This window comes from Rhinoderma darwinii, assembly GCF_050947455.1.
Source record: "Rhinoderma darwinii isolate aRhiDar2 chromosome 2 unlocalized genomic scaffold, aRhiDar2.hap1 SUPER_2_unloc_46, whole genome shotgun sequence".
Classification (NCBI taxonomy): Eukaryota; Metazoa; Chordata; class Amphibia; order Anura; family Rhinodermatidae; genus Rhinoderma; species Rhinoderma darwinii.
The window spans coordinates 173,600-317,778 of NW_027461714.1; the positions used below are offsets into that span (position 1 = coordinate 173,600).

Genomic DNA, 144,179 nt, shown 5'->3' on the forward strand with positions numbered 1-144,179 from the left:
GGGCCCCCCTACCAAAAATTGTTTAGAGAAAGACAGAAAATAGCTAAAAATAAGCACTACATTCTTAGGGTATGTTCACACAGCGTTTTTTTGTAAGGCAGAAAAAATCTGCTTTTGAATTGACAGCGTTATTTGATGGGGTTCTTTTAGCGGTTTTTTTTAAGCCGTTGAAGCGAATGCAAAAGACGCAGCAAAAAAAGCTCCAAAAGAGCGCCAAAGCTATTTTCTTCCTACTATTAATTTCAATTGGAGGTCAGAGGTGGAAACCACTTGAAGACCATCAGCCCCCCCCCCCCCCCACTCACAGTAAAATGACCATCAGCCCCCCACTCACAGTAAGGCTGGGTTCACACACACTATTTACGGACGTAATTCGGGTGTTTAAGCGTCGGCAAAGATCTGCCCATTCATTTGAATGCGTCTTACGATATTCTGTGCCGACGGTCATTTTTTTTACGCGCCGCTGTCAAAAGACGGCGCGTAAAAGAGACGCCCGCGTCAAAGAAAAGCCTGTCACTTCTTGAGACGTAATTTTCCCTTGACTCCATAGAAAAACAGCTCCAATTACATCCGTAATGGACGCAGCGAATAGCGCCTGCACATGCCATTACGTCTGAAATTCCGGAGCCGTTTTCTCCTGAAAACAGCTCCGTAATTTCAGCCGTAATGGACGCTGCCGTGTGAACATACCCTAAAATGAGCATCAGCCCCCCACTCACAGTAAAACTACCATCAGCCCGTCCACTCACAGTAAAACTACCATCAGCCCCCACTCACAGTAAAACGACCATCAGCCCCCCACTCACAGTAAAATGACCATCAGCCCCCCACTCACAGTAAAATGACCATCAGCCCCCCACTCACAGTAAAACGACCATCAGCCCCCCACTCACAGTAAAACGACCATCAGCCCCCCACTCACAGTAAAACTACCATCAGCCCCCCACTCACAGTAAAATGACCATCAGCCCGTCCACTCACAGTAAAATGACCATCAGCCCCCCACTCACAGATGCCCCCTGTATAGTACCACACAGCCCCTTGTAGGTCGTGCCACACAGCCCCCTTGTAGGTAGTGCCACACAGCCCTCTTGTAGGTAGTGCCACACAGCCCTTTTGTAGTTCGTGCCACACAGCCCTCTTGTAGGTAGTGCCACACAGCCCTCTTGTAGGTAGTGCCACACAGCCCCCTTGTAGGTCGTGCCACACAGCCCCCTTGTAGGTAGTGCCACACAGCCCCCTTGTAGGTAGTGCCACACAGCCCTCTTGTAGGTAGTGCCACACAGCCCCCTTGTAGGTAGTGCCACACAGCCCCCTTGTAGGTAGTGCCACACAGCCCCCTTGTAGGTAGTGCCACACAGCCCTCTTGTAGGTAGTGCCACACAGCCCCTTTGTAGGTAGTGCCACACAGCCCCCTTGTAGGTAGTGCCACACAGCCCCCTTGTAGGTAGTGCCACACAGCCCCCTTGTAGGTAGTGCCACACAGCCCCCTTGTGGTTCGTGCCACACAGCCCCCTTGTAGTTTCGTGCCACACAGCCCCCTTGTAGTTTCGTGCCACACAGCCCCCTTGTAGGTCATGCCACACAGTCCCCTTGTAGGTCATGCCACACAGCCCCCTTGTAGGTCATGCCACATAGCCCCTTTGTAGGTAGTAGGGATGTCACGACACCTGAATTTGGACTTCAATACCGATACTTCGTGTAGTATTGCAATTTCGATACCAAAACGATATTTTGCCAACAGTAATAAAAAAAAGTTCTTCCATTTTCTGATGTGAGGCGCGAGGTGTGATGATGAATTTAACCTCCATTTGCCTCACATTAATAGTAATTAACCCCATCATGTTTCTCAGTCATAATGGGTTAATGTGTGAGGTACATGATGGGGTTAATTACTATTAATGTGAGGCACATGGAGGTTAAAATCATCACACCTCGTGCCCCATAATAATAAGTGAAAGAAGTTTTTTTTAAATTTATTTCTGAAGTCTTTCTGCCAAAAAAACTGCACCAAAATTTGGTGCTGTTTTTCAGGTGAAATTCCCTGCGGTTCTCAGGACGTATACACTGTGTCGTTTTACGTATCCACCCTGTGTGTTCCTACCCTTATAATCAAGTTGCTCTCCCCACAAATATTATCTCTAAGGGCTTATTCAGACGAACGGGATATACGTCCGTGCAACGCGCGTGATTTTCACACGCGTGGCACGGACCTATATTAGTCTATGGGGCCGTGCAGACATGTGCGTGATTTTTATGCTGCGTGAGTCCGCTGCATAAAAGTCATGACATGTCCGTTCTTTGAGCGTTTTTTGCGCATCACGCACCCATTGAAGTCAATGGGTGCGTGAAAACCACGCATGGCACACGGAAGCACTTCCATGCGAACAGCGTGATTCGCGCAACAACTGTCAAAAGGATGAATGAAAACAGAAAAGCACCACCTGCTTTTTTGTTTACAAACATCCAAATGGAGTGTCATAATGATGGCGGCTGCGCGAAAAGCACACAGCCGCGCATCATATGCTGCTGCCGCACGGAGCTGTCAAATGCATTTTGCGCAGGCAAAACGCCGTGTTTTTTGCGTGCGCAAAAGGCACGCGCTCGTGTGAATCCAGCCTAAGGGTAAGGCCACACGGAGCAGCCCTGACACGGTCGCAACGCAGCTAACAACCACGCCGCCACCATGTTCAGTGCGGCTGTCAAACAGCCTGTTAGTGGCCGCACGTATTCCGGTTACACGCGCACTGCCGCTCCATTCATTCTCTATGGGAGCGCCGGAGATAGCCGAGTGCAGTGTTCTGCTTTTTCTGCCGCTCCCATAGAAAATGAATAGGGGGTAAGTTGTTGTAATTTGCAAAATCGTGCGGCCATAAAGGGTGTATTAATTCATGGCCGCACGATTTTGCAGATAAAGGGACGGTTTACCAGCGTTAACGTGCGGCCATGAATTAATACACCCTTTATGGCCGCACGATTTTGCAAATTACAACAACTTACCCCCTATTCATTCTCTATGGGAGCGGCGGAAAAAGCAGAACACTGCACTCGGCTATCTCCGGCGCTCCCATAGAGAATGAATGGAGCGGCAGTGCGCGTGTAACCGGAATACCCCTTAACGAGGTATTGGACAGCCGCTCCTACATAGTGCCAAGCGCGGTTGTTGGCCGCGTTGCGACAGTGTGAGGGCCGCTCCGTGTGGCCGTACCCTAAAGAATCCTTTCTCCCCATACATAACGCTAAGTTCCCCTCCCCCATGATTCATAATAAGCTCCTACACCACAAAATAAACTATACAGAAGTCCCCCTCCCCACAAAATACATGTATAAAGAATCCCCCCACTCCTATAGCATTTAGGGCAATGTCCCCTCCCCCACAAAATCGATCTGTAAAAAATACACACTCAAAGTACCTCTAACCTAGCCTCCCCTCCCCCACAAAATCGATCTGTAAAAAAACACACACACACACACAAAGTACCTCTAACCTAGCCTCCCCTCCCCCACAAAATCGATCTTTTAAAAAAAACAAAACATCCTGTTACACATCAAATAAAGCCCCCTCTCTCCCACTGCACATAAATAGACATAGATTAATCTAAAGCTGCTGCACTTACCTGACTCTGGAGCTCCGTGGAGGAGTCTTCACTGGGGCAGCAGCACAGCAGGAAGGAGCTGCTTGAGGCTCTGAGTGTGTGTGACACTGCAGTACAGGCTGTGCCGATTGGTGGAGCAGACAGAGGCACCTGCTGCTCCTCCAATCAGCGCTCACTTCACGCAGCAGTGCAGAGGGAGGAACATTTCTCCTCTCTTCTGCTCGTACCCACTGGCGCCCCCCTTGCAGCATGGCGGCCGGCGCCCTGTGCGACCGCACGTGTCGCACATAGCTAAGGCCGGCCATGCTCAAATACGTCTGTTGGGGACATTTATTTGTTACAACGTCTGATCAGACAAGCCGATCTCTTAAATTAGGACTCCGTCTGTATGGTAACAGAGGAGGCGATTTAAATTCAGGTATTCCTAAGCAAACCCTTTCCAATATTGACCTGTTTTGTCTCAGGTTGTCCCCAATCCCATTACTAAGAGGGCGGTAGATGGACACAAATGGGATTCATTGCAAGTTGTCCGTTCTACACTTTCTACCCAAGAGTGACTCTTTGTCCACCATACGGCCTTCCCTTTCTGTTGTTGAACCACATTTAATGGATACCCTCTAGATATAAATCTTTGGCACATTTCTTCTAGCCGATTATTTACATTGTCCTCACTCCTCACAATCCTCCTAACTCAGGCCCAATGCACACGACCGTAAAAAACCTCCGTTTTTGCGGACCACAATTGCGGTCCGCAAAAACGGAGCCATTCACTTTCACTGAACACTGACACCTTTCCGTAGCACTACGGAAGGGTGTAAGTGCCGTGGAAATGTTCCGGGAATTATGGAACATGTCCGTTTTTTCGCATTTTGCGGGCCGTGCTCCCATACTTTGTATGGGAGCACGGCCCGAAAATGCGGCTGTCAGTCAGCGGCCGGCCGTGCCCGCAATCACGTGCCGTGATTGCGGGCACGGTCGTGTGCATGGGGCCTTAGTAACTGGCTTAACGGTAGTGAATTAACCATATTCTTGGGATTATGGCTCTGGTAATTCAACATGTTGTTCCTATCTGTTGTATTTTTTAGAAATATCTGATACTAAATAGTCACCATTCTTGGAGACCATAGTGTCTCTTGAATTTCCCTATCTGAGTGGGTAAGTGTGAATTTTAACTCTATATATATATTATTAGGTTCCTCCTGGAACAATAATAGTTCCTCCACTGAGCTTGTCCCTCTGCGCTGTCGGTAAAAATCATCTCCAAACATAAAACAATTATGTGTATTCAGTACAGCAGCTCAAGGACAAATCGTGTACACCAAGGAGACATATCCGAGCCGGTGAGCACACACTGCACTGCTTCCAAACCTCTATCTTGTACAATTGATGTGTACAACCATACATCAAAGGAAGCCAAAATGGCCGAACCTGATGTCAGAAGCTGTATCTCAACAACTATATTATTTTTTAATAAAAACCAATTACAAAGTTGCATTAAACACTGTTGTTTTAGTTAAAAAAAAATGTCTTCTAAAGCTTACATAGCCTTTAAAGGGAATGTGTCGCAAATTAAACTTTTTTTTTTAAAGTAAGTTACTTATTTCTATTATATTTTTAACGTTTTTTTGCTGTATTTTTTTTCCTTCCACATTGTGGAAAGTATTAAAAATGAAATAATAATTTTACATGTTTTCCTATGTTGGCCACCAGAGGGAGCACTTCCCAGAATTACAGCAAGGCAAAGCAACCTGACTCACAGCTGCCATAAATGTGGGAGGGAATCTCAGCACCCCTCCTACAAGCCAGGAAAAGGTGTCTTGAAATTGCTAAGCAGTGTCCGGCTGCCATTTTCGGAGTGATTGTATAAATGGCAGCTGGCAGAAGCTATAGGACACACCAAAAGGCTAAGGGTATGTTCACACACTTACTAAACAAAGGGAAAACAGCTCCTGATTTTCAGCAATTTTTTTTATCAAACTCGCATTTTTGGCAGCGTTTTTTACAGCCGTTTTTGTAGCTGTTTTTCTATAGAGTCAATGAAAAACTGCTCCAAAAACCTCCCAAGAAGTGACATGCACTTCTTTTTGGCGGCCATCTTTTTACGTGCCAATTTTGGAAAACGGTCACGTAAAAAAATGCACCGTCGGAACTGAACGCCGTATTTCCCATTGGAAACAATGACCAGATGTTTGTAGGTGTTCTGCTTCCAATTTTTCAGCCTTTTTTCAGGACGTTTATGGCCCGAAAAATGGCTGAAAACACTGCGTGTGAACATACCCTTAGAATGATGAAAGTGAAGTGAATGATTTTTCAGTTGACAGGTTCACATGGCATGTATTTCAGGAGGAGACATAGTGATACTCAGTGACCGGCGATCAGGTGATCAGCCTATGCTGTTAGGAGAATGTTTTTAAGTGCCTTCTTCTAGGCGTTTGTAGGGTTAGAGGGGATAATTTCATAGCAATTGCGGTTGTCAAGGATCCCGAGGCACATAGAAATGCCTGGCGATCCATGACGACCACATTGCCCCCCTTGTGGGATGACTTGATAATAATAGACTCATCGTTTTCAAGGAGTCGTAAACTCTCAAGTTCATCAGGGGTAATATTGCTACACCCCCCTTTACGACAAATACGGGATAACTGGTCAGTCACCACCTTCAAGAACATATCAATTGGTGTATTTTCACTCATAGACTATGCACATTGATAAGAATCTTACGTTCCGTTAATTTCTAGATTTACTGCCTGATTAGAACGATTAGGCTGGGTTCACACGACCTATTTTCAGACATAAACGAGACGTATTATGCCTTGTTTTACGTCTGAAAATAGGGCTACAATACGTCGGCAAACATCTGCCCATTCATTTGAATGGGTTTGCCGACGTACTGTGCAGACGTCCTGTCATTTACGCGTCGTCGTTTGACAGCTGTCAAGCGACGACGCGTAAATTGACTGCCTCGGCAAAGAAGTGCAGGACACTTCTTTGCAACGTAATTTGAGCCGTTCTTCATTGAAGTCAATGAAGAGCAGCTCAAGATTACAGGCGTCAAAGACGCCTCGCATAATACGAGGAGCAGCATTTACGTCTGAAACGACGCAGCTGTTTTCTCCTGAAAACAGTCTGTCTTTTCAGACGTAAAAGCCTCTCATCGTGTGCACATACCCTAAAAATACATTTTATTGATAGATACTAAAATAAGCTCTTGAAGCCCAATTACATATAACAACAGGCTCAGACAGGTGGTCAGCAGCAGAGAAGGTCTATTAGTAGTGGTAATATTGATAAGAAAACTAATGGTGGAATAATATTACCACTACTAATAGACCTTCTCTGCTGCTGACCACCTGTCTGAGCCTGTTGTTATATGTAATTGGGCTTCAAGAGCTTATTTTAGTATCTATCAATAAAATGTATTTTAATCGTTCTAATCAGGCAGTAAATCTATTTTCACTCATAGGTGGATTCTTATTTGAGGGCAAGGCCAAGTCCGTAAATGGACCTTCTCCTGTTGGCTACCACCTTACTTGAGTAAATCCCCCATAGTCCTAAGAAGGGGCATATATGCCTCCTCTAAACCCAACTCCTGACACCTACGTCTGTCATTAATTTATTTATTTTTTTTTAATTTTAGCTTCCGCCTAAACAGTTGTAGGTCTTTGACCCATGAAAACAAGTCAAAAGTCGGGGTAGGGACAAATGAGAGTCCTCTCTTTAACACACAAATTTCCCCTTTAGATCGTACTCTTTGAGAAAATTTGTGTTGGGGTATTGGGGTCTGCCTCTTCCCCTAACACTAGGACGCGAAATGTATCACTGTCGTAATCAAATGAAGATATTTCTGTATACATATCTGGTATACACTACCGTTCAAAAGTTTGGGGTCACCCAGACAATTTTGTGTTTTCCATGAAAACTCACACTTATATTTATCAAATGAGTTGCAAAATGACTAGAAAATATAGTCAAGACATTGACAAAGTTAGAAATAATGATTTTTATTTGAAATAATAATTTTCTCCTTCAAACTTTGCTTTCGTCAAAGAATGCTCCATTTGCAGCAATTACAGCATTGCAGACCTTTGCCATTCTAGCTGTTCATTTGCTGAGGTAATCGGGAGAAATCTCACCCCATGCTTCCAGAAGCCCCTCCCACAAGTTGGATTGCCTTGATGGGCACTTCTTGCGTACCATACGGTCAAGATGCTCCCACAACAGCTCTATGGGGTTGAGATCTGGTGACTGCGCTGGCCACTGCATTACAGATAGAATACCAGCTGCCTGCTTCTTCCCTAAATAGTTCTTGCATCATTTGGAGGTGTGCTTTGTGTCATTGTCCTGTTGTAGGATGAAATTAGCTACAATGAAGCGCTGTCCACAGGGTATGGCATGGCGTTGCAAAATGGAGTGATAGCCTTCCTTATTCAAAATCCCTTTTACTTTGTACAAATCTCCCACTTTACCAGCACCAAAGCAACCCCAGACCATCACATTACCTCCACCATGCTTGAAAGATGGCGTCAGGCACTCTTCCAGCATCTTTTCAGTTGTTCTGCGTCTCACAAATGTTCTTCTGTGTGATCCAAACACCTCAAACTTCGATTCGTCTGTCCATAACACTTTTTTTCAATCTTCCTCTGTCCAATGTCTGTGTGCTTTTGCCAATATTAATCTTTTCCTTTTATTAGCCAGTCTCAGATATGGCTTTTTCTTTGCCACTCTGCCCTGAAGGCCAGCATCCCGGAGTCGCCTCTTCACTGTAGACGTTGACACTGGCGTTTTGCGGGTACTATTTAATGAAGCTGCCAGTTTAGGACCTGTGAGGCGTCTATTTCTCAAACTAGAGACTCTAATGTACTTGTCTTGTTGCTCAGTTGTGCAGCGGGGTCTCCCACTTCTCTTTCTACTCTGGTTAGAGCCTGTGTGTGCTGTCCTCTGAAGGGAGTAGTACACACCGTTGTAGGAAATCTTCAGTTTCTTGGCAATTTCTCGCATGGAATAGCCTTAATTTCTAAGAACAAGAATAGACTGTCGAGTTTCACATGAAAGCTCTCTTTTTCTAGCCATTTTGAGAGTTTAATCAAACCCACAAATGTAATGCTCCAGATTCTCAACTAGCTCAAAGGAAGGTCAGTTTTATAGCTCCTCTAAACAGCAAAACGGTTTACAGCGGTGCTAACATAACTGCACAAGGGTTTTCAAGTGTTTTCTAATCATCCATTAGCCTTCTAACACAGTTAGCAAACAGAATGTACTATTAGAACACTGGAGTGATGGTTGCTGGAAATGGGCCTCTATACACCTATGTAGATATTGCATTAAAAAACAGACGTTTGCAGCTAGAATAGTCATTTAGCACATTAACAATGTATAGAGTGTATTTCTGATTAATTTCATGTTATCTTCATTGAAAAAAACTGTGCTTTTCTTTCAAAAATAAGGAAATTTCTAAGTGACCCTAATCTTGTGAACGGTAGTGTATATATATTTATAAATAAAAAAAAAAAAATATATATATATATATATATATATACTGTATATATATATGTATATAAATGTTTTCAAAGGTGTACATAGTCTTTAAACAGAATCCCCTCACCCCACACATAACATTCACAGTCAAGCTCCCCCTCCCCCACATAGCATTCATAGCCATATCCCCCCTCCCCCACAAAAAGTTTTACACATAATCCCCTACCCCACACCAAACATATTGGCACAATTCACACAGAGTTTTTTTTACGCTGATTTTGATGCGGAAACTGCATCAGAATCAGCAGCAAAAATGTCCAAAACCACCTCCCATTGACTTTAATGGGAGACGGAGGTGTTATTTTTCTGTGACAGTTTTTAGCCGCTCGTGGCAAAAAAAAGCGTTATGATCTTCCTTGCCGCGGTTCCACCTCTGACCTCCCACTGAAATCAATGGGGGCAGAGAAAGCGTCTTGCACTGCGTTTTTTGTCAGCAGCACTCAATGGCTGCGGTCGAAAAACACTGTGAAAATCGTGGCAAGAATTTTCAGGCAGGTCAAAATCTGCCTGCAAAAAAAACTCAGTGTGAACAGAGCCTTACAGTTAAGTCCCCCGTCCCCCTCAAGAGCGATTTGTAAAGAATCCCCTCCCCCACACATAACATTTACAGTTTCATCTTCATCAGCTGTTACATGTTGCAGGCAGGAGGGTAGGAGAGCTGTGTGTTACTGCTTCTCTTCAGCCCTTTCTTCTTCTTTCTTCTTCCTCCATCCTCCCTGCTTCTTTGTGATGGGGCCGTGCAGTGCAGCAAACGGCAGGGCCCCATATGTTATTACAACCTGGTCGGAGAGAAGAGCTGTGATTCTCCTGCACAGAGTGTGTGGCCACGGGTAGCTGCATTATACATCAGATGTGACGTCATATAATGCAGCCACCGGACGTCAGATGTTCTGTGCAGGAGAATCACAGGCATTCTCTCCAATGCTCCCCTGCGCTACCCTTAACTCCCCGTGGCCCTAATCATCTACTAGACAACCGGCCCCGGGGGCACACACCTCCCTTCCCCCTGGCTCAGCCCGCTTCTGACTGCCGTGTGACAGTGTCCTTATAGCTAGACAGCTTAAACTTAGACCAGACAAGCACAAAATGTGCCATATTTATCACAGTTATACAACCTGAATGATAATTTTGGCACATCTTGCATAACCTCTTAGGCACTTGTTTGTTCCTCACACCACTTTAGATTTGGCTAATTTTGCACCAGCATTTTAAGCCACGTGCTTTTCTGACAAGTCACAACTCTTTAGCTGCTAAGTATGCCCCTTTTCAGTACTAAAAAATGTCTAGTGAGATGCAAACATCAATATTGCGCCAAACTGCGACTATTTTGCATCCAAATTTTGCTCATTTTTTATCACTTCTAGATCCAAACACAATAGTAAATCTGCCTCAAATAGTTTATCCTTAGATAATAAAAATAAAAAAAAATAAAGATATACACTTATAGCTGTGAAACAGTGTAGCATCTATAGACAAACCAATCAATGATTTATTATACACTGCCTATCAGGTCCGATCCTAGCTTTTCTGCTGCCTGAGGCGAAAATTGAAAAAAAGCACATAACTTTGCAAATAATATACGTTTTAAACACAATTTATACTGTAGTTATCGGCATCATAGCACATATTAGATTAGTTAGGAGATAGGGCATTAATAAACTAGTGATTCAGTCAGATGCTCTGACACCCTCCCTTGTAGAATAATAACTATTGAGGGCTTTAGAGTGGGGATTATACTGCGGGGGGGGGGGCTGAGCAACTTATTGACTGCTGAGTGCTCTATGGGGAAGGATAATTCTGCGCTCAATTATCCCCCCACAGAGCTCTCTGCAGTCAGTCAGATGCTCAGACCCCCCCCCCCCCCCCCCGCCCCTTCAGTATAGCAACTACTGACGGCTCTATGGGGGATTTTTTCCCCCCTCAGTGCCCTTTGCTGTCAGCAAGATGCTCAGTAACCCCCCTTGCCCCTAGCGTCGGCCTGGTCACTTTTAAAGAGTGGAAGCAAGAGGCTGAGTCTGAACACAGCAAGCAGCGGTCTGCCGCTCTAGTCTTAACATTGCTCACCTTACAGATCACCACTCTGCTCCACCTCTCTGGCAGTGCATGCTTCGTGCAGTGTCAAAGAGGAGGAGTGTTCTCCAGCAGACGTGCGCACATCTGCTAATTAAGTTACGCTGCACCCCCCTGCGCACCAGCCCCCTGTGCTCCACCCCTAGCCCAGCCCATCTCAGTCCGTCCCTTCCATGGCTCCTGGCTGACTGAGATTAAAACACAAAATTCGCCCCCCCCCCTTCTAACTAAGTGGCGCTCCCTGAGGCAGCAGGCTCACCTCGCCTATCTATCTATCATCTATCTATCTATCTATCTATCTATCTATCTATCTATCTATCTATCTATCTATCTATCTATCTATCTATCTATCTATCTATCTATCTGTCTGTCTGTCTATCTATCTCCCTCTTTATCTATCGATCCCATATCTATCTGGACATGATCATCATTTTTATGTTAATGTATTAGGCTTCGTTCACATCTGCGTCGGGTTCTGTTCATGGGTTCCGTCAGACCTTTCCGTCAGGCGAACCCATGAATGGAAATCAAACGGAAACCATAGCTTTCCGTTTGCATTACCATTGATTTCAATGGTAATGCTTCCATTGCTAATTGTTTCCGTTTGTGTCCGTTCTGTAAGGTTTCTGTTTTTTTGAGCGGAATCAATAGCGCAGTAGAGTACGGAAGAGATAAACGGAATTAGCAACAGAAGCATTACCATTGAAATCAATGGTAATGCAAACGGAAACCTCTGGTTTCCGTTTGGTTTCCATTCATGGTTTCCCCTGACCAAAAGGACTGCAGCACGGTGGCTCAGTGGTTAGCACTATTGCCTTGCCACGCTGGTTTCCGCCCACACCCCAAAAACATACCAATAGGGAATTTAGATTGTGAGCCCCAATGGGGACAGTAAAAAAGAGGACCTCTGTACAGCACTGCGTAATATGTTGGTGCTATATAAGTAACTGAAATAAATAAATAATAAATAAACCCCTTCGCAGATGTGAACGAAGCCTTAACTATTTTCTTATTTCCTTCCTCAGCATATTCAATGTCACTTTCACTTTCTTCTGAACAGTCCTGTATATCAGAGTAAGGGAACCTTTACTTTCATTTTGTGAACTCCGTACATGAATAACACAGCCTTGTATGAACAGGATTTTAATATCTGATCACTGCAGTGAAGATTCATTGTAGACTTAAAACGGACGTCCAAGAAGTTACAGTGATTTTTTTCTTACTACCAAATTTAACATTGGAAGAAAACTTAAGAAACATTTTTTGATAAGTTTCATTTCCTGTATTGTGGATATGTCAATGTTGGGCACCGACCAAACCACATCTGACTATCAGGTATGTTGGTTAGAAGAAATAAATTGAATGCTCCACTGGGGCAGGGATCAAGGCATTGTATTCAATTGGATTGTACGATTTGGTAGCATATAAGATACATAATAATAGGAAATATGACGAATAATAAAAACAATTACATTTATAACAATTTCACTGCAAGTTATGCTCGTTTACCTTAATACAGAATGTCATAACTTATGTACTATGTGAGACTTTCAAGCTATAATCTGCATGTATATCAGAATGATTCATCTAATGTTTTTTTCTGTTGGTTGGTTTATATTAAGTTTATATGATAAATTAAGGCAGTCTTCAATGTGTTTTCTTAGTAAAGATATGTTGCAAATCTCTTTGTATTATAGCTGGCCAAAAACGTAAAGATTAATAATAATAAGAGGGGTTGTACAGTTCCTAAAAATTGATGGCCTATCCTCAGAAAAGGCCATCAATATCTGATGGTTCGGGGTCCGACTACTGGCACCCCCGCCGATCAGCTGTTTTGAAGGGGCCGCAGTGCTCGTACAAGCCCTGCTTCCCCTTCATTCCTTATCTGCTCGTACTGTGAATAGCCGACACGCTTTTAGCAGCGATTCACAGTATTACTTACATTCACTTCAATGGCAGAAGGCTCTAGTACTGTGAACCGCCGCTACATGTGTGTCCACGATTCACAGTACGAGCAGATAAGAAAAAAGGGGAAGCAGCGCTCATACGTGCACTGCGGCCCCTTCAAAACAACTGATCGGCGGGGGTCTCGGGAGTCGGACCATGACCGATCAGCTGCTGAGGATAGACCATCAATTTTTAGGGACCGGACAACCCCTTTAAAGCTATGTCTATGGTACTAGAAACAACTTCTCGGTTGGAACATATATTGTCCATTCTAAAGAATTTTTCTCGGTTGTTAGCAGTAAACTCTCTATTTTCAGCAGGTTGGCAATGTAAACATACAATATTTCTCACAATACGAATGATCTTTCATGGGATTTATGGCAATTCACTCAAGTGACAAACAATGTAAATATCTACTCAACCTGTACTGCAAAATGAGATTCTCTTCATGCCCCACTTGACTTATCAGCCAGACTCCTGTTCATTACAATATATATCCTTTCTAACGTTATTAAGCTACCAAACCACATACCAAGAGCCAACTGCAAGACATTTAACGCCAGCTGCACCCCCACACCCCCAACACACACACACACACACACACACACACACACACACACCAGCAACACTAATGCCTTTTTTTAAACTCTGTCCTGCAATCCAACATTGGAAATGTCCAATCCTATTTCTGTTAGGTGCACACCATCCAACACAAATATTTTTGGCAGACTACCTTCCAAGATCCAAGGCCTGACTACGACCCCACTCAATTTCTTGTTAGAAATAACCTAAAGTCGCTGGATTCCTAGCATAAAGCTCACACAACCACAGCATCACTTCGAGACTTGTCTTAAATCATAATCACCACATACAAAATTCAAGATATTCTCAAAGGTTTTCAGAATTTTGCAGTATTTCTGGTTTCTTTCCTCTTCCACCTTATTTTTAATCCCTCCTTTAATTATGCCTGTTATCTAATTATTCCTGGTTATCAGAGAAAACAGCTCCACAAATTCACCATTTGGATGCTCTCCCCTGCTCAGGCTTCAAATGGGCCTGCAAAAGCCAAGCCTTTACCCTGATGTGCTGTCTAATGAGTCCATAAGAAAGGTTGCCGCTCCCCTCTCTTAACTAATTACAACCAATTCTATTAACATGGAGCCCAAAGTGGGACTAACAAGGTTCCACTCCATGGTAGGTTTAACAGCAGCTGATGACGCCATACATTTCATGTAAGGCCAACAGACAGGAGGTGGACACACTGGGTTTCTAACATGTTTGGCATAGACTAGACCAGTGAGAGGACTCTATAAGATCATCTATTCTTCACGTCATTTGAGGTCTCCCCTTGATGCAAAACACACCATCTATGTCACAACACCAGCAGATAAAATATTTGCTAAACTGTTGGTTGTCAACATAGGCCATATAACTGTGTGCACATGAGCGGCGAGGGGACAGAATCGGCTTGTGTAAAAGCAACTTAACAGATGAAGATCCAATCAGCCGATAAACGATCGTTTGCTCGTTCATCGGCTGTTTGTTGGCCTGTTTACACAGGGAAATGATCAGGATCGAGTATAAACGTTCATTTGCCCAATCATTAGCCAGTGTAAAAGGGCTTTTACTCAACCTCTTTTACTTGGTTCATGGTCAACTTCTGCAAAGATAAAGAATCCAAATGTACATATTAAATTAAGGCAATCCCACGTAAAGCATATTTAAGCCATTCTCTATTTCTTTTCTTCTTCCAGTATATTACTTTGCCTACTTTTGCTGGCCATTAGCATCACTCTGCTTCCTTCTCAACTTCTATTTTTTGCTACTTCTCTCTTTGGCTTCTTCTTTTACTACTTTCTTTTTTTCTCTGCTAAAGTCTTCTCTCTCACTCAGGTATTTTTTTCTGGTTATATACTTCGGACCAGATAACCTTTCCTATATTCTTCACAGAGTTCCTGTTTTTTTATTTTTTTTATTCCTTTCTAAGCCCTGTTGGTAGTTGCTGGATCACAATATTTGTAATAATATTCTAATAATAGCAATACCAGATTAATCTCAGGAGCCTATATGCACAAAATGTCCTCTGGTAAAGTTTTATTGAGCCAGTGTAATTATAACAGACCATGGACAGCACTCCATCGATATGAGAACTTTTGCCACAGAGCGTTGAGTGGAGTACAAATAAATATTCATCTATTGGCGTTTACACCACTGGGAAACATCACATGTATATAAGTAGTGAGTGAAGAAAATATAATGTAGCTCTTACCCTGTTAACAGATGCTCTATCTTATGGCCACCCTTAGACATAGTGTTGGTGACTGATTGACAGGTGTGTTCTGCACATCAATCAAGGGCGTACGTATTAGTGAGGCAGACCATGCAATTATTATAGGGCGCTGGGGGAGGCTGGTCCCATCTCCTTTGCTACTGGATAGCGAGAACCTGTGCAAGACTCCCCCTCCAGAAGAATCTTATTGTTAGCAAGTAATGGGATGTGGAGGGTAAAACAAACACTAGTCCCTTCTGTCCTTGGTGGTGAATCCTAACACCATAATGGGGGGCTCTTTTTTTATATTTGCTGTGCGAGCCCCTCTCTTCTATGTATGCCACTGACATTGTGAGAGCAGGAGACATTCATTTTGTAATAGACAGTTTTTATTTACTAAAATGCTTTCCACATTCATTTTCTTACTAAAATCAAGAACTTCACCACTTAAATAAAACACTAATTTATGAGTGGACAGGAATGTTCTGCTTTTTTACAGAGTGTTTGAAACATTACTTCGCTTTGAGCAATTACTTTTTGTTAGCAGTGTCCACCAATGATAAGCGGATCATAGAGTGTCCTGCCGTGGCCTCCGAGGACCACCAGCAATTAGCTGTAATCTGTGGGGGGAGTCAAGCAGCATGTGTTCAGCGCCACCACAGGGGAAATTAAGCATTACATGGTGCCCATTGTAGTTAATAGCCTGGCCACTTGCTCCTCGGCTAATCTGCTTGTTTACGTGGCCAATAAAATGGTCAGTAGTCGGCAGCACATCTCCCTGTGTAATCGAAATGTATGGGGACAAATGATTGTAGTAATGATCGCTCATCCCCATATATAAGCAATCATTGCTCCTTGTGAAAAGAGCAAACAATCGCCGATCAACGAGCTGTCTTGTCGATCAGAGCTCGTTTTTACAGCCCAAATTGTGCCGTGTAATAGGACACTTTAAGTGGAAGACATTTATTGCAGTCACTCTCCACTCCACTGGTTAATAAACAAGAGTCCTGAAGGGAGGACCCCTCTCAATTAACCCAGAATTGTCTACTAGGGTATTTGATAATAGGTTTTCTAAAGAAGACATCTCCTTTATGGAACACATTTTTAATAACTTAGAAAATGTCAATCTATATCTCTATTCATGTTTCATGTTTGTTGTACAATAAGTTTTATTTGTGGAAATTGGTGAATGCAAACATTTTCCACATTCCATAGCACAACAGGGTTACATTCTTATAAAACAAGGACATTGTACACAAATTGTGAGTTTATATAACATATTCCTTCAATGTTAATACTAAAACTGTACTTTAATTGAAGCATATAATTCTGTCACAACTTTAGTTTTGATGGTGATGGATTATAGAGGACGCAGACAATTATTCTGAACGTTTAAAAATTATGTGTGTTTTTCTTAAATCGCTTCAAGTTTTCATGAGAATATCCGCTATATTTAGAGAAATAAACCGAGACTTGTAATGCTAAAAGTGAAATTGAAAGGACATCTCATTTAAGCGTTAAGGGGAAATATTTCATGATATGGAATGTGTGATCAGAAAGGGTACATAGCGTATGGGTGAATATCTTACATGCCTAATGCATGGATAAGGACCCATTATAGAACTGGACTCTTAGCATGGTGGTAGTTCAGTCAGTGACCTTTAAATCCTTTCTAAAATGGAGACAAGTATACTGAATCTCCTTATGTTATATTCCATTTGCAATTAGACTCTTTGGTGAAATAAGTTTTCAGAGGTTTCAGGGGGTTACTACCTTCTAAAGAAAGCAGAGGCATTGACTCAAAGCAGTGGCTTATGGTGTTTACGTAGTATTTGTAACCATGTATATTTTTATAGTATGATCTTTAAAGATAATTGTACAATCAAAATTTCTAGAATGACTGGGTCTCATATATAAAAACTTAAAGGGACATTCCTATCTCAGACATTTATGGCATATCCACAGGCCCCCTGACCTCCATCCTGCCTTCTCCCTCTATTGCTGGACTTCAGCCACTGAGTTAGATGTATGGCACCAGCAAAGCTTTCTGAGCTACTTGGTTTGCGTAACTCCAGTAGAAGTTAATGGGAGTTACAGAAACAGCATAGCAAGGCGAGCTACGCTGATTCCATAGCTCCAGAGTTCTAGGACAAAGCGTAGCTCCCTGCAACCAAATAACTCGATGGCTAGAGGTGGGACACGCATCTGTCGGACTTTGATGGCATATTCTGTGGATTTGCCAAAATGTTTTAGATGGAAATATCCCTTTAGAGTTGTTCTCCAGGACCATGATATTGATGGCCTATCCTTAGTGTGTGCATTGGTTAGCCCGCTTAAACTCGCTCTATAAATTTGTAATGGTGCGGGTTTAAAGACCAGGACTGCCTACCGTAAATTTACGGAAGTGGTCCTAAAAAGGGGTATTCTCATCTAAAACTGTTTACATAACTCCTATATAAATGAATGGAGGATGCCACACATGCATGAAGACCTCTCCATCTATTCTCCGCCTGGATATGGCAACTGGTGGGTTGGGGGTCGAGTGATCCACATTCTAGAGAGGAGTGCAGGTGCCAGAACTGGGACTCATATCTATCAGACATTTATGGTATTTCCAGAATGAATTAATAATTAAACACTAAACCTAGAAATTAAATGGTAACTAAACGTTCAACAAACTTCATAGTGATAAATAGTGTCAAAAGTTTTGATTGGTCTGGGTCCGAGCACTGTGACCCCCACCAATCGCTAAAATGAAGCAGCTGAAGCACTCGTGTGAGCTCTGAGCCGCTTTGTTTCTGTTTGGGTTTTTACGGAAAGCCGATGTAGCGGTGTACGGGCTCATAGACTTTCTATTGAGCCAGTACTTGGATACATTGATTTCTGGAAAAAGCCGACCAGAAACTAAGCAGCTCCGCGCTCACACGAGCGCTTCTGCCGCTTCATTTTAGCAAATGGACCCCCACCAATCAAAACTTTTGACATGTTATAGTGAGTGACATGTCAAAAGTTTGTTGAACGTTTAGTTACCCTTTAATGGTGAAAGTAAACCGGAGATTAACTTTGTCACATACTGTGCCAGTCTGCATTATTTTCTGCATATTTTCAAAACAGTCTTGTAGAAATCCTGCAGAGAACACAGGGGTTAATTTCCTACTGATCTGCTCCATTTTGTATGTTTAGTGTTCCTTTACCAAGTTAAAAATGTAAGGAGTTTTTTAATATGACCATAGCAACCAACAGATCACGCCTTTCACTTTCAGTCCTGGTCTGGAAAAATTAGAATTAGAATATGAGTACTCTAGGCTAGTGATTATGAACCTCACCTATAAGGGAGCTGGGCGGCTGCCTATTTAGCGGATATCAAGACTAAGGGCGGATTTACACGAACGTGTAATACGTCCATGCAACGCGCGTGTTTTTCACGTGCGTCGCACGGACCTATGCTAGTCTATGGGGCAGTGCAGACTGTCAGTGATTTTTGCGCAGCGTGAGTCCACTGCGTAAAACTCACGACAGGTCCTATATTTCTTTGTTTTTCGCGCATCACGCGCACCACACGGAAGCACTTCCGTGGGACGCGCGTGATTCGCGCAACAGCAGTCAAAAGTATGTTTGCAAACAGAAAAGCACCACGTGCTTTTCTGTGTACAAACATCCAAACAGAGTGTCATAATGATGGCGGCTGCGCGAAAATCACGCAGCCGCACATCCTATGTGATGACTCACGGAGCTGTTAAGTGCCTTTTGCGCAAAAACGCACACGCTCGTGTAAATCCGCCCTTAAACTGACAGTGAGTGCCCCTAAATCCTAACTGAGTCCGCAGCACATGTCCTGTCAGCCCCCCTAGCTACCTACCAACAATTGAATTCTCATTTTGGGAACATTCTAAAGTCCCGCCATCCGCACAGAAATGTCCACAAATCCTCCCAGAAACACTCCTTATGGGACATACAGTTTCTGCATAAACCTTACCCTATTCCACAATTTTGCAATCCTGTGAAAAACAAGATAGTTGGGAGGTATGGTGTAAGTACCTCCTAGAGAAAAGTCATCTACCCCTTTGAAGTATATGTTATACAAGTTGAAACCCTAGACTCTAGGCAACACTGACACTTTTGTTTTGAACAATCACTGATATTTCACTATAATATGGAAACTGGTAAAGCTGGTACTATCATAGCACTATTTATATATTTGGGTACATTTGTACTGACACTAATGTGGCTGTAGTATTATATGGATTGGGATGCTTTTTGCTATATTTGTCTTGGGTACCAAAAGAGTTTGACCTCCTGGTCCTTGCATCATGTATAAAAACCGATGAAGAAAATAGGGCAGCGTGACCATAGAAAACCAATTGAATTCCAGCTTTCTTTTTTTAGGAGAAAAAGAAAAAATTCTATAGGCATTATTAACACTTTTGTCTTCATCTGTTCTTATAATACTTACCTACTCTCCTGGCAAGTCTCCTACATTGGGTATGTTCCCCACAATGACTATGTTAGGGGAAGCACTATGCTAGCACTGTTTATAAGGGGTACTCTGCTGACAATATTGCTTATTATGCTAATTCTGTTAGCATAAAATCAATGCGGCAAAACAAAACCTAGAAAAATATACATTATCGGTATCACTGTATTCATACCGACCTTTAGAATAAAATAAATAGTTGTTTTTTGTTTTTTTTTGCTGCATGGTATAAAACTGGGGGAACAAACTTGAAACACAATTGCAGAAATTAAATTTTTGTTTTTTTTTGCATTTTCCCCAAAATCAATAAATAATACGTACAGTGGAGGAAATAAGTATTTGATCCCTTGCTGATTTTGTAAGTTTGCCCACTGTCAAAGACATGAACAGTCTAGAATTTTTAGGATAGGTTAATTTTACCAGTGAGAGATAGATTATATAAAAAAAAAATCCAAAAAAAATCACATTGTCAAAATTATATATATTTATTTGCATTGTGCACAGAGAAATAAGTATTTGATCCCTTTGGCAAACAAGACTTAATACTTGGTGGCAAAACCCTTGTTGGCACGCACAGCAGTCAGACATTTTTAGTAGTTGATGATGAGGTTTGCACACATGTTAGATGGAATTTTGGCCCACTCCTCTTTGCAGATCATCTGTAAATCATTACGATTTCGAGGCTGTCGCTTGGCAACTCGGATCTTCAGCTCCCTCCATAAGTTTTCGATGGGATTAAGGTCTGGAGACTGGCTAGGCCACTCCATGACCTTAATGTGCTTCTTTTTGAGCCACTCCTTTGTTGCCTTGGCTGTATGTTTTGGGTAATTGTCGTGCTGGAAGACCCAGCCACGAGCCATTTTTAATGTCCTGGTGGAGGGAAGGAGGTTGTCACTCAGGATTTGACAGTACATGGCTCCATCCATTCTCCCATTGATGCGGTGAAGTAGCCCTGTGCCCTTAGCAGAGAAACACCCCCAAAACATAATGTTTCCACCTCCATGCTTGACAGTGGGTACGGTGTTCTTTGGGTCATAGGCAGAATTTCTCTTCCTCCAAAAATGGCGAGTTGAGTTAATGCCAAAGAGCTCAATTTTAGTCTCATCTGACCACAGCACCTTCTCCCAATCACTCTCAGAATCATCCAGATGTTCATTTGCAAACTTCAGACGGGCCTGTACATGTGCCTTCTTGAGCAGGGGGACCTTGCGGGCACTGCAGGATTTTAATCCATTACGGCGTAATGTGTTACCAATGGTTTTCTTGGTGACTGTGGTCCCAGCTGCCTTGAGATCATTAACAAGTTCCCCCCGTATAGTTTTCTGCTGAGCTCTCACCTTCCTCAGGATCAAGGATACCCCATGAGGTGAGATTTTGCATGGAGACCCATATCGATGTCGATTGACAGTCATTTTGTATGTCTTCCATTTTCTTACTATTGCACCAACAGTTGTCTCCTTCTCACCCAGCGTCTTACTTATGGTTTTGTAGCCCATTCCAGCCTTGTGCAGGTCTATGATCTTGTCCCTGACATCCTTAGAAAGCTCTTTGGTCTTGCCCATGTTGTAGATGTTAGAGTCAGACTGATTAATGGAGTCTGTGGACAGGAGTCTTTTATACAGGTGACCATTTAAGACAGCTGTCTTTAATGCAGGCACCAAGTTGATTTGGAGCGTGTAACTGGTCTGGAGGAGGCTGAACTCTTAATGGTTGGTAGGGGATCAAATACTTATTTCTCTGTGCACAATGCAAATAAATATATATCATTTTGACTATGTGATTTTCTTATTTTTTTTTAATATAATCTATCTCTCACTGGTAAAATTAACCTAGCCTAAAAATTCTAGACTGTTCATGACTTTGACAGTGGGCAAACTTACAAAATCAGCAAGGGATCAAATACTTATTTCCTCCACTGTATGTATTATATGTGAAAAATAAAACTTGTTCTGCAAAAAGTAAGTCCTCATACAGCTCGATCAGCGGAAAAATTAAAAAAGTTATTCCTTTTGAAATGTGACAATGGAAAAACAATATGAAAAAATTATAGCAATTTTGTGATCTACTTTATTACCTTATTTTCGCTATCAGATAATAGAGCAGGTCAAACTTCCACCAAGGGGAGGAGAGAAGACTGATGTAAAAAAAAGATTCATAGGTTGAAAATTGGTGCGCAAAGAGTTGTGTGTGATCAAACAGGATCTTAGATAAGACACAAAATTGGTACGGTCAGAGAATAGAACTGTATAGAATTGGTAGATGCAAGGCAAATTTAATAAACAAGCTACGCAAGTGCCAAATTCACTAGACTACCCGTGAATGAGTTAGTACGACCTTTAGAACTGAAAAAACAGATTTGACTTTCGCCTCTTTGTTTAACCTTGTATATACTCTCTAAGAGAAACGTTCTTTGTAACGGCTCTCACACTCCGCCTAAAAAATGAGGATCTTGAACAGGGGACCGCCTGTATTAACTCAGAATTTTCTAATAGGGTGTATGAAAATGGGTTTTCTAAACTGGACAGCCCTTTAAACTACAGGCCAAATATGAAAATTCAGCTCTTGGTTACAAATATGCTCTGTTCATACCATGTTAGAGCACTATGTTCAGTGTACCTGTTTAAACATTGCTGCTAAATGTAGTGCCGCATATTTCGCCCATTTAATGTAATGGGTGAAATCCGCTGCAAATCCACAGCACAATCCATGGCAAAATCTGCACATAATACGTGCAGATTTTGCTGCAGAATCGTTGTAGATTCACTGCGGATTGCTGTGAATTTTTCCCCTGCATGTGGACTCAGCCTAAGGGGGCCGACTGTGACTTTATCGCCCAAGGGCTCACGTAAACCTAGAGCTAGCCCTAATACTAGTACTTAGTATGTTGTCTGTTATTTTTATGGTCACTGTCATTTTCACAGATTTTGCATAAATCGATAGTACAAGCGAAGATAAGAAACTTGGTAAAATATCTTATTACAGAAAAAGTCCTTCTTGCAATGTATGTTATGTATGCAATGTATGTATGTATGTATGTTAATATTTATGTCTTATTATTGCAGGAGAAGATAAAAACAATCATTCCACAAACCATTACATTGTCTCCTCAGCTCAACCAGGATCCACATGACTATTGTTCCTTTCCTGAAGAGGTGATATGCCAAGTTCCTGGAAGTCTAAGTAAGTTTAAGGCTGGGTTCACACAACCTATTTTCAGACGTAAACGAGGCGTATTATGCCTCGTTTTACGCCTGAAAATAGGGCTGCAATACGTTTGCAAACATCTGCCCATTCATTTGAATGGGTTTGCCGACGTATTGTGCAGACAACCTGTAATTTACGCGTCGTCGTTTGACAGCTGTCAAACGACGACGCGTAAATTGACTGCCTTGGCAAAGAAGTGCAGGGCACTTCTTTGCAACGTAATTTGAGCCGTTCTTCATTGAAGTCAATGAAGAGCAGCTCAAGATTTACGAGCGTCACAGATGCCTCGCATAATACGAGGAGGAGCTTTTACGGCTGAAACGAGGCAGCTGTTTTCTCCTGTCATTTCAGCCGTAAAAGCCTCTCATCGTGTGCACATACCCTAACAGTATGTAACTTAAAAAGTGGAATGAGATACAAAGAGCCGTGGATCATACGATAGATTATAATAACGGTGTATATAGTGGTGGCATGGGTTTTCGTTGTAGCGACTTCTTAGCTACAGTACGTAACCAAGATTTTTGGTTAACTTTGCCTAATAGGATTCAGTGAATATTGTTTCTCCACACAAAAATCCACAATAGGATTTAATTGTGGATTTATTTTTCCCCATTGAATTCAATTGGGAAAATCCACAACAAATCCGTGCTCATTCCGCTTCTGATATTAACATGCTGCAGATTTTAAAATCCGCACCAATTCAATTTCCGACAGAATAATAGCCCAGCATGTAGATGATACTTGTTAAAATTTCATCCACATGGCTGGTACTGTAATCTGTTATCTATTGCAGATTTTCCATGCACCAAACCGCACAGAAAATCTGCAGCATTTCCACTACATGTGAATTCAGAGTCATTGTCTTTTATCAGTAAGTTATGTATTCTCAAAGTAAAGGCCCTTTTACACTGGGCAAATATCGGGCAGACAAGCGTTTATAGCTCAAACACTCGTTCATCTACTGATCGTATAGTTTTAAAAACTGAAATATTATCATTTTAAACAGGGAGACGCGCTGCCGACATGATAATAATGTATGAGGATGAGCGATCGTAGTAACGAGCGCTCATCCCCATATGTAGCATCTTACGACAGGAGCAAACAAGCGCCGATCAACGAGCTGTCTCGTTGATCGGCGCTCGTTGCACCTGCCAATATTGGCCGGTGTAATAGGGCCTTAAGACCAAAATGTGACTGTTGTCTGAACATTGGTGTTAACTTTACTTGTCAATACTGATAAACACACCAATGCCTTTCTATATAGTTTTATTGATCGTGCCCTGCGAAAGTATTCACCCTTTTGGTGTTTTTTTGGTTTTGTTTCATTACAACCTTGAATTAAAAGGGATTTCTGGGGGGTTTTTAACATTTGGCTTACACAACATGCCTACCACTGTGCAAAATATTTTTTACTGTGACACAATAATTAAGACAAAAAATAGAGAACTTTTAAGTGCATAAGTATTCATCCAATGAAAGTCAACACTTAGTGGAGCCACATTTTGCTGCAAATACAGATGCAAGTCACTTGGATTATGTCTCTATTAGCTTAGCACGTCTAGACACCGGGACTTTTGCCCATTCTTCTAGGCAAAATTTCACCAACTACTTCAGCCACACATTCACAATAGGATTGAGGTCTGGGCTTTCACTAGGCCATTCTAAGGCTCTATTCACGCGACAGGGTCCGAGTGTCGGGTGATAAAAACGGCCGTTTTGGTCCGTTTTTCTCAGCCGTTTTTCATCCGTTTTGTTTTTGTTCCAGGCCGTGTTTCTGTTTTTAACAGCAGATTTTGACCCGTTTTGCATCCACTTTTTTCCCTGTCTGTTTTAAAAACGAATGAATTTCATGTGTAAATTTTTTGCCACACAATTCCCTCTGTAGATAATACCACACACTGCCCTCTGTCGGTAATGCCCCCTGCCCCTGTAGGTAATGCCACACAGCCCCTTGTAGGTAATGCCACACAGCCCCCTGTAGGTAATGCCACACAGCCCCTCTAGGTAGTGCCACACAGCCCCCTGTAGGTAATGCCACACAGCCCCCTGTAGGTAATGCCGCACAGTCCCCTGTAGGTAATGCCCCACAGTCCTCTGCAGGTAATGCCACACAGCCCCCTGGTAGGTAATGCCACACAGCCCCCTGTAGGTAATGCCACACAGCCCTCTGCAGGTAATGCCACACAGCCCCCTGGTAGGTAATGCCACACAGCCCCCTGGCTGGTAATGGCACCCCCTACCTTTCTGTAGATAGAGCCACCGTTCCAGGAGAAGTCCATGACTTCAATGTCCATATATGGACAGTAAAGTCAGGGACTTCTCCTGTAGCGGAAACGCCGGCCACAGCGCCGGGAATCTCGCTTCATAAGTCCCTGACGTCACTGTGTCCATATATGGACAGTAAAGTCAGGGACATCTCCTGGAGCGGAAACACCGGCCAAAGCGCCGGGGATTCCGCTTCAGAAGTCCCTGACGTCACTGTGTCCATATATGGACAGTGAAGTCAGGGACTTCTCCTGAAGTGGAAACACTGGCCACAGCGCCGGGGATCCCGCTTCAGAGGTCCCTGACGTCACTGTGTCCATATATGAACAGAAGTCAGGGACTTCTCCTGTAGTGGAAACACCTGCCACAGCGCCGGGGATTCCGCTTCAGAAGTCCCTAACGTCACTGTGTCCATATATGGACGGTGAAGTCAGGGAGTTCTCCTGGAGCGGAAACAACGGCCACAGCGGCGGGGATTCCGTTTCAGATGTCCCTGATGTCACTGTGTCCATATATGGACAGTGAAGTCAGGGACTTCTCCTGGAGCGGAAACACTGGCCACAGCTCCGGGGATTCCACTTCAGAAGTCCCTGACATCACTATGTCCATATATGGACAGTGAAGTCAGGGACTTCTCCTGGAGCGTTGCCGAAGCTGTGGCCGTGGGATTGGGGATTCCGCTCCTACAGGGAGCAAAAAAATACCCTCCTCCTCCTCACATGTGCTTCGCACTGTGAGGAGGAGGAGGAGGAGGAGAGAGCGAGCGACGTAAGACACGGCCGTCACTCGGAACACATTCCAGTGATGGCCGTGTATTATCCGGCCCCATAGACTTTCCCAGCCCGTCAAAAAATCGGTCGTGTGAATAGCCCCATTTGGGGTCTAATGTTCCTACTGTAGGAGTGTGACAGACGTTTTTTCAACGGCCGACACACGGCCGGGAAACACTGTCGTTTGAATGGGGCCTAAGACATTTAAATGTTTACCCTTAAACCACTCCAGTGTACTTTATCAGTATGTTTATGGTCCTTGTCCTACTGGAAGGTGAACCTCGTCCCAATCTCAAATCTCTGGCAGACAAACAGGTTTTCCCTAAGAATTTACCTGTATTTACTGCCATCCATCTTTACTTCAATCCTGACCAGTTTTCCAGTCCCAGCCAATGAACAGCATCCCCACAGCTTGATGCGGCCATCACCATGTTCTTGTGGTAATGGGAAGTGTTGGTTTGTGCCACACATATCACAATAATGGACAATGATTGACAAAAAGTTACTATGATCGCTCTCCCCCTTGAATTTCCATCATATTGGCAGTGCATCTCCATGTTTACAAGTTGTGCTGCTGACAACGATAATATTTTGTGCTGCAGAAACGATTCAATTAGCCGATGTATTTGTCATGGTTTTTGCTTCATTATTTTTTTTGCATGTGTTTTTTGGGCAAAAATACTAAACATATTTTCCTGTAATTTTAATCAAAGAACACCAAAACTACCTTAAACAGTAACTAAACTTTTAGACTTGTCAGAAGTTTTGATCGGTGGGGGTCTGAGCACTATGACTCACAGATTGCTAAAACGAAGTGGCAGAAACACTCGGGTAAGTGCTGTGCCAATTCGTCTCTGATTGTCTTTTCTCGGCTTTCCTCGGAGTGGTGTACAGGCTCAATAGAAAGTCTATGAGTTTGTGCAATACTCGCTCAGCTTTCCGAGGAAAGCCGATTAAAAACAAAGCGGCAGAGCACCCACCTGAGTGCTTCTGTCACTTAATTTTAGCGATCGTGGGGGTCTTAGTGTTTGGACACCCACCGATCAAAATTTCTATGGTATTTTTGGCGTTCTTTGATTAAAATTACAAGAAAATTTGTTTATAATTTTTCCCCCAAAAAAACACATGTTAATGCAAAATAAAGCAAAAACCTAGGCAAAAACATCACTGACATTATTGTTATCTAGTATACTCGGTTGATGAAGGAAGTTGAGGCATAAGGGTATGTTCATACGCTGCAGATTTGATGTGTATCCGCCCAGCGGCGTAGCTAAAGGCTCAGGGTGTGGGACCCATAATGCAATGTCTATAGTTCAGAAAGGGTACCTGAGGCAATGTAGACAGTAGCGGTGGAGTCAGGCTAAGATGAAGTTCCGACAGTAGACACACACCCTGCGGGGTGCGACACAATAGAGACTCCAACTCTTGAAGGCACCATAGCACAGGACACAGGGTACAGGCAGCAGGAACGGGTAACACTGGGAACTGGAAAACACTAGGAGACCATTTTCAAGGACAAACTTAACCCCTTCCCTCCGCAGCCATTTTTCGGATTTTCACTTTTGTTTTTTCCTCCCGACCTTCCAAAAGCCATAACTGTTTTATTTTTTCATCAATATTGCCGTATAAGGGCTTCTTTTTTGCAGGACGAGTTGTAGATTTTCACAGCATCATTTTTTTTACCATATAATGTAGTGGGAAATGAGAAAAAAAATATTTGTGGGGTGGAATAGGAAAAATATAGCGGTTCCTCAACCTTTTGGGTGGTTTTATTTTTACGGCGTTTTCCGTACGGAAAAAATGGCATGTTAACTTTATTCTGCGGGTCAATACAATTACAGTGATACCAAATATATATAGTTTTCTTTATGTTTTACTACTTTTACAAGGAAAAAACTGATTGTTAAAAATAAAATTTTAGTTTTCTCGCCACATTCTGAGAGCCATAAAGTTTTTTATTTTTCTGTCGATTTACCCGTGTGAGGGCTTATTTTTTGCGGGGCGAGCTGCAGTTTAGGTACGTGAGAATTTTTAATCACTTTTTATGTAATTTTTTGTGGGAGAAGAAGTGACCAAAAAACAGCATATATGAGGTTTTACATTTTTATTTTTTTTACGCGGTTCACCATGCGGACTAAATAATGATATATTGTAATAGTTCAGACTTTTACAGACGCGTCGATACCAGTTATGTTAACTTTTTATTTTTTTTACATTTTGCTTCAAGGGAAAATTGGAAAAGGGTTTTTTTTTTGAGCTTTTAATTTATTTCTTTTTTTGTATTTGTTAAAAAAAACTTTATTTGACTGTTTCTTACTTTTTTTACTTGTCCCCCTAGGGGGACTTTAACCAGCGATCGTTAGATTACTTGCACGATATACTGCAATACTAATGTATTGCAGTATTTAGCGATTCTGACAGTCTCCTATGAAGCCCTTATAAGAGTACAAAGATCGCGGACCCGGGGCGACTTCGTCAGACTCCCAGGCAGCCGTGCCGTGCCAACCAACGGGGGGGGGGCGTAGGGACGTTACAGGGGGTCACCCCACTGTTTTTTAGTAATTTAAATTCCACATTCGCTATTGAACATGGCATTTAACTGGTTAAACAAGTGCGATCACGCTTGAACGGGATCCCGCTCGTTACCCGCAAGTGTAACACACAGCCGACACACTCGCTCTATGGAGTGGTCTAAGCCCGTGAGCCCGCTCCATATAGCCCCACCAGGCGTGCACAGTATATATACGGCGGATGTCAGGAAGGGGTTAAGGTAACACAACAATGCTCAGGCAAGGGTCGAGAGGGCAGAGCCCCTTTTATAGTCCCAAAGCATTCTGGGCTAATTGCAGTATTCTGCAACTGTGCGCGTACTGGCCCTTTAAGGCCGTGAACGCGCGGGCGTGCGCGCCCTTCGGGAGACAGTGTCCGGACTACTCGCTCGTCCATGACCGCGGACATCAGAGGGTGAGTCAGGATGATGGTCCGCAGCCATAGATGTTACAGTATCCCCCCTCTTACACCTCCTCTTACGCCCCCTCTTCTTGGGGCCAGAGCGGGAGAGAAACTTCTTCAGGGAGGAGGAGCATTGATGTTCTCCTCTGGCTCCCAGGACCTCTCCTCTGGATCAAATCCTCTCCAATCCACCAAATAAAACGTTCTTCCTCCTCCTACTCTCTTGGTGTCCAAGATCTCCCTCACCGCGAATGTCCCTGACGAGTCGCCAAGAGCCACTGCGGAACTAGGAGTCCTGTAGTAGCGGTTCAGGACCACAGGCTTCAGCAAGGAGATGTGGAAGGAGTTTGGGATCTTGAGGGTGGGAGGCAGACGAAGCTTGTAAGAGACAGGATTTATTTGCAGCAGAATCTCGAGGGGTCCGAGGAACCTGGGAGCAAACTTGCAAGATGGCACCCTTTTAGTCGGATATTCTTGGAAGACAGCCAGACCTTGGTACCTGGAAGAAACTGGGGAGGTTCTCATCTTCTAGTGTCTGCCTTTCTCTTCATGCGGTCGACCGCCAGCAGAATAGAAGATCGGGTCTGATGCCATATCTGCAGAGGGTCCCTGAAAGTAGAGTCAGCTGCAGGCACCTGGGACATAGTGGAAACAGGAAGAGGTATTCGTGGGTGTTGGCCATAGACAATGAAGAATGGGCTGGAGGTGGTGGACACACTAGTATGGTTTTTATTAAGAGAACTCAGCCCAAGGAAGTAGCTGCACCCAGTCATCATGCTGCCTGGAGATAAAGTGCCGTAGATAGTTCTCCATAATCTGATTAACCCTCTCGACTTGACCATTGGACTGGGGATGGTAGGCCGAGGAGAAGTCCAACTGTACACCGAGGAGACCGCAGAGTGCTCTCCAGAACTTTGAGTTGAACTGAACCTCTCGATCCGAGACAATATGCAGAGGCATGCCGTGCAGACGGAAGATGTGTTGGAAGAAGAGGCCGGCCAGTCGGGAAGCAGAAGGCAGACCAGTCAGTGGAACAAATTGAGCCATTTTGGAGAATCGATCCACCACCACCCAGACCACACTACATCCAGCAGAGAGAGGCAGATCTGTGACAAAGTCCATTGCAATTTGTTGCCAGGGGGCATCGGGCACAGGAAGTGGCTGGAGCAGACCAGCTGGTCTGGAGTGGGCAACTTTATTTGCTGCACATGCCGTGCAGGAAGAGACAAAATCTGGGACGTCTTTGGGCAGCGTGGGCCACCAGAACTGACGTGGCAATTAGGTCTCATCAGGACGATGAAGGATTGATGCTGACGTGAAGGCCTTCTTTAAGCTCTTGAATGCGGTCTCTGCTTTTGGAGTCCACACCTTGGCATTCATGCCCTTTTTGGTGAGGGTAGGGATTGGAGCTGTCAGTGAGGAGAAGTTGGGAATGAATAGCCGGCGTCTCCCAGGAGGGAGTTGCTGCCGGGAACTCGCTCGTCCATTGCCGCGGCCGTCAGAGGTTGTCAGGATGACGGTCCGCGGCCATAGATCTTACAGTATCCCCCCTCTTACGCCCCCTCTTCTTGGGGCCAGAGACGGAGAGAAACTTCTTCACGAGGGCAGGAGCATTGATGTTCTCAGGAAAATGGTCTGCAGCCATAGACGTTACAGTCAGCTTGGGCCCCCTTACCCTACCCAACACCCCAAGACCTCTGCATGCACTTATGCCCAGCTGCCTTGCCCAACAGCCCCCATCGATACCCACACAATATAATGCCCCCAATAGCCGGCCCACACAGTATAATGCTCCCCATAGCTGCCCCCATACAGTATAATGCTCCCTGTAGCTGCCCCCATACAGTATAATACCCCCATAGCTACCCCCATACAGTATAATACCCCCATAGCTGCCCTCATACAGTATAATGCCCCCCATAGCTGCCCCACACACAGTATAAAGCCCCGATAGCTGCCCCCACACAGTATAAGGCTTCCCATAGTTGCCCCCATACAATATAATGCCCCCGATAGTTGCCTCCATACAGTATAATGCCCCCATAACTGCCTACGTAGTATAATGCCCCCATTGCAGACCCCATAAAGTATAATTTCCCTCATAACTGCCCAACACAGTATAATGCCCTCATAGCTGCTCCACACAGTATAATACCCCGATTGCAGACCCCACACATTATTTATGCTCCCCATAGTTTCCCCCATACAGTATAATGCCGCCATACAGTATAATGCCCCTCATAACTGCCCAATACAGTATAATGCCCCCCATAGCTGCCCCCCACACATTATAATGCCCCCATAGCTGCCCCATGAGTGACTCGGCCCAGACAGGCACGATGACATCACTAAATCGTGCCTGTCTGCGCTGAGCCGCAAGTGGCTCACGGCACAGTTAATGCTGGAGCAAGGAGCCGTCAACTCCTTGCTTTCTCATTAAATTTAACTGTATCTGAGGACGCATATACAGTTGGAACTGGGACCTCGGTGAGTAGGTCACAACCCCCCGGTTGCAATGTTTTGTATCATGCAGTTTGCGGTGGGGAGAGGAGAGGGGGGCCCTGTAATTTAAAGCCCCACCCTCTCCTCTCTCCACCGCAAACACAGACAGCACAATAAAACACACATACATTACGGCCCCCTCTGCAGCTCACCTGCAGTCTTCCGTGCTCTTCCACACCGGCTCTTCCACACTGGTTGGAACGCCCCTCACGTGACGTCATGGTCACATGGTACACGTCTAAAGGAGCCCTGCCAGTAACCAGGAAGTTCCGGCGTCACGGCACATATAGAATTAGCATTAGCGCACTATGGGCCCCCCTGGTTTAGGGGACCGGTCGCAAGTGCGACTGCTGTGACCCCTATAGCTACGCCTCTGCATCCGCTTCAATTTACTGTACAATTTGTGTAGATGGGATTTTATTTTTTTCTACAATGTTTTGGGGGAAAAGGGAAAAAGTTTTTTTTCTTTGAACTGTTAATATTTTTAATATAATTAATATATGGAAAAATGTATTTAACTTTTATTATTAGTCCCTCTAGGGGACTTCAACCAGCGATCGTTGTATCGCTTGAATGATAAACTTCCATACTATTGTATATCTCAGTATATCGCCTGAGGCAGGGTTTAATAGGATCACAAAGGTGGCAGACCTGGGGACCTTCATTAGGCCAACAGGCTGCCATGACAACCATTGACACCCTGCAATCGCATCACGGGGGGGAAGCAGGATCCTTCTTGTTGCAGTGAAGTGTCGGCTGTTTCATACAGCTGACACACGCAAGTTATTTGCGGGCTCGTGAGCCCGCTCTATACTTTCCCTCTCGGCCTCCACAGTATATATATATGGCAGATGTCGGGAAGGGGTTCAAAACCTCATTTACATGTACTGGAAAAAAAATCAACACTGAAAAACAAGTATGCTGTTGATTTTCAAATCCACAACATTCCTACGTTATGGATTATGACCGCAGATATCGTCCATTTAATGTATCAGGTGAATTCCACTGTACAATCCATTTAAGAAGTGAAAGTTTTGCTGCAAAATCACTGTGATTTCAGCTGCGGATTTGTGGCAGGATATGAGGGTGAATTTTTCCACTGCATGTGAACTCAGCCTAAGGGCTTGTCCGAACGTAGCGGAATTGCTGCTTTTTTCTCGTCCAGAATTGAGGAATGAAAAAACGCAGCAGAATACAGTAGCAGCAAAGTGGATGAGATTTAACAAATAATGAGCGGAAAAAACGCTCAGAAATGGACCTGTGGTGCAGAATTTTATTCCAGAGCATGTCAATTGTTTTTGCATAATCGCTCCGTATTTTCTCCTGGGATGACGCTTTATCCTATATGACCGCTGCTGCAGCCAATCACAGGCTGTAGCAGCGGACACATGGATGAAACGTCATCACAGGAGGCCGGCCTGGATGACGTCAGAGGGTCGGCCTCCTGGGATGACGCTTCAACCCATGTGACCACCACTGCAGCTAATTACAGGCTGCAGCAGTCTCGTGGGATGAAACTTATTTAGTATGTTTTCCATTACTTAGAGTCCATCATGTTTCACCAAATTTTCCATAAATCAAGTACAAGTGATGATACATTTTGTAAGGCCTCGTTCACATCTGCGTCGGAGGCTTTGTTAGGGGTCTCCGTCGTAGATCCGGCTGAGATCACCGGAGATCAGCATGCTGCGCTATTGTCTCTGGTAAAACCACAGACACACTGACGGAAAGCCGGCGGAACCCATTAAAGTCAATGGGTTCTGTCGGCCGCTGGCGGTTTCCGTTTTGCAACGGAAACATTGCTTCTGGCATTACAGAATGTCACAATGCAGATGTGAACATAGCCTTAGATATCTTTTATAGCAAAATGCCTCTTTCTCCACCTACACCAACTTTTCTCTTCGTCCAGCCTCTTAAAACCAATCTCTCACTTTTAATCCACTGCTAATATCCGTCGATTTTCGGCTTCACTGGGGGATCAGGCTACAACTTCTGCCCATAGAAGTCTAAGAAGAGGAGAGGGGGTGGAGGAGGGCCATAGGTTCTTAATCTCAGCCTGTGCCTAACAGGAGAGCCTGAGTAAGGCCTCATGCACACGACCATATTTTTGTCCACCCGTAAATACTGGCGTAAATACGGGTCCTTGGTCACACGTATTCGACCCGCATTGCACCAGTATTTACGGACCCGTGCCCGTAAATACGGGTCCGGTGTCACCCGTACTCCACCCGTATTTACGGGCACGTTTTTGGCTGCAAAATTGCACTGCACTAATCGGCAGCCCTTCTCTCTATCAGTGCAGGATAAAGAGAAGGGACAGCCCTTTCCGTAATAAAAGTAAAAGAAATTCATACTTACCCGGCCGTTGTCTTGGTGACGTGTCCCTCTCCTGACATCCAGTCCGACCTCCCTGGATGACGCAGCAGTCTATGTGACTGCTGCAGCCAGTGATTGGCCTGTGATTGGCTGCAGCGGTCACATGGACTGTAACGTCATCCCACGAGGCCGGACTGGAGGAAGAAGCAGGGAGTTCTGGGTAAGTATGAACGTCTCTTTTATTTTTATTTTTACAGCTTTATCTATATTCTGATCGGTAGCCACTGTCCAGGGTGCTGAAACAGTTACTGCCGATCGTTTAACTCTTTCAGCACCCTGGACAGTGACCATTTACTGAGGTCGCCTAGCAACACTCCCATAATTACGGGTGCACACACGTAGTCACCCGTAATTACGGGAGCCCCATAGACTTCTATGGGCTGCCCGTGCCGTAATTACGGCCTGAAATAGGACATGTTCTATCTTTTTCAAAGACACGGGCACCTTCCCTTAAGCATACGGGGAGGTACCCGTGGCCAATAAAAGTCTATGGGCCCGTAATTACGGCAGTTTTTATGGTCGTGTGCATGAGGCCTAAGAGAAAGGTAAAGACACACAGTTACAGTATTGGGAGTGGTTTTAGTGCCAGACTTGGCTTCTCTGTTTCTAGAGCTGCAGCTCTGTGAGAACCATGTAGCATAAGTGTGATCTCAGATGCATTTCTGCATTCTCTAGTGGTCTCTCAATCTTACTAAGCAAAGCTTAAAATATTAAATAAATTACATCAAAGTATTCCCAAGGCTATGATCATACACTGTGCTGCAGCTATTAAAACCCCAGTAAGAGGACATGGCGTGTACCCTCTGGGGTACATGTACCAGGAGTTGAGAAGCTAGGCTCTAGATGACAGCATGTAGGACATTTAGCATGGCCGGAGAGTGTTTGTATAGTGAATAAGGGTCTACACTAGGAAAGTGGACATATTTTTATTGTACCCACCCTCCTTTGTATGCCCTTCTGTTTTTGTAACTCTAGACAACTCACCATTCTAATTTTATTTCAGGAATACATCCATCTCTGTGGAGCAGGGATGATATTATTCAGTGGTTACGATGGGCAGAGGAAGAGTATTCACTAAAGAAAACAGATGACAGCAAGTTTGTAATGAATGGAAGAGCGCTGTGTATTCTTACAAAGTTTGATTTTAAAGCCCGTTCTCCTAGTTCAGGTACAGAACTTTTCACTGTTTACATTCGTAATATTCGTAATATTAATAGAGATATGCTTTTGACAATATATAATTAATTTCCTTTATGTATTAATGTGAGATTCACATTTTTATCTAGAAATCAAATAAGCTGTTATGGAATAATTTTAATTTATTCCACTTAAGCAAGAGAAAGTAGTTAAGAAATACAAAAAAAATCTCCAAATTAGTCACCCTATGCTCGTGCAGGCACTATGTATGTGCACTTTATACACAATCTAAAGTAATTATGTTACCAAGACTAAAAGTACACTTCATAGTGTGAAACATGTCCGCCTACCAGAACCCTTCATAGCTCAAGCTGGTCAAAGTTTTAATGATAATCTTCAACGATACAAAAAATTATTATGAATGTTAATGATAATCGTTATGTATATTCTACTAAAAACAATCGGCTCTGACCAATGTAAATTCCCCCCACCAGTAATTGTTCGTGCTTTAAAATTATTTGATCATATAATTTATGTTACCATCATCTGCATCTGTCAAAAATTTATATGGCCTTGTGGGAAAGTGCGCGTTCAAGCTGGATAGCGGCACAGTTACGACACTCTGAGCCGCAGTAGTTTAGTATACTTTCTACAGGGCACATATCAGGCAACTCACCTCTCCCTACACTCCTGGCGAGCAGTGGCAAAGCGGCGTCCGTTACGGCAGAAATTACGGTACTGTTTTCAGGAGAAAACAGCACCGTAATTTCAGCCATAATGGCATGTGCAGGCGTCTTTCGCTGCGCCCATTACGGACGAAATTGAAGCTGTTTTTCCATGGAGTCAATGGAAGACGGGTCCAATTACGTCTCAAGAAGTGACAGGCACTTCTTTGACGCGGGCGTCTTTTTTACGGGCCGCCTTTTGACAGCGTAAAAAAAATGACCGTCGGCACAGAACATCGTAAAACCCATTCAAATGAATGGGCAGATGTTTGTCGACGCTTTTGAGACGCATTTTCGGACGTAATTCGAGGCTAAAATGCCCGAATTACGTCCGTAAATAGGGTGTGTGAACCCAGCCGGAGTCTTTCTGGCAATACTGTCTGGCCGCTGTCATACCTTTAGAACAAAGTCTACAGGCCCCATTCAAGATGGTGCCAGCTCAACTGCCTGGAAGAGACCATACGGTCCACCCTTCAAGACTCTTCGGAGCCCAGCCACTCATTCCTAGAGGGCTCTTCTGTTAGACACAGGCAGAAATTAAGAGCCTCTGACTTTACAAATCTGCTACAGCAATCCCATGCCCTACTTGAGATGGAGCTGAACAAGACCTCAGCTAAAATTACTCATGACCTCATTAAAGAAATTAGGGAGCTGGGCACCCGAACAGATCTCCTAAAACAGTGCATGGATGAAATGGTGTGTCCCACTCCTCACTCCAGTATGACCTGCTGGAAGACCGGGATGACAACTTGCAACTCCAGAACAAGCTAGAGGATTTTGAGAATATAGCCTGCCGGGACAATGTTTGTATAAGTGAACTATCCGAGCACATCGTTGACCTGCAAGCCACAATTACGGCGCTATTGCAGGAACTTTCCCTTAAAATCTCAGCAGAGCGCCTTGAAATGGATAGGGTTCTTCAAGTCTTGATGGCTAAGTAAGTTCAGGGACCCTCCGTGACATCATCACAAAGTTACATTTCTACTGCACCAGGTAGGAATTGATGTTGGCAGCCCATACTGCCACTTCCCTGACTTTTCAAGGTCACACGTACCAACTAATTTCTGACCTGGCACCTTTTATCATAGCCAAGAAACGTGCTTTAAAGCCCTACTTAGAAATTCTGCAGAGGAAGAACATCATGTACCAATGGATTTTCCCCTTTAAATTTACATTTATCTCCAATGACAAGGTTCGCACTGTCCTTTACCTTAAAGGGGTGAAAAAATGCTTATCACAGCTTTGTTTGGAAGGCACCACATCCAGCCTATCACCTCCTCCAGATGACCTATCCCAGAGCAGACCCAGTACCTCACAGCTTACATTCCAGTACCTATCCCAGAGCAGACCAGCCCAGCACGCAGCTATAAATGCTCAACCTCATCCCAGCATGTGCCTTGACTTCTTGCTGGACTTTCCACATTGTGCAGCTAAATGTAATCAGCTACTCTAGATTAGTATCACATACAGTTTTTTGCTTCTCATTTGCAACATACGCCTCTTATGCTGTTGCTGATTGACATTACGAGTAATTTTTATTGATTTTCAGTTTTTTCCTCCCCAACCCCCTCTTTTTTTTTTTTTTTTTAGTAATTTATTCTTATTGTTATCTTTTTGCTTATACTTGCATATTGATATGTAGGCTAATACCTGTATAATGTTTTCAATGTGTTCACAGTCATTCTACATCATGATGTTTCTTTAGGCTTCTGTCCCCCTGTTCCTTTACCCCCTCCGTTGGTCACACCAGATAAACTTTATATTGCGCCCTTCAATTCTACAATTGCAGAGAGTTCTCTATTCCTCACCACTGCAGTGCAATGTCGTCCCTCTTTCACCACACTTATCTTTCACGGAAACCCTACACATGGGTCGCTGATGATCCTTTACTGATCGATAGTTTAATGCTGCTCTCCTCACGCCCTTAACTTTAGTATTGCACAGCGTGCAAGGCTAAAACTCACCGCACAAGAAATCCAAAAGATTCCATTATTACCATATTATCCATGTTGATGTGGTTTGCTTACAAGAGACTCATTTCTCCACATCCTCTCGCGCCTAACCATATAGTCCATGCAGTACCTGGCTATTCCCCTACCTGTTTTAGAGGCTGTACTTCCACTTGTGATGTTCTGTATACCTGGAGGACTTGGAGGACTAGGAGGACTTGCACCACAGTAGCAAATTTTAGTACCAAGATATACTACCTCATTTGTACTGTGACAGGCTAATATTTGAGAAAAATTCCCTTTGGGAAGTCCTTCTCAATAAAAATATTAAAGGGGATTCCTATGCTAAGCAGAAGCTTGCCGGCATCCTATTTGTAGCCACAAAGCAGATGATAGCAAGCTCCTGAAAGCAACCTGTCCTCTTCTTATGAGAGATTTGTTCTCGAATGCAATATTACATGATTAACTCCTTATTGACCGGCCTATTTTAGACCTTAATGACCAAACTATTTTTTAAGTTTTTACATCGTCTCATTCAAAGAGCTATAACTTTTTTTATTTTTGCATAGCTGTCTAAGGTCTAAGGCCTTGTTTTTTGCGGGACAAATAGTAATTTTTAATAGCACCTTTTTGGGGTACATAGAATTTAAGGCAGGATTCAAAGAAAACAGCAATTTTTGCATTGTTTTTTTATTTAATTTTTTGGGAGGTTCACTGTGCGGGTTAAATGATGTAATAACTTTATAGTTGGGGTTGTTACGGACGGGGCGATACCAAATATGTGTAACTTTTTTTACTTTATTTTGTTTTTTAATAATAAAGCATTTTGTAAGGGGAATAAGTGGATTTTTAATTTTTTTCTTCACTTTTTTGTTTTTACTTTTTATTAAACTTTTTTTTACTTTTTTACTAGTCCCACTAGGGGACTTCACTATGCGATCCTTCGATCACATTTATAATACACTGCAATACTTCTGTATTGCAGTGTATTATGCCTGTCCGTGTAAAACGGACAGGCATCTGCTAGGCCGTGCCTCTGGCATGACCTAACAGGCATATACTACATGCAGACCTGGGGGCCCTTATTAGGCCCCTCGGCTGCCATAGAAGACACCAGCACTCTGCGATCACACTCAGGGTGCCGGTGGGATGAGAGCTCCCTCCCTCCCTCTCTTCAAAACCACTCAGTCACCCTACTACAGTCCTTCCTGAAGATATAGGACCCATAAATAGCCTACATGTCCCCTCCTTGAGAGGCCTAAATTATCTCTCACCCCTAGGAGTCCCATTAATCACCCTACCGGATCATGACTCTCCTTTAGACCGAGCATATTTTGATAACTTGCCCACCGATACCCTCCCCTAGCCCTGTCTGTCCTTGTTCCGCTTTCTTGTTATCTGTGGGCCACCAGTTCCAGTTTTACTATGTCTCCACTTGTGTAGCAATTGTCTTTTGTCTTCTACGTATATGCAATGCAGTTACGATCTTCTGTAACAAAAGAGATGCCACTTTGTATTTGCTTGTATTAATGTTGTTTATTTAGAAATGTAATAAAAACAATGTTTTAAAAAAGGCATAATGTCTCCCATGATACAAAAAGATATTCCTGGTAAATATATATTTGTGTATGTTCCTTTTCCAATTAACATACTCACAAAAGCATTTGGAATACTTATCGTATCGGAAAATAATTCAATTTATAGCTCGTTTTACTTCTTCCTACATTCTCATTGTCTTCTGTCAGAGGTATGTTGAGTTGTGAAGATACACTCACAAAACAGCAGTATATCTACCAATAAACTAAATGGGTGACATTAGTCAGGTATGCCATTACATTATGACTGGCTTCTGACTACTTATGTCCAAACATTTAAAATCCATTGAGATAGCAGGAAAAGGTAGATGACAAAATTCTAAGACTGTTTAAAGCCTTAACAGAACAGGGCAGATCCTTATATTTAGCTTGTATATTCTCTGTGCATTGCATAACTACCAGTGATTTAATAGCTTTAATTTGGTGAACCTCAAAAACTTTGTAAGCGGTTCTCATAGGCAGGAAGGTATAATAAGAGCATGGCCTCAAATTTCTCTACCGCCATCATGGAAATATTCGGAGCTATGACTATAACGCTAGATTCACACGAGAGTAGGATATCTCGAACGTGAAAAACTGCCATTTTTCACGACCGGGGTGCATCTGTGCTGCACCCCTGTGGGACGCGTTATCACGCATCCCCCATAGACTAGAGCCTATGGAGGGATTCGTGAAGCACAAAAAAATTGGACATGTCCTATTTTTCATGGACCCTTCACAAGCTCTGTTGAAACAACGGTCGTGTGAACGGCCCCATTGAATTACATAGGTTTGTTTAGACGGCCGCCACACTGACTTATTCAACGTTCATGTGAATAAGGCCTAAAGTGTCTAAATGGCTTAGAAATTACAAAGCATGTCAAGATTTATTAAGTAATGTCTGGTATGGTGGCACAACACATATATAGGTGGTCCACCTTAAGATTTAAAACATTTAAAGTTGTGACACAAAGAGGATTGGAGGTCAGAGGGCTACATCTGGCTGAGCAGGTCTGATGTCGAACTATAAGAGACGTTGACATAACAGGAGTAATGTAGCTGTGGGTGCAGAGGTTGCAGTTGCAGCCAAGCAATGGTGCTATATCTACGTAAGATACTTCTACAGAATTATATCAATTACGTGATATTTGGAAGTGCCAGATTTTGCATCTGGGCTCAACAGGGTTTTCCAACAATCGAAAGACTCCCTAAAGCAGACTAAAATTGTTTGATGACATTTTAACCATGGTGACGTCATTATGGACGACATGTCAATGTGCTAGGACATAAACATTGGAGTAGTTGGGAATAACAAGGATAAATGTTGGAAAACCTCTTTCATGCTACGTTTCTGTATCACATATTTAATCATGTACTTTGGACTGTAAAAAAGACAGTAACACAAGCTAATACCTTTCTTCTTTTTTACAGGTGATGTTTTGTTTGAATTACTACAATGCATTAAGAATCACAGACAGGGGTTAGTAAGGTATTCTTTTTTCAGCCAGTGTATAAGAAAAAGTCACCATCCGCATCTACAGAGCTGCATAAATACAAGTGAGATATTCATTGTACACTGTATCTGTGTACTGGCTGTATGCTCATATGTACTTATTATATTGTACTTATTATATTTATATTCATAAATTAATTTGTGTCAATTCTTAGAGTGTCGCTGTTTCTGGAAAATAGGCAGACCCTTTTTTCTAATTTTGGACAACTCGTTTAAGCTGGCCATTTTCAGCAGATCACATGCATTTTAACTAAATAAATTACATCAGTTAAATGGATTTCATTGTTTATTTATCTTCTGGCATCCCAGTTAGGGCAGATTCAGACGAACGTTGCGTTTATGCGCGCGCAAAAAACGCGGCGTTTTGCGCGCGCAAAAACCACTTGACAGCTGCGTGTGTCATCCGTGTATGATGCGCGGCTGCGTGATTTTCGCGCAGCCGCCATCATAGAGATGAGGCTAGTCGACGCCCGTCACTGTCCAAGGTGCTGAAAGAGCTAACTGATCGGCAGTAACTCTTTCAGCACCCTCGACAGTGAATGCCGAACACAATATCGAGAAACCTGTTAAAAAAAAAGAAAAAGTTCGTACTTACCGAGAACTTCCCTTCTGGCCGTTGCCTCTCTTGACATCGGGCCCCACCTCCCTGGATGGCGCGGCAGTCCATGTGACCGCTGCAGCCTGTGCTTGGCCTGTGATTGGCTGGAGCTGTCACTTGGACTGAATTGTCATCCCGGGAGGTCAGACTGGAGGAAGAAGCCGGGAGTTATCGGTAAGTCAGAAGTTCGTTTTTTTTTTACAGGTTCATGTATATTGGGATCGGAAATCACTGTCCATGGTGCTGAAACAGTTTAACTCTTTCAGCACCCTGGACAGTGACTGTCTCCTGACGTCGCGTACTGGAATTTTTTTTGCCGGGTTCGGCCAAAACGAGTTCGGCCGAACCCAGTGAAGTTCGGTTCGGTTTTACGGGTTCGCTCATCTCAAAGACACTCCGTTTGGATGTTTGGAAACAGAAAAGCACGTGGTGCTTTTCTGTTTACATTCATCCTTTTGACAGCTGGTGCGCTGTTTCAGTCGGTTCGCACGGAAGTGCTTCCGTGCGACCTGCGTGGTTTTCACGCACCCATTGACTTCATGGGGTGCGTGATGCGCGAAATACGCGGAGATATTGAGCATGTCGCGCTTTTTGCGCAGCTGACAAACGCTGCGCAAAAAGCACGGACTCTCTGTACTGCCCCATAGACTTCTATTGGTCTGTGCGTGGCGCGTGAAAACCACGCGTCCCGCACGGACCCAATACACGCTCGTGTGAATCCCCCCTTAGAGAAATTACCCACTTCTGTACCCATTTGTCTCTGATTAGCATCTTGCTTGAGTATTTGCATAGTTCAGAATATCTGAGCACATATAGGGTCAGTTCACACGTTGCGTAAATACTGCAGTTTTTCCGCAAAGGAATTCGGAGGTAAAACCCGCAACAAATAGCAGTTGCGTTTTTTTGCGTCGGAATCACAGAGATTCCGCTGCAAAGAACTCAACTCACGATTTTAAAAAAAAATCTTATACTTACCCAGAAGTCTGTGTTTCTTCCTCCAGGCCAGCCTCGTGTGATGCTGTTTCAACCCATATGACCGGTGCAGCAAATCACAGGCTGTAGCGGCGGTCACATGGGAAAAAAACAGCATGCTCTTTCTTGCCGCGGTTACGCCTCTCACCTCACATTGAAATCAATAGGAGGCAGAGAAAGCGTTTTTCACTGCATTTTTTGCCATCAGCGCTCAATGGCCGTGGCGAAAAACGCAGCGTAACACGCCACGAAGATTGCGGCAAGAAATTACAGACAGGTCAAAATCAGGAATTTTGAGGCAGATTTTTCTGCCTGTAAAAACAATACGTGTGAACAGGGCCTTAGACATTTTCATTCCAGGATTTCATCAGTGTAACGTTTTGTATGTTATAAATGTCAAGCCAGGAGTACAGATGATGCAATCTTTAGAAATTATTTTGTTTTTCCAGAGTGTCCAAGTTGTTTAGAAAATAAAAAAAAAAGGGGTTGGTGACCCTGGTTACAATATATACTTCTGGATATGTGTTACCTGTTAGTATTACCTTTTAATATTCTGCTGCTACTATTAATTGTAATTCAATATTTAGACCAATTGATAGATATCTGAAGTTAGTATCAAATACAATAAAAACATTGGTAAGTCTTATGTGTCTAGTTGAAGTTAGACAACCAAATGTAAAATATGATGTTTTCACTGAAAGTACATTCTTATCAACATTTAAATCGCAAATTACAGGGCACTTAAAGCTCTACCCATCCTGCCTGGGAACACTACCAAAATCGTTAACCGCCCCAAAAAATCTTCAGGAAAACCCCTTTAAATGCAGATTAGAATAAACCTTGTCCCCTTTATGGTCCGGTTTGCAGGACAGTCCCACAAAAATAAGGACATTTAGCAAGTATGCAAATAAAATCTCTATAGTTATTTTAGGCAATGAAGGTGTCTGTGATATGAGTCTCAACTTCCATATAAGTATTATTAAAGAGGAAAATAAAAAAGAGTAATTAAAAGCTATGGGTGATACATGATTATTGCTTGAACTCCAATATACAAATATGAATAAATATTGCATAAAAACAACCTAATCATATATTGACTTGTGTGTTTAGAAACAGAGAATTCTCAATTATCTCCAAAACCAGCTACAGAGGATAATGTCCAAGATGTACCTCTCAATCTTTTCTGAAGGACACAAGGAACACAAAATAATGAAAGCTCTGCAGAACACATTGACTATATGGATAGAAAAATAAAGGGTAAATCTGAAAATAGAGAATGTCAAAAACGTTTTAAAATAGCTCAAAGCAGTCAATGGAAGATGTGGAGAGGCTTCAAGTAGGTCATTACTGAAATTAATGTCAGGAAGTCTCAAAACAAGTCTTCCTATGATACTTTATCTTACATATGTCCAGTTCTGATAATCTCCAGAAACATTTAATCACTTTATTTTTTACTAGTCATAACTGTATACTGACACAAATTCCTTTTTTCTAATCTGTTTTTATTTTCTGATTGTTTATATTTTTATTTTCTGTACATGATTATGGGGGTGAGTTCCTGCTCTGAGCTGTGAACAGCATTTTAGAGATTTGCTTTACAGCAGCCACATAGAAAACCCAGTCAGAAAACCACTCATTGACTTCTATGGAAGAGTGTTGTGGGCATGCTCTGTGTGCAGAGTTCATGTGCAGGGAGGGAAAAAGGTTAGGAGGATTGTAATCCTGCCTGTGAAAAGTGATCTCTGCAGAACAAGAAGTGTTAGCCTATTGTGAGGCTCAGTGGTCAGCGTGAGAACTGCAAGATCAATATTTTTTTTCGATACTGATAGTAATAGATTGTTGTATGGAAAATGATAAAACAAAAATGTAAGGGATTAGCTTTTTTACCCTTATTATTGAGACTGTTCCTGTTATTTCCACCCTTGTTATTGTGTGCGTGTAGCCTAGTGTTTAGAGGTTAAACTCTAACATTAACTATCGCCACTACATGTCATAGCAGACACCAGGAGGAAGTGAGATAAGGGAACTGGTTGCAGGAAGTAGAGTCGGTGTGTGTGTGTGTGTGTGTGTGTGTGTGTGTGTGACTGAGAGCTCGTGGAGGGTTAGAGGAACTGCTGAGCTTATTTTACGACAGCAGGCCACACCCAGCTAGCGTGAGATTTGCCGGTAGGCTGGAGAAATTCAGTGAGAGCCATTGCTATTTGACCAGCCGTGGCTGTGCCCAAAAGCATGCTGAACCTAGAGTGAGAGACTGGCCAACTGTTGATTGTAACTGTTCAGAGTGATTCCTTAAAGCCTCAGACTTGGACTAAAGACTGTGTGTGCCACTTCATGACGTGGGAACTGTACTCATGTATTGTCCGGAGAAATGTGGGCAGTTGGAATCACCTTATAGGTAGTGTCGTAACGGCTATGAGAACCTACTGAGTTGCATGGCGTTCTCAATACTACATAACTGGTACAACCGCATGCTGGTGCATAGGCGAGATAGGCTGTGGCAAAGAGTGACCTCACAGAGAACGACAGTGGCACGGCAGAACAGGCTAAGAGACAACAGTTACTTTGGCGCAACTCAATTTGGTGGGACATCAGGCATACTTGTTAGGTTCACCGGCCTCGGTAAGGACGGCACTGAAGAAAATCAAATTGCTTGAAGTGCCCGTATTCTCAAGTCATACTGCGAGAATTTTATAAATCTATTGATCTGCAACAATTTGTGATTCATTCGAAAACACTGTTTACACACCACCATGTTTGACACAAAAACTTGATTTAAACAATAGGTCATTTTGTCATGATACATTTTCTTTATATGTATATTTTTGAATTATAATATTATTATTTTCTAAGCCTTACTTTATAATCTCTGGACCATAGACAATTATGGCATATCCCCAGGATATGCCATGATGATCTAATAGGTATAAGTTTCACCCCAGCAAACCCCACTTATCTTAAGAACATGTAAAGAATGAATGGAGTGGCACTGCAAATGCGTGGCTCTCTCCACTTAGCAAACTTGGTAGCCGTCTCACCAGGCAGTATGTGTGTCGAGGAACCCCTATTATCAATATAGGTGGGGGTCCCAGAGGTGGGACTTGCACCTATCAGATATTTATGGCATGTATCTGTTAAACATCAATTCAAATTTAATTCCTAATTTGTGGTTTTCAATTACAAAAATACATTATTAACCACATATAGACCATTGTCAGTAAAATATATTATGGTGTCTGTAGTAAACTGATTAAAGTAATAGTCTGTAATTGTGAATCCAGGTTGCAGGATCTTGTGGGATTATTTGCACAAGCTCCTTGAGGACAAGCGCTATGAATCATCCATACGGTGGGAAGATAAAGAACTGAAAATCTTTAGGATAGTGGATCCAAACAAGCTCGCCGCATTCTGGGGAAATCATAAGGTAGTTTCCATATAATGTATTACCAACATAAAAATAAATGTAAACACAACCAGGCAATAATTACTTAATAATGTTTACTGGTAGGTTAAGTTGTTTAACAAGATGGAAACAAAGGGAGTTTTCAGCATTTGAACTGTTATGGTGCGTGAATTATGTGGAGAATTCTAAAGTACAATAAATTCCTGGCAACTGTGATATTTGGGACAGTGAGGGTACGAAATTTAGGAATCCTCCTGACAATGTCTGAAGTGCAGACAATCATTTGCATTGGCTGGCTTCTAAATCTGATTTTATGTATTGCCTCAAGGGGACTCCAATAACACTTACTGCAATTGTGCGTGTACACAAAGTCAGGGCAACCACTGGCGTCAGCTGCTTACTACAAAAATTATTGTCTGGTATATAGACAAAATGTAGATGGAAACCCGACGGCACTCATTAAGTCAATGGGTCCAGTCTGGCGCTGTTGGTTTCCATCAGGCAACAGATTAGGCGCTTCCTGTATTCTTATTGTTCTGCTCCTTTAATCGAGCTGAACAACGGAACACGGAACGCATATGTGAACAGAGCCTTACTGACTAACCGTTACAGGCAGTCTGTACACTATAGAGGTTAGAAATGACACCCGAAACACAATACAGGGTCTTAAATAGTGTTCTGGGCACATGCCATCACATGCTGTGAATTTTTTTTTGCTGATATCGCTACTTTCATTTGCAATTTGCTGCCAGTAATACAGAGATTGTTTGGTGAACCTCTTAAACTGCTTAATTTTGCTTAGAATCTCGCATTTAGGCTGGATTCACACGACCATGTTACGTCCATAATGGACGGAACGTATTTTGGCCGGAAGTCCCGGACCGAACACAGTGCAGGGAGCCGGGCTCCTAGCATCATAGTTATGTACGATGCTAGGAGCCCCTGCCTCGCTGCCGGACAACTGTCCCGTACTGTAATCATGTTTTCAGTACAGGACAGTTGTCCTTCAGTGAGACAGGGACTCCTTACATCGTACATAACTATGATGCTAGGAGCCCGGCTCCCTGCACTGTGTTCAGTCCGGGACTTGCGGACGAAATACGTTCCGTCCATTACGGACGTAATGTGCTCGTGTGAATCTAGCCTAAGTGTATCCATTCGCTTATCTCTACCTAACAATAGTTGCATAGTACATAGCAACAACACTGCAGCAGTACAAAGACTGCATTCATCAAAGCCATAAAATGCATGAAATAGGACCGGCAGTTTAAAAAAATTGCAATCTGCCTAAAAAATGTGCAGTTTATAAAAACATTCCCCTCTATGTAAAATCTGTATGCCGAAAAGCATTCAGAGACTTAGATACAAGAATGTACTCTTCATGTGATATTAATTGTGGTATAGAAGTCAGAACATCACCTAACGTCAGGAACTGAACTTCCTGGATTTGAACTCTGGACTCTCCATTCTTGCTTTACAGCATCCACCGGTCTGCTACAGAGATCCTTGCTTGTTCTATCCTTGTTCCAGCCATGTGTTTGCTGATCTTGGTGATTTGTTATGGATTGCACCTGCTATGTGGCCAATCACAGTATTTGCTGCCCTATATTTACCCACAACTTTGTACTTCCTGTGCCTGATTATTTTGGCTTGCCAGTAATCCAGCTACTGTGCGTTTAACGTCCATTGTTTTCCTGTGTACTGAACTCTGCATACGTTTAGCTACAGCTGATCTCTCGCCCCTGTGTACCGAACTCTGCGTACAAATGACCGTGGCTTATCCCTCTGTCGATTGTACTACTTCCAGGGGCGTAGCTAAAGGCTCATGGGCCCGGGTGCAAAAATTCAGCTTGGGCCCCCCTACCCCTCCCCAACACCACCATCATCAGACCCCTGCGCGTGCCTGTGCCCAAACGCCTTGCCCAACAGCCCCCATAGTATAATGCTCCCATAGCTACCCCCACACAATATAATGCTCTCATAGCTACCCCCACACAATATAATGTCCCATAACGTATAATGCCCCCCCATAACAGCCCCATACTGTATAATGCTCCCCATATCAGCCCTCACAGTATAATGCCCCACATAGCTGCCCCGATACATTATAGTGCCGCCCATATCAGCCCCCATGCAGTATAATGACCCCCATGTCAGCTCCCCATAAAGTATAATGCCCCACATATCAGCTCCCCATACAGTAAAATGCCCCCATACCAGCTCTCCATACAGTACAATGCCCCCCATATGAGCTTCCCATACAGTATAATGCCCCCCCATATGAACTCCCCATACAGTATAATGCCCCCCATATGAGCTCCCCATACAGTATAATGCTCCTCTATATCTGCTCCCATACAGTATAATGCCTCTCATATCAGCTCCCCATACAGTATAATGCCCCCCATATCAGCCCCCATACAGTAAAATGCCCCCATATGAGCTCCCCATACAGTATAATTCCCCCATATGAGCTTCCCATACAGTATAATGCCCCCCATATGAGCTCCCCATACAGTATAATGCCCCCATATCTGCTCCCCATACAGTAAAATGTCCCCCACATGAGCTCCCCATACAGTATAATGCCCCCATATGAGCTTCCCATACATTATAATGCCCCCCATATAAGCTCCCCATACAGTATAATGCCGCCATATGAGCTACCCATACAGTATAATGCCCCCCATATCAGCCCCCCATACAGTATAATTCCCCCATATCAGCCCCCATGCAGTATAATACCCCCCATATCAGCCCCCACACAGTATAATTCCCCCTTATCAGCTCCCATGCAGTATAATGCCCCCCCATCTTATCAGCACCCATGCCATATCAGCCCCCATGCAGTATAATGCTCCCCCCTGCAATATCAGCCCCCCCGCATCCTTCGCCTCCTCCGGTGTGTGCTATGAGTGACTCAGTGCAGACAGGCGCGATAATGTCGCTACATCTCGCCAGCCTGCGTCGAGCAGCTCAGGGGACAGTAAGTGCTGGATCAAGGAGACGTCAGCTCCTTGCTCCAGCATTGAATGGAACCAGGACCTCGGTGAGTGACTCGCGACCCCCCGGAGGTCTTCACACGAATCCCAAAGGGGACGCGACTCACAGTGTGTAATGTATTATGTTGTATTGTGCAGTTTGCGGTGGAGAGAGGAGGGGGGCTGTCATTTAATGGGCCCCCCTCTCCACGCAAACAGCACAATACAACACAATACATTACAAGGCAACACAATACATTACAATACATTACATTACAATACATTACAAGCTAACACAATACAACACAACACAATACGTTACAATACAGACTCTGCAGCTCACCTGGAGGCCTCCGCACCGGCTCTTCCACTGCACTGGCTGGAAGACGTGTCACGTGACAACACGGTCACATGGTACATTAAGTGTACCATGTGACCGTAACCAGGAAGTACCGGCTTCACGGCACAGAAAATTAATTTAACAAGCATGCTGTATGGCAACGGAGGCCCGTGGGCCCCCCAGGCTTAGGGGCCCGATCGCAACTGTGACCGCTGCGACCCCTATAGCTACGCCACTGACTACTTCATCTGTAGCCTAGCCATCATTTGGAGACTATCCTGGGGACTGGGCCCTGGGAATCCTAACCCAATTATGGCTATTCCATATTCCAGCTTGCTGCATGTCACAAAACAACGCTCAGTCCGTACTTACCTGGGAAGATGGTTTCAGAGACGGGGCAGGAGCTCCCTCTAGTGGCTGGAATGCGAGGATACATGCCGGAGCTCCCTCTAGTGGCTGGAATGCAAAATACAATCTAGAACTCCCTCTAGTGGCTAGTACATGGCATTGTAGCTTTGACTAAGGACCCTAGCGGTCTGAAACGCGTAAGCGTGGTCCCGGGATCTTTGTTTTAAACCTTCTGTTTTAAGATGACCGAATAAACCATTTAACTTTTATACCGAGTGCTGGATACATCTTTCATTGTTCACCTCCATTACATGGCATTACCTCAACTCTGGTAAACTCCCCCCGGACATCACATGACGCCTAACTATAGGACAGCCCATATAAGCCTCTCTCTGAGCACCAACAGGTGCCAGAGTACCAGGTAATTTCTACCTAGCTCCAGCATTGTACTATACCTGAACTGACTTCCTGTGTTACGACTCTGCATGTATCTCTGACCTCTGCATCTGTGCCTGTGATCCTAACCACACTATTGTATCCTGATCCTAGGCTGCATCCGTGGTAACATCTGCACTGTTCAAGGCCACTTATTTTAAAGGGAGCGATCTGCAGATTCCCGGCACCAAAGTCCAAACAACCTTGCGGCGATCCCTGGTGAAAATCGGGGTTTTTTTTTGTATCGACGCCTCAGTGATTTTAAGCGCTTCTAGAAACTGGCAAAAAGGAATCCCATCCTTCCTCCTAAAAAGTTCCTGAACCAGTGTTCTATCCATTTTGGGTTACTTCCGGGAAATTTTTCCTCTGACAAAGCCGAAGTGGCCTTCATTATCTCCCTGCTTTCCGGACAGGCCTTGGCATGAGCCTCTCCTTTGTGGGAACAAAATGACCCTGTATTATACAACTGTCAGGCCTATCTTGACACCTTCCAGAAGATTTTTGCTGAACCGGGAAGAGTGTCATCTGCCGCAGCCTCCTTGCTACGTCTCCGTCAGGAATCCATGACCATTGTCCAGTATGTGGTCCGGTTTCGGACTTTAGCCTCTGAACTGAAGTGGAACAACGAGGCTCTGATGGCAGTTTTCTGGCAGGGGTTGTCCAATCCGATTAAGGATGAATTGTTCTCTCGTGAACTACCTCCTTCATTGGACGAGTTGATTTCACTATGTAACAAAGTAGATATCCGTTTCCGAGAGTGAGCTATTGAGCAGCGGAGATCCAGATGTTTCAATTTCAAGTTGGCTCCAAAGTTCCAAGCACCTGAGGTTCCCCCAGAAGAACCAATGCAGTTTGGGCGTGCAAAATTGTCCCCGGAGGAACGTGAGAACAGAATGAATGTGCCTGTATTGCACTGCACCCAGGCACCTATTAGCTTCCTGTCCCAATAGGTCAGGAAACTCCAGAATCTAGACAAGGAAGGAGAGCTTGTTCTAAGTCCTCTGTGCTTCTCTCCTGTACAGAAAAAAGAGACATCGTGCTTCACTATCCCAGTGCTCCTGCACACACCCGTAGGGATTAAACACATCTCTGCCTTCCTAGGCTCTGGAGCTTTATCACCTCAGCTCTTGTATCTGTGAGGAAAATTCAGATTAAATTACTTTCTGGTCCCTTTTCTCTGGCGGGCATCGATGGAAATCGGCTGCCAGATGAGGCTATCCAGGCCCGTACCAAATCACTCTTCATGAATGTGGGAGTCCTGCATCAGGAATTTATTGACTTTCTTGTGGTCCCTAAAACCATCAGTCCAGTTATCTTGGGATACTATGGTTGCAAATTCACGCCCCACATATCGATTGGCAGACACGGGAAATTGTATCTTGGAGTTCTAAGTGTCACTCGTCCTGTTTGAAGAAGGTGACCCCTCTTAGACAACTGATTCCTCTGTGCACCTGAAAGCTTGAGGGTATCATCCCCCGCAGTACTCTTCCTTCACAGATGACTTCAGAAAGTCTCAAGCAGAGAAACTTCCTCCCCATCGTCCCTGGGACTGCACTATTGACTTGCTCCCCAATAGAACTCCTCCTCGTGGGCAGACCTACCCTCTCTCGCTAACCGAAACTCAAGCTATGTCTGAATATATCCAGGAGTATCTTGAATGGGGGTTTATCTGACATTCCTCTTCTCCAGCTGGCGCAGTGTCTTTCTTCGTGGAAAAAAAAAGACGGTGGTCTTCGCCCATGTATTGACTATCGAGAATTGAGCGAGATCACTGTCAAGAATAAGTATCCACTCCCTTTGCTCTCCAAGTTATTTGACCGGATACATGGTGCAACAGTGTTCACTAAGCTCGATCTGTGAGGCGCTTACAATCTCATCCGCATCGTCTGGCGTTGAATGGAAGACAGCCTTTAACACCAGGGATGGCCATTACGAGTACTTAGTCATGCCCTTCGGCCTGAGTAATTCGCCCGCAGTGTTCCAGAGTTTCATAAATGAGATTTTCCGGGACATGCTGTACCACTTCGTTGTCATTTATCTGGACAACATGATCTTTTCCCGTTCCCTTTCGGATCACCGCAACCACGTGCGCCATGTCCTAACCCGACTGAGAGACTATCAACTTTATTGTAAACTGGAGAAGTGTCACTTCGAACAATCCTCCGTTCCGTTTCTGGGATACATTCTGTCGGGCACCAGACTCAAGATGGATCCAGTCAAGGTCCAGGCTATTCAAGACTGGCCTCAACCCACTGGGCTAAAGGCCGTTCAGAGCTTCGTGGGGTTTGCCAACTATTAAGAACCATGGACCCACATCTCAATGGATTTTGTTACCTATCTCCCACCATCTAAAGGGTACAATACCATCTAGGTCGTGGTAGACCGAATCTTCCAAAATGGCGCATTTCACCCCTTTGAAAGGCTTACCCTCAGCGGCTGTCCTGGCTTCTATTTTTATCAGAGACATTTTCTGTCTTCATAGCTGCCCTCAAGAGATTGTGTCTGACCCAGGGTTTCAATTTACATCACGGTTCTGGCAAGCTATCTGTAAAATAATGGGAGCTAAGCTCAATTTCTCCTCAGCCAACCTCCCACAGTCCAACAGACAGACAGAGAGGGTAAACCAAGACCTTGAGAAATTTATAAGACTCTACCTCTCTCCAGCTTAAGACAACTGGGTAGACCTCCTACCGTGGGCAGATTTCGCACATAACAATCTGTTCCACGAATCGTCATCTGAGTCCCCATTCTTCATCAACTATCAGAAGCATCCACGCCTTCCCACTTTTCCAGCTCTTCCCATCTCTGATGTCCCAGCTGCGGATTCCTGCATCCGAGAATTCTCGGACATCTGGTCTCAGGTAAAGACTAATCTTCAGAAAGCATCTGCCAGGTACAAATCCCAGGCGGATGAAAGACACAAAGTTCCAAGATGAGGACCAGGGAACAGAGTCTAGTTGTCCACTCGTTTTATCATACTCAGAGTGCAAACTATGAAATTTGCCCCACGTTACATCGGGCCGTATATTATATCCCAAGTAATAAACCCAGTAGCCTACCGCTTGTCCTTGCCTCTGTTCCTACGCATCCCAAATGTCTTCCATGCCTCTCTCCTTAAGCCTGTAGTCCTCAATAGATTCTTGTCCTCTCGGGCACCTCCCAGTTCCATCCCTGTTGATCAGCATAAGGAATATGAAGTGGATGAAATCTTGGACTCCAAGTTATCCAAGGGGATCTTGCACTTCCTCATTAATTGGAAAGGCTACGGTCCTGAGGAGCGCTGTTGGATCAAGAATTCGAACGTGCATGTCCCTCAACTTTTAAAGAAGTTTTATAAGAAATTTCCCGACAAACCGGTTTTGGCGTGTTCAGAGCCCACCCCTAAGGAGGGGGGTATTGTCACAAAATGATGCTCAGTCCGTACTTACCTGGGCAGACGGTTTCAGAGACGGGGCAGGAGCTCCCTCTACTGACTGGAATGCGAGGATACATGCCGGAGCTCCCTCTAGTGGCTGGAATGCAAAATACAATCTGGAACTCCCTCTAGTGGCTAGTACATGGCATTACCTAAATTCTGATAAACTCCCCCCTGACGTTACATGATGCCTAACTATAGGACAGCCCATATAAGCTTCACTCTGAGCACCAACAGGTGCCAGAGTATCAGGTCATTTCTGCCTAGATCCAGCATTGTACTATACCTGATCTGACTTCCGGTGTTACGACTTGTATCGCTGACCTCTGCGTCTGTTCCTGTGATCTTGACCAGTGATTGTATCTATTGTACCTAGATAATGGCACAGCAACCTATTACAGGAAAGTCAATATATTAAAGTGAAACGATCATGCTATACATATTATATATGCTGTTTGATCTGAGTGCATCATGTTATAGAGCAGGAGGAGTTGAGTAGATTGATATATATTCTTGTGGGATAAGATTAATTATAACTTGCAGTTTATCATTCTCGGCTTAGGAGTTCAACGGGTGCAGTGACTCAATGATTGACAACCTTTATGACATGCATAGAGAGATAGCTAGCAGGCACTAAGGACCATCCACTGGATTCCTAAGCCTAAAATTTGTAGGGATTTTAATAATTAAATTAGTAGTTATAATAAAGAACAAGCAATGAAAAGTTGTCCCAATTTTAGTCTTTTATACATGTTTTAACAGCAACTAGACAGCTCTTTGTGTTTTACTGTCTCTTAGTAAATCACAAGATGTTTGACATTATCAGTGCCACATTGGTTATGATACATTTTATTTATATGATTTAAAAAAAGGCCACTTCTTGCAGCAGAATATTATCACAAGTTGAAAAAAATAGCCCATAAACATAGTGAGAATAAATAATTTTACTTATTTCCTGCAGAATCGACCAAACATGACCTATGAGAAGATGTCAAGAGCCCTGCGACAATACTACAAAATAAACCTTTTAAAAAAAGAATTTGGACAGAGGCTAACCTTCAGGTAAATTCTTGTTGAAACCATAAGGATTCTTCCCTTGGTGTTAAAGGGGTTTTCCTGTACAGTAATATTGATGGCCTATTCCTAGGATAGGTCATCAATATATGATTGCTGGGAGTCCGACTCTTGGCACCCCTTCTAAATGATGGGGCCGCTGCTCTCTATTAAGTTCCACGTCCCCTTTATTGTTTACCCAGGCACACCGCCATACATGGTTATGGCTATGCCTTGTTCTACAGCTCAGTCCCATTCACTTGAATAGAACTGAACTGTGGCCCATCATTCAGCTGATCATGTGGGTGCCAGGGTTCGGACCCCTAGTAATTAGATATTACTGGCCTATCAGTAATTACTAGTAGATATTACTGGCCTATCAATGTTACAATCTTGGAAAACCCCCTTAAGTCAAATGAGTAATAATACTGGCCATTCAATATTGAAGGGTTAAAAATATAGTTTTTGGACCCTGTAACCCAATAACATATAATAATTCCCAGAATGTCTACATATAATAATTTGCATACATCTTTTAGATATTTAGAACACTGATATTGGAGCTGAAAATGATTATTACAAAAATAATGTAGCACCTGAATAATAATGCATGCGAATACATTCGCATAAATGTCCTTCAAGTTCAATCAGGGGAAAAAAAGAAAAACGCTCATAACGGAAGAGACAATACACACTAAAGGAGAAATAATTAGTTCCTGACCCTGAGTAGTAAACAGGATCAGCTGCCATTTAATGTGTGAATCTCAGAGTTTGTAGCCTGTATAGAGCATTTATATTTTGGAAAACTTACCAGAAGAAATCTTAAAGGGGTTGTCTGGGCACGGGTCAGTTTATCATCCTGATGATCTATCCACGGGATAGGTCATCAGTATATGATCATGGACACATGGACCCCGCACAGATTTGTTGCTCCGCTGCCTCCGGTCACCGGATGTTATGCAGTGGCCAGTGGCGGAAGCAGATGGCTCCGTACACTGTAAAGTGGCTGTACTGAAGTCCTCCAACACTGCTCCTATTCATTTGAATAGGTGCAGAGCTGCAGAACCGCAGCTCGCCACTATATTGTGACCGGAGCCATCTGCTTCCGGCATGGACATCCACCGATCATATACTGATGACCTATCCTATGGATAGGTCATCAGTACGAAAAACCGCCCCGTGTCCGAATAGTCCCTTTAAGTTCTATTTATCCGCTGCTTCAAGATAGAAAGACTCATCCTTTTACGCTGTGGTTTCTATTAAATATATCCTCATGTATGATAATAGAGCACTTGATAATTTTTATTATTATATGATAACTTGGGACCATGTTGCACATTAAACACCCTAGTTCAAGTTATTTATTCTCTTTAGAATATATTCAAGTCAAAATATAGAAGCTACTAATTGAAACTTATATACAATTTTATAGAACGCGAGCCAGTTCAAAGTAACATCATATTTTTCATGGGACATGGGTTCCCTCTAGTAATAAGTGGAGCATTATGTGTAGATACATAAAATAGTATTAGTGTCCCTAGGCATGACATGTTTTGCTATAACTGCAGCGTCTTCATGAGTCCAAGACATAACAATACTTAATTATGAAACACTCTAAGAAGGACATCAAAAGAACAAAAGTGTTGTAATGATGGGGGTAGGGAAATGGACAAGTGAGCCCTAATCTACCCGCCACTCTGTCCCTGCCTACTTGCAACGACCCGCCCTAGGCGACGGGGTACAACTGGGCGGCGGTCCCTACGCTCAGTAAGTGAACGAGACAAACAGACAAGGGTAACAAAGCTAATGGAAAAGGGGCAGTTGCCCACGGCAACACCGTGAGCAACAAGAGTGGTGAACGAGCCGAGTCAAACCAGGAGTGTACGAGGTACCAAACGCAGAGCAGGAGAGTAGTCAGTAAGCCAGGGTCAGTATGGAGCAGGATCAAATAGTCAGAAGCTGTAGCTGGGCCGGGAAACCACAAGAGAAGAATCACAAGCAAGGAGGAACAGGAAAGGCAGGTATAAATAGACAGAGGGCGGAAGCTAGCTCCGTCTGGCCAGGCTGCGATAGGCTCTCCCACTCCTAAGCCTGCCAGCCTGAGTGGTGGAAGCTGGAGTCAGTCTCAGAGACATAGACTCAGGTGCAGACTGATTGCCTATGGGCGTATCCACAGAAGTTGTGCCTGGCAGATCCTTTACAGTACCCCCCCTTTTATGAGGGCCACCGGACCCTTTCTAAGTGGACCTGGTTTATTGGGGAAACGGAGGTGGAACTTCCTGACCAATACCCCAGCGTGAACATCCCGGGCGGGTACCCAAGTCCTCTCCTCAGGCCCGTATCCTCTCCAATGGACCAGGTACTTGAGGGAGCCTTGGACCATCCTGCTGTCCACAATCTTGGCCACCTCGAATTCCACCCCCTCAGGGGTGAGAACGGGAACAGGAGGTTTCCTCGAGGGAGCCAAGGAGAAGGCCCACTCTTGGGGCCCTTCCTGGAGCCGGGACATAATTATACCCACCCGCTGGCTCTCAGAACCTGAGGAGTGAGGTTTTAAGCGAAAGTAGAGCCTTCAACTCTCCCGAAAGGAGAGAAAAGTCTTCCGGTCCCCTGAGAACCGGTCAGGCAACTTGAGGTGGGGTTCAAGAGGTGAGGTGAGGGGCACTACCATGGTAGCGTCAGGCTGGTTGACCCTCTGAGCCAGGGCCTGGAACTGTAGGGAGAGACCCTGCATTTGCTGGGCCAGGGTCTCAAGGGGGTCCATAGTAGAGTCAGGGACCAGGGTAGACTAGGTAGTGAGGCTTGTGATTATGTAATGATGGGGGTAGGGAAACGGACAAGTGAGCCCTAATCTACCCGCCACTCTGTCCCTGCCTACTTGCAACGACCCGCCCTAGGCGACGGGGTACAACTGGGCGGCGGTCCCTACGCTCAGTAAGTGAACGAGACAAACAGACAAGGGTAACAAAGCTAAGGGAAAAGGGGCAGTTGCCCACGGCAACACCGTGAGCAACAAGAGTGGTGAACGAGCCGAGTCAAACCAGGAGTGTACGAGGTACCAAACGCAGAGCAGGAGAGTAGTCAGTAAGCCAGGGTCAGTATGTAGCAGGATCAAATAGTCAGAAGCTGTAGCAGGGCCAGGAAACCACAAGAGAAGAATCACAAGCAAGGAGGAACAGGAAAGGCAGGTATAAATAGACAGAGGGCGAAAGCTAGCTCCGTCTCGCCAGGCTGCGATAGGCTCTCCCACTCCTAAGCCTGCCAGCCTGAGTGGTGGAAGCTGGAGTCAGTCTCAGAGACATAAACTCAGGTGCAGACTGATTGCCTATGGGCGTATCCACAGAAGTTGTGCCTGGCAGATCCTTTACAAGTGTTCAGGAATTCACAAGGAAGAGACTGGCCAAAAATGTGATTCTTGGAAGAGTAGAAAGGAAACACTTCTACTTACTTAGAGTAGCATTAATGCTCGTCTCATATTTGCCAAAAACAACTGGATGAATGCCAAGCCATATAGAATAAGGTTCTATCAGACAAAACACACAGGGTTCATTATAACTGGCAGAAGATAAAGAAGGCAGTTTATAAGTAACAACATCATACCAATGGCTAAACTGCATAAAGGTAAGGTTATTGAGGATACTTTGCTGCCCCTGGACCTGGACAACGTGTCATTATTTTAATAAACCACTAATTCTGCACTGTACTATAACATCAGTTCAGTCATGAGTGTAGTACACTCTTGTCTCTGCACAGTAGAATGGTATAGCCCATGTATTATTCCTAAGCAATTTTTCCTCTAAGCTAGGGCTACAGGGCGACTTTTGGCAGTGACACCGGTTGCATGGCCAAATATTGCTGTGTGCCTCTGTATTGCAAATAATTTAAATGAATTTGGATGAATTGCAAACCGCAGGTTGCCGCGACCCTGACCCTAACCAGTAGGTCCCAACACAGCCAAATTCACTTTAATTACGTGCGATTCACACAGGGGCACACAGCGACCTGTGTCGCAGCTAAAGTTGCCATGTAGCCCTATCCTTAAAGGGGTTTCCAGAGTTAAAATGTGTTTGTGTTAATGCTTTTAACTTATGAATGCAAATCCAATTGTAATGTATTTACTGTTTCCAAATTGGCCCCTTTTCCAGATACTGGCGTGGGGCACATGCCTGGGGACGTCACTCTCTGGCCGCTGTGTTGATCATCAATTTCCTTCCGGGTATACAACTAGTCACTAGCGATGTGCCATGTATGGGCTGTTCTATTATACAGCCAGTAACGCGCATGCGGGGTACAGGCTGTATTTCAAAATAGCCCATACACGGCACGTCACTAGTGACGTGTCGTATACCCGGAAGTTATTTGATGATAAGAGTGACGTCACCAGGCATGTGCCCCACGGCAGCATCTGGAAACGGGGCGAATTTGGAAACTGGGCGAATTTGGAAACTGGAAGTACATTACAAATGTATTTACATTTATAAGTTAAAAGCATTAACACATACACGTTTTAACTTGGAAAAACCCCATAAAGCTGCATGGCAGTGTGGCTGCGCAGCTTAGAAGCTTCCCCCATAAAGGGGTTGTATAGACTTAGATGCTTCCCAGAAATAGCTCCACTCCTGTCCATCTGGTATGTTACGTCTGGTATTGCAGCTTCTCATGTATACAAATTGCCGTTGTTATCATATAATTTAATAGAAATGGGGCTTGTTTTTTGCGGAGCGAGCTTTCGTTTTTATTCATACCATTTTGAGGTACATAAGACTTTTTGATCACTTTTTAATTCATTTTTTGTGGGAGATGAGGTGATCAAAAAACAGCGATTCTGGTGCTTTACATTTTTTTTTGTTGTACTGTGTTCATTGTGCTGGTTAAATAATGTTATATGTTAGAAGTTCGTACATTTATGTAAGCGCCGATACCAGCTATGTTAATTTTTTTTTTACTTTGCATTTGGGGGAAAATGAGAATGGTGTTTTTTTAATATTTTTATTTTTTATACAAAAAATCTTTATTTAACTCTATTTTATTTTAGTTCCCCTAGGGGACTTGAACCAGCGATTATTGGATCACTTGCATGATATACTGCAGTAATAATGTACTGCAGTTCATCATGATTTTTATAGGCTCCAATTAAGTCTTACCTCTGAGACAAATCAAGCAATCAAGGCAAGAAATCCAGAGAGGCAGGAATCAAGAGAACCTGGACAACAGATTCAGCAGTGGAGCTGTCCAAACTTTCAGATGGCTGAAAGAGAAGAGCTACTGCCTGAGACGCAGAAGTTTCTGGGTTCAAATTCTATCAATGCTCCCTTTTTTCCAAGATGTCCTCTGGACGCCCTAGGGGCTTTTGTTTTTGTTTTTTTTAGGTTATCTCTGATTAAATTCTTTTGTAAGTTTAGAAGCATGAACATTTTGCATCAAAAAAGCAGGATGCACATTCATAGATTTAGGAAGATTTAAATGAACAGGACTTCATCAATTTGAGCGAAAATTAGCTTTCCGGTGTTTATCAGCAGCCTATTTAAATACATGTTTAGCATCGTGCAAACTCTCAACAATCTTTTCTTTAACCTTTTGTAAGATCCAGCTATTATCAATTACATCTAATTTCATGAACTTAGATGTGATTGATAATAGCTGGACCTGAGTGTTAGAGACACACAAGACCAGCGTTCACCGAGACCTGACAGATTCATCTTTGACCGCAAGATACAGCTTCAATGTATACAGGGTACATAAAAGCTTTTTCCGTAAAGCCGATGTAGCATATTACGGGTTCATGGACTTGCTATTGAGCCCTTACTCCGATTTGTGTTTTATTTTTTTTTATTTTTTCACTTTTTCTTCACTATGGGGGCTGCCATTTTTTTTTACCATTTCTGTATGTGTCGATTAATGACACATACAGACATGGAATACGGCAGCTACAGTCCCATAGTGAATGCGAACGGGGCCCGTTCCATCCACTATGCTGTACGCCGTCTGTGTGGGAACGGCGCATGCGCCGCTCCCACACAGTCCAAGTTGAACTGTGCGACGTCCGGCGCCATTTTCCTGTGGACCGGAAGTCGCGGCCGGACAGTAAGATTACTACTTCCGGTCGCGGCTTCCGGACTTGTGCAGTTGGAGCGGCGGTAGCAGACGGAGCGGACGGACCGGAGGGAGCGGCGGCGGCAGGAGCAGGTAAGTTATTTCTATGTATGTTCGTGTTTCAGTGTGTGTTTACTACTGTATGTTAACCTACTACACTGTGTGTTAGCTCAAAAAATGGCGACACACAGTGTAGGAGGTTTGACCGTTCAATCCCCTCGTTTCTCCCGGCACTAGCCAGGATAAAGGAGGGGGGTTCTGAGAGCTCACTAGAGCGAGTGAGTTTTCTCAAATTTTGCAGCATAAAGCAATGTAGTTGCTTTACCACATGCAATGCTGCAATTTTGGGAATTGCTCCATCTAGTGACCAGTGCTGGGAAATATTATAAATTAGAATCTAATTTATAATATTTCCTGACTCGTGAAAAAAATAAAAAAATTAGAACAATGTCTAATCACCTACACACTAACTGTTTAGCTAAAAAAAAAAAATGTTTTTCTAGCGACACATTACCTTTAATGTTGCGATTTCAATGTTGAAGGGTGTATTAGGCCATGCCTCTGGCGCGGCCGAATGGGCATGTAGCCAGGGCACGTCTGAGGGCCTTTGTTAGGCCCCCGACTGCCATGGCAACCCATCAGCGGCCAGCGATTGTGTTCGCAGGCCGCCGATGGGTTGACAGAAGGAGCCCCCTCCCTCTGTGAATACACTAAGTGACACCAAACAATTCTAACACCATTACTAAAAATGAAGTGATCAATCTCTCTACACATCCCCTCACTCAAATTCAAATACAGGTCCTGGAGAGGGACCTGTCCTTTGTCCTGACGGAGAAATTTGACTCCTTCGTCTGGACCAAGGACATAGCCCTATTCTCCAGAAAACTGCACTGGCATAAATTTTTTTGTGAGAAAAATAAAAGGACCTGTCAGGACTTTCATTTGGATCCTGTTGATCTAGACACAGCAAATGACGTTGTAGATCTCTTGGAAGATAATATCAGAGACAGAAGCAAGGGACCTTTCACTAATCTAAGATCGACAAGTACCAAAATGCCACCAATATGTAATAACCCAAATATAGAGATTTTCAGGAGACTAGTAGAGGAGGATCTAAGGGCTCTTGAAGGCCAGGAACCTATACATAGAAATATGACAAGGGAGGAATCTAGAACTCTGAATAATCTATCGGCAAATAAAAAAATAACAATAAAACCTTCTGACAAAGGGGGTAACGTAGTGGTGATGGACACGGGCCCCTATCTAGATATGTGCAACACAATTCTCTTTGACTCAGCAACATATCATCGATTGCAAGGCAGCCCTTTGGAAATATTTATGGGAGAACTGAGGATAATTCTGGAGAGGGCATTACAGAATGACATCATTAACCCCTTCAGGACGTAGCCCTTTTTCAAATTTTCACTTTTGTTTCTTTCTCCCCACATTTCAAAAGCTATCATTTTTTTATTTTTCCATCTATATAGCTATACGAGGGCTTGATTTTTGCAGGACAAGTTGTAGTTTTTCATGGCACCATTTATTGTACCGCATAATGTACTGGGAAGCTGAAAAAAAAATATTTGAGGGGTGAAATGGGCAAAAAGCAGTAATTACGTCATATTTTGGGGGGTTTTGTTTTTACGGCGTCCATCAGGCGTTAAAAACTACATATTCACCTTATTCTACAGGTTGATAAGATTACGGCGATACCAAATTTATATGTTTTGTTTTATGATTTACCACTTTTTAAAAAATAAAACCATTTGCTAAATTTACTAAAACTTTTGTGTCGCCGTATTCTGAGAGCCATAACTTTTTTATTTTTCCATCAATTTAGCAATGTGAGGGCTTAAGTTTTGCGGGGCGAGCTGTAGTTTTCACCCATACCATTTTGGGGAATATGTGACCTTTTGATCATTTTCTATTTCATTTTTTTGGAGCGCTAATGTGACCAAAAAACATCAATTTGCGTGTTTTATATATATATATTTTTACAGCATTCACCGAGCGGGTTAAACAACGCTATACTGTCATAGTTCAGACTTTTACGGACGCGGTAATACCAGTTATGTTAACTTTTATTTTTTTTAACATTGATTTAGTGGAAAAATGTGAAAAGGTTTTTTTTTTTAACATTTGATACTTTATTGTTTTTAGAACATAACAAAAATCTTTATTTAACTGTTTTTTTACTTTTTTTATTAGTCCCCCTAGGAGACTTGAAGCAGCGATTGTTGGATCGCTTGCATGATATACTGCAATACTAATGTATTGCAGTATATCGTGATTCTGACAGTCTCCTTTGAAGCCCTGCAGGCGGAGCTTCAAAAGAGTACAAAGATGGCGGACCTTGGGGCTTTTGTTCGGCCCCCAGACTGCCATAGCAACCGTTGTAACCGGCAAACCGTGCCGCTCGGGGGGGTGCGATCGCGAGTTTGAGGGGGCGCCCCCCTGATTCTAACACTTTAAATGCCACGGTCGTGATTGATTGTGGCATTTAAGGTGTTAAACGGGCGGAATCAAAGTGAACTTTGATTCCACTCATTGCAGGGAGGTGTCGGCTGCGTGTAACAGCCATCACCCGCTGTGTATGGAGCGAGCTCAGCCCGTGAGCTCGCTCCATACTTCCCCTTAACCCTCATCACGTACAGTTACGTGATTTTGCGTGAAGGGGTTAGTAAAATGGAACACCAATTTCTATCCCAAGAAAATCCCAAAGTGGCAACTTTTTATACAATTCCGAAGATACACAAAGGGACTAACCCTCTCAAGATGAGACCTATAATCTCTGGGTTTGACAGCCTAAACCAGAACATAGGAATATACATTGATAGAATCTTGCGCCCATTTGTGCTGAGTCACCCTTCATACATTAGAGACACTACAGATTTACTTCTAAAACTAGAGGGCATAGTCATGGAGAATAACATGATTTTTGTCTCCATTTATGTTGTAGCATTATACAGTTCAATTCAGCACCAGTTCGGATTGGAATCTGTTTCCCACTTTTTGAAAATGAGAGGAAACCATCTTATTGCACATAATGCATTTGTTATGGAATTATTGGAGTTCAACTTGACCAAAAATGTATTTCTGTTCAAGGACCATTACTTCCACCAGCTCAGGGGCACTGCTATGGGAAGCCCATGCGCCCCCTCATATGTGAACCTGTTCCTGGGCTGGTGGGAGGCAAATATAGTCTTTGCACATACCAATAGCAAATGGCATGAATCAATAGGCCTATGGCTGAGATTCATTGATGATATTTTCATCCTATGGATAGGTAACCAAGAAGAATTCCGGGACTTTATTCGTGACTTAAATACTAACCAAATAGGACTTAGATTCACCTCAGAGAGTGATACAGATAACCTGGCCTTCTTGGATGTGGGAATCTCAAGGGGGGATAAAGGTAGGATTATAGCTGATGTATTCAGAAAGTCTACCACAACAAACAGTCTCCTGAGGTGGGAGAGCTCCCAACCATATGCCCTAAAAAAATGGTATACCTAAGAGACAATACCTCCGCTTCAGGAGGAACTGTTCTAACATGAAGACTTACTACAAGCAGAGGATTTGAGAAACAGGTTTCTACAGAGGGGATACCCCAAGAGAATCCTGAAAGAAGCATTTAACAATGCAGTGGGAATGAAAAGATGTGACCTTCTGATACCCAATAAAGCAAAAGAACAGAAAGACAACATGATGCGCATCATAGGGACATATGATGGTTCTCACATAGAAATAAGGGAAATAATTAACAAGCACTGTGGAATATTAATGGAAGATGAAGACCTTAGACAAGCTATAGGTGGGAGACCCCAAATCACATTCAGAAGAAGCAAAAGCCTGAAGGATAAACTAGTGTGAAGCCACTTTGTAGATGAACCCCCTGAAACATGCTGGCTCCTGGGGACCTTTAGATGCGTTAGATGTCTCGCCTGTGAAGCAGTTTGTAATGTCCGTGGCTGCGGGCTGTCAGCTCCGTTCTCCCCCTGACAGCCGCAGCCACGAGTCGGCAAGCGCTGGCCCCAGCCTCCTCCTCAGGAGAAGCCAGTGCTCGCGTCTACTCACCACAGCCGGATCCCGTAAAGGGGCATCGCGTGCACAGGACCTCGTTCATGAACCTTGACCGGTGAGTACTCTGGACTATAATAGGGGTCCAGCCCCCTAGTTCTATGCCTGAGCTTTGTTGTGTATTCCTAGTCTGTCTTGCATATGGCCCCCTAGTGTTTCCTGCTCCCAGTGTTCCTGTATCCTATTACTTGTATCCTGATCCAGTCCCCTGCTGCGTTGGATACCACGCATGTTCTGCTTCTCCACACCTGACATCCACCTGCTGCCAAGTTCCTGCCAAGCCTGCATTGCTACTGTCCGAGCTGCCACAGGTACCCTATACAAACTATAGACTTTGACCTGCGTCCTGTAGGCCAGCTGCCTTACCGCCAAGACGGTACGGCCCAGTGGGTCCACAGACCCTTCGTGACAGTAAGCTCAGGCTATGGACCCCGCTGGTCGACCAAGACCATGACGACGTCACAGGAGATGCGGGCGGATTTGCTGGACCTCCAGTCTCTACAAGAACAACTCCTCCAGGCTTTGAACATTCTCGTAAGTCAGCAGGAGGCACGAGCTGCCGTTCCTCCTACTACACCTCCTGGTAGTGTTGATCCTCAGACTACACCTCCTGGCAGTGTCGATCCGCGTTTTTCTTTGCCTCTTTTCTTTGCCGCTATGATGGAGACGCAGGTTCCTGCCGTGGATTTTTGAATCAGTGCCAGATCCACTTCAGCCTGTATTCTAGGGCATTTTCATCTGACGGCGCAAGGGTCGCTTTCATCATCTCTCTCCTCACTGGCAAGGCCGTTGCATGGGCAAACCCTATCTGGGAGAGACAAGGACCAGAGACCCGTGACTTCCAAGCCTTTCTCCGGACTTTTCGAATGGTGTTTGAGGAGCCTGGACGTGTCTCATCTGCAGCGGCTACCTTGATTAAACTACGCCAAGGAGACACCTCCGTGTGCGAGTACGCCATCCACTTCCGCACCCGGGCCGGAGAACTGTTATGGAACAATGAGGCCCTGGTAGCTGCATTCTGGCATGGACTGTCTCCTAAAATTAAGGACGAACTTGCCGCTCGAGACCTGCCATCTACCCTGGATGACCTCATCCTTCTGTCCGCCCGGATTGATATGCGGATCCGAGAACGCCTCCAAGAGGTTAGTCGGGAGGGAGACCCTCCTAGTCTGGTACCTACTTTGCAGCAACCCCTGCTGTCCTCAGATGTCGATCCTCCTAAGGAGTCTGTGATGATGGACCAAGGTAAGCTATCCACCCAGGAGAGACAACGTAGACGCACTTCGGTACTTTGTCTATATTGCGGCTTCGGTGGCCATCTTGTGCGCCTGTGCCCTCAAAAGCCCCAAAGCCTAGGGTTGCTAGGAGTTGCAACCCTGGGTAAAAAAGGACTTCCGTCCAAATTGTCCTTACCCGTGACCATAGTGTCTGGCGGGAGAACGCATCATGTCTCTGCGTATCTGGACTCTGGATCCGCTGCAAATTTTATCCGTAGAGACCTGGTGGACCTTCTTCAATTGCCTACTACCCCTATGGAGAGCCCGTTGACAATTGCTTCAGTGGATGGCCTACCCCTGCCAGACCCAGTTATTGCTGTGACCAAACCACTGAGGCTCCAAGTAGGGGCTCTCCACTCCGAACTGCTGTCATTCTATGTCCTACCCAGAGCCGTTGACCCTGTGTTGCTGGGCCTGCCTTGGCTCCGATTGCATGCCCCAGTCCTCAACTGGAACTCTGGAGAGGTTCTCCAGCGGGGCACCGAGTGTCACAATCATTGCCTGGGACAGATTAGTTCGGCTCAGCCTCCTGTGCCTCAGTCACTGGCAGGATTGCCTAGTCATTTTACTTCATTTGCGGACGTCTTCAGCAAGAAAGAGGCGGAGACACTGCCCCCACATCGGGAATATGACTGTCCTATCGAGCTGGTTCCTGGTGCTTCCCTTCCCCGTGGTAGGGTATATCCTCTCTCTCTGCCAGAGACTCTGTCTATGTCTGCCTATGTTAGAGAGAACTTGGAGCGGGGCTTCATATGCAAGTCTTCCTCCCTGGCAGGAGCCGGGTTATTCTTCCTCAAAAAGAAGGATGGTTCTCTTCGTCCCTGTATAGACTACCGAGGTCTCAACTAGATCACGGCGAAAAATAAGTATCCATTGCCATTGATCTCAGAAATATTTGATTGTATACGTGGTGCCAAGATTTTTTCCAAGTAGACCTGCGGGGGGCTTACAACCTAATCCGCATTCGCCAGGGTGATGAATGGAAGACTGCATTTAACACCCGTGATGGACACTATGAGTATCTAGAAATGCCCTTCGGCTTGTGTAATGCCCCTCCGGTCTTCCAGGAGTTTATTAATGACATTTTCCGTGACCTCCTCTATGTTTGTGTAGTAGTCTATCTTGATGACATCTTGATTTTTTTCTCCAGATCCTATGACTCATCAGAAGCATGTCCGTCAAGTCTTGCTGCGGTTAAGGGAGAATAATCTGTACGCCAAATTGGGGAAGTGCGAATTTGAGAGAGATACTCTACCCTTCCTGGGCTACATCATCTCGAATAGAGATCTCAAGATGGATCCTGAAAAGGTAAAGTCTGTCCTGGAATGGCCACGTCCTCAAGGCTTGAGGGCCATACAGGGCTTTCTGGGATTCGCCAGTTTTTACAGACAGTTCATCCCAAACTTCTCTTCACTGACATCTCCTATCTTTAACCTCACCAAGGGGCATGTACGCCAAGGTGTGGACTCCTGAGGCAGAGTCCGCATTCAATACTCTGAAGAGTGCCTTCATGTCAGCCTCTATCTTCCATCATCCAGACGTCTCTCTACAGTTCTTGTTGGAGGTGGATGCATCCTCTGTCAGTGCTGGTGCACTCCTGTTCAAGAGAGGCTCCAAGGGCAAGTCTAGGGTATGTGGATATTTCTCCAGGGAGGACTTTTGTGCGCATGGCTGACCGAAGGAGGGTCCTCCGCTGGTGACATGCCTCTAGACTGGCAGGTCACGCGGGGATCCGTAAGACCCGGGATTTGATTGCCCATCATTTCTGGTGGCCCACTCTGCCCAAAGTTGTTATGGACTTTGTTTCCTCCTGCTCTGTGTGTGCAGCTAAGAAGGTCGCTCACTCCAGACCCGCTGGTCTGCTCCAGGCATTGCCTGTGCCGGATGTTCCCTGGCAGCATATAGCTATGGACTTTGTTATTGACCTGCCTCTCTCTGCCGGATGCAGTACTGTCTGGGTGGTGGTGGATCGATTTTCGAAAATGGCCCACTTCGTTCCTCTGACCGGTCTTCCATCTGCTCCTTAACTGGCCAAGCTGTTTATCCAACACATCTTCTGCCTGCACGGCTTGCCGCAGCATATTGTGTCTGATCGGGGGGTTCAGTTCACCTCGAGGTTCTGGAGAGCCCTTTGCGGACTTCTACGTGAGAAGTTGGACTTTTCCTCGGCCTACCATCCTCAGTCCAATGGACTCGAGGATCAATCAAATCTTGGAGAACTACCTGCGTCACTTCGTCTCTAGGCAGCATGATGACTGGGTGCAGTTGCTTCCGTGGGCTGAATTCTCCCACAACAATCATACCAGCAAGTCCACTAGGAACACTCCGTTCTTCATAGTCCTTGGCCAACACCCACGAATACCTCTCCCGGTTCCTGATTCATCCAAGGTACCAGCTGCTGACACGGCCTTTAGGGACTTTCTACAGATTTAGCGGCAGACTCGATCCTTCATCCTGCTGGCAGTTGACCGTATGAAACGGAGGGCGGACACAAGGAGAAGACACAAAGGTCTGGCTGTCCTCCAGGAACATTCGACTAAGGATGCCGTCATGCAAGTTTGCTCCCAGGTTCCTCGGACCATTCGAGATCCTACAACAGATCAACCCTGTAGCCTATAAGCTTTGGCTGCCTACTACCCTCAAGGTCCCCAACTCCTTCCATGTATCCCTCCTGAAGCCAGTGGTCCTGAACCGCTACACCAAGACTCCTAGCCCTGTGGTTGTCGCCAGCGGCCCTTCAGACACCTTTGAGGTTCAAGAGATCCTAGACACCAAAAGATTGAGAGGAAAGACCTTTTATTTGGTGGATTGGAGGGGATTTAGTCCTGAAGAGAGGTCTTGGGAGCCAGAGGGGAACCTCAATGCTCCTGCTCTTCTGAAAAAGTTTCTCTTTCGCTCTGGTCCCAAGAAGAGGGGGCGTAAGAGGGGGGATACTGTAATGTCCGTGGCTGCGGGCTGTCAGCTCCGTTCTCCGCCTGACAGCCGCAGCCACGAGTCGGCAAGCGCTGGCCCCAGCCTCCTCCTCAGGAGAAGCCAGCGCTCGCGTCTACTCACCACAGCCGGACCTCATTCATGAACCTTGACCCGTGAGTACTCTGGACTATAAGAGGGATCCAGCCCCCTAGTTCTATGCCTGAGCTTTGTTCTGTATTCCTAGTCTGTCTTGCATATGGCCCCCTAGTGTTTCCTGCTCCCAGTGTTCCTGTTCCTGTAATCTATTACTTGTATCCTGATCTAGTGCCGTGCTGCGTTGGATACCACGCCTGTTCTGATTCTCCACACCTGACGTCCACCTGCTGCCAAGTTCCTGCCAAACCTGCCCTGCTACATCTCCGAGCTGCCACAGGTACCCTATACGGACTATAGACTTTTACCTGCATACTGTTGGCCAGCTGCCTTACCGCCAAGATGGTACAGCCCAGTGGGTCCACAGACCCTTCATGACACAGTTGAGGTATCTAGGGCATTTACTAGTGCGACGACAGGCATTGGATACCTGAATAAACAGTTTATTAATTGTAAATATAGAGGGGTGATATATTTAGCTAAATGTACGTGCCCTAATGATTATGTGGGGAAGACTAAAAGAGAGTTCAGGAGACGCATCAGGGATCATTATAATGATATCATAAACAAAAGAGACACTACAATATCAAGACACATTTGTTCGGCACATAGGGTAAACACAAAATCCATCAGATTCCAGGGTATACAACATATTGAACCTAGCCCTAGAGGTGGCAACTGGGATAAATTATTATTACAGACAGAGTCGAGATGGATATACAAGATGAGATCGGTATCTCCAGACGGTGTGAATGAAAATGTGAATTTTGCATGTTTCCTATAGGGATTGGGTTAGACTACGCATATAGAGGGGAGGGGAAGGATGCAATATACGATCCTCGTATAAGATTCTGACTATACTCTGAACAAAAATCTTAACACAGGAACCAATACCCTATACTTAATTGACACTTATATGTTATGTATGTCAGTATATGTCCTTATAAGTAAATGTGTGATGTTCCACGTTTTAACAGCTTATTAAAAGCTAAGTTTTATATTTACTCCTTCTGCAGCTTTATAATATAATCACTATTGACCGCGGCATTTAAGGTGAAAAAATGGCAAGATTGGAGGTTTCTCCAATCCTAGCTGTTGCAGCGGATGCCCAGCAGTCAGTAACAGCCAGGCTCCCGCAGTGATCGTGCGAGCACAGCTTCTGTGCCCGCGCGATCAGAAGCATGTATGTGATTGTATGCTAAGCTGTTAATTTAATGAGAGCATTCAAGTTTCGAACTAACTTTCTGTAGACATTAGCAAAACCAATAAATTACTGAATTTTCCATTTTTTGGGGTTGGCCAATCAACACCAGCCAGTCCATACTGAGATGTGCTGGAGATATACTGTACCCAAAGAAATTGAATTGTAGTCTATTCAAAATTACATTTCTCAAGTTTAATATATACAGTGAAGGAAATAAGTATTTGATCCCTTGCTGATTTTGTAAGTTTGCCCACTGTCAAAGACATGAACAGTCTAGAATTTTTAGGCTAGGTTAATTTTACCAGTGAGAGATAGATTATATTTAAAAAAAAACTGAAAAACACATTGTTAAAATTATATATATTTATTTGCATTGTGCACAGAGAAATAAGTATTTGATCCCTTTGGCAAACAAGACTTAATACTTGGTGGCAAAACCCTTGTTGGCAAGCACAGCAGTCAGACGTTTTTTGTAGTTGCACACATGTTAGATGGAATTTTGGCCCACTCCTCTTTGCAGATCATCTGTAAATCATTAAGATTTCGAGGCTGTTGCTTGGCAACTCGGATCTTCAGCTCCCTCCATAAGTTTTCGATGGGATTAAGGTCTGGAGACTGGCTAGGCCACTCCATGACCTTAATGTGCTTCTTTTTGAGCCACTCCTTTGTTGCCTTGGCTGTATGTTTCGGGTCATTGTCGTGCTGGAAGACCCAGCCACGAGCCATTTTTAATGTCCTGGTGGAGGGAAGGAGGTTGTCACTCAGGATTTGCCGGTACATGGCTCCATCCATTCTCCCATTGATGCGGTGAAGTAGTCCTGTGCCCTTAGCAGAGAAACACCCCCAAAACATAATGTTTCCAACTCCATGCTTGACAGTGGGGACGGTGTTCTTTGGGTTATAGGCAGCATTTCTCTTCCTCCAAACACGGCGAGTTGAGTTAATGCCAAAGAGCTCAATTTTAGTCTCATCTGACCACAGCACCTTCTCCCAATCACTCTCAGAATCATCCAGATGTCCATTTGCAAACTTCAGACGGGCCTGTACATGTGCCTTCTTGAGCAGGGGGACCTTGCAGGCACTGCAGGATTTTAATCCATTACGGCGTAATGTGTTACCAATGGTTTTCAAGGCAGCTGTGGTCCCAGCTGCCTTGAGATCATTAACAAGTTCCCCCCGTGTAGTTTTCGGCTGAGCTCTCACCTTCCTCAGGATCAAGGATACCCCACGAGGTGAGATTTTGCATGGAGCCCCAGATCGATGTCGATTGACAGTAATTTTGTATGTCTTCCATTTTCTTACTATTGCACCAACAGTTGTCTCCTTCTCACCCAGCGTCTTACTTATGGTTTTGTAGCCCATTCCAGCCTTGTGCAGGTCTATGATTTTGTCCCTGACATCCTTAGAAAGCTCTTTGGTCTTGCCCATGTTGTAGAGGTTAGAGTCAGACTGATTAATTGAGTCTGTGGACAGGAGTCTTTTATACAGGTGACCATTTAAGACAGCTGTCTTTAATGCAGGCACCAAGTTGATTTGGAGCGTGTAACTGGTCTGGAGGAGGCTGAACTCTTAATGGTTGGTAGGGGATCAAATACTTATTTCTCTGTGCACAATGCAAATAAATATATATAATTTTGACTATGTGATTTTCTGGTTTGTTTTTTTATATAATCTATCTCTCACTGGTAAAATTAACCTAGCCTAAAAATTCTAGACTGTTCATGTCTTTGACAGTGGGCAAACTTACAAAATCAGCAAGGGATCAAATACTTATTTCCTTCACTGTAAGCAATATTCCCAAAGTCTTTGTAGTACAGTGCAGACATGTTTCCGATGCTCCTAAAGAATGTCTGAAAAAAAAATGAGGATATCATCCAGGTAGGCTATTACAAGTTGCCAAAATAAGTTCCTAAAAAGATCATTGATAAAGTGTTAGAAAGCGACTGGAGCATTACAAAGTTCAAAAGACATTAAAAGATACTCAAAGTGTCCAAACTGTCCAAAGTGTCCATTCATCCCAAGGACAGATTAAAACAGGGTTATTTGCTCCTCTTAGATCAAGCTTATTAAATATTTTAGCTGTGCAAAGCCTTTTAAGTAATTCTGGAATTAAAAGGTGAGGATATTGCTTTTTTTTTTTTTATAATTTCTTTGTTTAACTTTTTTAAGGGAGGAGATAGAGAGTACATAATGGAAGGAAAGAGGGCAGGGGGTTACAAAATATACAAATACAGAAAGAAAAACAAACAATTGTCTCTGCTGTTGTTAGTATGAATTAGAAACAGACCTATATAATTCTGTACAAGATTAAAGGATTATATGATATATGTAACTGGCATCAAGTATTCTAAGTTTGAGAAGAAACTGACACCCCACCAATCATAAAAACTTAGTCCAAATTTTGTGCTTTTATCCATCTGCCCTAAATCGTGTAATACTTATCTAGATTGTTCTATTGACCATTTTGTTTCGCTTCGTGTCTGTTCGGCTTTTTCCGGAAATTAATGTATCGGAGTACGGACAGAATAGAATGTCCATGAGCCCATACTCCGATACATCGGCTTTCCGGAAAAAGCCGAACAGACACTAAGCGGCTGAGCGCTCACAAGCGCTTCAGCTGCTTCATTCTAGCGATTGGTAGGGGTCTCAGTGCTCGGACCCCCACCAATCCAAACTTCTGACATGTCACTATGACATGTCAGAAGTCTGCCAAAAGTTGAGCTACACTTTAAACCAAATATGTGACAAATTCCCTGTTTCTTTCTTACAGCTCCAGCATATTGGGTTTTGGTTGGGATCAATTCTGTTCAAGAGCTCTGGTGTCTTATACCAACGTGCAACTAGTTTATAGTTTAGTTCTTGAATTTTTGTAGAACTAGAGGGAGATTGATAATTTTTCTAGATTTGATCAGTCTGTTCCCTGGTGAACGTTTTACCAAGATTTTTTTCCCATTTTGTTATAAATTAGGGTGTTTCTGAATTAGTAATAAGACGTAGGTAAAGTTTTGAAATGTCTTTTTGGGTATAATTCTAGAAGAGTAAAAATTAGTGAATAAATTTACAGTATTTAAGTCTAAGATGTCAGGTGAGAAAAGACTCAGCAATTATGTTCTATTTCCCAACATTAAACGTGAGGTTGGGGATTATACTTTTCATTTGTTTAACCCCTTAATGACCAGCCTATTTTAGACCTTAATGACCAGGCTATTTTTTACGTTTTTCCATCGTCGCATTCCAAAAGCTAGAACTTTTTTATTTTTGCGTCGACATAGCTGTATAAGGTTTTGTTTTTTGCGGTACAAGTTGTATTTTTTAATAGCACCATTTTCAGGTACATATTATTTATTGATTAACTTTTATTAACTTTTTTTGGGGGGGAGATAGAAAAAAATCAGAAATTTTGCCACACGTTTTCGCGTCTTAAATCTACGCCGTTTACCGTGTGATATAAATAACACAATAACTTTATTCAGCGGGTTGTTACGATTGCAACGATACCAAATTTGTATAGTTTTTGTATGTTTTACTACTTTTACACATTAAAAACGCTTTTTTTTTTTTCAAAATTATATGTTTCTGTGTCCCCATATTTGATGAGCCGTAATGGTTTTATTTTTTCGCCGATGCAGTTGTATGAGGGCTTTTTTTTTGCGAGAAGACTTAGTTTTTATTGGTACCATTTTGGAGTAGATGCGACTTTTTGATCACTTTTTAATCACATTTTTTTAAAGTCAGGATTCACAGAAAACAGCAATTTTTCCGTCGTGTTTGAGTTAATTTTTTACGGCTTTCACCGTGTGGGTTAAGTAATGTAATAGATTTATAGTCGGGGTCATTACGGATGCGGTGATACCAAATATATGTAACTTTTTAACTTTATTTTGTTTTTTTACTACTAAAGCAATTTGTAAGGGGAAAAAGTGTGTTTTTCATTTTTTTTTATTAACTTTCTTACAATTTTTTTTACTTTTTTACTAGTCCCACTAGGGGACTTCACTATGCGATCCTCCGATCGCCATTATAATACACTGCAATACTTTTGTATTGCAGTGTATTACTGCCTGTCTGTTTAAAATGGACAGGCATCTGCTAGGACATGCCTCTGACATAGCCTAGAAGGTATTCACTACAGGCAGACCTGGGGGCATTTATTAGGCCCCCGGCTGCCATTGGAGACACAGACACTCGGCGATCTTATCGCCAGGTGTCAGTGGGATGAGAGGGAGCTCCCACCCTCTCTCCAAAACCACTCGGATGCAGTGCTCGCTATTGAGCACCTCATCTGAGGGGTTAAACGGGTGAAATCGATACGAATATCGATCTCACCCAGCAGAGCAGGGACGCTCACAGCCCTCAGCTACCTCTGGCAGCTGAGAGCAGGGAGATTTGACAGCTCCCTGCTCTGTTTACTTATTCTGATGCCGCGACGTAAAAAGTCTATGGCATCGGAATAAGACCCGTTAGTGACCGACGTAAAAAGACTATGGGCCGGTCACTAAGGGGTTAAATGTAATCACAGCTTTGTTATGAATAAAATTGCTTACTGGAAGTAATGCTTCCCTTAAGTTCCTAGATAATTCCTTCCCGTAATGCTTCCCTTTAGTTTTTTGAATTTGTTAGGTATCAAGAAAAAGATAGGGGTATGAATGCATGTACTAGGTAAAAATTGGTGTCTTTTGTTTAGTTTGTGCCAGATTCTGACAGTTTGTTTAGGTAAAGGATTGAGGAATATTTAAATTTATCATAAGATGTCGGCCATAAAAGTTCTTCAATATTCGTTTTTAAGAGATATAATTAAAGTTCTACCCAGAGTTTCCGTTTAACCCTTTCAAGACTGAGCCTGTTTTGGCCTTAATGACGAAGCCGATTTTTCAAATCTGACATGTGCCACTTTTGGTGGTAATAACTTTGGAATGCTTTTACCTATCCAAGCGATTCTGAGAAATTTTTTTTTCTCATGAGATGTTGTACTTTATGTTAGTGAAAAAAATTGGTAGATAAATTCAATATTTATTTGTAAAAACCACCAAGATTTGGAGAAAATTTTAAAAAATTATCATTTTTCTAAATTTAAATGTATTATCTTGTAAAACAGATAGTAATACCACACAAAATAGTTACTAGTTTACATTTCCCATATGTCTACTTTATGTTTGCATCATTTTTTGAATATTCTTTTATTTTTCTAGGACGTTACAAGGCTTAGAACTTTAGCAGCAATTTCTCATATTTTCAAGAAAATTTCAAAAGGCTATTTTTTCAGGGACCAGTTCAGTTCTGAAGTGTCTTTGAGGGCCTTATATATTAGAAAGTCCCCATAAATCACCCTATTTTGAAAACTGCATCCCTCAAAGTATTCAAAACAGCAGTCAGAAAGTGTTTTAATCCTTTAGCCGTTTCACAGGAATTAAAGCAAAGTAGAGGTGAAATTTACAAATTTCTTTTTTTTTTGCCATAATTCATTTGTAATACATTTTTTTTTCTGTACCACAGAAGGTTTTACCCGAGAAATGCAACTCAATATTTATTGCCCATATTCTCTAGTTTTTAGAAATATCCCACTTGTGGCCCTAGTATGCTACTGGATTGAAACACAGGCCTCAGAAGCAAAAGAGCACCTAGTGGATTTTAGGGCCTCCTTTTTTTAGAATATATTTTAGGTACCATGTTAGGTTTGAAGAGGTCTTGTGGTGCCAAAACAGTGGAAACCTCCCAATAGTGACCCTGTTTTGCAAACTACACCCATCAAGGAATTTATCTAGGGTTGTAGTTAGCATTTTGACCGAACAGTTTTATTGCTACATTTATTTGAATTAGTATGTGAAGATGAAAATCTACTTTTTTGTCTGAAAAACTTTAATTTTTTAAATTTTTACAAGGAATAAAGGTGAAAAAACACACGAAAATATGTAAAGCAATTTCTCCCGATTATAGTAATACCCCATATGTGGTAATAAACTGCTGTTTGGACCCACAGCAGGGCTCAGAAGAGAAGGAGCACCATTTGGATTTTGGATTTCTGATTTTGCTGGAATCGTTTTCAGTGCTGTGTCACGTTTGCAATGTACTGGAGTGACCAAAACAATGGAAACTCCCCAAAAGTGACCCCATTTGGGAAACTACACCCCTCAAGGAATTTTTCTAAGGGGAAAGTTAGCATTTTGACACCACAGTTGTTTTGCTGAATTCATTGGAATTAGTCTGTAAAGGTAAAAATCTACTTTATTTCTGAAAAAACTTAGACATTTTTAATTTTTACAAGGAATAAAGGAGAAAAAGCACCCCAACATTTGTAAAACAATTTCTCCCGATTATGGAAATATGCTATATGTGGTAATAAACTGCTGTTTGGACCCACAGCGGGGCTTAGAAGGGAAGGAGCTCTATTTGGCTTTTGGAGCTCAAATTTAGCTGAAATGGTTTTCGGGGTGCCATGTAGCATTTGCAAAGCCACACTATTTGGGAAACTACACCACTTAAGAAATCGATCTAGGGGTATAGTGAGCATTTAGACCCCACAGGTCTTTTGCAGAATTTATTAGAATTAGGCCGTGAAAATGAATATCAACATTATTTCCACTAAATATGTTGAATTTTTTCAATTTCACAAAGGATAAAGGAGGAAAAAGCACCCCAACATTTGTAAAGCAATTTCTCCCGAGTACGGCAATACCCCACATGTGGTCATAAATGTTTTTTCATTACAAAAAAATTAACCCTTTCCAGACTGATCCATTTTTGCTTTTTCTTTTTGTTTTTCCCTCCCTGCTTTCCAAGAGCCATAACTTTTTTATATTTCCGTCAATAGAGTGGTGTGAGGGATTATTTTTTGCGGAACAAGCTGTAGTTTTTATTGGTACCATTTTTTGGCACATACAACATTTTGAGCACTTTTTATTACATTTTTTGGTAGGGACAAAGTGATCAAAAAGCAGCGATTTTGCCGTTTTAAAGTCTTTATTTTTCACGGCGTTCACCGTGCGAGTTAAAAAAGCTGTATTGTAATAGTTTGGACTTTTATAGACACAGCTATACCTATTTTGTGGATTTATTATTTTTTGACATTACTTTAGAGAAAAAATGTGAAAAGGTTTGTTTTTTTTGGACTTTAAATATTTATTTCATTTTTTTCACTAATAATAATAATTTACTTTTGTTATTACACATTTTATTAGTCCCCCTAGGGGACTCGAACCAGCAATCATTAGATCACTTGTACAATACACTGCAATACTAATGTATTGCAGTATATTGTCATTTTTACAGGCTCCTGTAACAGCTTGATTGCTTTTCCTGTCCGTTAGTCCCGGGTGTCAGCTGTAATACACAGCCGACACCCGCAGCGTATGGCGCGGGCTCAGCACGGGAGCCTGCTCCATACATCACTCCCACACCACGACATGCTATTAAGTCGTGGTGTGCAAAGGGGTTAATGCGCAATTAATGGGGTGGAGTGAAAATTAAAATTTTCCGCCGATATGCCATTTAGTACACTATATGTTATGCCCACTTTGTGCCACTGAAGAAAAATACCTCATAAAATATTAACCGGGTTCTCCCGGTTATGGCGATGCCATATCTGTGGATGTAAACAGCTGTTTGGGCACGCTGTAGGGCTCAGAAAGGAGGGACAGCCATTTGGCTTTTGGAGTGCATATTTAGCTTGGTAGTATTTCTGTTTGGCGTTTTGCTGCTATTTCAGTTTATAATGTGGGGGCATTAAGCTGTCCGGAGTACATCAGGGTATAATAAGAGGGTATAATACTGGGGTAAATAAATAATAATCCTCAGATATGTGGCCAGTGTCGCACTGATAAATGGTGCCCAATCTTCTCCGCTTTTGGAACACTGCACATTTTGCATCGCTATATTCTGAGAGCCAGAACTTTTTTCTTTTTTCTTCGCCAGAGCTGTGTGAGGGCTTATTTGTTGTAGGACAATCTGTAGTTTTCATTGGTACATGCAATTTTTTTGATCACTTTTTATTCCATTTTTTGGCAAGCAAAGTGACCAAAAACGATCAATTCTGACAATGTTTTTTTTTAATAATTTTTTTTACGATGTTCACCCTGGGCTATAAATTACCATTTTACTTTATTCGGCGGGTCGGTACGATTACGGCGATACCATATGTATATAGTTTTTTTTATGTTTTGCAGCGTTTGCGCAATAAAATCACTTATTTATAAAATAATTAATTTTTTGTGTCACCGTATTCTAATAGTCATAACTTTTTTATTTTTCAGTCAAAAAAGCTGTGTAAGGGCTTGTTTTTTTGCGAGACGGGTTGTAGTTTTTATTGGTACAATATTGGCGTACATGCGACTTTTTGATCACTTTTTATTGTATATTTTGGGAAGGGTGGTGACCAAAAAATAGTGATTCTAGCGTTGTTTTTTTTTTGCGGTGTTAATTGTGCGGGAAAAATAATATTAGAGTTTTATAGTTGGGGTCATTATGAACGCGGTGATACCAAATATGTGTACTTTTTTAACGTGTTAATTTTTTCCTATAATAAAAGACTTATAGGGAAAAAAGCATTTTTTGTTTATGTAACTTATAACTTTTATTTTTACACTTTTTTAAACCATTTTTATTATCTTTTTTTTACTTGTCCCACTAGGGGACATTTAGACTTGCAGCTCAGATCGCTGCTAGTCCTACGGAGTGTAATGTGTTCTGTCATTGTAACGGGACAGTCAGTCAAGCGCCATCTTGAAGATCCGAATCAGGTTAGGGGGGCGGATGGGGGGGGGTTGATCGGGGGTGTAACAGGGGGGTGCTGGCCCTTATTTAGACCATTTCTCTCTTCTCTCACAGAATATATTCTGTGAGAGAAGAGAGAGAACGGACTGTCGCTGTTCTTACAGCGATCGCCGTTATTCGTTGAAATGACGGCGATCATGTGACCCTCGGTCTGTGCTCCGAGGCCTCAGCTACCTCCGTAGCTGAGTGCACAGAGTTTAAGCACCTCCCGGGGACGCTATCTTATGCCAAAGTGCCGCCGTGAAAAGGCGGCGCTCTGGCATAAGTACCCTTAATGGTCGCCGTGAAAACACGTATAAGCGGTCATTAAGGGTTTAATATAATTTTTTCATTCAATAAATCCAGAAAGTGTATAGCATCCCTGTAGTTTTCCAGGTCTGGTAGGCCTATTCCGCCTGCTTTTTTGTTTTTAATGAGCGTTGAGAATTTAAATATTTATCCTTTAGATTGCCATACAAATTTTGTTATTGTAGCGTCCATGGCCGCGGGCTGTCAGGTTTACTCACCTCCCGACGCCCGCAGCCATGGATCTGTGAGCGCTGGTCCCCATCTCCTTCCTAGGAGACGCCAGCGCTCACTTCCGCTCCGTTCGGCTGTGTCCCGTAGGGTGCGCGCGCACGCTCGTGCCCGGCCTTAAAGGGCCAGCGCGCGCAAATTAGAGGAAGTCATCATCATCAACTGCCACGATTTCCTGGTCTATAAGAAGGCCCCTGGCCTTCTAATCCTTGCCTGGGCATTGTTAGTTTTCCCAGTCTGTCTTGCAAATGGTCCCTTAGTGTTTCCCGTTCCTGTTGTTACCCGTGCCTTGTTCCCGTTCCTGTTTCCCGTGCTTTGCCTTAGTATCAAGTCGTGCCACGTCCTGTGTCATCTGCCACGTCCAGAGGAATCTGCCACATCCTGTGTCATCTGCCACGTCCGGAGGAATCTGCTACGTCCTGTGTCATCTGCCACGTCCGGAGGAATCCGCCACGTCCTGTGTCATCTGCCTCATCCGGAGGAATCTGCCATGTCTGGCGCAACTTGCGGCTCCTGAGCCATCCGCCACGTTTGGCGCTGTCTGCTGCAACCATCTCCATCTGTGCCAGAGCTTCGGTCACTGTCCGGACTATCCAGGTACCCTTGTGCGGGACATTGTATTTCTGGGGTTTCCTGTGGTTTGGCCAGCTGCCTTCCCGCTACGGCGGTACGGCCTAGTGGGTCCACTACCCGCGCCGTGACAGTTCGCTCAGGCCATGGACCCTGCTGGTCAACCTGGGACTTTGACGACACAAGCCATGCTGGCCGAGATGGAGGATCTCCAGTCACGACAAGACCATCTCCTCCTGTCGGTGAATGCCATAGCCCATCGATTGCTCGCTCCAACCACAGTCGTCCCCGCACCTCTCCCTGCGGTTCCTCCTGCTACACTTCCTGTCTGTACCGGTACCAACCCCCTGTGTTTCTTGCCGCTACCTCCACGCTATGACGAAGATCCGAGGTCCTGCAGGGGATTTTTGAATCAGTGCCTGATCCATTTCAGACTTCATGCCAGGTCCTTCTGTTCGGATAACGTCAGGATCGCCTTCATCATCTCTCTCCTTACTGGCAAAGCCCTGGCATGGGCTAATCCTCTGTGGGAACATCAGGGACCAGAGACCCGGGACTTGCAGTGCTTCTTACAGACCTTCCGCTCGATCTTTGAGGAACCTGGGAGAGTTTCTTCGGCTGCTGCATAACCCTACACCAGGGAAACCTCTCCGTGGGCGAGTATGCCATCCAGTTCCGTATCCTGGCTGCTGAATTGACCTGGAACAACGAGGCTTTGGTGGCTACATTCTGGCAGGGACTGTCTTCAGGGATCAAGGACGAGCTGGCTGCTCGCAATCTGCCATCTACCCTGGACGATCTTATCCTACTCGCCTCCCGTGTCGACATGAGGATCCGGGAACGTTCCCAAGAGGTTCTCTGGGAGAGAGTACTTCCTGGGCTGGATTCTGCTGTCCCGCAATCCCCCTCAGTCGTCCCACCAGAGGATCCGATGCAGGGTAATTATGTCAAATTGTCTACCCAGGAGAAACAACGCAGACGCACTTCTGGACTTTGTTTGTATTGCGTCCGTGGAGGCCATGTTGTGCGTCTGTGTCCCCAGAGGCCGGAGAGACCCCATTGCCTAGGATTGGTTGGAGAGACAACCCTAGGTGGAACGGAATCTAACAGAGCATTCGGTTCCAAATTGACTATTCCTGTGACCCTGGTATCCGGCGAGAGGACGCATCAAGTTTCTGCCTATCTTGACTCTGGCTCTGCTGCAAACTTCATCCAGAAAGAGCTTGTGGATCATCTTCAGTTGCCCACAGTTCCCCTTGAGACATCTTTGGCTGTTGCCTCAGTTAATGGACTGCCTCTGCCTGATCCCATCATCTCTAAAACCAAGCCATTGAAGCTCCAGGTTGGAGTACTTCATTCTGAATTTATTTATTTCCTTGTTTTGCCCAAGGCCATCAATCCTGTTCTGCTGGGCCTGCCTTGGCTTCGACTACATGCCCCAGTCCTGGACTGGAATTCTGGAGAGGTTCTCCAATGGGGCTCCAAGTGCCATGGTCGTTGTCTGTTGCAGATCCATCCTGTCAAGCCTACTCTGCCTCAGTCGTTGGCTCAATATGCAGATGTTTTCATCAAAAGGGAGGCTGAGACGCTGCCTCTACATCAGACCTATGACTGCCCCATATAACTGGTTCCTAATGCCTCTCTCCCCCGTGGACGGGTATATCCTCTCTCCTTGCCTGAGTCTTTATTTATGTCGGCCTATATCAAGGAGAATCTGGAGAGGGGTTTTATACGAAAATCTTCCTCCCCGGCCGGGGCTGGATTCTTCTTCGTTAAAAAGAAGGATGGATCCCTTCGTCCCTGCATTGACTACCGGGGCATCAACCTGATCACAGTCAAGAACAAATACCCGTTGCCACTCATCTCTGAGCTGTTTGATTGCATACGAGGGGCCAAACATTTTTCTAAGCTAGACCTGCGTGGGGCTTACAATCTAGTCCGGATTCGCCGGGGTGATGAATGGAAGACGGCATTTAACACCCGGGACGGGCACTACGAATACCTAGTGATGCCCTTCGGACTGTGTAACGCTCCCGTAGTGTTTCAGGAGTTCGTTAACGATATCTTCCGGGATCTACTCTATGTCTGTGTTGTTGCTTATCTCGATGATATTTTGATTTTCTCCCCAGATCCGACGACTCATCGGAGGCATGTCCGTCAGGTTCTACTACGATTGAGGGAGAATCATTTATACGCCAAGTTGGAGAAGTGCGTCTTTGAGAAGAGTTCTCTGCCCTTCCTGGGCTACATCATCTCGGATCAGGGCCTCAAGATGGATCCTAAGAAAGTGAAGGCTGTCCTGGAGTCGCCACGTCCCCAAGGCTTAAGGGCCATACAGCGGTTCCTGGGATTCTCCAATTTCTACCGCCAGTTTAATCCTAATTTCTCTTCTCTGACGTCTCCCATCTCGTCCCTTACCAAGAAGGGTGTGAACGCCAAAGTGTGAACTCCAGAGGCAGAGTCCGCATTTATTAGCCTCAAGAGAGCCTTCACCTCAGCCTCGATCCTCCATCATCATGACATATCTTGGCAGTTCTTCCTCTGTTGGTGCAGGTGCACTTCTGTTCCAGAGGAGCTCCAAAGGAAAGGCAGTAGTATGTGGCTACTACGCTAGACTGTTTTCTTCTGCTGAGCACAATTACTCCATTGGAGATCGGGAGCTGCTGGCCATCAAATTGGCTCTGGAGGAGTGGAGACATCTTCTGGAGGGCACTGCTCACGCCATCCTGATCTTCACCGACCACAAGAACCTTACTTACCTTCAGTCCGCTCAAAGACTTAATCCTCGTCAAGCCAGGTGGTCGCTGTTCTTCACCCGTTTTCTGTTTGTGCTCCACTACCATCCCGCGGACAAGAATGTGAGGGCCGATGCCCTGTCCAGATCGTTTGAGACGGAAGACACGGTGGAGTCCCTTCAGACCATCATAGACCCGTCCTGCATTGTCACTGCTAATCCTCTGCAGGTTAGAGACATCCCTCCTGGGAGGACTTTTGTTCGGTTGGCAGACAGGAGAAGAATTCTCCACTGGGGACATAGTTCTAAACTTGCTGGGCACGCTGGTGTCCGTAAAACCCGAGATCTGATTGCTCGTCACTTTTGGTGGCCCACGCTACCTAAAGATGTTCTGGACTTTGTCTCTTCTTGCACGGTGTGTGCCTCTAACAAAGTGACTCACTCCAAGCCTGCCGGCCTGCTTCAACCTCTGCCTGTACCCAATGCCCCCTGGCAGCACATTGCGATGGACTTCATCACAGACCTTCCCCCCTCAGCAGGATGCAACACCATCTGGGTGGTGGTGGACCGGTTCTCTAAGATGGCTAATTTTATCCCGCTGACCGGCCTACCTTCTGCTCCTCGTCTGGCGAGTCTCTTTATTCTACACATCTTCCGCTTGCATCGCCATCGTGTCAGATCGTGGTGTTCAGTTTACCTCTAAGTTCTGGAGAGCCCTCTGTAAACTCCTGGATGTGAGTTTGGACTTTTCCTCTGCCTATCACCCCCAGTCCAATGGGCAAGTAGAGAGGATCAACCAGAACATGGACAATTATCTCCGCCACTTCATCTCTTCACAGCACGATAACTGGGTACAGCTTCTTCCATGGGCCGAGTTTTCTTACAACAACCACACAAGTGAGTCCACCACTTCCACTCCGTTTCACATCGTGTACAGTCAACATCCCAGAGTCCCTCTTCCTGTATCAACTTCATCTCAGGTACCCGCTGCTGACTCTGCATATGGGGACTTCCTGCAAATCTAGCAACAGACCCGGTCCTCTATTTTGCTGGCGGTAGATCGCATGAAGCGAAAGGCAGATACTAAGAGAAGAGAGCCACCTCAGTATCTTCCTGGGACTAAAGTCTGGCTGTCCTCTCGGAACATTCGCTTGAGGGTGCCTTTATACAAGTTTGCTCCCAGGTTCCTTGGTCCTTTCGAGATCCTGCAACAAATCAACCCTGTCTCCTATAAGCTGCGGCTGCCTCCTACCCTCAGAATCCCTAACTCCTTCCATGTGTCCCTCCTGAAACCAGTGGTCCTGAACCACTACAGCAAGACTTCTAGTTCCACAGTTGCTACCAGCGGCCCTTCTGATGTATTCGAGGTAAAGGAGATCCTAGACTGCAAAAGGGTAGGAGGAAGGACTTTCTATTTGGTGGACTGGAGATGGTTTGGTCCTGAGGAGAGGTCCTGGGAGCCAGAGGAGAACCTCAGCGCTCCTGCTCTTATTAAAAAGTTCCTCTCTCACTCTGGCCCCAAGAAGAGGGGGCGTAAGAGGGGGGATACTGTAGCGTCCATGGCCGCGGGCCGTCGGGTTTACTCACCTCCCGACGCCCGCAGCCATGGATCTGTGAGCGCTGGTCCCCATCTCCTTCCTAGGAGACGCCAGCGCTCACTACCGCTCTGTTCGGCTGTGTCCCGTAGGGTGCGCGCGCGCGCTCGTGCCCGGTCTTAAAGGGCCAGCGCGCGCAATTTAGAGGAAGTCATCATCATCAACTGCCACGATTTCCTGGTCTATAAGAAGGCCCTGGCCTTCTAATCCTTGCCTGAGCGTTGTTAGTTTTCCCAGTCTGTCTTGCAAATGGTCCCTTAGTGTTTCTCGTTCCTGTTGTTACCTGTGCCTTGTTCCCGTTCCTGTTTCCCGTGCTTTGCCTTAGTATCAAGTCATGCCACGTCCTGTGTCATCTGCCACGTCCAGAGGAATCTGCCCCATCCTGTGTCATCTGCCACGTCCGGAGGAATCTGCCACGTCCTGTGTCATCTGCCACGTCCGGAGGAATCCACCACGTCCTGTGTCATCTGCCTCGTCCGGAGGAATCCGCCACGTCTGGCGCAACTTGCGGCTCCTGTGCCATCCGCCACGTTTGGCGCTGTCTGCTGCAACCATCTCCATCTGTGCCAGAGCTTCGGTCACCGTCCGGACTATCCAGGTACCCTTGTGCGGGACATTGTATTTCTGGGGTTTCCTGTGGTTTGGCCAGCTGCCTTCCCGGTATGGCGGTACGGCCCAGTGGGTCCACTACCCGCGCCGTGACAGTTATAATCTTTTTGAGTTTATTAACAAATGTCAGAGGCACCACAATTGGTAAAACTTGCAGTAGGTAAAGTATTTTTGGTAATATTACAATTTTTATGATATTATTTCTCCCAAACCATGAGATCGGCAAAGTATTAAATTTCTCTAAGTCTGCTTCTATTTTAGTCAGTATTGCCTTATAATTCAACTCGATAATATCTTTAAAAGAATTGTTAATCTTTATTCCTAAAAAGGTGAAATGTACGCAATTATTTTTAAAGGAAAATTTTTAAGTCAATTCCTCCCACGTTTTGGGGTCTATGTTTACATTTAATAATTCTAATTTTGTTGTATTTAGTTTAAAGTTTGAGATTTGTCCAAATATTTTAAATATCCATGTAGTAAGGCTTTAATTGTCTTTCTTTGGTTTGAAAGAATTATTAGCATGTCGTCTGAGAATGCAGCAATCTTTTGTTCTAATTTATTAAATGAAAGACCAGTGATTTCCTTGTTTTCTCTTATCATTTGGACTAGAACTTCCATGGTCATTATAAATAGTAATGGAGATAAAGGATAACTGTCATAATGCGGGGTGTGGACCCACTGGGCCGTACCGCGTAGCGGGGTGGCAGCTGGCCAAACAGGTAAGTACAGAGTTCAAATAGTTCAGCGAGGGTACCTGAGGCAATCGTAGGCAGTAACGAGGCAGGCACGTGAAGGACCAGGCGGCGGGAAGACGTCAGGAGAGGCATAGCAAGTCAAGCGAGACTGTAGCACAGCACGGCAACAGCACTAGAACTGGGTAGCAAGGAAACAGGATACGGGATACAGGAACAAGGTACATTGGGAAACTGGAAGACACTGGGAGACCATAAGCACGACAAACTAAGGGTAACAAATAATGTTCTGGCAAGGGGCAAGAGGGCAGAGCCCTTTTTATAGCCCAGGGCATCCTGGGCTAGATTTGCAGACTTCCTGCAAAATGCGCGCACTGGCCCTTTAAGACCGTGTACGCGCGGGCGTGCGCGCCCGCCGGAGACACTCAAAGTCCGGAAGTGAGTGCTGGCGCCTCACAGGAGGACGACGCTGCAGGGAGGTAAGATGTCCATGGCCACGGCCATCGAGGTTAACGGCAGAATGACAGACCGTGGCCATAGACGTTATAGTATAGACGCCATAGACGTTATAGTATAGACGCCCCCTCTTCTTGGGACCAGAGCGGGAGAGAAACTTCCTCACGAGGACAGGAGCATCGATGTTCTCCTCTGGCTCCCAAGACCTCTCTTCTGGGCCGAACCCCCTCCAATCCTCTAAATAAAATGTCCTTCCTCCCACCTTCTTGGTAGCTAGAATCTCTGTTACTTCGAAAGTCCCCGATAAGCCGCCAGGGACCACTGTGTAACTAGGAGTCCTTGAGTAGCGGTTCAGGACCATAGGTTTCAGCAGGGAGACGTGGAAGGAGTTAGGAATCCTGAGGGTAGGGGGGAGCCGCAGCTTGTAGGTTGATCTGTAGCAGGATTTAGAAGGGTCCGAGGAACCTAGGGGCAAATTTGCACGACAGCACTTTCAGCCGGATATTCCTAGAAGACAACCAGACTTTAGTCCCTGGAAGGAACTGCGGAGGTGCCCGACTTCTTGTATCTGCCTTTCTCTTCATGCGGCCCACCGCCAACAGGATTGAAGGTCGGGTCTGTTGCCAAATCTGTAGAAAGTCCCTGAAGGTCGAGTCGGCTGCAGGAACCTGGGACATAGTAGACACAGGAAGAGGTATACGAGGATGCTGACTGTAGACGATGAAGAATGGACTGGAAGTGGTCGACTCACTGGTGTAGTTGTTATAAGAGAACTCTGCCCATGGGAGCAACTGCACCCAATCATCATGGCGCCTGGAAACAAAGTGACGTAGATAGTTCTCCATAATCTGGTTAACTCTCTCGACTTACCCATTGGACTGGGGATGATAGGCCGAAGAGAAGTCCAATTGTACACCGAGGAGGCCGCAGGGTGCTCTCCAAAACTTTGAGGTGAACTGGACCCCTCAGTCCAAGAAAATATGCAGGGCAAGCCGTGCAGATGAAAGATGTGTTGTATGAAGAGGTCAGCCAATCGCGTAGCAGACGGCAGGGTGGTCAAGGGAATGATGTGAGCCATCTTGGAAAATCGATCCACCACCACCCAGATCACACTGCAACTCGCAGAAGAAGGAAAATCCGTGACAAAGTCCATAGCGACATGTTGCCAGGGGGCAATGGGCACAGGCAGTGGTTGGAGCAGACCAGCAGGTCTGGAGTGAGCAACTTTATTTGCTGCGCATACCGTGCATGAGGAGACAAAGTCCATAACGTCTTTTTTACACCGAGGAGGCCGCAGGGTGCTCTCCAAAACTTTGAGGTGAACTGGACACCTCAGTCCAAGAAAATATGCAGGGCAAGCCGTGCAGACGAAAGATGTGTTGTATGAAGAGGTCAGCCAATCGCGTAGCAGACGGCAGGGCGGTCAAGGGAATGATGTGAGCCATCTTGGAAAATCGATCCACCACCACCCAGATCACACTGCAACTCGCAGAAGAAGGAAGATCCGTGACAAAGTCCATAGCGACATGTTGCACAGGCAGTGGTTGGAGCAGGCCAGCAGGTCTGGAGTGAGCAATTTTATTTGCTGCGCATACCGTGCATGAGGAGACAAAGTCCATAACGTCTTTGGGTAGCGTAGGCCACCAGAACTGACGGGTGATTAGATCTTGGGTCTTACGAGCACCCGCGTGACCTGCCAGCTTAGAACTGTGACCCCAGCTAAGAATTCTTCCTCGGTCAGCCAGACGTACAAAAGTCCTACCCGGAGGAATGTCTCTAACTTGCAGGGGATTCACAGAAAAGATGCAGGATGGGTCAATGATATTCTGTGGGGATTCCATGGCGTCCTCAGTTTCAAAATATCTGGACAAGGCGTCGGCACTCACATTCTTGTCGGCCGGTCGGTAGGGGAGTTCAAACCGGAACCGAGCAAAGAACAACGACCACCTGGCTTGACGAGGATTCAACCGCTGGGCCGTCTGTAGGTAGGTCAAATTCTTGTGATCCGTGAAGATCTTGATAGGATGAACCGCGCCCTCCAGTAGATGTCTCCACTCCAGCATAGCCAACTTGATGGCCAGTAACTCCCGGTCCCCAATCGAGTAATTGCGCTCTGCGGAAGAAAACCGCTTAGAATAGTAGCCACATACCACAGCCTTGCCTTTCGATCCTCTCTGGAACAACAGTGCACCAGCACCAACCGAGGAAGCGTCCACCTCTAATGAAAACTGTAGGGATACATCAGGATGGTGCAGAATGGAGGCAGACGTGAAGGCTTTTTTTAAGGATTCAAATGTGGCCTCAGCCTCCGGAGTCCACATCTTGGCATTCCTACCCTTCTTAGTGAGGGTGGAGATAGGAGCAGTCAAAGATGAGAAGTTGGAGATGAACAGTCGGTAGAAGTTGGCGAATCCTAGGAAGCGTTGTATGGCTCTTAAGCCTCGGGGGCGTTGCCACTCCAGAACAGCCTTTACCTTCTGGGGGTCCATCTTGAGGCCCTGATCGGAGATAATATAGCCCAGGAAGGATAGAGACTTCTTCTCAAATACATATTTCTCCAACTTGGCATAAAGGCGATTCTCTCTTAGACGGAGCAACACCTGGCGGACATGACTTAGATCAGTTACTGGATCTGGGGAAAAAATCAAAATGTCATTGAGATACACCACAACACAAACATAAAGGAGATGACGAAAAATGTCATTGACAAATTCTTAAAATACTGCGGGGCGTTACACAGGCCGAAGGGCATAACTAAGTATTCGTAGTGCCCATCATGAGTATTAAAAGCAGTCTTCCATTCATCAGCTCGACGAATCCGAATCAGATTGTAGGCACCCCGCAGGTCCAGTTTAGAAAAAAAATTCGCCCCCCCCGTATGCGATCAAACAGTTCAAAAATCAAAGTCAGAGGGTACCTGTTCTTCACCGTTATCTGGTTTAGGCCTCGGTAGTCAATGCAAGGTCGTAACGATCCATCTTTTTTTTTAACAAAGAAGGACCCTTCTCCAAGTTCTCCTTAATGTAGGCTGACATGGACTGGGTCTCTGGCAAGGAGAGAGGGTACACTCTGCCATGAGGAGGAGACAATTTAGGAACCAGGTCGATCGGACAGTCATATGCCTGATGTAGCGGCAAGGTCTCAGCCTCCTTTTTGTTGAAGACATCGGAGAACATGGAGAAACAAGAAGGCAACCCTGTCAAAGACTGAAGAGGGGCAGGCTGTGGCGACTGGATATGGCCCAGACAGCGGTCAAGACACTTCGGACCCCACTGGAGGACCTCTCCAGAGTTCCAATCCAGGACGGGGCATGCAGACGGAGCCAAGGCAAACCCAGCAGCACGGGGTTGACGGCCTTGGACAGGACGAACAGGGAGATGAGTTCAGCATGAAGGGCTCCTACTTGTAGTCTCAACGGCTTGGTTACGGACACAACTGGGTCAGGCAATGGCAGTCCATCCACCGAGGCAACGATCAACGGCCTTTCAAGAGGGATAGTAGGCAACAGAAGGAGATCCACAAGGTCCTGGCAGATGAAGTTGGCTGCAGAGCCGGAGTCCAGATAGACAGAGACCGGATGGGACCTCTCGCCAGCAATGATGGTTACGGGAATGAATAGTTTGGAAGAGAGTTCTTGATTCAATGTGTTGACGCCCAGGGTTGTCTCTCCAACCAAACCTAGGCGCTGGGGTTTTTTGGCTTGTGAGGACACAGATGCACAAAATGGCCAGCGAGGCCGCAATATAAGCAAAGTCTAGAGGTGCGCCTGCGGTCTACTTGCATCGGGACCTCGGCAAAGCAATAAAAGCAGGCAAGAGGGGTTGCTGAAAGTTGGACGCCAGTCTAGGGCGCCGACGCTCCTGACGAATCTCGTGATATCTCTCCCTCAGCCTTATGTCTACCCGAGTGGCAAGCAGAATCAAGTCGTCCAAGGCAGGAGGCAGGTCTCGAGCGGCCAGTTCATCCTTGATCTCGGACGACAGGCCATGCCAATAGGATGCCACCAAGGCTTCATTGTTCCAGGATAGCTCTCCTGCCAGAGTCCGGAACTGGATCGTATACTCGCCCACAGAGGTGTCCTCTTGGCGAATGTTGAAGATGGCAGTGGCTGCCGATGAGACTTGCCCAGACTCCTCAAAAACAGTTCGAAATATTCGCATGAACCCCTGGAAATCTTGGGTCTCGGGTCCCTGACGTTCCCAGATAGGATTAGTCCATGCCAGGGCCTTGCCAGTCAGGAGGGATATGATGAATGCGATCTTGGCTCCGTCCGACGGAAATGCTTGAGAGTGCAGGGTAAAATGAATGTGGCATTGGTTCAGAAACCCCCGACAAACACTGGCGTCTCCATCGAACTGAGAGGGCAATGGCAGCGAGAACCGAGGATCCGGACAGGAACTGCCAGGAGGAGCAACAGGAGGATCGGCTTGAAGGACTTGCATAGAGGCAGGAAGACAAGCAACTAGCGTCCCTAGCTGCTGCGCCATAGAGTCCACTGCCACAAGGAGCTGATCCTGCCTAGCTCGGAGATCCAGCAGGTCCGCTTGCATGGCTTGGGAGGGTGCCAAGCCCTTGAATTGACCAGCAGAGTCCATGGCCAGAGCGTACTGTCACGATGCGGGGTGTGGACCCACTGGGCCGTACCGCGTAGCGGGATGGCAGTTGGCCAAACTGGTAAGTACAGAGTTCAAATAGTTCAGCGAGGGTACCTGAGGCAATCGTAGGCAGTAACGAGGCAGGCACATCCAGGACCAGGCGGCGGGAAGACGTCGGGAGAAGCGTAGCAAATCAAGCGAGACTGTAGCACAGCACGGAAACAGCACTAGATCTGGGTAGCACGGAAACAGGATAAGGGATACAGGAACAAGGTACACTGGGAATCTGGAAGACACTGGGAGACCATAAGCACGACAAACTAAGGGGAACAAACAATGCTCTGGCAAGGGGTAAGAGGGCAGAACCCTTTTTATAGCCCAGGGCATCCTGGGCTAGATTTGTAGACTTCCTGCAAAATGCGCGCACTGGCCCTTTAAGACAGTGCACGCGCGGGCGCGCCCGCTGGAGACACTCGAAGTCCGGAAGTGAGTGTCGACACCTCACAGTGGGACGACGCTGCAGGGAGGTAAGATGTCCATGGCCACGGCCGTCGAGGTTAACGGCAGAACGACGGACCATGGCCATAGACGTTACAATAACTCTGTCTTGTACCATTTTTTATTTCAAAATTATGCAAAAAACTCAGCATTTATTTTGATTTTTGCAGATGGATTTTTATATAGAGCCATAATTTTATCTACAAACATTAGTAGTAGCCCAAATTTCTGTAGTGTCAGTTTGATAAAAAGCCAGTCTAATCTATCGAAAGCCTTTTCGGCGTCGGCGGTGAGTAGAGCTAGAGGGATATTTTTATAATCTGTGCGACTTGAATTACATTCAGAATTCTGACTATTTCTTTTGCTTCTCTACCTGGTGTCAAGCCTACTTGTTCTAGGATAATTATGTTTGGTACGAAATTTGTAAATCTATTAGCTGTTGTTTTTGCAAATGGTTTGATGTGATTATTTATTAGGGTATGTTCACACGAGGGCGTCCGTAACGGCTGAAATTACGGGGATGTTTCAGCCTGAAAATATCCCCATAATTTCAGCCGTAACGGCATGTGCAGGCGCTTGGACGCCGCGTCCATTACGGACGTAATTGGCGCTGCTATTCATTGGAGTCAATGCTTTCAATGGGCAGATGTTTGTCAGCGCTATTGAGGCGCTATTTTCGGACGTAATTCGGGGCAAAAACGCCCGAATTACGTCCGTAATTAGTGCGTGTGAACATACCCTTAAAGAGATGGGTCTGTAATTTCCACAAATAGTGTGGTCTTTCTCTTCTTTAGGAATTAAGGTGATGTGTGCAGTTAAGGACTCTTTACAGAAAAGGTTGTGTAAGTCTATTGTGTTGAAGTATTGTGTTAGGAAGGAAGATAGAGTTTCACTAAATATTTTATAGTATGACATACAAAACCCATCAGGTCCCGGGCTCTTGCCTTTTGGGCTAGTATTAATAGTGTTGTCTATTTCTTGTTTTGAGATGGGTAAAGTTAGCGTTTGACTCTGAGCTTCTGAGATGTAAGGAAGTGTTATTTTGTCTAGTAGTTTATTAATCGCTTCGGTTTTTTTAGTCAATGTTTGGTCATTGAGAAGTTATATACCTCTGAGTAAAAGGAACAAAATTCCTTGGCTATTTCTTCAGTAGCGTAATGAAGTTTCGTTTGTTTTGGGTATAAAGGTGTTTGAGTGTTGTTTTTTAATTAGATTGGCTAATTTATTTCCCATTTATCTGCATTCACGTACATTTAAGATTTTGCAAAGTTAATTTTTTTTCTGCATTATAGTTCAGTAAGTCTTTCAGTTCTGTTCTGAGTTTAACCTTTTCATGCCGACAATCTGTAGATTCACGTCCTATTCGCATATACCCCATGCAGATAGGACGTGAATCTGCAAACCTCTTCTTTTGCCAGCATAGAGCTGGAGAGATCGCTCTGACATCGGTGGTGTCAGTGTCCGCGGCTCCCCAGCAACCTGTTTTCTGACAGCTGAACCGATTGGTTCAGCTACAGAGAATATTATCACTATTTTTGATTGTTTCCCGACCGCCCACAGTAAATTCATGTCGGCGCGTGCTGGGCTCTGTGCAGCGCCAACGTGAAATCACAGTGGGTATTAAAAGCGCGATCCAGTGTCTCAGAGTAGTGCTGACACCCGGATCGCGCTGTTAACCCCTGCCTCTGGTCCGGGAGACATGATCGGGACCTGATTGGTACTGGTCACGATCATGTGATCGCAGGGAAAGTTTATTGTAGCAACAAACTGGAAAGTTTGTTGATACAACAAACTTTCTCGGGACCGATTGCGGGTGCTGCCATCGGTTGCATGGCAAAACCGGAGGCCATACAACGGCCTCCGGGTCTGCCATGCACGGAAGCCTATGACGACCACCCGGAGGCTAGTCCTCATAAGTTTCCTGTCAGTGTGACTCTCATCGTCACACTGAGAGTTTATAACACGTTACACTACCTAGGTAGTGTACTGTATTATAGCAGCTATCAGTGCTGCAGGTCTAAAAGTAAAAAAAAAAATTAATAAAAATGTTTCAGAAAAGTGTAAAAACAAAAAATGATTTTTTTCCTATAATAAGACTTTTATTATAGGAAAAAAATGAAAATGTTAAAGAAAGTACACATACTTGGTATCACCGCGTTCGTAACGACCCAAACTATAAAACTATAATATTATTTTTCCCGCACGGTGAACACCGCAAAAAAAATAAAAAAATAATGCCAGCATCACTATTTTTTTGATCATCACCCCTCCCAAAATATAGAATAAAAAGTGATCAAAAAGTCGCATGTAACCCAAAACAGTACCAATAAAAACTACAACCCATCCCACAAAAAACAAGCCCTTACACAGCTTTTTTGACTGAAAAATAAAAAAGTTATGGCTCTCATAATATGCTTACACAAATAATAAATTATTTTATAGAAAAGTGATTTTATTGTGCAAACGCTACAAAACATAAAAAAACCTATATACATATGGTATCGCCATAATCGTATCGAGCCGCAGAATCAAGTAAAATCTAATTTATGGCGCATGGTGAACTCTGTTTTTTTGTTACTTTGCTTGCCAAAAAAATCAAATAAAAAGTGATGTACCCTAAAATTGTACCAATGAAAACTACAGATTGTAACGGAACAAATAAGCCCTCGCACAGCTCCGGTGGAGAAAAAATAAAAAAGTTTCCTTTTCACAGACAAACTCCAATAAATATAGCAAAAGAACTGTGGGGTAAAGATGCTAACTATACCCCTAGATAAATGCCTTGAGGTGTGTAGTTTCCAAAACCATGTCACTTTTGGGGCGTTTCCACTGTTTTGGCACCACAAGACCTCTTCAAACCTGACATGGTGCCTAAAATATATTCTTAAAAAAAAGGATGTCCTAAAATACTCTCGGTGATCCTTTACTTTTGAAACCTGTGCTTCAGTCCATTACCACACTAGAGCCACATGTGGGATATTTCTAAAAACTGCAGAATCTGGGCAATAAATATTGTGTTGCGTTTCTCTGATAAAACCTTCTGTGTTACAGATTTTTTTTTATTACAAATGAATTGCGGCAAAAAAAAAATAATTTGTAAATTTCACCTCTACATTGCTTTAATTCCTGTGAGACGCCTAAATGGTTAAAGCACTTTCTGAATGCTGTTTTGAATACTTTGAGGGGTGCAGTTTTTAAAATGGGGTGATTTATGGGGTCTATCTAGTACATAAGGCCCTCAAAGCCACTTCAGAACGGAACGGGTCCTTGAAAAATAGCCTTTTGAAATTTTCTTGAAAATGTCATAAATTGCTGCTAAAGTTCTAAGCCTTGTAATGTCCTAGAAAAATTAAATAATTTTCAAAAAAGGATGCAAATATAAAGTAGACATATGGGGGATGTTAATTAGCAACAATTTTGTGTGGTATTACTATCTGTTTTACAAGTAGATACATAATTGATGCTCTGTTTTTTTGAGATTGAAAGTTTTAACATAAGTGGAGCATGGTCCGATTGTGTAATTGAACCATATTTCACCTGTGTTATAGCATTGATAAGGGGGATGAGAAATAAGCAAATAGTCTATTCTAGAGTACTTTTTATGAACGGTTGAATAGAATGAATAATCTCTGGTAGAAGGGTATCGAGTTCTCCATACATCAACTAAATGAAACTCTGCAAAGAGTGTCTAATGAGGGTTGAAGTGCTGTATTAAAGTCACCACCTGCGATTAAATCGCCCTCATTGAATTTCTCAAGTTTTAGTAATATTTGCTTGAAATTTTTTTCCTGATTAGTGTTGGGCGCAATTTGCAAACGTGAATATTCTACCAAAGATAATTCCCTTCAAAAAAAAAACTATCTATCTTCAATATCTATAACTACATCTTTGTAAGTGAAAGGAACCCTTTTGATGATAATAATGGCAACCCCTTTAGATCTTTTATGAGGTGTAGATGAATTATACCACTTTCTATAAGCCTTATTTGTTGTTAATATAGTGTAGTCTTTTTTTAAAATGGGTTTCCTGTAATAATGCAAAGTCTACTCGTTCCTTTTCTAAAAACTGCAGTATTTGAAGTCTCTTATTGAAAATATTGATGCCTTTGTCTTTTTCATCTTTTTAGTTTTCTTTGGGTTAGTTGTTTCCCAATTGTCATGTTTTAGAAGTTGTGGAAAGTTGAGTTGTTCTTTTGGACTGGTCCAATCTGGAATTTGTAGATGACATAAATCCAATTAGCTAAGGACAAAGTCCAGGTCATCTAGCGTTTTAACGGTCATTGTTTTGTTGTGTCAAGTTATTTCAAGTCCAAAGGAAAACATCCACCTGTAGGGGATACTTCTCCCTCTCTCTCAATGTTTTACTCAAAGTTTATAGTTGGCCTCTCAGTTCCAAAGTCAGTTTAGAGAGGTCTTGATAAATAAGAGTTTTGCTTTAATTTCTTCATATTCAATTCTCTTAGCGTATCTTGCTTTCAGTAGTATTTCTTCTTTCATTTTAAATTTTTGTGTGCAGCATAGAATGTCTCTAGGTTTTTCTGGGCCGACAGATTTGGGCAAGAACAGTCTGTGTGCTCTTTTGAGACTTATATCATGGCTTTCTTCTTTCCCCAGAAGTTAGTTGAATATTTGAGTGAGTACATTAGGAATTTATTTATCAGGTATACATCTTATTCTCAGGTTATTTCTTCTAGATATATTTTCAAGGTCATCTATATGTAGTCTTTCCAAAAACATTTTGTTTTGCTTGTCCATGAGTATCTCAGACATTCTTTCAACATTAGAGATAACTCGGGTGCAGATATACACTAGGGATTGGATTCTGGTAAAGGCTTGTTTAACATCATTCCTCATTTCTGATATTTCTTCTTTTACTGTCTGGGTAAATTCTTTAAATAAGCTCCAGGTACAGGCCGTTGTAGGAAGAGCTTTAAAGAGGCTCTGTCACCACATTATAAGTGCCCTATCTCCTACATAATGAGATCTCGCGAGATCACGTGTGCTGTCATTCACAGAAACTTTACCGAAGTGTCAGGAGTGATGAATAGATATCGCGTCCTGGCTGGAGGTGATGTCTATCCACTCCCAAGACACTTCAGTAAAGTTAATATGGGAGTATGTGACTGCACAGCGTGATCTCGCGAGATCACGCTGTGTTGTGAGCACTGCTAAAAATTAATGGAGAGAAGTGTATGATGCTGATTGGTCACTGATTGGTTAGCGTCATACACTTCTCTCCACAACGCCCAGTTGGTAAAAAAGTAAAAACACGCCCAGTTCTCTATTAAGAAACAAATTAGCATAAATCTAAAATTGTGCATAACTTGCTCAAAATTTATTGTTTTTCAAAATAAAAAACACTGTTGTTATCTACATTACAGTGACAATCCCTTTATGTACGAGGTAGGGCACTTATAATGTGGTGACAGAGCCTCTTTAATATAGTCCTTGAGATCAGAGGAATCTTGTATTGCTAGGTCCACTGGCGTAGCTATAGGGGTCGCAGCGGTCGCAATTGCGACCGGGCCCCGAAGCCAGGGGGGCCCACGGCCCCCCGCACCACATCAATAAAAAGTTACTATAGTAACTCGGGCCGCGGGCCCCTGTTACTATAGTAACATACTTTACTTACCTTCCTGGTTCCGGATCGCAGCGGAGGTCCTGACGTCAAGCGCTGTGCGCAGCGCATGACGTCACAGTGCTATGCCGCCGCGCACAGCATCGAGACTACAGAACTCCCGCCGCGGCCGAAGAGGAAGGTAAGGTTAGCCCTGACTGGCGGGGTCTGACTCCCGGGACCCGCCAATCAGCTGTTTTGAAGGGGCCGCAGCACTCGTACGAGAGCTGCTCCCCTTCATTCCTGTCACTTCATTCCGGTCACACTGTGAATCGGTGTCGGCGATTCACAGTGTGAGCGAGTAGTGAAATGAAGGGGAAGCAGCTCTCGTACGAGTGCTGCGGCCCCTTCAAAACAGCTGATTTGCGGGTCCCGGGCGACATATCAGCTATTGATGGCCTATCCTGTGGATAGGCCATCAATGTTTAGGGACTGCACAACCCCTAAGCCTACGATGTATCAGGCTTAGGGGGCCCATGAGACAGGATCACAGATTGTGTGATCCTGTCTGCTGGGCCCTGTATCTAAGCCAATCACATGGTAGGCTTAGATACATGGCCCATGCGTGATCCTGTCTGCTGGGCCCTGTATCTAAGCCTACCACACTGTAGGTTTAGATACAGGGCCCCAGCACACACTAATCTTATACTGTATAAGATTACTGTCTGCTGGACCCTGTATCTAAGCCTACCTTGTGGTAGGCTTAGTTACAGGGTCCCACAGACAGTATCACACATGGGCCCTGTATCTAAGCCTTAGGGTATGTGCACACACACTAATTACGTCCGTAATTGACGGACGTATTTCGGCCGCAAGTACCGGACCGAACACAGTGCAGGGAGCCGGGCTGCTAGCATTATAGTTATGTACGATGCTAAGAGTCCCTGGCTCGCTGCAGGACAACTGTCCAATACTGTAAACATGTTTTCAGTACGGGACAGTTGTCCGGCAGCGAGGCAGGGACTCCTAGCGTCGTACATAAGTATGATGCTAGGAGCCCGGCTCCCTGCACTGTGTTTGGTCCAGTACTTGCGGCCGAAATACGTCCGTCAATTACGGACGTAATTAGTGTGTGTGCACATACCCTAACACATGTGTTACTAATCATTTTTTGTGTGTTTTCTTACAGGTTCGGTCGTTGGACTACGGCGGATTCCAGGACTACTTCGATGACAGCTTTTTTTTTTATTAATAAAATGGTTAATGAGGACTGTGTGGTTTTTTTTTATTTCAATAAAATATTTTTTCTATGTCTTTGTGTTTTTTTTTTAAACTATATTACTACCGCCTTAGTAATGGCCGCCGGCTGATTGACAGCATCCATTGCTAAGGCGGGGCTTAGTGTTAGCAGGTACAGAGGCTAACACTAACCCCCATTATTACCCCGTTACCCACCACCACCAGGGGTGCTGGGAAGAGCCGGGTACCATCCAGTACTTGACCATCTGTAGTGATGGTTGGCCACTGGGGTGGCCGCAGGCTGGTATTATCAGGAGGGGAAAGGTCGAAAACAGTGGCCCTTCCCATCCTGGTAATGCTAGGCTGTTGCTGCTTTATTGTATCTGGCTGGTTATGAAAATGGGGGGGACCCCACGTCATTTAAAAAAAAATAATTGGAAAGAATGATGTCGGGTCCCCCCCAATTTTCATAACCAGCCAGATACAACACAGCAGCAGCAGGCAGCATTACAAGGGTGGGAGGGCCACTGTTTTTGGCCTTCCCCAGCCTAATACTACCAGCCTGCGGCCACCCCTGCCCGTCACTACAGATGGTCGGGTACTGGTTTGTACCCGGCTCTTCCCAGTACCCCTGGTGGCGGTGGGTACCGGGGTAATAATGGGGGTTAGTGTAGCCTCTGCACCGGCTGACATTAAGCCTAGTAATGGAGGTTGTCAATCAGCCAGCGGCCATTACTAAGGCGGTAGTAATAAAGTTTAAAAAGATACAAGCACATAGAAAAAATATTTTATTGAAATAAAAAAACACAACCCTCATTAACCATTTTATTGAGAATAAAAAAAACGCCGTCATTGAAGTCCTCAAATCCGAAGTCCAACAACCGAACCTGTAAAAAAAACACAAACACAAAAATAATCAGTAACACATAAAGAAGCAAAATTATTATTCTTACCTATCCTGGGTCCAGCGCTGGAGCCGCAATGTCAGCGAGCTGGGCCCTGTATCTAATCCTATCATGTGTGATACAGTCTGCTGAGCTGTGTATCTAATCCAATCATGTATGATACTGTCTGCTGGGCCCTATATCTAATCCGATCATGTGTGATACTGTCTGCTGAGCCACTGTATCTAATCCTATCATGTGTGATACTGTCTGCTGAGCCACTGTATCTAATCCTATCATGTGTGGTACTGTCTGCTGAGCCACTGTATCTAATCCTATCATGTGTGATACTGTCTGCTGAGCCACTGTATCTAATCCTATCATGTGTGGTACTGTCTGCTGAGCCACTGTATCTAATCCTATCATGTGTGGTACTGTCTGCTGAGCCACTGTATCTAATCCTATCATGTGTGATACTGTCTGCTGGGCCACTGTATCTAATCCTATCATGTGTGATACTGTCTGCTGAGCTGTGTATCTAATCCTATCATGTGTGATACTGCCTTCTGAGCCACTGTATCTAATGCTATCATGTGTGATACTGTCTGCTCAGCCACTGTATCTAATCCTATCCATAGTTTATAGGGTCGTAGTGCTATAGATATGCTATGCTGTCTCATATACACACTTTTTTTGGGGGCGGACACATATGTATTGGGGCTATTTCCCGGACATTTTAAGCCCTGAGGGTATGTTCACACGGCAGCGTCCGTTACGGCTGAAATTACTGTGCTGTTTTCAGGAGAAAACAGCACCGTAATTTCAGCCGTAATGGCATGTGGAGGCGTCTTTTGCTGCGTCCATTACGGAAGTAACTGAAGCTGGTTTTCCATGGAGTCCATGGAAAACGGCTCCATTTACGTCTGAAGAAGTGACAGGCACTTTTTTACGCGCCGCCTTTTGACAGCGACGCGTAAAAAAAAATGACCGTCGGCACAGAACATCGTAAGACCCATTCAAATGAATGGGCAGATGTTTGCCGACGCTTTTGAGCCGCATTTTCGGACGTAATTCAATGCTAAAACGCCCTAATTACATCCGTAAATAGTGTGTGTGAACCCAGCCTTAGTGACGCCCCCGGCTGCTAGTGCTGCATTGTTGGGTCATTTAGGAGACCCAGCGATGCAGCTGAAAGTGGACCGTCGGCCATGAGAAGTTTGCGGGGGAGGGGGGGGCCCAGTAAGAATTTTTGCATCGGGGCCCATGAGCCTCTAGCTACGCCCCTGGCTAGGTCTTCTTCTTCACTGTCTGACCAACATGAAGTTGCAAAATTATCCTTAGATTTATCTTTCTTAGGATCAACTCTTGAAATCGAGCTTTGATTTTCCCCATAGGCTGGTAATTTCCATTTCTTTACATTTTTTTTCTTTACCTTTTTTTGTGGTTTTGCTGTTTTTGACTTGTTCATCGATTGAGTTTTTTTTGGGTTTGCCCATTATGATCCCTTTCTTATATAACTTGCTGGAAGAACTGTATTATGTAAATAGGACATTTAGGGTTCCCATACTAACCCCTTAAGGTTGCAGCCTAGTTTGGGCCTTAAGGCTCAGAGCCCATTTTTTAAATCGGACATATTTCACTTTATGTGGTAATAACGTCGGAATGCTTAAACCTATGCAAGCGATTCTGAGACTGTTGTCTCGTGAGGCATTGGGCTTTATGTTAGTAGTAAAATTTGGTCGATATATTCAGTGTTCATTTGTGAAAAATTGCAAAATGTAGAGAAAAATTTGAAAAAATAAAATTTTTCTGAATTTAAATGCATCTGCTTGTAAAACAGATGGTTATACCACCCAAAATAGTTACTAGTTCACATTTCACATAAGTCTACTTTAGATTGGCATAGTTTTTTGAGCATTATTTTATTTTTCTTGGACGATACAAGGCTAAGAACATAAACTGCAATTTCTCATATTTTTAAGAAAATTTCAAAAGCCTTTTTTTTAAGGTACCTGTTCAGTTCTGAAGGGGCTTTGAGGGGCCTATGTATTAGAAACCCGCATAAAACAGCGCTATGTGTTCTTAGGAGTCCAGATTTAGCTGGATTGGTTTTCGGGTGCCATGTCGCATTTGCAGAGCCCCAGAGGTATCAAAGGAATGGAAACCCACCAGAAGTGACCCCATTTTGGAAACTACACCCCTCAAGGAATTCATTTATGGGTGTTGTGACCATTTAGACCCCACAGTTTTTTCACAGAACTTATTTGAATTGGGCTGTGAATTACAAAAAAAACAACTTTTTTCCAATAAGATGTTGTTTTGGCTCAAAATTTCTTATTTTCACAAGGAATAAAATACCCCAATTTGTTGCCCAATTTGTCCTGAGTGCGGCAATACCCTATTTGTGGTGATAAACTGCCGTTTTGGCCCATGGGAGGGCTCAGAAGGAAAGGACCACCATGTGGCCTACTGGGGATTTTCTGGTGCTAAGTCATGTGTGCAGAAGCCCTTGAGGTACCAGTACAGTTGAAACCCCTGAGAAGTGAACCCCGTTTTAAAAACGACACCCCTTAAGGAATTCATCTAGAGGTGTAGTGAGCATTTTGACCCCACAGGTACTGTGTAAAAGATAATGCGCAACAGATGGTGCAGAGTGAGAGTTGCAATTTTTCTATATATATATATGCCATGTCAGTTTCCGATATATTGTGCCCAGCATGTGCCACCGGAGACATACACCCCATAAACTGTAATGTGGGTTCTCCCGGGTATGGCAATACCCTACATGTGGCTGTTATTAGCTGCCTGGGCACACGGCAGGGCTCAGAAGGAAAGGACCACCATTTGGCCTACTGGAGCTTTTCTGGTGCTAAGTCATGTACGCAGAAGCCCCTGAGGTAGGGCTCAGAGGGGAAATATGAGGAGGGGTAAGCTGTGCGGAGTGCATCAGGGTAAGTAAAACTGTGGTAAATTAAAAATAAAGGGATGGATGATAAATTTTAAAACACTTTCATACAGAGCTCTGGTTTTTCGGGACATGTGTCACATTGGTATATTTTGTCCTTCCTTATCCCCCTCTTATAGCAGACTTTGCAGCTCTTTTGACTTTTTCCCTTCTTGCCAGTTTGGGGAACTTCTCCTGGAAAGTGTTGCCCTGGTACGATGCGTGTGGCCTCGCTTCCAGAAGTACTGTAGGGCTTCAGGACTTGATCTGACAAGTCCACCCCTCCCATGTACCTACTGTAGTCCAGGATGCAGTCTGGTTTGGGGGTCTCTGTTCTGGTACCTCATACAGGTACATAGATACTGGTGGGACATCTCTCTTGTCTTGTACTTGACACACAATATATTGCTGCTGGATTGTGCCCAGCTCTCACCACTTCTTGTTTGCCCAAGCAGAGTCTTAGGGAGGCTTCTCAGATTTCTTCTAGCAGTGCCGCATGCCGCAGGACTTCTGGAAGCGAGGCAGTTGAAGAGTGGGACACTGGTATAAAAATTATCCAGGTAGAGGTGGTAACCCTGGTCCAGCAGTGGGTGCACAAAATCCCACACAATTTTTGTATTAACTCCCAGTAAAGGGGGGCATTCTGGGGGCTGAATACTGGTGTCCTTCCCTTCATATATCCTAAATTTGTAGGTTTACCCTGATACCCCCTCGCACAGCTTATACATCTTCACGCCATACTTTGCCCTCTTACTCGGCAGGTACTGGCGGAATTGAAGCCTCCCTTTAAAATGTACCAAGCACTCATCAATAGAAATACTATTCTCGGGGGTGTATGCTTGGGAAAACCGGGCACTGAAATGGTCTACTAATAGGGGTCTCCATTTATACAAACGGTCAAAACTGGGGTCATCTCGGGGTGGGCACTGCTCATTATCCGTATAATGTAAGAAGTGAAGTATTGCCTCATTTTTATTTATTTTTTAGGTTCCAGTTTAGTTCTGAAGTTGCTTTGAGGGGCCTATATATTAGAAACCCCTATCAAACACCCCATTTTAGAAACTAGACCCCTCAAAGTATTCACAACAGCATTTAGAAAATGTATTAACCCTTTAGGTGTTTCACAGGAATTTAGAGCAAAGTAGAGGTGAAATTTAATTAATTTAATTTATTAGGCACCATGGTGGTGCCAAAACACCATGTGGTGCCAAAACAGTGGGAAAACCCCCAAAAGTGACCCTATTTTGAAAACTAGACCCCTTGAGGAATTCATTGTAGTTTTCATGGGGTGCACGCGACTTTTTGATCAGTTTTTATTCTATTTTTAAGAGGCGTGGTGACTAAAAAACAGCAATTTTACTATTGTTTCTTATTCTATTTTTTTTTTACAGCGATCACCATGCGCTATAAATGAAATATTCACTTTATTCTGTGGGCGATACGATTACGGCAATACCAGATGTGTATAGTTTTTTTATGTCTTATGGCGTTTGCACAATAAAATACATTTTGTAAAAAATCATTTACTTTTTGTGTTACCTTATTCTAAGAGCCATAACTGTTTTATTTTTCCATCAGGAAAGCCGTGCAAGGACTTATTTTTTGCGTAACGAACTGTAGTTTCGATCAGTACCATTTTTAGGTACATGCCACTTTTTGATCTCTTTTTATTCAATTTTTTGGCAGATGAAGTGACCAAACAATTGTGATTCTAGTACGGTTTATTATTATTTTCTTTTACATCGCTTTGTAGTTCAGGCCGTTACGGATGCGGCGATACCAATTATGTATAGTTTATTTGTTTATTTATATATTTTTATTAATAATAAAGGACTGATGAGGGAAAAACGGGGATTTGTACTTTTATCACTTTTAAAACTTTTATTTTCTTATTTTTACACAACTTTTTTTAACTTTTTTACACTTTTTTTTACTTTGTCCCACTAGGGAACTTGAGGGCAGGAGGCCCTGATCACTATTCTATTACACGCGTAGTGCAGTGTATTAGAGCTGTCAGCTATTCGCTGACAGCAAGCATAGTGGGTCCTGACTTTGTCAGGACCCACTAGGCTTCCGTTGATGGCGTAGCCAGAGTCCATTATTAGTACTCTGGTTGCCATAGCAGCCATCGCGGGCTGCTATCGTGTAGCGGGCCTTCGATTGTGGCTTAACCCCTAAGAAGCCGCGATCGCTATTGAACGCGGCTTCTAAGGGGTTAATCGGCGGGGACCACCGCGATCGGTCCCTGCACACTGAGCTGTGATAGCCTGCTGTCGGAAACAGCAGGTATCACAGCTCAAACATGTGCCGGGGAAAGATGGCGCCGTGTTAACTCAGGTCAGTACTATTACTGAACTGAGCGCGAACGATGCGCTCAGCACAATGTAATAGTACTGAGCTGAGCGGGAAGGGGTTAATACATGTTCTGAACTACTACTGAGTATAAATGATATTCTCTAAATTTGTAGGACGGACCTTTTGTGCTGATAGGTCTAGTAGTAAATTTCCTTTTTAGGTTGAATACTCAGATTAGAAGTTAATCAGAAGACCACAGAGAGTCCAGGAATTTTTGAACTATGCTCTTTCTTGTTTAAATTCACAGTTCTGTAGAAAGGTAATTAGTTGTTCTGAGACCATAGAGATTTAATTAAAAGCACTAAGCACTTGTATAATGAGGAAAAAACAAGGTGGCTCCTTTTACAAAGGAGAGTTACCTCTTATTTCACAGTAAAATGTAGACCTTTATTTCTCTGGTGAGGGCACTCTGCAAGGCTGTTATTTTATCTTGCTGTAAAAGAAAGCATTTACTGCATAAATAGCGTTCTGGACGCCGTGTTCATTTTCCAGTATAGGACAAAATTCAGTCCCCTTTTTTGAGGCCTAGTAAGGGTTTGGTTTCTTCCCTTTCCCAAAGTTATTTTCAATGAAAATGAAGCAAAGAGTGGATGCCTCAAAATGGGACTGGGTTCAAAGTCCTTATGAGTACACACAAAAAAAGTAGCGAGGCAGCACATCCCAAAAAAAAGTGGGAATTTATTCACCCAATGCAGAACACTGGGGGTGCGTAAGCCCACTACAGCCCAATATTAAATTCCCACTTTTTTGGATGTGCTGCCACGCTTCTTTTTTTTTGTGTGTACTCATAGGGACTTTTTACCCAGTCCTATTTTGTGACATGTACACTTTGCAGCATTTTTTCTGGTGCTGTGACATTTTTGTTTTTGTCTATTGCCATCGGTCCTATCACTTTGCACAGAACAATATTGGACTGTAATGGGAATTACATTATGGCTTCCGCACCCACAGTGTTCTGCATTGGGTGAATAAATTCCCACTTTTTTGGATGTGCTGCCTCGCTTCCTTTTATGTCTTCTCAATGGTATGTCCTACCGTTTAGTATCTGGGGAAGGTGACTGATGCTCTCCGTGCAATGTTTGCATACTTTTGGCATGTTATTTAGGTATGTTAGTATGAGTGCCGTTCCTAGCCAAGTGAATAAGGACTCAGTTCGGACGGTGTCTTTGATCCTTTGGTATGTCAGTGGGGTCGGTGACTCTCTGTGTTACACCTCAACAGTGCTTCCCCATCGCATAAACAGGGCGTCTGTAAACGTTAGTGTCTCAGAGATCTAAGAGGGGGGGGGCGCGGGTCTGCCCTTACATGCGGTAGAAATCGAACAGGCTGCGTTATAGTTTACGCCTTAACCTTTTGTTGAAATATGACTGGGGAGAGATTTAATCTCTTGATTGGTACGCCGCTCACCTTTGATGATGTTTCTGAGCCTGCGTGGCAGCTGTCCCCATTGGTGTAGCGCGTGGTCTGAGCATGGTCTAGGCCACAATGGTATTAAACTTGTCTGCAAAGAATCCAGCGATGATTGACCAGCTGCAGAGAATCTCTTTGCACTACCACACCGGTTCAGCTTTCAAAAAATAGATTTAAAGGCTGTGATGTTATTAGATTCTTTTTTTTAGATGCGGAGCTCATGAAAGCACGTCTGCTCAGTTCTCCGGCTAGCCACGCCCCCAGAGGATATCGGTTTTTAACTGTTCGTTTTTTTGCTCCCTATAATCAATGCAGGGACGTAAGGTTAAATATTTCTTATCAACAAAGAACAAGGGTGCTCCCGCAGGACATGTAGATGGAAAGATAAAGCCTGTATTCAAATTTTCATCCAAATATTCCTTAAGGGCTTTCAGTTCTGTTTCCGAAAGAAAGTAGATTCGACCAAAGGGTTATGTAGCTATGGGTAACAGTTCTATTGGGCAATCATTAACCATGTGGAGGTAGCTTATCTGCATTCTTTTTATCACAGACATCCTGAAATTCTTTGTATTGTGATGGTAATTAATCTTTAACCCCTTAACGACCGGCGTATAGTTTTTTTTACGTCGGCCATTCAGGGTAGTTCTTCTGAAGCGCCGCCTTTTCACGTCGGCACTTCAGAAGATTTTTCCCCGCATCATCCGGTGATCTCCTGAAGCCCATGCTGTTGCTAACAGCCTCGGGCTTCAGGACAACGATTGGAGACCACTAGCAGTGTTCTCCGATCTTATTTAACCCCTCAGATGCGGCATTCAATAGCGAGCGCCGCATCTGAGTGATTTTAGAGGGAGGGGTCTCCCTCTCTCATCCCACTGGCATCCCCGCGTGTATTATAATAGCGATCAAAAAGTTTGCACTGTAAAGTCCCCCAGTGGGACTAAAATAAGTAAAAAAAAGTTAAATAAAGTTTGAAATAAATAAATGTCCCAAGTAAAAGAATAAAAAATAAATACCCACTTTTTCCCCTTACAAAATACTTTATAATGAAAAAAAAGTTAAAAGTTACTCATATTTGGTATCGCCGCGTCCGTAACGAACTCAACCATAAAATAATTACATTATTTAACCTGCACGGTGAACGGCGTAAAAAATATAATAAAAAACAACGCCAGAATTGCTGTTTTCTATTCATCCTGCCTTCAAAAGTATTTGACAAAAACTGATCAAACAGTCGCATCTACTCCAAAATGGTACCAATAAAAACTACAAATCGTCCTGCAAAAAAAAAAAGCCCTCATACAGCTGCATCGGTCAAAAAATAAATAAGTTATGGCTCTTAAAATATGGCGACACAAAAGCAAATAATTTTGAAAAAAATGTGTTGTTACTGTGTAAAAGTAGGAAAACATAAAAAAAATCAATATAAATTTGATATCGCCACAATTGTAACGACCCGCTGAATAAAGTTATTATGTTATTTATACCACACGGTAAACGGCGTAAAATTAAGACGCAAAAAAATGACGAAATTTCTGTTTTTAAAAAAGTTATTAAAAAGTTAATCAATAAATTATATGTATCCCAAAATGGTGCTATTATAAAATACAACTTGTCCCGCAAAAAAAAAAAAGTCCTTATACAGCTATGTCGACACAAAAATAAAAAAGTTATAGATCTTTGAATGTGACGATGGAAAAACCTACAAAATTGCTCGGTCATTAAGGTTTAAAATACCTTCGGTATTAAGGGGTTAACAGCAAGTTCAGATATTGATATTCTCAAGTATTGAAAAAGTTTAGGCAGACAATTTAGCTGACAGTACTCAGATGGAAAATGTATACAACGTGTTTCCCAACTGATGAATAGTTTGTGAGTAAAAAGCCAAGGAATTCCCCAAATCACTGAAAACTTTGGAGAAGAAACAGTTGGAAATGAATAACTTCTTGATGATCAGGCATGATGAGAACTTGAAGATGCTTAATTTCATGAGAAAAAGGCCATGATGATAGGGGTCAAATATATCAGAACAAGAAATCTCATGTGTTTTAGTGCATATGTGTATTGCCACTATAAAATAAGATTCTCTGGTGCCAGCAACTTGTCTTCGTCCTATAGTATTTTTTAATCCAACAGATCGTCTCCATTTTCTATTACATCTTTGACAGCGATTGTCCTACGGATCTAATTTGAGCAATAAACAGCATAGTACACTTCAATAAAGGCAAATATTTTCTGTAGGTCGCCTCTCTTTTTCTGCTGTTGTTTTTGAATAACATAAAGTCAAATTGGTTCAGATATAGATTCAGTATCTTTCTGAGTATTCTGACTTGATTGATCGAAGGAGAAGGCAGGATTATCTCCAAATACCCACAGTATAGTCTTTCGTTTTTCATTAAGTCTCTGATCAATTTGAATGCACAATTGCATTAAGTTCTCCAACTTTTCTGGGGTTATCACTTTGGAAAGTACATCCTTCACTTGCTTTGAAAGCCCTCTCTGAAATTGGCTCTTCTGAGCCGCTAGCTTCCCTGTGGTATCAGTTACCCAGCAGCTCTTCTGTGCATTCCGGAACTGAGCACCTTCCTTGCCGCAGATTATGCAGTCTAACTTCAGCTGTGGCATAACAATTAGGATCATCTAAAACTTGATTCATAGCAGTGATACAGTCATCCAAAACATTCAGAAGATTACTATCCTTTTCTACATAAAGAGAAGCCAACACTGGAGCTTCATCTGTCAGAAGATTAATTGTAAGCAATACATTTTTCTTTTCACTAGTAAATTTGAAAAATATATGTAGCATAATTAAAGAGGTTGTCCGAGCACAGGGCAGTGTTTCATAGTGAATAGGAGCAGAGCTGCAATAACCCAGCACGGCCGCAATACAGTGTACGGAAGCCTTCTGCTTCTGACACAAGCCACTGCATAACATCCAAGGCCTGGAAGCATCCCCAAAAGCTGATCGGTATGGGGTCTGGGTGTTACACCCCCACCGATCATATACTGATGACCTATCCTGTAGATCAGGTCAACAGTATGAAAAACCGCTGAACCTTAGAGATGGACGTTGTGTGCTGCCAGCGTCAGGACCTTGTATGTGCCACGGTGCAGACCATTGCCAGGGACTAATGTAGCAAGCGTGAGGGGGATTCGGTCCCCTAACCCTCCGGTCAGGGTTGCAGGGGGTTTGTTACGCCAATGGGTAATGGCGTGTAAACTTGAGACTGTGGCTGAGTGAGCCACGCACATACGAAAGTTGTCTTTGTAATTAAATCATCTCTCTTTGTTGCTCTCCCTATCGATTTTGCAGCTGAGAACATTTTTTTTTTTGATAAGTAGCTCCAAATGCTTGTAGTTCAGCAATTTGTTGCTTCATAGTTGTCAAAGGACTTGTTCCAGGGGATTCCACATGTGAGCCAGACTAGTCTGCTAAGGTTTATAGCAGATTAAGATTCTAGATCATGTAGGAGGGTGATAATAGCAAGAGTAGCCCAGTAACAGCCCAGGATCGGTACACAGATGAGCAGCAACAGGTTACCGCGTGAGGCAGAGACGTGGTCAGGAAAAAATGCAAGTTCGGTACACAAATGACAGCAACATTTTGTAGAGAGAGTCAGAAAGGAACTAGACTTGAGGCAGGAAGCTTAATAGCCTGGCCAGATTTATATAGTATGCCAAAAGGGTGAGATGAATTAAGCAATTAAGGCAAATAATCCAGAGAGGCAGGAATCCATCCTATGGGTGGATTACTTAGGACTAATCCATTATACTGTGCAGAGACTGGAGTCGACTACACTAGTAAAAATAAATTATGTGAGCAGAATTTTAATTACATATAAATTACAAAATTGTATTGTTTCCAATTCTAGAAATGAATAAATAAAAATGACAATGAAACAGAATATCCCTCCAAATATTGTGATACAGTCAAGAGTTTGCATATTCGAGACACAAATGTTCAATTGTAAAATTAGCTTTCTCTGCATATTAAAAACATGTATTTATATGCTGATTAATTCCACAATTATTTTGTTTAGGTTTCTGAGGTCACCTAAAGAGAAACATGCATCAGAGGAGAAACTGCAAACGCAAGACACATATGACTCTGATGAATATATCATTGCTGTTTCCCCTTGAGATATTTCACTAAGGATACTTTCACACTGCAGTTTTTGGTCAGTATTTGGCATCAGTATTACGAAGCCAAAACCACGAGTGGGTCCAAAACATGGAAGAGGTACAAATCTTTCCATTATACTTTTTTCTCATTAGGTACCACTGCAGGATTTGGCTTCCAAATACTTCCAAATACTGATGCAAAATACTGACCAAATACAGCCCAAAATACTGAAAACATGTACTGAAAACATGATGGAGCATACTGAAATTTTTTTTCATGTGGACTCAGCATGTGTTTCCACCATTGTACAGATGTGCCCACCATTAACTTTTCTTGAATTGCGTTGTTATACAATTTGTCATGATACCATTTCAATACAATCTCGCACCTTCTAGTAAAAAACCTATTAACATAGGATAACAAATGGCTGTTGGATGTCATCTGTCAGACACATTCGTCACAGCTATCCAGTAAAAACAAATACATTAAAGCTATGGTTTTTTTTAACATGGGAGTCAATGGGCAATGGATGGCTCAAGAATGGCATCTGTCGGAGGTTTATGGTTTTTTTACCTGCTTGTTTAACATTTTGTGTCACACATTTCGGGATTTGTCGGCTTTAGAAACAAGTTAAGGGTGGACACATCTGCCCCATTGAAATGCAGTAACATCGTATTGAATATCCTTATGATATGAATGACAAATACGCTTGTGTGCATGATGCCTATGGCTGGTGCTGCATGCAACTTCTATTATTTCCTATGAACTGAGAGCAGAGCCAAGTGTATACATATGAAGATAATAATTAAGAAAACTTGTGTTAATTGCCATTGAATTATGGATATGTGCAGTGAATGTGTTATATGCAGTTATATGCTAACATAAGGAAAAAATAATAAAAATAAAGAATAAAAATGTCACAGAAATATTTTTTTTGTTGTGTTTCTTTTAGTCTTCAGCATAGACTGCACTGAATTATTTTTAACATGACCACGGTATCTGCTTGCCAAAGAGAATCTATAAGATGGCCATGGTTTTTTTCTGCTTTAGCAAGAGCTATTGAACATGCTGAATAGTGCCCTAAACAACGGTTAGGGGAGTCATCCAGAAGTGTGCACCATATGCCAATATTTTTTCAACGAGAGGCATCATGTGATTTCGGCCATACCACTTGTGTGCTTAGTCGAGTCGCAGACAAAACTATTTTCATTTGCCAATCAGGCCTGAGCACACACCATAATTAGTATAGCACGCTTTTGCATGGCACCTGAAGCACATTACGTTGAGTATCTCATAGATGCACTATATTAAAGGGGTTTGTCTGGTGACAGATTTCCTTTAAAGATCGTCTGTCACCAGACACAGCCAAGTGTACCCCAATGTCCTATTCAGTTTTGAAAGAGTCTGAGAGGTCAGAAAGGGCCATCATGTGAACCCTCTTGGTCAGTAAAAAATAGCAAAAGGGATTACGTGTACACATTTACATATAGTGTGGTTAATCTTTCAGCCACCAATGAGGAGATCAAGGTCATTTAGTGAGTGCTCCTTCCGTTTAGCAATACGTTTTGTAGATGTTCTGAAATAAGGGACTCTGCTTTATTATGTTTATGATCAACTCAAAAAGTACTGTATAATTATATACACACATACACAAATTTGTGAAAACCATATATTTAAATTATGGCAAGTAAATCTACTGCCAGCGCTTATAAAACGAATATGTAATCTAGGAAAATGTAAATTGCTTAATCCTATAGACTTATTGGGGAAGATGTATCAAGATTGTGCCAGTTTTAGTTCTAACAAGCTAGAGTAAGATGCAACAAATTTATTAAGAGGCAAATGACTCTTAATAAATGTTTTGCATTTTCAGTTGTCCATGCGACACTAAATAAAATCTATGCCAACCTGGAGCTGTCGTAGATCTTTGCTATAATTTTCGCAAGTTGCCAGTTTCTGGTGTAAATTATAGTAAATATGTCGGGCCGAAGTGGGCACGCCCCTTACACTAAGCTCCGCCTACATTTTCAAAAGGGGTCGAAAGTGGAGGATACTGCCCAAAAGATGCAAATTTTGCGACTTTTGATCTGTTTGCAACATTTCTTTGCCAGAAAACAGGCATATTAACATGGCTAACTTTCTCCCATTGAGTATTATTTTACATTCTTATTTTAAGCCCAAGCACTGTACCTTTTCCATCTTAAAATAATGCAAAATTCGATAGAGAGAATTTAAGTCGTCCAGGTACAGTGTCTTCAAACGCTACCCATATCATATAAAGTTAGCTTTATTGGTACACTCCCTTGGACTTGGCAGAGATTTCATGTACAGTTGCCCTATATCGAGAGTGTAGGCTAAGAGAATGCCTTTGATGTGCTATTTATACACACCCATCTTTCCTGCACATTTATGGTTTACATACTGTATACGGATTACAAAATGGCAAAATACTTATTTACACTATTACTCTATTTGTATTGTGCTTTGAAAAAAAGTAAAATAATCTGTCTTAGGCCTCATTTACACGAGCGTATTATACGCGCGTGCGACGCGCGTGCTTTTCACGCGTGTCGTACGCACCTATAATAGTCTATGGGGCTGTTTAGACGATGCGTGAATTTTGCGCTGCGTGAGTGCGTTGCGTAAAACTCACGACATGTTCTATATTCTTGCGTTTTTCACGCAACACGCACCCATTGACTTCAATGGGTGCGTGAAAACAACGCATGCCACACTGACGGTCCTGCGTTGCATGCGCGAAAATCACGCAAGAGCTGTCAAAAGGATGAATGTAAACAGAAAAGCACCACGTGCTTTTCTGGTTACAAACATCCAAACGGAGTGTCAAATTAGAGATGAGCGCACCGAACTTCACCGGGTTCGGCCGAACTCGTTTTAACCGAACCCGGCAAAAAATGTTCGGGTACGCGACGTCAGGAGACAGTCACTGCCCACGGTGCTGAAAGACTTAAACTGTTTCAGCACCATGGACAGTGACTTTCGATCACAATATACATATACGTGTAAAAAAAAAACAGAAGTTCTGACTTACCGATAAGTCCCGGCTCCTTCCTCCAGTCCGACCTCCCGGGATGACAATTCAGGCCTAGTGACAGCTGCAGCCAATCACAGGCCAAGCACAGGCTGCAGCCAATCACAGGCTGCAGCGGTCTCATGGCCTGCCGCGTCATCCTGGGAGGTGGGGCCGGATGACAAGAGAGGGACGCGTCACCAAGGCAACGGCCGGGAGACCGGACTGGAGGAAGCAGGCAGTTCATGGTAAGTGTGAACGTCTTTTTTTATTCACAGGTTGGTGTATATTGTGATCGGCATTCACTGTCGAGGGTGCTGAAAGAGTTACTGCCGATCAGTTAGCTCTTTCAGCACCTTGGACAGTGACGGGCGTCGACTAGCCTCATCTCTATGATGGCGGCTGCGCGAAAATCACGCAGCCGCGCATCATACACGGATGACACACGGAGCTGTCAATTGCCTTTTGCGCACGCAAAACGCAGCGTTTTTTTGCGCGCGCAAAACGCACACGCTCGTGTAAATGAGGCCTCAGGGCCAGTTCACACAGAGTTTTTTTAACACGTTCTTTGACACGGAAACCGTGTCAGAAAACGCGCCAAAAAATTTACGAAAATGCCTCCCATTGATTTCAATGGGAGGCGGAGGCATTTTTTTCCCACGAGCGGAAAAACCGGCTCTCTGGAAAAAGAAGGGACATGCCCTATCTTCGGGTGGTTACGCCTCTGACCTCCCATTGACATCAATGGGAGGCAGAGAAAACGTATGTCACTGAGTTTTTTGCCCGCGGCGCTCAATGGCCAAGGGCGAAAAACGCTGCGAAAATCGGCGTGCAGGCAGAGCAAAATCTGACCCAAAAAAGTCTGTGTGAACCCAGCCTTATGCTGATTTTAACTTATCTTTTGGCACTGCCAAATATCTAACAATTATTAACTCATAACTGCTCATACAAAGGAAAAATCTCATAGTGTACTGTCAGCCGATCACAAACAAACTAATGTTTCAGGTACTTTCCAAAGTGTACGTGTTCATTATCATAGTAAACAAAACGGCTTACTGAGCAAAGTACACTTCCTCACCATTTTTTTTTTTAAATAATATGTTAATAAGGTTTTTTCAACTGTAAACACTACACAAAGTTTACTAGCAAGGCGTCTGGGCATAAGCGCGCGCAGGGGTCTGATGATGATGGTGGTGTTGGGGAGTGGTACGGGGGCCCAAGCTGAATTCTTGCACTCGGGCCCATGAGCCTTTAGCTACGCCCCTGGGTCTTGTGGTGCCAAAACAGTGGAAACCCCCCAAAAGTGACACTATTTTGGAAACTAGACCCCTTGGGGAATTCATTGTAGTTTTCATGGGGTGCATGTGACTTTTTGCTCAGTTTTTGTTCTATTTTTAAGAGGCGTGGTGACTAAAAAACAGCAATTCTTCTATTGTTTTTTATTCTATTTTTTTTACAGCGTTCACCGTGCGCTATAAATGACATATTCACTTTATTCAGCATGGCGATACGATTACGGCGATACCAAATGTTTATAGGGTTTTTTATGTCTTATGGTGTTTGCACAATAAAATAATTTTTATTAAAAATCATTTACTTTTTGTGTTGCCTTATTCTAGGAGCCATACAGTTTTTGTCTTTTTTTCCATCAGGAAAGCCGTGTGAGGACTTGTTTTTGCGTAACGAACGGTAGTTTAGATCAGTACCATTTTTAGGTACATGCGACTTTTTGATCTCTTTTTATTCCATTTTTTGAGAAGTGAAGTGACCAAAAAACTGTGATTCTGGTATGGTTTATTATTATTTTCTTTTACGGCGTTCACCGCGCGGGATAAATAACGAAATACTTTTGTAGTTCAGGCCGTTACGGACGCGGCAATATCAATTATGTATAGTTTATTTGTTTATTTATTTATTTTTATTAATAATAAAAGACTGATAAGGGTAAAAGGGGGATTTTTACTTTTGTTACTTTTAAAACTTTTATTTTCTTATTTTTACACAACTTTTTTTTTACTTTTTAGCTGGATGCCATTGTTAGGCTTGTTAGGCGTCTGGTTGCTATAGCCACCATTGCCGGCCGCTATCGTGTAGCGGGCCGATGATGGCAGCTTAACCCCTAAGAAGCCGCTATCGCTATTGAAAGCGGCTTTCAAGGGGTTAAACAGCGGGGACACAGCGATCAGTCTCCGCAGAAGGAGCTGCGGCGACTGCTGTACGAGAAAGCAGCTGTTACAGCTCCTGTATGTGTCGGGAACACGGCCGAAATGGCCGTTCCTCCCGCGACATACTATTCCAGCGCTGAGCGCGAACGATGCACTTAGCACGAAGGAATAGTACGTCGCTGAGCGCGAAGGGGTTAAGCATCAGTTTCCTAAAATGTAATATTAGACTCCCTTTACAAGCGGAGACAATACAATTAAGCAAATATTTTCTTTACGTTTCCCAGTATATAATATGGTACAATAAATGGTGCCGTGAAAAAGTACAACTTGTCCTTCAAAAAACAATCCCTCATACGTTTTTTTTGGACCAAAAAATAAAAACTTATGGCTTCTGGAAGTTGGGGAGGAAAGAGCGAAAATGAAAAACCAAAAATAACTGTAAAAGTCAGGGGTTAAATATGAGGTTATAGGTAACATAAGTAATAATTCATGGCGTGATATATTTAGTAAAGTCCAGTTCATCTCATTCCACTGTTGGACAGGAATAGTTGGTACACTGAAACTTGTAGAATTTCTAATTCTCTGGATGTAGGGATATGAATCTTGGACAATATGGGTGTAAGTATTAAAGGGGTTCTCTGCAAATAAACCTTGATTACTCTAAAATAAAAAATGTTATACAACTTTATAATATCCTATGTGCTAAAATTTCTGTTTTAACTTTTGCTGTAATGGGATGAAAACACGGAGTGAAAACCCAAAGAAGCCAAATACTTCTCATGGATAGTAATATGCTACAATTGTATCCAGCCTAAGCAATCATCTGTAAACTAAACAGCATGAACTCTAAGGCCTCATGCACACGACTGTAATGGCTTTTATTCTACTCAAATACGGATCCCTAGTCATCCAAACTCATCTGCGACTCATTCGCATATAGGCACGCTGTCCGCAAATACGTACCGTCATGCATCCTTAGTTCATCCGCATTTACGGATCCGCAAAAAAAAAGAAATGGGAGTCTACAAATGATGTCACCACTATGTCGCAACCCCTTGAAAAGGTCACATGATCGCTCTGGCACCATTTTCTCTGGCATTTGTGCTTTGTGAGAGCTCTGATGGAATCCTCGGCTGATATAACTTTGGTTTCTGGCATTTCTTTCGTTGCGAGGATGCACTACCCACGTGTGGTTCATGCTCTCATGCTCTTCTGGACTGGCTCGTCTCTCGGCGATTCGGACAGTAAGCTATGCTGGAAGAAGAACCAAAGAGGAGGAGGAGGTACTGGGTTCACCCCATTGTCTCCCAACAGCCCAGAAAGGTGCATTTCCATACCCTGTATGCAGACCTGCGGCAGCACCCGGACAAGTTTCACAACTTCTGCTACATGTCGATTTCCAGCTTTGACCGACGGTGCATCTCGGAGGAACGGCTCATCGTTTCTCTCAGGTAAGAACACCAAATGTCCCTTTTGTCCATTGCTGCCATGTCACCTTGCTACAGGTAGTATAACCGTAGTTGTCCCCTGGGCCCATTGTCGCCATGTCTCCCTGCTACAAGTAGTATATAATTGTAGTTGTCCCCTGTGCACATTGCCGCCATGTCATAATGCTACAAGTAGTATATAACCGTAGTTGCCCCTGTGCCCATTGCCGCCATGTCACTCTGCTACAAGTACTATATAACCCTGGTTGTAGCCTTTGCCCATTGCCACCATGTCACCCTGGTACTGCTAGCACTAATTATTATAAATATTTTTTTCACAGATTCCTGGCAACAGGGAACTCATTTGCATAACTGCATTTTGAATTTCCACTGGGGTGTTCCACCATTTCACAGATCATCTGTCTGACCCTGCGAAGTCATCTGGCAGCGACTGAGAGCGACGATGATGCCACAGCCCAAGGCACAAGACTGGTTTCGGATTGCCGAGGGCTTTTACCAACAATCACAGTTTGCCAACTGTGGTGGCGCACTGGATGGTAAACACATTAGTGTGAAGAAGCCACCTCACTCATGGTACCTATATTTCAATTACAAGCAGTATTTATTGGTGATGCTGTTCGCCTTGGCTGACAGCAACTACCAGTTTGTAATTGTAGATATAGGGGCCTATGGGAGCTCTTCAGATGCTGGCATCTTCAGGGCTTCCAGAATGGGTGAACGGCTTCAGTCCAAACAGCTCCCCCTTCCAGAACCGAGACAACTACCTGGATCTACTGGACCTCCTGCCCCATTTCTCATCGGGGCAGATGAAGGATTTGGACCATATATTCTACGTACAGCACACGTCCGGTACTGATGGGAAGAAAGAGCTGGCTCAGAAGCTGAGCCTGCGTCATCAGTCGTGGGTGTTAGCCTAATCGGCTTGCTGTCAGTGAACGACTGACTGTTTTAATACATTGCTCTACATAGGTAGTGCTATGTGTTAGAAAATAAATCAGAAATTATACCTTCAAGTCCCATAGTGGGTCTAAAAATAAATGTAAAAAAAGTTGTAAAAAATAAAATAAAAGTTTCAAGTAATAAAATAAAACACAATAGCCTATTTTCCCTTATTAAGTCCTTTATTATTGAAAAAATATATAAACCATACATATTTTGTATCGCCGCGTCCGTAACGGCCTGAACTATAAAAATATTATGTTATTTATTCTATGTGGTGAATGGCGTAAAAATTTTTACATAAAGAACAATGCCAGAATTGCTTTTTTTTGGTCACTTTGCCTACCAAAAATTGCAATAAAAAGTGATAAAAAAGTCGCATATATGCAAAAATTATATGAAAACTATAAAAACTATAGCTCAGCTTGCAAAAAACAAGCCCTCATATAGCTCCATCAACGAAAAATTAAAACGTTATGGCTCTCAGAACATGGTGACAGAAAAAATATTTTTACTAAACTAACTTATTTTGCAAAAAGTTGTAAAACAGAAAAAAAGTGCTATAAATTTGGTATCGCCGGAATCGTACTGACCCGCACAATAAACGTAACATGTAATTTATAATGCATGGTGAACGCTGCATAAAAAAAAAATAGAAAACTCTGCAGAGAATTGCTGTTTTTTGGTCACCTTGCCTCCCAAAAATAGGATAAAAAGTGTTAAAAAAGTCTCATGTACCTCAAAATGGTAGCAGTAAAAATGACAGCTGGTCCCGCAACAAAACAGCCCTCATCCACTACGTCTATAATAAAAATAAAATAAAATTAGGGAACCAGGAGTGTGAGGGCCCAAACATATCTTCTGGAAGCGAGGACACCTGCATTATACCAGAACACTTCCCAGCAAAATTCCCCAAACTGCAGAGGTGCAGAGTGTGTACCAAAATGGGGATAAGACATTACACCATTTATCAGTGCGACACTAGCCTGTGCATAAAAGATTACTTGACAGCGTAACACGCATCTATGGATTATTGTTTTTTTCTTTTTTACCCAATTATTATGCCCTGATGTACTCCGCACAGCTTTCATGTACCCCCACGTTATAAACTGAAACACCAGTAATACTCCAAACAAAACTACTACCAAGAAAACTCCAAATGGGCGCTCCCTCCCTTCTGAGCCCTACAGTGTGCCCAAAAAGCAGTTTACTTACACAAATATACACGGGAGAACCCTTTTAACAATTTTTGGGTTGTGTGTCTCCAGTGGCACAAGCTGGGCACAACATATTTGCCACTGAAATGGCATATCTAGGGAAAAATTGCAATTTTACTTTGCACCATTTGTAGCGCATTAATTTATAGAAAAGACCTGTGGGTAAAAATGCTCACTACTTTACTACTTTGTAAATCGCCAAATTAGGCCTCAATTTTGCATTGTACTCTTTCTGTCCTGAACTCTGTCGAATGTCCAAGGAAAAGATTAGGGCCAGATGGAAGATATTTCTAAATCTGGGAATCACAGCATAATAGTTAGAGAGCTGTCTTTTCATGGTGGCACAAGCTGGGTACCACATATTGGCATAGCTATAGAAAAATTACCATTTTCACTCTGCAACATTGAGTGTACACTAATTTCTGGAAAACACCTGCAGGGCTAACATGCTGACTACATCACTAGGTGAATAACTTGAGGGGTGTCATTTCCAAAATGAGGTCACTTCTTGTGGGTTTCCACTGTTTTGGTACCATAGAGGCTTTGCAAATGCGACATAGCGCCCGAAACCAATCCAGCAAAATCTGCACTCCAAAAGCCAAATGGCGCTCCTTCACTTCTCAGCCCTACCATGTACCCAAACAGTAGTTTATTACCACATATTAGGTATTGCCATATTCGGGAGAACTTGCTTTACAAATGTTGAGGTGTTTTTTCTCCATTTTTCGTTAAGAAAATAAAAATGTTGGGCTAAATCTAAGTCTTATTGGAAAAAAATGAAATTTTTATTTTCACTGCCCAATTCTAATAAAATCTATAAAAGTCCTCTGGGGTCAAAATGCTCACTACAACCCTAGATAAAATCGTCAAGGGGTATAGCTTCCAAAATGGAGTCACTTTTGGGAAGTTTCCAAAGTTTTGGTCCCACAGGGGCTTTGGAAAAGCAACATGGTCCCAAGAAAACAATCCAGCAAAATCTGCGCTACAAAAGCCAAATCGCACACCTTCCCTTCTGAGCCCTGCTGTCTGTCCAAACAGCAGTTTATTACCACCTATGGGGTATTTACATACTCTGGAGAAGTTGTTTTACAAATCTTGGGGGCTTTTTCTTCTTTATTCCTTGTGGAAATTGGGTTTTTTTCAGCGAAAATGACATCTTATTGGAAAAAAATGTAGTTTTTTATTTTCACGTCCAAATTTTAACAAAATCTATCAAGCACCTTTGGGGTAAAAATGCTAGATGAATTTCTCAAGGCGTGTAGTTTCCCAAATGAAGTCACTTTTGGGAAGTTTCCATTGTACTGTTACCTTAAGGGGCTTTGCAAATGCGACATGGCACCAAGAAACCAATCCAGCAAAATCTGGACTCCAAAAGCCAAATGGCGCTTCTTCCCTTCTGAGCCCTGCCATGTGCCCAAACTGCAGTTTATGACGACATATGGGGTATTTCCATACTCTGGAGAAGTTGCTTTACAAATGTTGGTGGCTTTTTCTTCTTTATTCCTTGCGGAAATTGATTTTCTTTTTCGCTAAACAATCTTATTGGAAAATAATATGCATTTTTTATTTTGACATACAAATTCTAATAAAATCTGTGGGGTCAAAATGCTCACTATATGCCGAGATGAATTCCTTGTTGGGTTTAGGTTCCAAAATGGGGACTTTTTTGGGGTGTTTCCGTTTTTTTGGCATCGCACCTCTTCAAACCTGACATGGTGCCTAAAATATAATCTAATAAAAAGAAGGCCCCAAGATCCTCTAGGCACTACATTGCTTCTCAGGCCTGTGCTTCAGTAAATTAGCACACTAAAAACTGCAGAATCTGGGCAATAAATATTAAGTTGTGTTTATCTCGTAAAACCTTCCGTGTTACAGAGAAAAAAGGATTAAAAATTTATTTCTGCAAAAAAACCTGAAATTTGTAAATTTCACCCCTACGTTGCTCTAATTCTTGTGAAAGGTCTGTAGAGTTAAGAAACTCTCTAAATGCTGTTTTGAATACTTTGAGGGGTACTGTTTTTAAAATGGAGTGCTTTATGGGGGTTTGTATTGTATGGGCCCCTCAAAGCCACTTCAGAACTGAACTGGTCCCTGTAAAAACAGCCTTTTGAAATTTGTGAGAATGTCTGCTAAAGTTCTAAGCCTTGTAACGTCCTAGAAAAATAAAAGGATGTTCAAAAATCTATGCCAATCTAAAATAGAGATATCGGAAATGTTAATTAGTAACTATTTTGTGTGGTATAACCATATGTATTACAAACAGATACATAGAAATTTGTAAAAATGCTAATTTTTCGCACAATTTTGGTGTTTTTCACAAATAAATACTGAATGTATCTACCAAGTTTTACCAGTAACAAAGTCCAATGTGTCACGAGAGAAGAATCTTACAATCGCTTGGATAGGTAAAAGCATACAAACATTTGCTAAAATAGACATGTTTAGAGGATTGACATGTCCTCATTAAATCCAGTGACTCACAGGTGACGTCTTCGCTGATTGTAGACGTTCTCTTTCCTTTTCTTCCCTTTCCAGCCAAGATTGTTATGACGACTTGCCATAATAAATGCAGAGTCTGCTGCCCAGACTATTTTAGCCTATTGCTTCTGCAGCAATTCCCAGCATTTTAAGTAACAAGAATAAACTCAGACCCCAGACCAAACACCAAAATTAATTCATACCCCAGACCAGACCCCTATATAAATTCAGAATTTAAACAGGACTCCTATATAAATTAAGATTCCAAACCTTACCGCTTTTATAATCCAATTCCTAACAAGACCCCTTAATTTTAATGGGACAGGGGTGCAATACCATGCACAGCCACTAGAAATGTAACAGCACGTGCTAATACGAACGAGAAGTTAAACCATGAAAACAATGAAGAGGCTGCAGCTCTCATACAAGGGTTGCAGACCCTTCAAATAGCTGATCGGCGAGGGTGACAAGAGTCGAACCCACCCCACTCTAATATTGACAGCCTATCCTAAGTACAGGCCATCAGTTTTAAAAACCCAGATAACCCCTTTGAATAATAAAATTCCTGCTTTCTGCAGCTGTCTCTGTGTACTGTTTGCTGTATATAAATTTATATAACTTCCACTTAGTGCAATGCAACATGCAGTAAATCCATATACAGAAAGCTGCCCTAGTTGTACCTGCAGGCACCCAGAATTTTATTATTTCAATAAAGCTGTGTAAAGGGAAGCAGGGAATAAACTCTCTATCAGAAAAACGGAGCTTGGCTTAGAAAGATAATTGGTGCATTTCTGGGATCACATATAACACCGCTAACTTGAGAAATATAGAAACATTTATACCCGATAAACATTATTATGACAAATTATTCACTTAATTAATGACTAATAAAAGAAACTCATTGAACCTTCTACATGCTGTGGATTTCTCAGGTATTAATGGGTTTCATACATACTGTAGTTATATGAGGTTCACTGGCAACCATTGGATGATGAGGACATGAGACATTTGTAAATCACTTAAGCATTTCTTGATGTCGCTCCCTGTCTTTACAGTTTACCTAATGGGCCAGCAATGGTTTTAGGAGTGACCCGGATTAAGGAACCAGGCAGGAATTCTTTGGTCCTCTTGACTTCAAATGCTGCAGAGAATGTGGTATCCATAAAATTATCATGCAGCCATTTTTCATGAATACATCTGGGTGTTGGTCTTCTACCCCCTCTGGGAGGCCTATGATTAGAGATGAGCGAACTTATCAAAAGTTCGGTTCGGCTAGTTCGCCAAATTTCACTAAAAAGTTCGATTCGGACCGAACCTGTTATTTCCGTGCGCCGATCATAGTACTGTCCAGGGTGCTGATAGAGTTAATGGGCTGCACTAACTCTTTCAGCAACCTTGACAGTACATGAAATGTAATAAAAAAATAAATAATACGTTCATACTTACTTTCCTCCTGTCCGGCCTCCAGCGATGACGTTCCATCCATGTGAGCAGAGTTCACAGCAGCACAGAATCTGCACGCTCCTCTCCTGAAATATTCTGTGCTGCTGTGAACTCTGCTCTTACCATTACGTAGCTCAGTCTGTTACCTCTCCTCCACTCCTGTCCTCAAGAACACCTTCACATGATTGGCAAGTCACCACCCCGCACAAGATCTGCACGCTCATCTCCTGAAATACTCTGTGCTGCTGTGAACTCTGCTCTTACCATTACGTGGTGACTTGCCAATCATGTGAAGGTGTTATTGAGGACAGTAGTGGAGGAGAGGTAACAGACTGAGAGCTACGTAATGGTAAGAGCAGAGTTCACAGCAGCACTGAATCTGCACGCTCCTCTCCTGAAATACTCTGTGCTGCTGCGAACTCTGTTCTTACCATTACGTAGCTCAGTCTGTTACCTCTCCTCCACTCCTGTCCTCAATAAAACCTTCACATGATTGGCAAGTCACCACCGCGCACAAGATCCGCATGCTCATCTCCTGAAATACTCTGTGCTGCTGTGAACTCTGCTCTTACCCTTACGTGGTGACTTGCCAATCATGAAGGTGTTATTGAGGACAGTAGTGGAGGAATCGAAAGGAATAAAGGAGAAAAATCACCCCAGCAGTTGTAAAACAATTTCTCCTGATTACGTAAATACCCCATATGTGGTAATAAACTGCTGTTTGGACCCACACCAGGGCTTAGAAGGGAAGGGGCACCATTTGGCTTTTGGAGCTCAACTTTAGCTAGAATAGTTTTTGGGTGTCATGTCGAATTTGCAAAGCCCCTGAGGTACTAAAACCATGGAAACCGCCCAAAAGTAACCCCATTTGGGAAACGACACCACTTAAGGAATCTATCTAGGGGTATAGTGAGCATTTAGGCCCCACACGTCTTTTGCAGAATTTATTAGAATTAGGCCGTGAAAATTAATATTAACATTATTTCCACTAAAATGTTAAATTTTTTCAATTTCACAAAGGATAAAGGAGAAAATGCACCCCAACATTTGTAAAGCAATTTCTCCCGAGTACGGCAATACCCCACATGTGGTCATAAATGTTTTTTCATTAGAAAATAAATTAACCCTTTCCGGACTGATCCATGTTTTGCTTTTTCTTTTTCGTTTTTCCTCCCCGCTTTCCGAGAGCCACAACGTCTTTATTTTTCCGTCAATAGAGCGGTGTGGGGGCTTATTTTTTGCGGGACGAGCTGTAGTTTTTATTGGTACCATTTTTTGGTACAGAAGACTTTTTAAGCACTTTTTATTACATTTTTTGGTAGAGCGAAGGTGACCAAAAAACGGCGATTTTGCCATTTAAAATTCTTTATTTTTCACGGCGTTCACCGTGTGAGTTAAATAATGGTATATTGTAATAGCTTGGACTTTTACGGACGCAGCAATACCAATTTTGTGTATTTTTTTACATTACTTTAGAGAAAAAATATGAAAAGGGTTTATTTTTGGACTTTAAATATTTATTTCATTTTTTCCACTAATAATAACTATTTACTTTTGTTTTTACACATTTTATTAGTCCCGCTGGGAGACTTGAACCAGCAATCATTAGATCACTGGGAGAATACACTGCAATACTAATGTATTGCAGTATATTGTGATTTTTACATGATCCTGTAACAGCGCGATCGCTGTTTCTGTCCGTTAGTCCCGGGTATCAGCTGTAATATACAGCTGACACCCGCAGCGTATGGCGCGGGCTCAGCGCGTGAGACGCTCCATATATCACCCCCCACACCACGACATGCTATTAAGTCATGGTGCGCGAAGGGTCTAATGCGCAGCCGATGGTGGAAAGTGAAAATTACAATTTTCCACTGATGTGCCATTTTAGTGCACTATATGTTGTGCCCAGTTTGTGCCACAAATACCACAAATAAAATATTAACAGGGTTCTCCCGGGTATGGCGATGCCATATCGGTGGACGTAAACGGCTGTTTGGGCACGCTGTAGGGCTCAGAAGGGAGGGACGCCATTTGGCTTTTGGAGCGCAGATTTTGCTTGGTAGAAGCTCTGGCGTTTTGCTGGTATTTCAGTTTATAATGTGGGGGCAAATGTAGGTTGGGCAGAGTACATCAGGGGCATAATAAGAGGGTATAATAATGGGGTAAATAAATAATAATCCGCAGATATGTGGCCAGTGTTGCACTTATATTATAAATGGCGCCCGATCTTATCCGCTTTTGGAACGCTCTGCACATTTTGCATCGCCATATTCTGGGAGCTGGAACTTTTTTTCTTTTTTCACCACCGGAGCCGTGTGAGGGCTTATTTGTTGCGGGACAATCTGTAGTTTTCATTGGTACCATTTTGGGGTACATGTGATTTTGTTGATCACTTTTTATTCCATTTTTCGGCAAGCAAGGTGACCAAAAACCATCAATTCTGACAATGATTTTTATTTATTTTTTACAGCGTTCACCCTGGGCTATAAATGACCGTTATATTTTATTCTGCGGGTCGGTTCGATTACGGCGATACCATATGTATATATGGTTTTTTATGTTTTGCAGCGTTTGCACAATAAAATAACTTATTTAGAAAATTATTTATTTTCTGTGTCACCATATTCTGAGAGCCGTAACTTTTTTATTTTTCAGTCAAAAAAGCTGTGTAAGGGCTTGTTTTTTGCGACGGGTTGTAGTTTGTATCGGTACAATTTTGGCGTACATGCGACTTTTTTATCACTTTTTATTGTATATTTTGTGAGGGGTGGTGACCAAAAAATAGTGATTTTCGCTTTGTTTTTCATTTATTTTTTTTGCGGTGTTCACCGTGCAGGAAAAATAATATTATAGTTTTATAGTTGGGGTCGTTACGAACGCGGTGATACCAAATATGTTTACTTTTTTTTTACGTGTTCATTTTTTTTCCTATAATAAAAGACTTATTATAGGAAAAAAAGCAGTTCATGTTTATGTCACTTATAACTTTTATTTTTACACTTTTTTTAAAACATTTTTATTCTTTTTTTTACTTTTTTTACTTGTCCCACTAGGGGACACTTAGACTTGCAGCTCTGATCGCTGCTGGAATACATTACACTAGACACGTAGTGTAATGCATTCCAACTGTCATTGTGACGTAACAGTCACACTGACAGGAAGCCTACGACGACCACCCTCGGGGTGATCCTCATAGGCTTCTGTACATGGCAACCCAGAAGCCATTGTCTGGTGTCCGGTTGCCATGGGTACGATCGCCAGCCCCCGTGATTTCACATGGGGGCTGCCGATCGGTGCTAAACACCTTAATTGTGGCGTTCAAATCGAACGCCGCAATTAAGGGGTTAACTGCCGAAATCAGCGGCGACAGGCCGCTGATCGGCAATGGGGAATGCAGGGCAGACGCCCTGCACAGTTAACCGCCGCTGCGGTGTACCGCCGCTGCGGTGTAGCGCCGCGCGGCGATTAACTGTCATAGCACAGACGTAACTGCACGTCAAGGTGCCCGAACTTACTGCACACATTGACGTAAAGTTACGTCAAGGTGCGGGAAGGGGTTAAAAGAAACAGGATCCTGATCTGTCCACAGAGTTTAAGGCAGCACAGAGTATTTCAGGAGATGAGCACGGCCGGCCACGGGCAGCCGGTCTTTTTTCCGAGCCGTGCTCCCATTATGCACGCGACCATAAAAACACCCGTTATTGCGGGTCGTAATTACGACCCGCAATAACGGGCTCATAGACTTCTGTTACCCACGGGTACCTTCCCGTTTTCTCACGGGAAGGTGCCCGTGCCATTAAAAAAATAGAACATGTTCTATTTTTCTATTTTACGTGCCGTGCTGCTATATTATAATGGAAGCACGGCTCTCAAAAGCGGCCGGCTGCCCGTGGCCGGCCGTCCCCGGCCGTGCTCGTAATCACGAGTCGTAATTACGAGCACGGCCCGTAAAATAAAAAAATACAACATGTTCTATCTTTTTAACGGCATGGGCACCTTCCCGTGAGAAAACGGGAAGGTACCCGTGGCTAACAGAAGTCTATTGGCCCGCTATTTCGGGTCGTAATTACGACCCATAATAACGGGTTTTTCTACAGTCGTGTGCATGAGGCCCCGTAATGACGGGTGACTACATGTGTGCACCCGCATTACGGCAGCGTTGCTAGTCGACGTCAGTAAATAGTCACTGTCCAGGGTGCTGAAAGAGTTAACTGATCGGCAGTAACTGCTTCAGCACCCTGGATAGTGACTACCGATCACAATATAGAGTAACCTGTAAAAAAAAAAACACTTTCATACTTACCGAGAACTTTCTGCTTCCTCCAGTCCGGTCTCCTGGCCGTTGCCTTGGTGACGCGTCCGTCTCGACATCCGGCCCGACATTCCTTGATGACGATGCAGCCCATGTGAGCGCTGCAGCCAATAACAGAATGCAGAGGCCACTGCAGCCAATCACAGGCTGCAGAGGCCTCTGCAGCCAATCACAGGCTGCCGCGTCAGAAAAGAAGGTCGGACAGGAGGAAGAAGAGGAACTCGTCACCAAGACAACGACCAGGTACGTATGAAATGCTTTTTATTTTATTTTTAATCAGCAGCCTCTTTTCTCTATCAGTGATTGATAGAGACAAGTGGCTGCCGATTTTTATAATATTTTTGACCGGGTTCGGTCAAAACGGGTTCGGCCGAACCCAATAAAGTTCGGATTCGCTGCGAACCGAACTTTTCCGGAGGTTCGGACCGAAACCGGGTTCGGTTGTCCCGGTTCGCTCATCTCTACCTATGATCTATAAACTATTCCAACCTAGTTGGTTTCCGAAGTTATTCGCCTTCTGGTGCCACAGATCTACTTTTTAGAACAGGAGAGCAACTGGCAGAGATTATGTGCAGTTATCTCTGAGCTATTTATGCTGAATACGTTCACATCAGGTCTGACCGTCTCCTCTCAGGATGAATAGATCGATTCTTACCACCTCTTTATTCCCTCGAGAGCTGAGCACAGGAGATGCAGCATGTAGGATGTTCTTACTGGTGCAGAGCCCCAGAACCTTATGGGGGTCTTCAGGTTTTTAGTCATATTTATTACAAAGATTATGTATTTTAATATAATATTAATTGTTTCCTCAATGTCACACAGACAGAAATTATTATCTATCAGACGTTCAGCAGCTGCAGATCCATCCAGATTGTAATAACTAGACACACACTAAACCAACTGTGAGAGATGAACATTACAAGTTCCATGCACCAAGACTGAACCATATCTCCGACTTTTACAATTTATTATGGGTTTTAATTCTATTCCTGATCTCCTGTCTTGGCAGTACTGGGTAAGAGTCTGTCCACGGAAACATTATGAAAATAGAAACTGCATTCAAAATATAAAGAACAATCAAACATTAAAAATATTGTTAAAGCCATACTGAAATATGCAAATTATGTGTGTGGTCATAAAAGCAGCTCACACCGGGTATATCTATTGTGATGTCACTACTATTAATGATGGTAAATCTATACTTGAAATATGCAAATTATGGGTGAGGTCATAAAAGCATCTATTGTGATGTCATAGAGCTTGTGTATATGCAATGATGCTGGTCACAGAGCTGTCACTCAGTTGGATGTGACCGGTAAGTTCTCTATCATTTCTCTATCTGTACCTGACTCTGATCGATCCATTATATTAGGAACATTGAATCCATGCCTTCAAGATATGGTTTAATAGTGGTTGTAATATCTTTTTTTGTTTCATTATACAATTGAATTGCTTAAATATCATAGAAAGAACACAGGCTGTAAGAAATGGCAGCCTACATTCAGCCGATAATAGATTTGCAGGGTAACAGCACATCATTTTGGTTCCCTGCAGCCCTGAGAACTTATTTTGTCTCTCGATTGTAAAGGAGAAATTACAGTATGGTCATATTAGGGGACTGTTATGTAGTAAGTCCTTATATTAGTGTAAATTCCCTAAAAATAATTCCATAAATTAACACATTAACACAATGTAATAAAATTCAGAATTTTGATCAAGTAATATAAAAAAAACATGTAAAAGCCATTGAAAATGCCATATTAAGATCTGTAAGTTATAACGAGTGTAGTTAGGTAATCCACCTACACTATATGGCCAATAGTATTTGGACACCTCTCCTAATTATTGAGCCAAGAATCAGCTGGATGGGTGTAAAACACGTCGCCGTTGAATTTTGGAGCATGGGAAACATGTTCTGTTGAGTAATAAATAACGGTTCACTATCTGGCCATCTAATGGACGAATTTGCGTTTTGTGCCTGCCCGGAGAATGCTACCTACTGGACTGTATAGTGCCTATTATAAAATGGAGTGAAGTTTGTATAATGGTCTGGATTGTTTGTAAGGGGTTGGATTAAATCCCCATTTTTCCAGTAGGGGTTAATAAGACTTTTTAAACAATTGTACGCTTCCAACTTTGTGGTAATAGTTTGGGTAAGACCCTTTCCTGTCCTAGTATGACTGTGCCCCTGTGCACAAAGAGGGTCCCTAAAGACATGGTTTGACAAGTTCGATGTGGAGGAACTTGCGTATCTGCACAGAACCCGGACCTCAATCCCAACAAAACCTTTGGAGTGAATTGGAAAGGCAATTGCGAGCCAGACCTTTTTGCCCAACATCAGTGTCTCAACCATTGGTGTCCATATACTTTTGGCCATATACTGTAGTGTACCGAGTGTATATCTATTGTGATGTCACCGAGCTTAGGTATAAAGTATAGTGCTGGCCAGAGGGCTGTCATTTATCAGGTGGATGTGATCGGTACGGTAAGTACTTTATCATTGCTACGTCTCTAGAACAGTCTCATCTATCAGTCTCTTTATGAATATTGGATTCTTACATGTAATTCTAGTGTTTGTCGTGTTATTTGTGTTTTTTATTTGGCATACTTATACACTAGGAAATTGCTTAAATAGCAATATTGTGGCCTGTCACATCTGCTCCATAGACAGAATGCAGATTGCAGACAGAAATTGGTGTCTGTATTCTGCTGGTAGATTCATAAAGCAACCACAAAGCAAAGAATGTGAATCTCTGGGAACTTATTATCACACCCTCCAGTTTATAACACCAGTAATTCTCATAATAAATGTTTATAAGGGAATTCATATTTATGAATTTTAGGTTTTCTGTCTGTAGACTATACTATTTATATATCAGGTCAATCCTGAATATTAGCTGGTATGGCTATGCAACCAACCTACATCAGGTGCTGCTATTGTGATGTCTTGAGATGAGTCTAGATAGCCGTGTTTCTTACTGCGTCTATGGTAGTATTGGTTTTATTACAAGATTTAAACTATTTGATGTTTGAATCATGTACATAAATAAATGATTATAAGGAGTATTGCTTTTTTTTGTTAAATTTTTTAGTAATAAAATATTAGTAAGTGCAGGAATAAACAGCCTAATAGCATTTGTCAGACTAAATTGTAGAAGGATAGTGCTAATCCCCTGGAAACGTGTCCTTATTAACAATTGAAATTAATAATTATGTATATAATCATAATAATAATAATAATAATAACAATAAAAAAGATAACAATAAAAAGTATTTATTACTAACTCCAATTACTTAGGTTCTAAATTCTGGTTATCAATTAATATAAAAAAAAATTCAACCCTTTAAAATGCCATATGGTCAATTTAACAACCAATACATTGTTTCAGCTTCCAAACCTAATACAATGTTATCAACAGGGGCTCCCAGGTCATGTGATCTTCTGACACTTATGATTGACAATATTCTGTTATAGGAATACCCTATTTAATAACTAATTTTTCCAGCTAGTTTCATCACAAGTAACGACTCCCTTATAGTTTTCTGGTCTTTCTAGGTCTTGCTGTTGGATTGACACTGTGTTACTTACTGTGTTGCTTATACGGTTAGCGATTTGTCCTATTTTCGGAGAACTAGAGGCGATTAGTCAAATTCTATCTTGACTGTCTCCTGGTTTTCTACCAAGGACATTGGTGCAGTTTTGCACCCGGGCATTAAACAACCATGCCCTTTTGGAAAAAATCTAAGAAATATCATGTCTCCCAAATTCCTGATAAAGGAAATCTGATGGGAGACATACCAACTATGGAGGAGCCTAACATCTCGCTCCAGAAGTTTTCTGTCATCAAAGATATGGCAGATGAAAAATCCAGCGATCTTAGTCACAGCAAATATTGTGACATTACGTCAAAGAACACCAAGAAGAGCGCATTCAGCCTGCTGACCCGCCTACGCTCCAAAAATATCCGTAAAAGGTATGTAACTAATAATTCTCATACATTGCTCAGATATCCAGAGCTGTGGTATAACAGTCACTAGATCTTTAATTCTCCCCATATCTTCACAGAAACTTTGGCAGCAGCGCTGTGATCGGCGCTAGAGAACTGGATCGCTATTTTCCAGATAGACGGTTGAGACTATATGTTGCCACCTGGAATATGGAGGGAAAGGTGAGAAGTAATGTACAATATTTATTGTGACCCATCAGTGTGCCCGAGCTCAAGTTGGATGAAATGGGCCAGTAACCATGTCTCTTTAGTTTGTAGTTGAATATCACATAGACAGGTTATATTCTACCCTATGTCAGTTGAGTTGGCGCTCTTTGTATACAATATTAATGTTTGTATATTTTGAACAGGATTACCCGCAAAATGTGGAGGATCTGCTGTTACCATCAGATGATACGAAAGACATTTATGTTATTGGCGTTCAGGAAGGATGTCCAAACAGGTAAGTCTTCTCAGGTTGTCTTACACCAGCCTATGACTGCAGATGGACAGCAGGGCGGCTGATACAAATTCTCTCTCAATGCTCTACTTATTGTATTATCACTCCTTAATTTTCAAAATGTATCCCCAGAGGTTATTATATGGAGTGTTGATACAGATGAGTTGAGTATCTTAATATTGTGTCATTTATTAATATGTAAATCTGAAATTGTGTCTTCTTGTAGGCGGGAATGGGAGATAAAATTACAGGAGACCCTTGGACCACACTATGTATTATACCACTCCTCCGGGCTCGGAGTCCTGTATCTCACCATCTTTGTTCGACGGGAACTAATCTGGTTCTGCTCAGGTAAGATTCACATTCCTACATCTACATAAGAAGTCTTGAATGTAGTCATTAGCTGGAACATCTTATTTAGTCATTAGAATTAGATGCCTAAGAGCTTGGCTCTCAGATTCTTGACTTCTGAGTATTGGAGATCTAAAAGTTCACACCACAGTTACAAAGCATGAAATTATGTTCTAGTAATATTTCCATAGTTTAATTGGAAATAATTTCTATTCCATTGTTGCATGTAGTACTCTTAACCACTGACCTGTATTTTTGTGTTTCATTTCTTATACAGAGGTAGAGCACACCCATGTAACAACCAGGCTATTCCACCATGTGAAAACTAAAGGAGCCTTGGGTGTTGCCTTCACCGTCTTTGGAACATCTTTCCTTTTTATTAATTCACATCTGAGATGTAAGTATTTACAATATTAATATATGACCATGTACAGTTTTACTTTGTATAAAATTGCTGCTATTTGATAATTAACTGAAATATATGGGATGATATGAAGAGATCTGTACTTATAATGTTTTGGTAAAAATAAAAGGTTTGTTCCAGTTTGATCAAACTTTTTCTAATCTATCAATCTCATTCTATGTTGTGAGTGGCCAGTAATACAGATACACGCAGGTACAATTAGTGCAGGAGGGGGTGGCGGCGGCTGGTTTCAGTTGCGCCGCCTCCCCCTCAGGGAGGCAGCAGGGCGGATGGTGCGGCCGTATAATCCCTCACACCCACCCCTCCTCTCCATTAGCGGGCGGTGGCGCGCTGCAATGTGTTTTTTTGAAAATAATATGCGATTCGGGCCGCCCATATGATCATCCGCCACTGCTAATATGTATTTTTTTGTTGGCAGTTGGGGCAGTCAGCAAGAGGATCCAGGACTATAAAACCATCACTGAGGGTCTCCGTCTGCCTCAAATTATTCCGGAAAGAATCAACTCCAATGCCTGTGAGTATTACTTATGTGGTTGAACCTATGGATCCTTTTATCTCTCTGTTTGTCTCCGTTGAGTCTAATGCAGTCATGTGCTATAATTTTTTTATTTATTTTTATTCTACAGTGGACGTCACCAGCCGCTTTGATCGGGTGTTTTGGTTTGGAGACCTCAATTTTCAACTTAAAGAGGACAGAAAAAATGTGGAATCTCTTCTGCAGAAGATCGAAGGAAAAGATATGTCCAGTCTCCTCAAACACGACCATCTGAATGAAGCCAAGAACAATGGTATATTTACTAGTAGACCAGTATATCATCGGTGCGGGTCCGACACCTGGACGCTGCACCGTTAAGCTGCTCCAGTGGCCTGCGGGCACCGGATGTTATGGCACACAATGCTATTTACGGAGCCGGAAGCAGTTGGCTCCTTACATAGCATAGCTGCCATGATGCATAACTGCAGGTCTGCCTCCTATTCACTTGAATAGGAGCAGAGTTGCAGTACTGCAGCTCGGCTGCAATTCCGTGGCCGGCGCCAACTGCATCCGGCATGTACGTCCGGTGCTCAAAGGCACCGGACCAGCTGATTAGTGCAGGGTCCGGGTGTCGGACCACCACAGATCATGTACTGATGACCTATCTGGTGAGTATGTCATCAGTTGTCAGAAGTTGGAAAACCCCTTTAATACCACAACCACTTCCACAGATTAATACAAATCACTGACATGATGGTTGATATGTTCCCCAAATTCTTATATAGTGCTAAAATTATCAATTGTTCCTTTTTTTTTTTAATACTGACAACTTTTTTTTCTTTCAACTTAAGGGTCCATATTTCTAGGGTTCAAGGAGCACACCATTGATTTCCTTCCTACATATAAGTTTGACATTGGCACAGACACCTATGATACATCAGCAAAGCAGAGAATTCCATCATATACGGTAAGATATCTTATTTCCAGGTCTACAGAGCTTGAGAGACAATAGAATCCATGGGCCAGAGCACCCATTATATAATGAATCCCCTCCCCCAATGTAATGAATTGTTATTATTATAGCTGGAAGAGTAATTTCTTATGAACAAAGCTTTCAGTTAATTTTACTTTTATGTAGTGAGTTTGTCATCACAGTTTCCCAGTGTAATATGTCGTTGCCCAGCATGGGTCAAGGATACTTATTTAATGAAATCTGTGTGACCAAGTCAAACCTAAAATGCAATAAAGTCTCAATATTCTGCAATATAAATAAAGTAGGCCCAACATTTAGGTCTATGTTGTTTTGCAGTTTAATAATATATTATAATATGATTTCACTAATGATATTTGTTATTTTCATGACCTCTACAGGACAGGGTGTTGTTTAAAAGCCAATGTGAGGGAGATGTACGAGTCCTGAGATACGACTCTTGCCCTGTTTTGAAGACCTCAGACCACCGACCTGTTTTTGGCATCTTTGAAGTAAAGATCAGGCCCGGTTCAGATGAGTAAGTCATGTTTTCCTCCATATTGTTCGTATGATACTTTCAGTAGCCGTCATTACTACATGGTCCTTATAGCCAGAGCTCACACTTTGGGGCAGGTGGCTGTACACCTTGGTAACAGTACTGGAGGATTATAGGATGTGAAACTAAGCAAAGTGTGGTTACCTGCTAACATTATTATATGTCTTACATAAATATATTTCTCATTCCAGCATCCCCTTGGCTGGTGGACGCTTTGATCGTAAAATCTATGTAACGGGCATTAGGAGGAAAGGACAAAAAAAGTAGCTGCATCTGTTCATGTCCTTACAGGTAAGAGCTTTGTAGTTGTCTATTATGTTTGCGGTGAAAATGTTCTTCCATCTCTTAGGTTTTCCTCTGTATCTGTAATTTATTTTATCAACTAATTTAACTAAAGTGTAAATAAGTGTTTTCAATCTTAAAATTCCAACTCCTTGTATTCAGACACGTTTTCATTTCTGAATGAAGGTTGTGGGCTTTGGGGAACAACTTCCCCAACTGTAAGCATGTATGTAGTATAGTACAATGAGTTTCCTAAAGGAACCTGTCATCTGAATGGATGGAACAACTGGATTTTATGATGCATTAGCTTCTAAGCAAAAATGATGGATACAAGGAACTTTGCTATTGATGGAAGACATTACTTGGCATCTTGCAGGACATTCTAAGGAACAGTTACAATCTCCGGGGCATAAAACATCGGAACATTAGAAAGTTCCCGTAACATGCTGAAGAGTGCAGCTCTAGGTCAGACCCACTGCTTGCATCAACCATCTTCAGGTTTGTAGTGTGACGCCAAGGATCAATTAAGAAATGTATTTACCTCAAATCACCTTAAAAAGTCTTCTAGATCTGCTAAGAAACACACATTATAGAACATTAATAGCAAATATTTGTCTTGCAGCATAAACATCAATTCCGCAGTACATCTGGCGAGAATAGCGCTCCCTGTCACCGGAGGAGCCACCATCAATGCTGATAGAAAGGTAAGTTCCTCTGGATGTGTCCCCTCTCTATATTTATCAAGCAGCCTGAATGATCAATATTTAATAGGGTTGTGTGCTTCTCCCCCCAGAACAAGTCAGCAGATATCAACAGAACATCAACACCAATAACAACCAAGGGCAGAATCCGCCATCTTACAAGAATTCCAATGGCGAGACTTAACATTTCTACAACATCTGTCACAGAAGAGACATCAATGTGGTCACCAGGGCATCAATATCACCCAGAAGACCAGGTTCAGAACAGGACAATATGTCATCTCTTCTTGTGTCTGTGGAATCCAGATTTTCCACCCCTAACTGATACTACAGTATATACTGTGACATATTCCGTAGTTTTTGCTGGATCTTGTATTATCATCATCTTTACCATTATATATTTTGATCTACAAAAACCTTAAATAAATCTTTAACATCAATCCATAAGTGTGACTGATAATTGTTATGTGCGCGGCTGCAACTTACTACAGTGTATACAATTCACCTAACCGACCCTTCACAGCGCTATTTGTGTGACATCGCGTTTAATCCAGTGGTAGGTGACAGGACATTGTATCATATGTACACAATACAGAGTGTATGGAACGTGCCGCCATATGTACTGGATTATATACTGTAGGACAAAGAGTGACAGGAGATGTAAAACATTGATATATTTGATAGTTGCTTAACCACTTAAGGACGCAGCCTAGTTTGGGCCTTAGGGCTCAGAGCCCATTTTTCAAATCTGACATATTTAAATTTATGTGGTAATAACGTCGCAATGCTTAAACCTATCCAAGCGATTCTGAGATTGTTTTCTCGTGAGACATTGGGCTTTATGTTAGCTGTAAAATTTTGTTGATATGTTCAGTGTTTATTAGTGAAAAATAGAATTTTTCTAAAGTAAAAAATGCATCTGCTTGTAAAACAGATGGTTATACCAACCAAAATATTTACTAGTTCACATTTCCCATAATTCTACTTTAGATTGCCATCATTTTTTGAACATTCTTTGATTTTTCTTGGACGTTACAAGGCTTAGAACATAAACAGCAATTTCTCATATTTTTAAGAAAATTTCAAAAGCCTTTTTTTTAAGGTACCTGTTCAGTTCTGAAGTGGCTTTGAGGCACCTATGTATTAGAAACACCCACAAAACTTCCCGTTTTAAAAACTAGACCCTTCAAAGTATTCAAAACAGCATTTAGAGAGGTTTTTTTTTCAACCCTTTAGGCATTTCACAGGAATTAAAGAAAAGTGGAGGTGAAATTTGCAAATTTCATTTTTCTTGCTGAATTTAATTTTATTCTATTTTTTTCTGTAACACAGAAGGTTTTACCAGAGAAACACTACTAAATATGTCTTTTACAGATTCTGCCGTTTTTAGAAATGTCCCACATGTGGCTCTAGTGTGCTCTTGGACTAAAACACAAGCCCCAGAAGCAAAGAAGCACCTAGTGCATTTTGGGGCCTCATTTTTATTAGAATATATTTTAGGCAGCATGCCAGGTTTGAAGAGGTGTTGAGGTGCCAAAACAGTAGGAATCCCTCAAAAGTGACCCCATTTTGGAAACTGCACCCCTCAAGGAATTCATTTATGGTTGTTGTTACCATTTTGACCCCACAGTTTTTTCACAGAGCGTCTTTGAATTGGGCTGTGAAATTAAAAAGATGAAATTTTTTCCAATAAGATGTCATTTTTGATCAAAATTTCTTATTTTCGCACGGAACAAAATGCCCCATTTTGTTGCCCAATTTGTCCTGAGTGCGGTAATATCCCATTTGTGGTGATAAACTGCCGTTTGGGCCCATGGGAGGTCTCAGAATAAAAGAAGCGCTATGTGTTCTTTGGAGTCCAGATTTTGCTGGATTGGTTTTCGGGTGCCATGTCGAATTTGCAGAGCCCCAGAGGTATCAAAGCAATGGAAACCCACCAGAAGTGACCCCATTTTGGACACTAAATCCCTCAAGGAATTCATTTATGGGTGTTGTGACCATTTAGACCCCACAGTTTATTCTCAGAATTTATTTGAAATGGGCTGTGAATTAAAAAAAATGTGTGATAAACTGGGCCCATGGGAGGGCTAAGAAGGAAAGGACCACCATTTGGCCTACTGGGGATTTTCTGGTACTAAGTCATGTATGCAGAAGCCCCTGAGGTACCAGTACAGTTGAAACCCCCGAGAAGTGACCCCGTTTTAAAAACGACACCCCTTAAGGCATTCATCTAGAGGTGTAGTGAGCATTTTGACCCCACAGGTATTGTGTAAAAGATAATGCGAGGCAGATAGTGCAGAGTGAGATTTGCAATTTTCTATACATATATGCCATTTCAGTGTCCGATATATTTTGCCCAGCATGCGCCACCGGAGACATACATCCCATAAACTGTAATGTGGGTTCTCACGGGTACGGCAATACCCTACATGTGGATGTTAACAGCTGCCTGGGCACACAGCAGGGCCCAGAGTGTAAAGATGAGGGGGATAAGCTGTGCGGAGTGCATCATGGTAAGTAAAACTGGGGTAGATTGAAAATCAAGGGATGTATGATAAATTTTAAAACACTTTCATACAGAGCCCTGGTTTTTTGGGACACATGTCATATTGATATATTGTGTCTTACCTTATCCCCCTCTTATAGCAGACTTTGCACTTCTTTTGACTTTTTCCCTTCTTGCCAGTTTGGGGAACTCCTCCTGGAAAGTATTGCCCTGGTACGATGCGTGTTGCCTTCCTTCCAGAAGTACTTGGTGCCCCCCCCCCCTTCATGGTCCCTAAAGATTAGGTTCTTGATAACCACCTCTTGAAATTCCAGGAAAGTTCCCGTCTGGCCTTTACATCGATGTAGTACATACGCATTGTACAATGCAATCTGAATGATGTGCACGGCCAGCTTCTTATACCACACCGCATGGCGCTGTAGGGCTTCAGGACTTGATCTGACAAGTCCACCCCTCACATGTACCTATTGTAGTCCAGGATGCAGTCTGGTTTGGGGTTCTCTGTACTGGTACCTCGTACAGGTACATGGGCACTGGTATGGCCATATATTGTTGTCAATACAACGACATCTCTCTTGTCCTTGTACTTAACACACAATATGTTGCTGCTAGAATGTGCCCTGCTTCCACCCCTTCTTGTTTGCCCAAGCAGTGTCTTAGGGAGGTGTAATGTCAGGATAGGGAGACAGACAGGTGAGCCCTAATCTATCCGCCAGTCAGACCCTGCCTACTTTCACAGCCCGTCCTAGGCGACGGCTTACAAATGGGCGACGGTCCATATGCTCAATATGTGCACGACAGAAAAACAAGACAAGGGTACACAAAAGCAAAGGGAAGTGGGGCAGTTGCCCACGGCAAAACCGTGAGCAACAGAGTAGTGGATGAGCCGAGTCAAACCAGGAGTGTACGTGGTAACAAATGCAGAGCAGGAGAATAGTCAGTCAAGCCAGGGTCAATATGAAGCAGAGGTCAATGGTAACAGCAGGAACAGCAGAGCCAGGAAACAAGAGAATCACAGGCAAAGGACAAGCATCAAATGAAGTTATAAGTAGACCAAGGGCGGGAGCTAGAACCGTCTGGCCAGGCTGCGATAGTCTCTCCCACTCCTCAGCCTACCAGCCTGAGTGGTAGCAGATCGAGTCACTCTAGCAGACCTAGACACAGATGCAGGCTTATTAACCACGGGCGTCGACACAGAAGCTGTGTCAGGCAAATCCTTCACAGGAGGCCTCTCCGATTTCTTCTAGCAGTGCCGCATGCCACAGTACTTCTGGAAGCGAGGCACTTGAAGAGTAGGACGCTGGTATAAAAATTATCCAGTTAGAGGTGGTAAACCTGGTCCAGCAGTGGGTGCACCAAATCCCACCCAATTTTTGCGTTAACTCCCAGTAAGGGGGGGCATTCTAAGGGCTGAATACTGCTGTCCTTGTAAGTATACCCTGATGCACTCTCGCACAACTTATACATCTTCACGCCATACCTTGCCCTCTTACACGGCAGGTACTGGTGGAATTGAAGCCTCCCTTTAAAATGGACCAGGGACTCATCAATAGAAATACAATTCTCGGGGGTGTATGCTTTGGAAAACCGGGCACTAAAATGGTCTAATAGGGGTCTCCGTTTATACAAACGGTCAAAACTGGGGTCATCTCGGGCTGGTCGCTGCTCATTATCAGTATAATGTAAGAAGCGAAGTATTGCCTCATAATGCATCCTGGACACGGCCATACGGTACATCGGGGTGTGGTATAAGAAAAAGCCTCTTTGGGGGGGCCTATATATTTGAAACCCCTATAAAACACCCCATTTTAGAAACTAGGCCCCTCAAAATATTCAAAACAGCATTCAGAAAGTTTATTAACCTTTTAGGTGTTTCACAGGAATTTAAAGCAAAGTAGAGGTGAAATTTACATATTTCAGTTTTTTTGTAAGAAAATTGTTTTTATTCCTTTTTTTTTCTGTAAAACAGAAGGTTTTTATACCGAGAAACGCAACTCAATACTTATTGCCCAGATTCTCCAGTTTTGAGAAATATCCCAGATGTGGTCCTAGTGTGGTAATGGACTGAAGCAGCGGCCTCCGAAGCAAAGAACCACCTAGAGGATTATGAGGCCTCCTTTTTATTAGGCACCATGTCCGGTTTGAAGAGGTCTTGTGGTGCCAAAACAGTGGAAAGCCCCCAAAAGTGACACTATTTTGGAAACTAGACCCCTTGAGGAATTCATTGTAGTTTTCATGGGGTGCATGTGACTTTTTGATCAGTTTTTGTTCTATTTTTAAGAGGCGTGGTGACTAAAAAACAGCAATTCTTCTATTGTTTTTTATTCTATATTTTTTACAGCGTTCACCGTGCGCTATAAACGACATATTCACTTTATTCAGCATGGCGATACGATTACGGCGATACCAAATGTTTATAGGTTTTTTTTATGTCTTATGGTGTTTGCACAATAAAATAATTTTTATTAAAAATCATTTACTTTTTGTGTTGCCTTATTCTAGGAGCCATACAGTCTTTGTCTTTTTTTCCATCAGGAAAGCCGTGTGAGGACTTGTTTTTGCGTAACGAACTGTAGTTTAGATCAGTACCATTTTTAGGTACATCCGACTTTTTGATCTCTTTTTATTCCATTTTTTGAGAAGTGAAGTGACCAAAAAACTGTGATTCTGGTATGGTTTATTATTATTTTCTTTTACGGCGTTCACCGCGCTGGATAAATAACGAAATACTTTTGTAGTTCAGGCCGTTACGGACGCGGCAATATCAATTATGTATAGTTTATTTGTTTATTTATTTATTTTTATTAATAATAAAAGACTGATAAGGATAAAAGGGGAATTTTTAGTTTTGTTACTTTTAAAACTTTTATTTTCTTATTTTTACACAACTTTTTTTAAACTTTTTTTAACTTTATTACTTTGTCCCACTAGTGTACTTGAGGGCAGGAGGCCCTGATCCCTATTCTAATACACTGCACTATATGCGTAGTTCAGTGTATTAAAGCTGTCAGCTACTCACTGACAGCAAGGCTTCCATAAATGGCATAGCTGGATGCCATTGTTAAGCGTACAGTTGCTATAGCCACCATCGCCGGCCGCTATCGTGTAGCGGGCCGATGATGGCAGCTTAACCATTAGGAAGCCGCTATCGCTATTGAAAGCGGCTTTCAAGGGGTTAATCAGCGGGGACACAGCGATCAGTCTCCGCAGAAGGAGCTGCGGCGACTGCTGTACGAGAAAGCAGCTGTTACAGCTCCTGTATGTGTCGGGAAGACGGCCGAAATCGCCGTTCCTCCCGTGACATACTATTCCAGCGCTGAGCGCGAACGATGCACTTAGCACGAAGGAATAGTACGTCGCTGAGCGCGAAGGGGTTAAGCATCAGTTTCCTAAAATGTAATATTAGACTCCCTTTACAAGCGGAGACAATACGATTAAGCAAATATTTTCTTTACTTTTCCCAGTATATAATATGGTACAATAAATGGTGCCGTGAAAAAGTACAACTTGTCCTTCAAAAAACAATCCCTCATACGTTTTTTTTGGACCAAAAATTAAAAACTTATGGCTTCTGGAAGTTGGGGAGGAAAGAGCGAAAATGAAAAACCAAAAATAACTGTAAAAGTCAGGGGTTAAATATGAGGTTATAGGTAACATAAGTAATAATTCATGGCGTGATATATTTAGTAAAGTCCAGTTCATCTCATTCCACTATTGGACAGGAATAGTTGGTACACTGAAACTTGTAGAATTTCTAATTCTCTTGATGTAGGGATAGGAATCTTGGACAATATGGGTGTAAGTATTAAAGGGGTTCTCTGCAAATAAACCTTGATCACTGTAAAATAAAAAATGTTATACAACTTTATAATATCCTTTGTGCTAAAAATTCTGTTTTAACTTTTGCTGTAATGGGATGAAAACACGGAGTGAAAACCCAAAGAAGCCAAATACTTCTCATGGATAGTAATATGCTACAATTGTATCCAGCCTAAGCAATCGTCTGTAAACTAAACAGCATGGACTCTAAGGCCTCATGCACACGACTGTAATGGCTTTTATTCTACTCAAATACGGATCCCTAGTCATCCAAACTCATCTGCGACTCATTCGCATATAGGCACGCTGTCCGCAAATACGTACCGTCATGCATCCTTAGTTCATCCGCATTTACGGATCCGCAAAAAAAAGAAATGTGAGTCTACAAATGATGTCACCACTATGTCGCAACCCCTTGAAAAGGTCACATGATCGCTCTGGCACCATTTTCTCTGGAATTTGTGCTTTGTGAGAGCTCTGTTGGAATCCTCGGCTGATATAACTTTGGTTTCTCGCATTTCTTTCGTTGCAAGGATGCACTACCCACGTGTGGTTCATGCTCTCATGCTCTTCTGGACTAGCTCGTCTCTCGGCGATTAGGACAGTAAGCTATGCTGGAAGAAGAACCGAAGAGGAGGAGGAGGTACTGGGTTAACCCCATTGTCTCCCAACAGCCCAGAAAGGTGCATTTCCATACCCTGTATGCAGACCTGCGGCAGCACCCGCACAAGTTTCACAACTTCTGCTACATGCCGATTTCCAGCTTTGACCGACGGTGCATCTCAGAGGAACGGCTCATCGTTTCTCTCAGGTAAGAACACCAAATGTCCCTTTTGTCCATTGCTGCCATGTCACCTTGCTACAGGTAGTATAACCGTAGTTGTCCCCTGTGCCCATTGCCGCCATGTCTCCCTGCTACAAGTAGTATATAATTGTAGTTGTCCCCTGTGCACATTGCCGCCATGTCATAATGCTACAAGTAATATATAACTGTAGTTGCCCCTGTGCCCATTGCCGCCATGTCACTCTGCTACAAGTACTATATAACCCTGGTTGTAGCCTTTTCCCATTGCCACCATGTCACCCTGGTACTGCTAGCACTAATTACTATAAATATTTTTTTCTCAGATTCCTGGCAACAGGGAACTCATTTGCATCACTGCATTTTGAATTTCTACTGGGGTGTTCCACCATTTCACAGATCATCTGTCTGATCTGCGAAGTCATCTGGCAGCGACTGAGAGCGATGTTGATGCCACAGCCCAAGGCACAAGACTGGTTTCGGATTGCCGAGGGCTTTTACCAACAATCACAGTTTGCCAACTGTGTTGGCGCACTGGATGGTAAACACATTAGTATGAAGAAGCCACCTCACTCATGGTACCTAGATTTCAATTACAAGCAGTATTTATTGGGGATGCTGTTCTCCTTGGCTGACAGCAACTACCAGTTTGTAATTGTAGATATAGGGGCCTATGGGAGCTCTTCAGATGCTGGCATCTTCAGGGCTTCCAGAATGGGTGAGCGGCTTCAGTCCAAACAGCTCTCCGTTCCAGAACCGAGACAACTGCCTGGATCTACTGGACCTCCTGCCCCATTTCTCATCGTGGCAGATGAAGGATTTGGACCATATATTTTACGTATAGCACACATGGAGCTGAGCCTGCACCATAACCAATGGGCTGAAACTCTCCTGTAGCGGCAGGGACCAGACTGAGGTCTGATCTCCGCCGATTAACTCCCTAAATGGTGCGGATGTTTGCTATGGCAACTGTAGGCCTAACAATAGCCTACTGCTTGCCAAGTACAGAAGCTTATTAGGACCTGCTTAGAAGACCTGCATAATAACTATGTATGTAGTGCAGTGTATTAGAATAGCGATCAGGTCTTCAGGCTTTCAAGTCCCCTAGTAGAAAAAAATATTTGAAAAAAAATAGTTTAAAGTTACATAAACTAAAAAAACGCCTTTTTTCCCATAATAAAAGTTTTATTATAGGAAAAAATTGAAAACATTAAAAAAGTACACGTATTTGGTATCGCCGCTTCCTTAACGTCCCCAGCTATAAAACTTTAACATTAATTTTCCTGCATGGTGAACGCCGTAAGTTTTGTTTATAGAAAACAATGCCAGAATCACAGATCAGCTCGCCACCCAATTCACTGATTGTGACTAAAGAGTAAAATTTGTATACTTTATTAATATCTCGCTAAAATCAGGGGTACAATCACCACCGTGGCAAAAGCCCAATGTGCTCAAAAATTTATTTGAAAATGATTTTATATTTTATTCACTGATTCTATTGTAAGCCCTGCAAAATGAATATTTTCGTATGATATATGGTGTTAGAACGTTTAAACATTGGTGTAACAGTGAATCACTCCCAGACATGTACTGGAGTAACCAGGAAAAGGATTCCTGAGAACCAGAGTGTCAGGGTAAAGATATCGATAACACTGCCACCTACGCTAAATTCGATTTCTCATATTGAACCTACATGTTTCTATCTCAACATTTCATCAGGGGTCTTATTCATTATAGAGCTAGCTACTAAGCCAGCAACATTAAATTGTGCAAACATTTCATTCCATATGCACAAACACAAAGCGTACTCACATTGATATTAGCGGCACGCTTCTCTCTGGGCTATATATAACTTATACTCCGCCCCCTATGCTGAGGCCAAGCTCCCATATCGACCAATCATTGTCACATGCGCAAGCAGTGACTTGCGGATATTTAATGCCGGGCGCGTCATGTGACATGCCCACCATACACATCCACCATACACGCATGCGCAGAGTAGGGGAGCGGGGCGTATCTGGCTGCAGCCTCAAGCCTTTCCTATCTAGAAGGAGGAGTAACCTATTCCTATGGGAACAAAGGACGCTGCCCAGCTCCAGACAGCGTCCTGGCACACCACTATAATCCATGCATAAGTAATCCGGCACTATAG

The 144,179-nt window shown here is 43.2% G+C and overlaps 1 protein-coding gene and 2 long non-coding RNA genes across 3 annotated transcripts; all 3 read left to right on the top strand.

Annotated features, from left to right (window-relative positions):
- Nucleotides 1-3,804: 3,804 nt before the first annotated feature.
- On the top strand, nucleotides 3,805-40,896 carry LOC142677674 (uncharacterized). The gene is made up of 4 exons (XR_012852613.1): nucleotides 3,805-4,014; nucleotides 22,954-23,071; nucleotides 34,964-35,128; nucleotides 40,777-40,896. It is a non-coding gene; the product is annotated as an uncharacterized LOC142677674 (long non-coding RNA).
- Nucleotides 40,897-43,584: 2,688 nt separating this feature from the next.
- On the top strand, nucleotides 43,585-110,572 carry LOC142677673 (transcription factor ETV7-like). The gene is made up of 4 exons (XM_075847281.1): nucleotides 43,585-43,685; nucleotides 45,707-45,849; nucleotides 54,309-54,409; nucleotides 109,577-110,572. The coding sequence occupies exons 1-4, from the start codon at nucleotides 43,667-43,669 to the stop codon at nucleotides 109,674-109,676; spliced, it is 363 nt and encodes a 120-aa protein (XP_075703396.1). The 5' UTR covers nucleotides 43,585-43,666; the 3' UTR covers nucleotides 109,677-110,572.
- A 23,542-nt stretch (nucleotides 110,573-134,114) lies between these two features.
- LOC142677671 (uncharacterized) lies at nucleotides 134,115-134,897 on the top strand. The gene is made up of 3 exons (XR_012852612.1): nucleotides 134,115-134,208; nucleotides 134,576-134,697; nucleotides 134,822-134,897. It is a non-coding gene; the product is annotated as an uncharacterized LOC142677671 (long non-coding RNA).
- Nucleotides 134,898-144,179: the final 9,282 nt, after the last annotated feature.

Excerpts from the sequence above, each read along its gene's own strand:
- LOC142677673 (XM_075847281.1), top strand. Across the intron at positions 45,850-54,308 it reads CATTCTGGGGAAATCATAAG|AATCGACCAAACATGACCTA; the intron begins GTAGTTTCCATA and ends TATTTCCTGCAG. Across the intron at positions 54,410-109,576 it reads GGACAGAGGCTAACCTTCAG|GTTTCTGAGGTCACCTAAAG; the intron begins GTAAATTCTTGT and ends TATTTTGTTTAG.